Source organism: Rattus norvegicus, chromosome 13 (assembly GCF_021556685.1).
Source record: "Rattus norvegicus strain SHRSP/BbbUtx chromosome 13, alternate assembly SHRSP_T2T, whole genome shotgun sequence".
Taxonomy (NCBI): Eukaryota; Metazoa; Chordata; class Mammalia; order Rodentia; family Muridae; genus Rattus; species Rattus norvegicus.
This window is the reverse complement of record NC_141546.1, coordinates 48193685-48326536: the sequence shown is the minus strand read 5'-3', so window position 1 is coordinate 48326536 and position 132852 is coordinate 48193685. Positions and strand designations below refer to the sequence as shown.

Genomic DNA, 132852 nt, shown 5'->3' with positions numbered 1-132852 from the left:
GACCACCAACCCAGGGATGGCACTACCACAATGGTCTGGGCCCTCCCTCCTTGATCACTAGTTGAGAAAATGCCTTACAGCTGGGTCTCATGGAGGCATTTCCTCAATTGAGGCTCTTTTCTGTGTGATAACTCCAGCTTGTGTCAAGTTGACACACAAAACCAGCCAGTACAGGTGGCTTGTACCAAGGGCTTATAGAACAAGGTGAGGGGGTGGGAAACCTGCTTTCAGGCTTGGTCGGTTTTCTCTCATCTGTCCAGGTTTACTCTACTTGGACCCTTTCACACTGAGCCTGGAATGGCTGCTTCTGCCCAGCTTCCTCTGTATATCTCAGTCTTCCAGGAGCTGTCTTAGTTCCTTTCAGTTGCTGTGATGAGATACCATGACCAAGGCAACTTATTTTAAAAAGTCATTTACTTGAGCGTTTGCTTACAGTGTCAGAGGGTTAGAGTCTATGACCCTGTGGACCCTATGGTGGGGAGTACAGTAGAAGGACAGGCAGGCAAGCAGGCAGGTAGGCATAGATAGTGCTGGAGAACTAGCTCAGAGTTACTTGTTGAAACCACAGCCAAGAGGCAGCAAGAGAACTAACTAGAATGGCATGAACTTTGAAACCTTAGGGCCCAACAATGGACACCTCCTCCAACAAGGTCACACCTCCTAATCCTTCCTAAACAGTTCCACCAACCAGAGACCAAGCATTCAGATATGTGAGCCACTGGGGGCCATTCCTACTTAAACTACCACAGTAGGTCTCCATTACTTTAGTTCGGGATCCAGGCCCTCCCCTAGGTGGCTTTAAGAAGCTATTCATGCTCCCAGAGATTTGAAATGCTATGGTGGTGGTGGTAGGGAGAATACCCAAGGGAGCTCAGAGGAGAAGAGGAGGTTGGGGGTTGGGGGAGGATTGTGGGAGAAGGTAACTGGGAGGGATGCCAAGTGAGTAAGTAAAGAAAAATGAATAAATACATTATTTTTTAAAAAAGAAGCTATTCATGGTTTGGATCCCTGGCCCCCCTCTTGCCACCAGTTTATATAACCTAGAAATGTTATGTCCACCAGTGTCCCTTGCAGAGATCGCTCACTGACTTTTCCTTGCCTATGTGGCTTCAGTTTCTTTCCAAGTCTCTCCTGGGAGGCAGTGGCTGGTGCTGCAGTAGAATTAGGGAGCCATGAACATTCTATACATGTTGCAGAGACACATGCTGTCTCCTTGACTGTCTATGGCACTGGGCTGTGACATCACCCCGTAAGTCCGTCTCTTTGAGTGAGTGGATCGACTGACCTCATCCTGGAGAACTGCTGATGATTATTAATAAAAGCTGACACTTGTGTCTAGTTAGGCTTTTACTGCTGTGAACACACACACCATGTCCTCTTTTAAGGACACCATTTAATTGGGGCTGGCTTACAGGTTCAGAGGTTCAGTCCATTATCATCAAGGCAGGAACATGGCAGCATCCAGGCAGGCACGGTGCAGGAGGAGCTGACAGTTCTACATCTTCACCTGAAGGCTTCTAGGAAAAGACTGGCATCTTCCGGCAGCTAGGAGAAAGCTCTCAAACCTCACACCCACAGTGACACATTCCTCCAACTAGGCCACACCTACTCCAACAAGGCCACACCTCCAAATAGTGCCACTCCCTGGGCCAAGCATATTCAGTCCACCACTACTTGCCTGTTCCTGCTGCTGTTACAAAGTAACCTCACACAGGTCATTTTTAATCAACAGAAATGCATTTCTCACAGTAAATGGAGTTTGAGAAGTCCATGGTCAAGGTACCTGCAGATCTAATCTCCAATGAGAGCCCAGTCCTCAGAAATGGTACTTTCTCAAGGTGTTCTTGCATGCGAGAAAGGGTTGAAGGGTAACATGGGCCAGATAGGCTGCCTGCCCTCTTAGAAGGCCACTAAACTCAGTGCCCTAAATGCCTCCAGATATCTGTTAATATCATTCATTGCATTGGGGATTAGGTATTTTAAAAGATTTCCTTAAAATCAAGCTATGTGAGTGTGCATATGGGTGCCAGTTGAGACCAAAAAACTCATGAGTCCCTTAAAGCTGGAGGTACAGCATTTGTGAGCTTCGTGATATGGGTCCTGGGATCTGAGCTTGGGTCTTTTGTGATAGAGCAGCAAGCTCTCTTAACTGTTGGGCCATTTTCTCTAGTCCTGAACATGAACTGGACGTGGATTTTGGAGAAACCCAAACATCCAAATTATAATTCGTAGTACACAGATTAATTTGTCTTAACCCTAACAACCCAGCAACGTGGGACCATTGCCATTTTAAGGGACAGGAAATCATCAGGCTAAGCTCACACACCAGGTGAAAGAGACAGGTTTCAAGTCTAGGTCTGGGCCTCATCCTTGACTGGTCTGTATGGTGAATTCCTGACCTACTGCCAGGAGTGCTTGGCAGCTTAACTACTGCTTTTTTTTATGTATGTATTTTATTTATGTATGTGAGTACACTGTCTTCTCTCTTCACACACCAGAAGAGGGCATCAGATCCCATTACAGATGGTTGTGAGCCACCATGTGGTTGCTGGGATTTGAACTCAGGACCTCTGGAAGAACAGGCAGTGCTCTTAACCTCTGAGCCATCTCTCCAGCCCTTAACTACTGCTTTTAAGAGAGGGCATCCTGATTTCTCTAGCTATGCCAATTCTCTCTCCCTCACACATTTGTAACCACAAGGCAAGGAGAGGCAGTAAGACAGGGTCTAGTGTCTACAAGCCTCTCAAGGCTCCCATCCCTTCCTGGTCAGAGGTGGAAGTGATGAGCTTTAGATGCTGGCTACAGGAGAGATCGTCTGAAGGGTCCAGAAAGCCATTACTTCTCAGTGTTGCCACCACTGGGTTGGGGATATAGGAAGAGCAGTCCCGTATGGAAATGGGACTTTAGGCATGCCGGGCTCCGGATAAGACCTAGCATCATGTTTCTTTAGCATTTGTAGAAACTAAGGAAGGGGCCTTACAATGTTTTCTTTTGCTCCCTCTGGAAATGTCCTAAACAGAGTGAGAGACAAGGAGTCTGGGTTGGGGCAGCCACACATAGCTGAGAGAGCACAGGGAGGAGGGACAGCCAGTCACCAAAGGGTAGTGATACATGTCTCTACCAAGGCCTGAATGGGGGTCTTCTTTAGCCAATCTCCTTTGGAACTCTAGCTCTCCTTGGGCATATATACCCCAATGTGAGCCTAGATACCAGAAAACTAAAGTCCATGGGGTGTGACACGTTAGGGATAATCGCTGGCATTTCACCTGTGGGACAGACACTGAGTTCAGGGGACTCCTGTTCCCGTTGTTTTCCCACACCGGTTGGGACAATCACCTATTACACTTGCAGCCACTAGTGGAAAGGTTTTCTGGTCTGCCAAGGGAATCTCCTGGGAATTTAGACACCTTAGAATGCTTACCAGAGGGCACAGATAGTTCACTAATATCCTATCATTCATAATAATTAGCTAAACACCAGGATGCTCCCATGTCCCCACTAACATTTAGAATGCCAGTTTCAAGTAATTCTTGTCTTTTTATTCTTGTGGAGTCCTTAATGTCCATCATTAGGCAACATTTGATTAACCCCGGTTTGATATATTGTAGTTACTGCCACAGATGAAGGAATCTGAGTTAATTTCCCTAAAGAACTCCACCTCGTTCTTCATTAACTTGACTGTTATCTGTAATTCTATCGTGAAGGCTGAGAGTTTGTTAATTTAAGGAAACCCGTATGCTTAATAACATTTATTTTGTGAAACTATCCTGGACTCCTGTATAGCAGGGTTAGTCATTCACATCTGAGCTCTGCCAGCGTGTTATGGCTTGGGGACTTTCAAGCTGTGGTTTACGCAAGGGTCAGCTGATTCCAGTGACCTTTGCTCTCTTTTTCCAAGTGTGAAAAGAATGGGCTTTAACACAATATCCAGCAAGCGGAGCCCAGGAGCTGCAGGGTACTCAAGGAGTGATCTTGCTCTTGGCTGGCACTAGACCCTTGGAGGGGCCTAGGAGGACGACGGATAGACACGTCACAACTGAAGGCAGTCGGGGAGAATCCACTCAAGAACACTGGGAGGCACTGGGACAGAGGGCATAGATCTGAGAAGAGCCCTATATGGTTGCACAGTTGGGTATTTTGGTGATCCTAGGGGAGCACACTAGACCAGAATAGGTACTGCAGGCACTTACTTTGCCCCAGGGTCAGTAGCTCAAGGCTAGACTTAACTATTCCTCCTCAGGCTATCTGAAAGACTGAATTCAATGACATAAACTCAAAAGGAAGAAAATCCCACAGACAAGGATGGATGACTGCTTTTCGAGACAATCAGACCTTGATGAGCCCTACCTTCTCTAATTTCTTACCCCCTCAAGTTCCTTACCGAGGCTCTGCCAAGTCTTTCTTATTCTGTCTTCTTTAGGTATAGTTCTATGGGCGAAGTCGGGAGGGCATTTGGGGAGGGGCCTAGCTGAGTTTGAGCAGGTGCAGAATGGCTGTCAGGGCCTGCTCTCTTAAACTGGCTGGGGTCAGTTGTCACAGGACCTGAGAGGGCTGAAGAGGGCCCAGGATGTACCATATACTGAATCCCTGTCTGCAATGGTTTGGAAATAATCTCCAGTAAACCAGACCAACAGTAAGGTTGAAGTCTGTTTGTCTGTCCTGATTGTGGTTCTTTTTAGATACCGTGTTAATCCTTATCTCTCTACTGGCAAGATTCCAGTTTCCCACCCACCTTCTCCCCTCAGGAAACCAGTCTTTGAAAACCTTAGCATCCCAAAGGATGAGAACCCCGGCTTCTCTGATGTTCTCTGTCTCTGTCTCCCTCAGCAGACTCTCCTCACCTTTGAGCTGTAGATGGGGACAGGAATATCCCCAGAAGGGCAGAAGGTGATAAGGGGACATTGCTATTTGTCTTGTGAAGAAATGACACTGTCTGACTCCATTTGTTCTGTGTAGTCACCCCCTACTCTCCGTAGAACTTAAAGGGATGCGGATCCAGGGGAGGCACGGAGCTGAGGAAGGAAAGCCCTGAAAATCCAGCTCTAAACCCCTAGCCCTAGGTGTGGGCTGGGCACAAGGCACGTGAGCGTGCTCAGTGGACCTATTGGGCTGGAAATTGTAACACAGTGGACTGTACATGATGTCTGAATTAAAGTACAACAAAGGGTTCTGCAGGCCTCGGTGTGCCCGGGATTTCTAAGGAATCTGGTCTTTCCCCAGGCTATGTGTCACCTGCCTCCTGCATCTAATGGTCAGCTCAGGATTGAAGCTCCACTCACATGATCCAACCCCCCCCATCTGGACCTCCAAGGGGAAGGTGCAGTGTTTTGATGCCTCCCCTCCTGATAATATCATTGCAGACGCTCTGATAGCAACCGGTCTTTATTCATTTTTTAAAAAAGGAAATCCAAATAAGTTAGCAAAAAAATTACAAAAAAAATTGGCAAAACCACACAATGCTTAGTTAACAAAAGAAGTCACCCCAAGAGCCCCCACCCCCTTCCCTGCCTGTCCCTGGCATCAGCACAGGAGACCTTGGTCAGATGACAGCTTTACAAACAACACACACAACAATAAACAATACACAAAGCACTGGAAGGTTCCCAATATCCACTGCAAATGCTTTTCCCCCAGAGACTTTGGAACCCTATCGTTCCCTCCCTTCTCTCTCATCTCAGGGCAGGCCCAGCCCAGCCACTGGCATCAGGAAGAGAGTCGAACAGATGTGCACACTTGTCCCGGTCGGGGCACTCACTGTCTCTCAAACTGTCTCATTTGGGGGGTGGAATTAGAGGCGCATTATGAAGAAAAAAAAAAAGGAAGCTCCTGAGTTTGCCCCGTTGAGGGGCATTAACAAGGGGGCTCTCTGGACTCCATCTTTCTCTCCTTGGAAGGGGATACTCTCTGCTTTAAGGAGTCAGTTAAATTCCCTTGCTGGGCTGGGTGTTAGTCTTATGTGAATGGACGGTGGGTAGTCTGGCTTGTGGCAGCCCAGGGCTGTTTTCTGGGCACCAGGACAGCCCCACTTAAAAGGCCCCTGCTGCAGAAGTGGTGGCGTCTGACACCAACTCAGGGGCTCCCATGCACACCCAGCCTGGCAGACAATCTCAGTTGGGCATGGTTTCATCTGGGAAGGTGACAGACATATCCTCCACCGTGATGCTGTCCACGATGGACGTAAGGGAGTGCAGGTTGTGGGCACCTGTAGGGTCAGCTGCGAGCAAATGATCTGTAAGGAGAAGGTGGGGAATGTTTCCTGGGCAAGGGGTAAGGGACCCTTGATGACACAACTTTTCCAGGACAAAATAGGTAAGGAAGACTCAGGAGTGCCCCCCCCCCACTAGCACTCCCCATGCCGTGTGTGTGTGTGTGTGTGTGTGTGTGTGTGTGTACTTGTGGGCTGCTTCTGAAATCCCCTAATGCAGTTGGGTTTTGGAAGTGGCTAACCCAAGGTGAAGCCAGGATATCCTAGGGAACCGGGCCCAGTTTTACAACACTGACTCAGCAATTCCCAGGGACCCCTGGGGCAGGGGCAGGCTCTCCCCACCCCCTCCCCAAGTCAGACGCCAGCTGGGAAGCTGTGGGAGGCCCTAACTACTCATTAGCTGGTCAAGGCTACAGGGAGGTAGGGTCTCCAGCCCACCATTTGGGGACCTCGGGTCAGCAGGTTCCTGGAAAAGCCGCTGGAAGGTAACTGGAACAGGTGTTATGGTAAGGGAACAGCCCAGCCTAGTTAGGACTAAGGGATTTGAGCCATGTTACCAGGGTCAGGATTCACTTACCTCCTGGGTTGGGACCAAACTCCAGTGCATTGCCCCACTCCGGACTGCAGGAGGCGCTGTGGGAGTTGCATTCACTGGGTACCTGCATGCAAGACAAGGCCAAGGTCCAAGGTCAAGTCTACTACAGGTCTCAGGTATTTCTCTCTGCCTGGGTTACAGGGTCAGTTACTCACCATAGAATGTTACCGTAGTCATCATATTTCTAGGTCTTTCCTAGCTTCTAGGATGGGAATTTTGCCTTTATTTTAGGGATAAGGGTGGTAAACCAGAGTATTTTGTTATGGTGGCTCCTGAGCCGGCCTATGGACATTCTAATGTGTTTTGTTAGCTCAAATATAGAGGCTATGGCTTTGGGATAAAGCGGGTTTCTTTGGCCACTTTTTCTCATTTTCACCTAGGCTCTCCTAAGCCCTTACTTCAGGCTTGTTTCTGGGTCTCTTCTGTTCCCTTGTGCCAATCCACCCCACCCCATCTGTATTTATATTCACTGCCTTTGTCTGGTCTGGAAACAGTATGATCACAGAAGGCCGCTGGACACTCTAGCCGACCAGGAAAGGGGTCCTGGGATCTCCAGGGTCCTGCTTTGCACCTGTTCTAGCTCTGGTGGCCCGAGGCTGACCAGGCACCTCCCTCTGGCTCTATCCCTGGAACTGGTGCACCAGCCACTTACCACCGGCTGGGGCCCGCCCCCGCCTCGGTAGCGGAGATCGCGCTCCTCCTGGTTGAGGGAGCTGAGCAAGGCCTGTAGGCGCTCAATGTACTGGATGGCACTGCGCAGGATCTCCACCTTAGGCAGCCGCTGGTTGGGGTTGAGCAGGGTGCTTCTCTTCAGAGCCTCGAAGGCCTCATTCACTTTCTTGAGCCTGCGCTTCTCCCTCAGTGTGGCTGCCCTCCGCCGGTCCACAGACACAGACTTCCTCTTACACACCTTACACGCCCAGGGCAGGCACTGGCCTGGACAATGCTCAGGGGTCCCCAGTCCCTTTTCTTCTAGGGGCCCTCGGGCTTCCGGGCTTAAGCTGAGCTCGGTCCGCTCATAGCCCGGGGGCTCGAAGCCCTGAAGGTGGACAGGAAGGTAGTTTTCCCCGTCATAGAAGTGGGGCTCCTGGTAGAAATAGGGGGATGTTTCATACAGCTCCATCAGGTCGGAAAAGACTTGTTCCTTCCACTGGCCCCCAAGCTTCTGCAGCCCCTCACGCCAACTGCTGGGTGCCATTTAAACCCTCCCTGCTGGCATGGACCCAGAGATAAATATAGCTAACGCCACAGAAACCTGAGCCCCCCTCTAAGCTGTTGCTGCACATCAAGACGTTTACAGTGGATTACATGTGATTCCCCTTCCCTCTCCTTTTGCCCCCACCCCACCCTGCCAGCCTGCCCCTGGCCCAGGCGGCTCCTGTGCACGGGTCGGGAGGCCGTCGGCTGTAATTTGATTAGTTTTCATTTCTCCACAGCCCCTGTGGGGCAGGGAAGGTGGGGGCGGGTACATTCCCCGTCTCATCTGCTCCTTTCAATTACTCCTACCCGGGCCTCCTGCCTGCTCTCCTCCATGGGCCAGGGCAGCTGGTGGACAGGGCCAGAGGGAACAAGAAAGGGGTTGCCTTGGATGGGAAGGGTTCTTCAGAATCCATCTAGCCTTCTCTTTCCTGCTCAGTGGCACCTTAAACCGTACTGTCAGTCCCGTGAGGTCCCTACCACCACAACAGGACCACTCCACGTTTGGATCATGTGTATATGTGTGAAACCCTAGAGTCCATGGAGGCAAAAGACTGAAACTCAGAAGAGCAAATGGATCCAACTTTTGGGTTTCCACGGCATCTTTGACCAGGTCTCATGTTGTTGAGGGTGGGTTGAAGTAAGAGAACACGGGACTTCTTAAGTAAAGGGGGAATCCTGAAGTAGTAGGGGTCGGGTGAAGTCAGTGTTTAGCAAGGATTAGAACTCACAAACTACTCTACGTTGCCTTCTCTTCCAGTCAAGGGCTGTTCAGTCCCCTGTCTCCCTCCCTGGTGTCTCTTAATCATCTCTCCTGTGCTTTCCCCTCAATGATGTCTTCTGCCCATTTGGGCACTAGAACCATTTTGACTCCTTCCTTCCTTTCTGTATATGGGTGATAAGGAGAATGAGTAATCCTTAACATTGTGTCTGTCCTAGGCTGCCACCAGGCTGGCTTCTTCTATCCCTTCCGGCCTGAGTCATGACCTTTGCCTGTGTCATACAACTCTAGAATGTCAGGTGGGGGAGGGGCCATCTCCACTGAATCTTGGGCTCCTTCAGCCCAGTAGATACCTCAGTAGAGGCACTGATGGTCATGGAGGCCTCTGGCCACCTTTCACCCTACCTCTGATTCCTGAATCCCTTTTCCTGTGGCTGCCTATTCCCCTGACCTGAAGCTTCAGGAATTCTGGATTTTGAGTCACAAACTTTCACCCTACGGCTCAGGACTTTCCCCATGACCCTGCAGACTAGGTGTGATCTGTCCTGCTGTTCCAATGGAAGAGCAAGAGACGGACACACTACCAGTCAGGACAATCAGGGGAAGGGTGGAGTTGTATGGGGTGTGGGATCTCAAGGAGGGATCCCTTCATAGCGGCAGTGAGAGCTGTGTGAGGTCTGAAAGGCTGGCCTTTTCTCCTCCCTTAAGGGATGAGCCAAGAAAGCGCTGTCTTTTGAAGGAGGAAACAGGTGTGTGAGGGGGACATGCTGGAAAATAAAGGAGCCCCAAGCAAATTGGGGCCTAGTGAGGCCTTAAGGCCGTTCTTGACTTCACTTGGGAATACAGAGTGCAGCATGGTATTGTGGATTCTAACACACAGAGAATATTCATGCTCAACACACTCCCCACCTCCTCAAAGTGGAGAAACAAACAGACGTTTACCTTGCTTCAGGTTATACTCTGGCCCTGTGAGCCCTGAGAAGAGAGGGATATCACATCTGCTGTGCAAACCCCCAAATTATATCTTTTGTCCTTGGGGGACCCCATCTGACTTACCCCTAAGCAAACTGTCTTCTTCTTCTGAAGTGGGAGCAGACAGGACTTGCTCTTAGATGCCTTGCGTGGCCTCACTGCCCGGTAGATGAGCCCGGACCATTGGCAGCGAATGCCCCATTGCGAAGCTGTTAATGCTGCAGCCAATGAGACTGCTGAAAGCTGGGTGGGCATAGTGGCACATACCTTTAATTCCGTACTCGGAGGGGCCAAGGCAGGAGGATTGCCAGTTCCAGGCTAGTCTGGGCTAGTTGGGAGACTCTCTCAGACAAAATAAAAAACAAAACCAAACAGGGGCAAGCAACGTGGATCGCAAATGGCAAAAGTCATTGGAGGCTAAGCCTCCGTCCGAGGAGGGCTGGGGAGGAAGCAAGGACTGGACCAGGTCTTGGGGAATCAGCAGAATAAGGATGTGAAGAGGTGAGAAGAAGAAGGTGTATGGGTGATCAGTGTGTGTGGATCTCAGGGTTCTGGTCAGGGGGTGACTGATAACAAGACTGTAAAGTTAAGGGGCCCAACTGGGTATGGAGGGGCTTGAGAACTGAGGGGAGAAAACCTTATTACTCCACTCCACCCCCACCCTGAGTGACAGTGATCCAGAAGTGAGATGATAAAGGTCTGAAGCATTGTCTCAGGGGCAGGAGGATGGATGTGAGTGGGAAAACACTCATGTTTCAAAATGGCGGCAGACGCCATGTGTGCCTGTGTGCATATGTGCACCTGTGTGCGTGTGTACCCAGCACATCGAAACACCCAGTGAGAACAAGACTTATTCCCTGCATTGGCATCTCTCTGCTTCCGTGCCCCCCACCTGTTCTTAGCCTCATGTTCCTCAAATCAGGTGTCTACGCTGACCCTGGGGACCACAGGGTAAGGACTGGGGGAAGGAACCCACTTCCTTTTCTTTTTCCTTTGAGACAGGGTTTCTCTGTGTACCTCTGGCTCACTCTGTAGAATAGGGCTGGCCTCAAACTCACCGAGATTCCCCCTACCTTTGCCTCCCAAGTGCTAGGATTAAAGTTGTGTACCACCATACCCGGCTCACCCACTGCCCCATTCTTTCAATCAGGAAACTGTGTACCAGGTGACATGAACAGGAAGCCATCTACCTGCGACCCTGTGCTCACAGTTAAGTGACAATTGTGTACCAAAATTCACCTTTCCAAGGTAGGAAGTGCTGTGTGACAAGGGGGAAGGCTAGAGAAAGGACAGGGATAACCCAGAAGAGAAACTGATTCTCTTCCTCCTTCCTCTGTTCAAGCCCTACTCTGTGTTGGTCCCTGAGTAGGGATGATGGCAGTGACCAGACATAGCTCTGGTCTGCAGGAAGTGCCCCAGGATGTGAGTGGGACATTTGCTCTTGCTTGATGAGGGTAGGGCTGGGAGTTGTGTATCTGGGTCTCTGTGACTCCTTGTCTGCAGATGTCTCTGTGTGTGTCCGGATGATGTGGACTGATGACCGTGCCAGGTCCCCCTGAAGGCAAAGATGCTTTGGGGACTGAAATGGTGGAATCTTTCAAAAATCCCGATGTAGAGGTGGGGGTACTGGCCTTTTAGACACCTTGTTCTTTCATCAACTTGTGAGGCATGCCTAGTCCTTGGTCTTCCTCTCCTGCATACCCCAGCACCCCACAAGCTGCCCTCTGATGGACGGGAACACATTGGTGCCAGGCACAGAGCTCCTTTGTGCTCCACCATCAGTGGTGATCCATCAGCTCTGACCTGACAGCAGGGCGTCCAATCTTAATCCCTACCCCTGCTGCGTGGGCACATGGGGGGCCCCTGCCCCTACTGTAGACTCCTCAGGCGGTCATGCTTTCTCCAGAGGAAGCCTCTAGCCCCTACAAAGGCTTCAGACCCAGGCTGTTGGCCTCCAACCCTGACCATCTCAACTTGACTTTGTCCATTTGCATGCTGGGCTGACCTCATTTGCATGGTTTCAGAAATCCCCTTCACCTGCTCCCTAGTTCCTTCTCCTTCAGCTGCACACTACCATGGCGGTCTGGCCTCCAACCCTTTCTAGTCCCTACTGATGGGCTGACCTGGGTTGCCAAGTTGCTTGGCTAAAATCAAGGCACATTTCTCATTCTGGAGTCTCATGTGCTTGGAAACGGAGGAGCAAGAAGGTATAGGGAGGGGGGCCTCACCAAGCTGCAGTCACCTTTTGTTTTCTCAGGCAAGGTCTCTGACAATTAATATTGGGACTACGTGGGGATTGTGTCTTGGTAACACACACACACACACACACACACACACACACACGCACATGCACGCACGCACACATACACGCACGCACACACACATCCATGCATGCACACACACACACACACACACGCATGCACACACACATGTACACACGCATGCACACACTCACACATGCACATACCAGGAAGTATACATAAACACAATGTGCAAACCAACCCTATTTCTGAGGTGGTAGATTTTTAGCAGGTGGAGTCAGAGCACAGCCATCATAGACCATCAAAGCCGCAAGGCAGTTGAGGGCTGAATAGTCAGTCTTCCTTCTACACAGGAGGAGTCAGAGGCTTGTTCAAAATGCTGGAGGATTAGGGGTGTCTCTTATTTGAAGACTTGGCTTAGACCTTGAGGCTGAACCCCTTTCCCAATGTGAGGTTGCAAGTGAGGAGGGGCACAGTGAGTGAGTACAGAGTCTCTGGGGGAGTGCAGGGCCTGTGGACATCTGGAGAATTCAGGGAGTCCTCAGGGGCAGCTGGTATGGAGAGAGGAAAATGGGAAGAGAGGCTGGGGCCTTGGGACAAGGTTTGGAGGCAGATGGGGACAGAGCTTAGAATTGGGACAGGGAAGGGACCCTGGCCTTTGGACCATGTTGTTTCCATAAAGGGCTACGCATCAGTTAAACACTGGAAAATCCCAGCCTTCCCTGGAATCTGGAGCTCAGAGCCAGGATCATCCTTCAAGAATCTTTGGCTTTGGGGTGGGGAAAAGGGCTGACCTGGAAGCAGAAGAAGTTGGGTCCTAGGAGACTTGGGGTCAAGGAGAGGTGGTTGTTGGAGACAAAGCAGAGAGCTGTTCAAAATAACTGGAACAGGGCTCAGCAGAACACATCACAATGGGAACCCAGGAGGCACTGTGGGGCCCAAAGGGGAATAAGGGTAAAGACTGTGGGCATTCCCAACCCGCCATCGCAATAGGCCCTTTACTTCCTGGTTGACACAAAAGCTGGCAGGAATTTTAGGGAAGTGGATGGGTAAGGAGATATGAGGCAGGGCATGAACCCCTCTCTGGTTCTCAGCTTGCCCACCTGTAAACCAAGATGCTGGATCCAATGATCCAAACAGATGGCCTTTCCCCTCAGGTCAACCTATAGGCCCAGAGCAAGTGCGGGCGGGCTGAAGAGAAATCATATGGGGAAACTGTCACACACTGTTTGCATTTGTTGAGAGCAGACTCTGGGAGTCTTCCCCACTCCACCTCAAACTCCATGTTGATTTCAAGTGCCCTTCAAGGCTCCCTGTCTTAGGGCAGGCTGGCCCCCTGGGTCTGAAACGGAGCAGAGTATAGCAAGTGACTAAGGGTATTAAAAATGGTGTGCCCTGAAGAATGGCTAACCCGCTTCCAACGAGGCTGTTGTTTTCTACCCATGGTATAAAAAATGCCTGCAGTGGGAACAGGAGGCCAGAGACATCCGAAATGGACAGAATGTCTTGCTTTGCCTGGAAATCTCTTAGTCGGAAACTTCAGCGTGTTTCTTTCTCCAGGGCGCTTCCTGCCCACTGCGGATGTTGGAAGTGCCCAGTCTGATGAAGTTCCCTCTCTGCTTGCTAACTTCTTTTACTTTTGTTTGCTGCACACCTGATAAACTCTTTCTTTCAAGACAGGAAGTCTGACTGCATAGATCACTCTCTGTAGGGAACATGCACTTGGGGTAGGAAGGCGACGTTTTTGTGGCTGATGTTACCTGGTTGGTTTTGAGGTACTGGGTGCAGAAGCCGAGGCCTTGGCAGACACACTAGGCACGCGCTCCACCGCTGAGCTACACCTCAGCCTGAGGCATGCTCTGTAGGTTGTTTGACGCACTCTAGACTGGAAGATTGAACCACTGGGGTCAGGCAGGACAGGTGTCTTTAGGGAATTTTGTCCCCAATTTACTCTTGCTCCTGTGCTCGACCTCACTACTACTGTGGGACACGTGCTCTTTACATTCACCTCTGGTTCAGCCTCCCTGTTTGTCCCCCTTCCCTCCTGGTCACCCTCTACATGGCTTCAGAAGCCATAGCATGCTACCCCACCCCCTTCCACTCCCCAAACTGCTTCTATTTCTGCCTCTTTGACAAGTTGTGACATATTTGAGAGCAGCTGCTGCCTGGGTGGAGATGTCTTTGCTTTTTCCTGGCTCTGTCCTCTGCCCCATCCCTCTGCCGACAGCAACCCCTTCCCAGAATGCATCTTACATTATCTTCTTGGCAGCTCAGACACCAGCTTTCTCTAGATTCCTGCAGGACTTCCCAGGGCTCCAGAGTCATTCAAGGGAGTCTTCCGGCACAGAAAGTCAATGTGTGTGTGTGTGTGTGTGTGTGTGTGTGTGTGTGTGTGTGTGTGTGTGTGTGGTGGGGTAGGGTCTTTTCTGTCAACTCCAGAGTTGTGTGGTTTGCTGCGAATTCCTTTCACACTGGGCTTTACCCTTCTGTCTTTAGGATGAAGGCGATGACTAATCTCTTCCCTGCTAATTTGTCTCTGTAGAGATCGAGGGAAGTCGTCCGTTACTTTTGTCGGATCTGAGGATGTCTTTCTCTGCTGCTCTTTCTTCTGAGCTAATAAATGTGCTGAAGTCCTTTCCATCATAAAGGCTCCTCCCTGGCCTTCCCTTCGTTACCACATTTCTAGAAAGAGGAGTTAACATTTCCTCACCTCCTGTTCACTTCCCTGACCACTGTCTTCTACCACCCTGGGTCACTAAGACTACTTTCCCTAGGCTGAACAGAAATCCTCAGCAGATGACTCGTAGAGACTCCGTCTGTGTCTCACTAGATTGCCCTGTGACCGCTGGTGGTGTGAACGGTACCATTCTTGAGACTCATCACTTTCTGCCCCTAAAGCTTTCCGACCTTGGTCTTCCTCTTTTGCTCTCTTCTTTCCTGTCTCTTCTTCCTCTTCTTGCTTTTCTCAGACAGCTTTTTAGGAGAACCTACTCCTGGTCCTATCTTCTGTGTTTCCCTGCAAACCCCCCCCCCCGTTCTCTTCCTAGGCGCAGAGACCGTGTGAACAAACTGCCTTGTGGGCTGCTCCTAACTGTGACAGGCTGGTGACTGCCACTTCTCTCCTCTGCTGCCACCACTTCCCTGGGTCACAGAGCACAGGTGCACGGTTTTGGAAGATAGCTTCCCTTCGCTGTCTTACAGGCTTCTAAAGTTAAATATTTCCTCCGTTCCAATATTACCTTTCTTGCTAACCAATGCCACCATTCGCCAATAATATATCTTCATTTTTTAAGTCCAATTCTATTTGGCAAGTTCCATCTCAGCATTTTATTTTTGATTCACATAGAACCAGGAATCAATTTTTACCAACTAGCATGAGAAGTCTCACTGAGAACGCGGACATTTGGCAAAGTCACAGCTGGGATCTGCCTTAGTAGTAAAGTAAAAGCTACTCCACATCTGCCCTCAAAAGCACAGCTGTAGGTAGCTCTGTGATAGGGCGCTGATATGCAGAGGGCCCTAGCAATGCAGAAGGCCCTAGGTTTGCCACCCAACACACAGACAACTCACCCACGAGCTTCAAAGGCTCCACTTTCCCGAGACCGTGGCAAAACAATGCCCAGTACTCATTATTACAAAATCTAACCGTCAGATGCGTAAAGTTCTCAATGGTCATTCTATCAACACCAGTAGACAACAGGAGCTAGCTGTTCAGTAGTTAGCTCTAGCAGAGGACTCCGAATCTGCTCCCAGCACCCACGCAGCAGCTCACAACTGTCTGTAACTCCAGCTCTAGGCTATCCAAAACCCTCTTCTGGTCTCTGTGGGCATGACATGGGTGTGTGCGGTGCGCAGACAGACAAGCCAGCAAGACACTCACACGCATGGAATTAAACTAAAATACAAGGTAATAGGCAACAAAGAAACAAGGAAACATGATCCCCCTAGAAGAACCAGTTCATTCAAATACGTCAAGAAATGACAGGCGGCAGAGTAGCCCTCCAGCTCCTTAAAGGAACTGTTATAAATATGCTCAATAAACTCAAGGATTCGAAAGCAGGGTTCCTGTATGGCCAAGTTCCCATGGGGACTTCCTTTTTCTTGGTGACTTATAAAATGACTGCCTTTATGCTTTGATGGCCTGTCCTTGGCATGTTCGTGTTCTCTCTCTCTCTCTCTCTCTCTCTCTCTCTCTCTCTCTCTCTCTTTCTCTTTCCTCCCTCCTTCCCTCCAGTCATCCCTCCTCCTTCCTTTCTCCCTCCTCACTGTCTCTATGTAGTCCAAGATGACCTTGAACTCTTGATTCTCTTGCTTCAGGCTCTTCCGTGTGGTGGAGTTATCCACGTGGACACCAGGCCAGAGTCTCCTCTGAGCATACTAATCCCATTGGACCAGGCTCCGCCATTATTACCTAATTGTGTCTCAACGACTCCATCTACAAATCCTATTACACTGGGGTTAAGGATTCAGCTTGAATTTAGGAGGGGACATATGAGTCACTCGACCCATAATAAATGAATATGTGATTAGACACTGCAAATAAGGTTTATTGAAAAGGAACATAAACCTGCATAAAATGAAACAGGAAAAAGGGCTAAAAAAGAACCAGCCAAACCAAAAAGAGCTTCAGTGTTCCATGGGAAATACCATACCTAGTAGATTTACATCTATGTAACTGAGACTCGGAAAGGGGAAGAGAAAATTAGAAGAAAAAAATGGATTTTTAAAAAAGTTGATGAAAATTACAAATTTATATATCTAATGCATTCAACCAACCCCCGAGAGAATAAACAGGAAGAAAACCACGCTGAGACATACCACAACCAAACCGCTAAAAACCAGAGATTCAGAGATGGGTGTAAACAGCTGGAGAAACAAAATGCATTCTATATGGAGGGACGAAAATGAATAATGACCAGCAATTTCTCACTAACTACTAGGAAGGGCAGGAGAAGCAGAACATGCTCAAAAGCTGAAAGAAAAGAAAAAATGTCTGTCTGTGAAAATAGCGTTCGAGAGCCGTGATGGGATTAAAGGCTTTTTCAGCCAAGAGAAGTTGGAGGCATTTGTCACCAGCAGATCTTTACTACAAAAAATGTTACAGGGAAATTCTCGAGGAGAAATTGATTTAAAAAAAGAAGCAGAGACTTAAGTGTACCTAAAGGAATGCCTTCATTCCAAAGTGGTAACTGTAAGTAAATAAATAAAGGAAAAGGCTATTACCTTGACTTTGAAATACATTTAAAATATAGTTACATATTGAATACAAAATAGTAACGATGATGCATTAAAGGGTTCATAGCAACAAAGTATATAATAACAATAGTACAAACACTGAAGGTGGGAAACCAAGGTATACTGTGATCGCATTTCTCTGTTCTACGTGGAGCGGAACAGGTGACAGTAGACCGTGACCATTAAAGACGAATGTTGCTAACCCTAGAGCAGCCACTTAGAAGGAAGCCGCACAGGGATCCAGCTCAGGAGCTCGTGCTGAAAGATGTGTATGGGTGTTTAGACATGGCTCACCTGCAGTAGGAAGAAGAGGAGAGATGGCAGAAGTTAAAAGCAGCCTGTGAGACAGCAGGCCCGAACCCAAGCCTCACGGGTAAGTGCACCAAGAGGTTGAGGGTGGATTTGAAAGAGCAAGCTCCACAGAGTGGGATGGTCCGGTATCTAATATGCCTTCCGTATTCATAAAACAAAAACGGGAGGGAGAAATAGACAGATACAGATATTTACAGATCGCAGTACTCCGCCAGTAATTGACGGAGCGAGTAGCTGAAGCAAGTGTGGAATCAGAGGGCTTAAGTAGGCCTGTCTGTTTTATCGACTGACATTTGTAGGGTATATTCTACCGAACGATAATAGTATACTCTTTCCCCCAAATGCACATGTGACACTCTTCAAGATCACATGCTGGGCTGGAAAACAAACAAACAAAACAAACAAACAAACAGGTTTCCGTAAATTTGAAATATTCACAGTGATGAACCTATGTGCTGACCACAGTCAGAGGGACTAGGAATTGTGCTAAACCGTGTCTCATTCTGATTTGTCCTGATGGCTCCGGGCAATGTGACAGGTATGGTCTACGTAGGAGCAGAAACTCACATTTGTGTCAGGTCAAAGCTCAGAGTGGGATCCTGAGATTCCGCTGTCAGTGAGTGCGGTGGAGAGGGGACCCATGGGAGCTGAGGTGAGCTCAGGATCCCAGTGACTGGGGTGTTGTTACCAGGTGCCCAGCCGCATCTTCTCCCAGGTCTGTGCTCCAGCGGACCCCGCCCCACCAAGGGAAGAAAGACTCCTGGTGGATGTGCCTCAGGTGCTTCCCCACAGCGATGTCTATCAGTTCAGCGAGCTTCCTCTTGGTTTCTCACTCACTTCCTTAGGTGGTCCACCTAACTTCCTCTCTCTCAGCTTGGCCTTTGTCCTTGGGGGTCTCAACCACTACCTTTATTCCTGGCTGGCCTTTCTCATCAGCTCAGCAGGCTTGCTCTTCCAGACTGACAGAGCCTGGGGACCCTAATTGACAGGGCCTGGGGACCCTCATTGATGGGGCCTGGGGACCCTCATTGACAGGGCCTGGGGACCCTCATTGACAGGGCCTGGGGACCCTCATTGACAGGGCCTGAGGACCCTCATTGACAGGGCCTGGGGACCCTCTTGACAGTGTCTGAGGACCCTCATTCCAGAGCCTTGAGCTTCGAATAAGACCAGAGACACCAGGCAACTCAGGTAGCCTTTCCAGCTCAGACTGCCCCTGGTTACCCAGAGTCTACCAGAAGCCAGAGAGTCTGCCTCTGGCCATCACTGTCCAGTGCCTCCCTTTATCTTTTTTTTTTTTTTCACTCGAGAGACTCTTGAGCCAGACTCTTCAGCTTGAACTGAAAAAATAGGTGTGCCCCACCCTTTCTGACTAGCTCCTTTATTAGTGAATTCGAATTCTCCTGTCCTGCCCTCTGTCAGATGGGACAGTCTAAAGAACAGAAGTAGTAGTTCTTGTCAGTCTGGGAACTTTCTGGTGAGAGGGGCTATGTTTTCCCTAAACGTGTGTGGGCATTCCGGATGGCAGGGCATGTCTCCTCAAAGACGGGGACTGCCTCTCTCATCGGGCTCTGAATTTACCTTGCTTGGGGACCAGGCAGAGATATAGTGGGGATGCTTAGGGAAGCTCACTGGAGGCTCCGCTCCGGGAGAGGAGCCATGGGATCCTAGACAGAGGTTTCTATCCAGGGCAGGTGGTAGAGCACGCCAAGCAGCTCTCAGCACAAGTCTTAAAGCTGCACCAGGGGCTGCTGTCCCCCAGGAAGGGGGAGCACTCTCTCGTGACCCTTTTGGTCCCTCACATCCGTCTTACTCCTCTGCAGAAGACATGACATGTTGAGTGGCAAGGGCACAGCAAAGCCAGATACCACAAAGTCCTGGCTCTGCCACTTGCTAGCTGAGTGACCTTTAATATCTTGGAACCTTGTTTTCTCACAGGCCAAAGGCTAACCAGAGAACCCTGGTTCTCTGGGCTATCGTGTGCTCTGGGAATAAAGGCTGAATGGAAGAGTCCATATTTTTTTTTCTTCCTTTGGGGGAATTTGGGAGCGGTCTAACTAGCCTCTGACAAATTCTAGTGTCTGTGGGTGGGACAGGTCACCGACATGACATTTAGTTCATTCTCAGCCTTTAATCCTTCCCAGGCACACACTTAAATAAGTTCTCAAAATGGAACCCTTGGTAATGCATTCCTGAGCTCTGGTCATGAGAAAATCCCGTCCCGCATCACCGCCACCCCCCTCCCCATGGTGAGTGACAGGCGTGTCTTTCCTTTGACTCCTCTGTAGCTGGGATGGGGAATGTGGCATAACTCACTGGGTCTGAACTTCTGATCCAGCCCTGTCATTAACCCCCTACGTGACCTTGGGAGTCGGAAGCTGATATTATTGGGCTCCACTGCTTGCTGACCACCAGTTAAACGTTCTTCAGTTCTTCAACCGTTAGCTCATTCGAGCCTCACAATGTATCTGTGGGGTGGATGGCAGGCTCCCCTTTTTACAAAGGAGAAACCTAAAGATCAGAGAGGTTTAGGCACTTGCACCAAATCACACAGCTACTAAGGACTGCACGGAACACACCCAGACACCACGGCCTCTTTCCAGGATATGGCGGAATTCTCCAGAGACCACAGTTTCCTGGTCCATAGAATAAGAAGCTTGTATTCACTGTTCTAGAAGGATCTAACACCAGGCTTATGGAAAAATTTTTCTGGAAATTTCCCCTCAGCTTCTTGGCTCAGCCTCCTTACAGATTCCTCAGTCTTCCCTTTGTCTCTCCTAGGCCCTCTCTGCCACCCTCTCCAGTGAGTTGGTGCGAGACCAAATGTTTCTCTGGAGTCTAGGCAGTCCATCTGCTGCGTTCCCTGCATAGCTGGCTGTGGGAACACTGCGTTCCACCCTCCTGACCCTGAGGTCTGAAGTGTTTTCCCCAAGCCTCCTTGCTTGTCTGCATTCTCTTCCTATAGGACTTAGGTAGCCAGTGTCAAGGCCCAATGGCCTCTCTGCCTCTGAAAGCACAGATGGCCTGCTGGTATTTGGGGTGGAGTGTGGGGGTGTGTGACTGACTGTACTTGCTTCCTAGGTTTACAGAAGGAATTCACACAGCCAGACATTCACTCCTTTGCTCACACGCTCGCTTGCACTCTCTCCCTATCTCCCTGAAGCCCTTACTTCATCTTCTTGGCCTGGCTTCGGCACCCTATGCCTGTGAATTGCCAATTCTCCAACACCAGGTGTCCGGCTTCCCAAGTCCCAGTCTTTGTCCTGCTCCTGCGCTGGAAGGAGCTGCTTCTCTGTTGGCAAGGGAGGTCCTCACACTTCCTGGTGCGAGGACGAAGAGCAATGTTTTCTGGAAGTCTTAAACCCAGAATTAACTGTGTTCTCCATCTGGTGTCACATGATAGGAGCTGGCATAGGGTGCATGGGGGCAGGGGACACTGGCAATGTGACATCTTCACATGTCATCAGCAACACCTATGCCATCATTTAAGGCTTTCCTGTTTACTGGACACCACAGTGAATGATTAGACACATTGGCTAGCTCCCACAGTGAGTCAACCAGTTAGGTTTCATTACTGTTTTCAGACTGAGAGTCGTGGCTCACAAGTTTGCTAGCAAAAGATTGAGTCCATGCTTCAGCCCAGCCTGGCTTCCTCTAGGCCAGTGATTCTCAACCTGACCTGTGGGTTGTGACCCCTTTGGGGAGTCAAAAGGCCTTTTTACAGGGGTCACCTAAGACCATTGGAAAGCACAGATATATTACATTATAATTCAGTAGCAAAATTCCAGTTACAAAGTAGCAATGAAAATAATTTTATAGCTTGGGGTCAACACAACCGGAGGAACTGGGTTGAGGGGGTCATGGCATTAGGAAGGTTGAGAAGCACTGCTCTAGATAACAACAGTCTTCGTTGTTAAGGTATTCTTCAGACCTTGGAAAACTTTGGTGACCAGCTTGTCTTCAAACTGTATATGTGGTAGGCACTCTACAAGTGCACACTGCAGATATTCCATATTCATTTATTAATTAGCTGAGCTCAGTGAGGGTCTACGGTATCAGGGCAAGTCCCTTTTGTGCTACTCAGAGAAAATTCTGGCCCATTACACAGCAGCCTCCACTCTCAACCTTAGTAAACTCCTGCCCTTTGGGACTTGGTGGTACTCGACAAATAGAAAAACCGAGGATGTCATTCAGAGGGGCACTGAATGGTAGACTAAGAGGTTCAGGGACCAGCGCTTTGATTGTTACAGGGAGACGCCACCTCAAAGGCGGGGGAACTGATCAGGTTGTTGGGGCTTTGTTCTGAGGCAGATAGTCTTCCAGAGTAGCGAATTTCTGAGCGTTTCATCCTCCCACAAGAGAAGCCTGCAGCCCCACGGGTGGGAGTAGAGCTGATGGGACCTCACCCCGCCCCATGCTATTGTGAGTGTGGCCTACAGCAGATGGCCTCTCCTGCTACACTCTTGTTTGGCTGTCTCACCAAGGCTTGCTTGGCTCCTGGCCGTGGCAGTTGATAGCCAACCTCTGACCTTTGACACCTTGAGGAACCATCCCCCCCCCTACACACTTGTTAACCACAGTGAAATCATAGACTCATTAATCGTCAGAGCCAGGAAACATCTTAAACCAACGGTCTCATTTTAACAAGGAGAAACTGAGAACGGGTTAGGGAGTGACTTGCCTAAGGCGACAGATGGCACAGTGGAGCGAGCCATATTGGAGTTCAGCAGTTGGCCTGACTTGTCCTTAAGAGCCAGGAAATGTCTCATGCCTTCCACAAGAAATTATACCGCCTTTACGATGGTTGCACATGAACACCTCTCTCAGTCTCTCTGTCTCTGTCTCTGTCTCTGCCTCTCTCTCTCTCTCTCTCTCTCTCTCTCTCTCTCTCCTGTACTTTTTAAAGAGCCAGATCTCTCCAATTAAACCACAGAGGCTCTGCCTCTGTTAGGTGGCAAGAGGCAAGTGGGACCTGGTGGAGGCTATCTAGGCTCCTCCCCTTGGCTGCTTCTCCTCCCTGTACAGAGAGCCTTGCAGCTATGAGGCCATACGCTGGTTACTCATTCCCATTAAGCCTTAGTTTTTTTCATTTTGGAAGGAAGGATAATAAGGCGCTTGGCTTGGTGCCTGGCACACCACTAGCTAATACAATGTTAACCGATATTTATTATTGGCGGAACTATAATTTTTCCTGAGGGCAGTGGTTCTCTGCAGGACTTCCCAGCCTGGGGGTATCTACCCCACACCCCAGCCACCACCACCCCTGAGACATACCAGCAGACCCTTGCTTTCTAGGGGTCCTTGTGGAGGTCTCAGCCCTACCCTGGACCAACCCTTCGTTAGCCAAGACTCTTGCACTTCACAGATCCCTCCTGCTGTGACTCAAACGACCTCAGGCCATCTGCCTTTGGATCTCCAATCATTAGACCCAAAGCGAACGTTTTCTAGATCTTTGCCACCATCCATCCCCGTCTTGGTCTGTTTCTGGCAGGAGTTTTATTTTTCTCTGCTTTAAGACGTAAAGCTCTTGTTTGCGCTGCTTTCTGTGTGCAGACGCTCCATCACAGCAGATGTGGGGGAAATCTCCCGGGAACACTTCTCCGGGAAGGAAGTGCCCATTTAAAGAAATTACACTGAAGTGATGTTCTCCCTCCACAGCCCGTGGCTGGCAGGGTGGCAGCTGCAAGGTAAATGGGATGTGATCAGAAAACATGAGGGTCTGCGGGGCCAGCACCACACACAGCAAAGGGCTCAGAAACCGGCCTTCCGAGTCTCCAAAGCCCAGGGACTCCTCTACCTTGCTGGGAGAAGAGATAAGCATCTTTGGGCCTGGGGCTGGAGAGATGGCTCAGAGGTTAAGAGCACTGAGTGTTCTTCCAGAGGATCTGGGTTCAATTCCCAGTACCCACATGGCAGCTCACAACTGATAACTCCAAGATCTGATGCCCTAACACAAGCACACGGGCAGGTAAAAACATCGCACATAACACAAAATAAATCAATAGGAATCCTTGGGCTCGTTCTTCCTCATCATTTCTCCTGTTAAGCAAGTGCGCTCGCTCTTAACCAGTCCCGTGCTTCCGGCCCTTTGGACAATCAGTTGAGGTGAGTGGCTGCGAGCTGTGGACTGACTGTGTTACCCTTCAAATCCTCTTGTTGACTCATTACCCAGTGGGACAGTATTTGAGGGAAGAGCTTGAGAGGCAATTAGGGTTACATAAGATTATGCGGGTGAGTCCTTCGAGATGAGATTAGTGCCCTAATAAGTAGAGACACCGGGGAGCTTGCTCTCTCTCTTCTTGTGAGCATGGAGGGAAGGCTATGCAGAGAACATGAGCAGGCCGTTCCCAAGCCTCACAATGACCTCAGCAGGCAGGCACAGTGATGTCCAGTTCTGGGCTGCAGCACTGAGAGAGAAATATTTTCTGTTGCGTAAGCTTCCCAGTCCCTGGTATTTTGTTATGAAAGCCTGAGATGACTAATAACTCTAGATAACCAGTAACTCTACAAGTCAAGTTGCTCTGTGTCCTTAGGACGCCATCAGGGACTTCCTGGACTCAGCGCTGATTCCTGTAGTCATTCCATTAGTGAAGCCTAGTGCCGAGGCAGCCATGCTTTTGTCTCACGCTGAGCAGCGCAAGCAAAAATCCCATGGGTTTAAAAGCTTAACTAAGAAAAGAGAAGGATATTTGTAAATCACAATACACAGAATAGCGTAATGATCACGGGTTAACTAAACTTTCTCCTTGCTCTTACCGGATACCTGACAGAAAGAGTGTCAGCAGGAGCAGAGACTTAAGTTCAGGTTTCCGGCCGTGAGCAGAGAATACATGGCAGGTGCAGCTCATATGATGGTGAATGGGAAGCAATAGACTCAGGCAACACCCAGCCCCCACGGGTGCACCCCACCCCCGTGATGGACTTCCCACTGTCCACTTTCCAATAGCCTAATCAGAGTTTGAACCCATAAATGACTCAGGAAACCTGAACTTACATCTCTCTTCCTGCCAACAATTGTTTCTCTCAGCTATCTGGGAACAGCAAGGAAAAAGGTCAGAGTTCTTATAATCTGTGGAAATAAGTCTGTGGAAATGCCCTCGTGGACACAGCCAGAGGTGTGTTTTCCTTATCTCTTAGGCATTGCTCAGTTGACACTGAAGACTGGGCCTCAGAGCTCATGTTCTGGGATAGGGGTTGAGAAAGGGGTCTAGATCTGGTACCATTACTCTTGAGTGATTCTTTCCTGATCCCTCTATGAGTGGTGTGTGTGTGTGTGTGTGTGTGTGTGTGTGTGTGTGTGTGTGTGTGAGAGAGAGAGAGAGAGAGAGAGAGAGAGAGAGAGAGAGAGAGAGACTCGGTTAATTTTGTGCTTATGATTCTTTTATAAGATTGCCCCATTTTTATCTCCAAATGGTGCATTTTTCAGTTGATGCGTTTTTAAATAATTTATTACGGACTCAAGTGTGTTTTCTTTTATGACTAGCGTCCTTCATCTGTGCTGTGTGTCACAACTGTTTCCTTTCCTATGTGATGAGTTCCGGGAAGGGATTGACACTACAGTTACTGAATTTCTAACACCCCCCCCCCCAATTTTAGAATATTAGACACTATGTTCCAGTGTGTCTTCAGTTTCAAGCTGCCTGGTTTCCTGTATGGAAGAATGATCTGGAATCTCTGTGTTGAAGTAGACGTGCCGAGGCCCAGAAATGTTGCTAGATTGTGTAGGAATTGTTTCCCAAAGTGATTTGTACCTACTGGTTTACAATGCATCCCGTTTGGAGTGTTCATGTGTGTGGTGTGTTAAGGTGTGTATACATGCATGTGTCTATACCCGTGCCTGGAAACCAGAGAGGATATAAGGCGTCTTCCTTTACCCCTCCTTGCCTTACTCTGGAGCGACAGGGTCTCTCACTGAACCTGGAGTTCACCATTTTTCATCTAGGCTGGCAGCCAGATGAAACCCAGCATCTTGTTTCCACCCATCCCGCTTTGGAGCTACAGACGTGTGCGGCCACATCTAACTTCACGACTGACGGGGGTCCACGCTGTAACTATTGGCTTTTCAATGTTCACCCCAGCTCTTACTAATGGCCTTTATATTCATTGACAATGCTGTTGGCGTGACCTTAGCCTGTTCCCCAACTAGCTCACGACTCACATTAACTCATTTATAGCATTCTGTCTGTCCCATGGTGTCTTGCCTCTCCTCAGTTTCATATGGCCAACTTCCTCCACATCTTGGTGGAGAATCTCCTGTGGCTCTCTCTGTCCCAGAGTTCCTCTCTGTGTCCGGAAGTCCTACCTTACTATTCTGCCTTTCACTATAGGCCATAGGCTTTTGATTTTAGCCAGTCAGAAGGTGCCTCAGGCAGGCAAGGAAGGACAGAGACCCATCTTCACACAATGTACAAAAATATCACTCCAACATCAAACTCTAGTCTCAATGCTTGCATAGCAAATGTTCTTACCTGCTGAGCTGTCTCCCAGTCAGATAGCTGTACTGATAATGATGTTGTCAGTCTTATATTCTGATTTCTTTTTTTTGTCTTCATTCTTCACAATTTTATTTATGTATATGGATTTTTTTTATTAACTTGAGTATTTCTTATTTACATTTCGAGTGTTATTCCCTTTCCCGGTTTCCGGGCAAACATCCCCCTAATCCCTCCCCCTCCCCTTCTTTATGGGTGTTCCCCTCCCCATCCTCCCCCCATTGCTGACCTACCCCCAACAATCTAGTTCACTGGGGGTTCAGTCTTAGCAGGACCCAGGGCTTCCCCTTCCACTGGTGCTCTTACTAGGATATTCATTGCTTCCTATGAGGTCAGAGTCCAGGGTCAGTCCGTGTATAGTCTTTAGGTAGTGGCTTAGTCCCTGGAAGCTCTGGTTGCTTGGCATTGTTGTTCATAAGGGGTCTCGAGCTCCTTCGAGCTCTTCCAGTTCTTTCTCTGATTCCTTCAATGGGGTCCTATTCTCAGTTCAGTGGTTTGCTGCTGGCATTCGCCTCTGTATTTGCTGTATTCTGGCTGTGTCTCTCAGGAGAGATCTACATCCGGTTCCTGTCAGCCTGCCCTTCTTTGCTTCATCCATCTTGTCTAATTGGATGGCTGTATATGTATGGGCCACATGTGGGGCAGGCTCTGAATGGGTGTTACTTCTGTGTCTGTTTTATATATTCTGATTTCTTGTTGCTTATTTGAGATAGGGTCTCTCTATTTAACCCTGAAGACCTTGAAACTTGATTTGTACAAAAGACTCACCTTGAACTCACAGAGATATTCATCTGCCTCTGCCTTCAGAGTTCTGGGATTAAAAGCATGTTCCGTCATTCCTGGCCTTAGACTTACATTTTTGCTATCGTTATGTACCCAAAGGGGATAAGGTAATGTCTTGGCTAACGTCTGAATGCTTTCTAACCCACCTTTTGCTTGGATGCTTATTGGTCATGGAGATTTTTCTGTGAAATCCATTTTAAGATATTTTATTTATTTTTATGGGGCCGAGCTTTCTGTCACTGTATGGAATACCTAAGGTAAAGGAACTTAAAAGGAGGAAAGTTTTATTTTGGCACCTTGCCCTAGTTTGCTTTCTATACCTGTGACAAAACGCATGACCAAAGGCAACATTGAGAGGAAAGGGTTTATGGCTTACCTATCCCAATGCTAGTCCATCACTGAGGTAAGTCAGGCCTGGGACTCAACCTGTAACAGAGACAGCAAACACCACAGAGGAAGGCTGCTTCCTGGCTTGTTTCTCCTGGCTTGTTCAACCTGCCTTCTTATATCACCCAGGACTACCTGCCCAAGGGTGGGGTCACCCATAACAGCCTGGGCCATCTCACATCAATCCCTAAACAAGGAAATGCCCCACAGACTTGCCTCTGGGCAATAATCCTTCCATTAAGTTTCCCTCTATTTGTGTGTCTCAGGTTGACAGAAACAAGTAACCAATACACTCATGGTTTTAGTCCACAGTTTTTGGCTCCATTGTTCCGGTGCTTGTAGCAAGGCAGAGAATTACAACATGGTGCAGTAGCTAATTTTCTTGAAGCTATGACAAAACCCCTGGCAAAGGAGACTTAGGGAAGGAAGGGTGACTTGGGCTCACAGTTTGAAGGTCTGTCATGGTGGAGGAGGAGGAGGTCACATTACTATCCAGTCAGGAAGCAGAGAGAGGTGAATGCCCAGGTCCTTTTTGTTTAGTTTGGGACCCAGATTCCCAGAATAATGCTGCCCACGTTCAAGGCAGTTTTATTGCTTGTACAAATATGTTTTTAATAATAACTTTATGTGAGTGCTAAATGAGCCTGAAAGTTTTAATAGTTCCCACATACATTATTTAGCAACATTGTGTCAGTAGTTGTGTGACTGGTTGATACCAAGATTTTCCTTTTACATTTTAACTCCTTTTTTTTCCCTTTGACTTAAAAAAATCTTCTTCTGGTTAATTAGTGTGGCATATGTCAGTGAGCGTGATTCTACAGGGAACGGGGACATTTGTGTGCCTCTACATGATTGGAGGCCAGCAGAGGACAGTCGGTGTCCTTCTCTATCACTCTCTGCCTTTTGCTTTGAGTCGGGATCTCTCTCTGAGTCCGAGGCTCCCATTTTCTCCACTAGGCTGAAAGCCAGCTAGTCTGAGCTACTCTTCTCTGTCTCTGTCCTCTTGAAGCTATAGTTACAGAGGTACAGATAGCTGAACTTGATTGTACAGCAAGTATTAACTGTTGGCTATTTGTCTAGATCCTTCTTTCTCCTTCCTTCCTTCCTTCCTTCCTTCCTTCCTTCCTTCCTTCCTCCCTTCCTTCCTTCCCTCCCTTCTCCTCCTTCTCCTCTTCCTTCTCTTCCTTCTCCTCCTCCTCCTCCTCCTCCTCCTCCTCCTCCTCCTCCACCTCCTCCTCCTCCTCCTCCTCCTCCTCCTCCTCCTCCTCCTCCTCCTCCTTTCCTCCTCCTTCCTTTTTTTGAGACAAGGTCTCCTTATGTAACCTGGCTGACCAGGGACTCACTATGTAGGTCAGGCTGGCCTAGAACTCCACAACTCCACCTGCCTCTGCTCCCCAAGTGCTGGAATTAAAGGCACATGCCCCATTTCATTACACTGCATATCCATTTTAATTTTGTATTTTTTTATTGCATTGCTTCTGGCTCCAGTGTAATGTTGAAGCCTCCGTAGCAGACATTCTTATTTATTCCTGATCTCAAAGGAGAAATCTTTGTATATTTTACTACCAAGCAAGATAGTTGATGTTGCTTTTATAGAGAGACTTTTTAAAAATCAGATTAATGGAATTCTTTTCTAGCCCCGTTTTACAGTGATTTTACTTTATAAATGAGGTTTGGGAAGAAGGGCTTGAGGGATGGCCCAGCAGTTAGGAGCATGCACTGCTCTTACAAAAGACCTAAGTTTGGTTCCCAGCACCCACATCAGGTGGTTCAAATCCACCCGAGATCCACCCAGGGGACCCAAGGCCTCTGACCCTCTGGACACTATAGTAATGTGTGCAAAAGCACATGTGCGGGGCTGGGGATTTAGCTCAGTGGTAGAGCGCTTACCTAGGAAGCGCAAGGCCCTGGGTTCGGTCCCCAGCTCCAAAAAAAAAAGAACCAAAAAAAAAAAAAAAAAAAAAAGCACATGTGCACATAAAAATAAAAAAATAAAATAGATATTTAAAAAGAGTTTATAATCCATCACCCAGGACAAGAAGGCAAAGCAAGAACTGATACAGAGCCCATGAAGGCATACTGTTCACTGGCTTGCTTTTCTGGCTTGTTCAGTCTGTTTCTTATACAAGCCAGGACCACCCACAGTGAGCTAAGCATGCCTATGTCCATCACCAATCAAGAAAATGTACCACAGGTTTGCCCACAGGACAGTCTGGGGGGGACATTTTCTCATCTGATGTTTTCTCTTCCCAAATAGTTCTGGCCTAGGCCAATTTGACATAAAAATTAATCAGCAGAGTCACCTACTGATAGAGCCATGGCAAAGTTTCTAACTACAGTTGTGTGGTCTATCTGTTCACTCGAGAGGAAGGGCACTTAATGAATAGTTTTCTTGTTATCTTTCTCTTGAATTTGTTTTTTTTTAATTACTGCTCACCTCTTTATTATGGGTTAAGACTTATTTTGTCTGATATTACTATCACTACACAAGCCTGCCTATCCCTCCCTCTTTGACAGGGTCTCACTATGCAGCCTTGGCTGTCTTAGATCTAACTGTTTAGACCATCCTGGTCTTGAACTCCCTTGATCCCCCTCCCTCTGCTTCCAAAGTACTTGTATGCCTGCACCACCGTGCCTGGCCTCCCAACTTTCTTCTGATTATTATTTGTGTGGTATAGTTTTTCCATTCTTTTAATCTTTTCTTTGAACTTATAAAGTATATCACAGCCTTTAAAAAGTTGACCTTTGTTTATTTGATTCATTATTACTTGAACAATTATGGAGTTAAACCATCATGTTAATATATGTATTCCATTATGCTGTGTGTACAAAATCTTCTTGTTTTCTTTTCAATCAGTTTATCCCATCATTCTGTACTGTGTGTGGCTTATCAGTGTTGTATTATTTTGGTTCTGGTATCTTTGGTTTGGTTATCTTGGTTATGGTATGCTCACAGCTTTGGTTTGCCGCACTTTACCTTCAGCTAATGCCTGTGTCCATCGCTTTGTGTCGCTGCGGCAAAATGCTTAATTAAAAGCGAAACATTTGTTTCGATTCATGGCCTTGGAGAGTCTGGATCCGTCATAGGAAGGAGGGCACAGTGGCGTGCAAGGATCATGCTGGAGGCTCCTCCCATCATACAACGTACTTCTACACAACTAGACATACAGGTTATTCACTGGGGTAGGGGCCAGACCCAGGGACTAGGCCGCAGCCTTCATAGGCCTGCCCCTAAAGATGCACTTCCTCCAGCTAGCTGCTCCCCAAAGATTCTTGTCCCCTTTCTACATTGCCACTTACTGGAGGACAAGCCTTCAAAACATGGTCCTCCCCCAACCTCCCACACTGCCTGGGAGGGTGTGCATTTCAGATTCAAGCCACAGTAGGTTTGATGCTTTCCAAACAAGCTGATGACATTGTCTTGCCACTTTATGGTCCCCTTCTTCCGTCATTATCATGTATCTTAAGTCTGAGTTCCATGCATAAAGCCACACGGAATGTAATTGGTTTTTGATAGACATTAGGAAATTTTGGCCTGAGATAGTGGAACTGTCAGGAGCTGAAAGCTTGGCCCAGAGATCCCCAACAGCAGCAGAATCAGGCAGAGACCTTTAAAGCCAGCACTCTGTGGGGGCTGTGTGGGGCAGTTGCTTCTCTCTGCCCCAGGAGCAGCGGGAGAAGCAGGCTGTGAATGGCTCTGGCATTGCAAGGCACTGGGGAGAGGAAGGAGGAGGGCTCACTGAGGACCAAACCCACACCCCACACCCCCACCCCTGAGTGGCCAGCTCACCATGGTAACAGCTTCCAAGACATGACTTTCTTAGAGGCACTGTTAGTGAGGGGGTGCTCATATTTTATTCCTCTTGGTCTTGGATGTCTTTGCCTTCTCTGCTGGCTTCCATACTAGAGAGTTAGCTTTTATTCTCAAGTATTCTTTAAGTGTTGGTCTGTAAGTGACAAACTCTACTTTGAAGATTTTTAAACTGTATCACTTAAAGTTGTTGTTGTTGTTGTTGTTATTATTATTATTATTATTATTTTGCCATTTATTCTCTGCTATGTTTATGGTCACTGGTGGTCAGCATTTTAAAGATTTGCTATTTTATTTTACTTTATATGTGTTTGCCTGTTTGTCTGAGTACCATATGCCTGTGCATGTCCACGGAGGCAGATACCCTGCAGCTGGAGTTACAGGCAGCTATGAGCCAACCCTGGGTCTTCTGCAAGAGCAAGCTCTCTTTACTGAGTCTTCTCCCCAGACCTACTTTCTCCAGCCCCATGTTCTCCAGCCTCCTGTCATGTTATGTTGAACATTTTAACGATGCCATTTTATTACTGTCACAGATAGTCTTACTCTTTCACAATATCTGGCTTTCTGTTCTTAAGAATCCCCCTCCATTTGGGTTCTTCCTAGTCCTACTGTGCAGTACCTAGGTATTTAGGTGTGTGTGTGTGTGTATGGGGGATGTTTACAGATATTCTTTTTTCTTTTTTTTTAAAGATGTATTTGTTTTATTTATATGAGTACACCACTATAGCTGTCTTCATGCACACCAGAAGAGGGCATTGGCTCCCATTACAGATGGTTGTGAGCCACCATGTGGTTGCTGGGAATTGAACTCAGGACCTCTGGAAGAGCAGTCAGTGCTCTTAACCACTGAGCCATCTCCCCATCTTACAGATATTCTTGAGCCTGGGGTTTCATTTTGGGATATTCTAGGTTTCTTCAGATCCTGCATGGATTTTGTCTTCTCCTCTTGCACTCTGGTTACCTGTGTTTGTGCTGGGTTTTTAGCCATGCCTCTCACATATTCTCACTCTGTATTCTATTCATGGTTCTGGTGTTTGTGTGTGCATGTGCATGGGGAGGCCTGAGGACAATTGTGGGGTTTGTCCCTTGGGAGCTTTTGGCCTTGTTTTTGTATTTCTCGTTGGCCTGAGCGTGCTGAGCAGGCTAACCGGCCAGCTTGTGAGCCCCAGGAGCCTTCCTGCCGCCATCTCTAAAGCGTAATGACTACAAATGGGTGCCTCTTTTTTTTTTTTACATTGATTCCCAGGCCTCGAACCAGGTTTTCACATTTGAGCTGCATGTTCTTTACCAGCTGTGCTATCTCCCCAGTCCCCTGACTTATAGAATTTAGTCGGCATATTTTCAATTGATTCCTAGTTTGCCAGTCTTCTCTTTTTACTGTATTTTATCTGCTACTAAGCCCTCTAGTGAATTTTGCATCAAGAGGCCATGCCTCGTGATCGACCTGTACATCTATCCAGTTCATAGACAAGTATGTTGCGAAGGTCCCACAATGATGACATCACTCTACAGATCCAGCCTCTAGAGCACATTCCTGTCTGAGCGAGGCATGCGGGTACTTTGGGAAGGTCCTACAATGATGACATCATCCTAGCGCCACAGCCTTAAAACATCTCTCCATCTGAGCGATGCATGTTGGGTACTTTGCGATGGTCTTACAGTGATGACATCATCCCAGTGATCCAGCCTCCATAACGCCTTCCGTCTGAGCGATGCATATTGGGTGCTTTTCTCTGCGACTGCTTTTTAGTGTGATCTCTTTTTTGATATTTAACGTGTCAGACATCCTTGACATTTCACTGTGAGGTTTTAGGTATTTCGCTTTATTTACATGGCTCCCCTAGGTTAGCAGACCACATTGCCAGTTACCTGCCTTTCTGTTCTGAGAAACTTTCAGTCGTTTACTCTTCATCTCTCGCCTCTGCCCTTTCACTCTCTAGTCTTCTAGAGTCCAATTTGACCTCTCTTTCATTATCCCATCTCCTTGCCTCTCTGAGCTGTATTCTGGGTAACTTTGATCCATCTTCTGGTACAAAGCGATCAATTTAGCTTTTCCCACCTCATTTTGGAAATAATTTAATGGGAGAGTACAACACCATCCAGAAAAGCATGAGACCATAAATGTCAGCTTGACAATGTTTTTGTTTAAGTATCTGTTTAATATGGTGTGCGTGGGTGTTTGCATGCATGCATGTGTTTGTGCCACATGTGTGAAGGCACCTGTGGAAACCAGAAGATGCTGAATCCCCTGGAACTGGAGTTACAAAAGGTTGTGAGCCAGGTCATCCATGCTGCTCTTGGTGTTAGGAGACAAACCCAGGTCTCTGCAAAAGTAAGGGCCTTAACTACTGAGCCATCTCTCCATGTGCCCCTAGCCCGCCTGCCTGCCTTCTGTCAGTCTGTCTGCCAGTTCATCCATCTGTCCACCTGTTCATCTGTCCTTCCTTCCTATTTTTATCCCAACTAGTTTCCTTTCAAGCTGGCCTTGAACTCACAGAGATCCATCTGCTTCTGCCTCCCAAATGCTGGGATCGAAGGCATGAGGCACTACTGCTAGGCCTTGCCAAATAATTATAAAGCAAATACCCAAGTCACTACCTGAGTAATGAAAAACTCACCAGTAGTCCTAACGACCATGACCTCTCTTGACCCCCAATATTTCCTTCACTAGAAGAAACCCTAATGTAGTGATTTTTCAACCTTCTTAATACTGTGACCCTTTAATACTTATGTTAATACATATTAAACTTATACTTAATACTAATTCCTTATGTTGTAGTGACCCCTAACCATAAAATTATTTTTGTTGCTACTTCATAACTGCAGTTTTGCTATTGTTATGCCTGTGACTGTCTGTGATTCCCTATGGTCTTAGGTGGCCTCTGGGAAAAGGTCACTTGCCTCACAGAGGGGTCGAGACCCACAGGTTGAGAACCACCATTCTAATGGGTCAGGAACTCATTTGTTTCCTCCTTGACAGTAATTCAACCAGCTGTTCCAGTTGTCTTTGCTTATATTGTGGCTGTGTTTTGGGTCTGCTTCTTTCATTTAACATTTTATTTTTAAGAGGCTAGTTCACGGGGTTGGGGATTTACCTCAGTGGTAGAGCGCTTGCCTAGCAAGAGCAAGGCCCTGGGTTCAATCCCCCGCTCCAAAAAAAAAAAAAAAAAAAAAAAAAAGAGGCTAGTTCACATTTGCACCCGTATTTCATCTTTTTTCACAGCGGTGAATGAACCGTTCTGTCATTATTATAACTATCATTAGAAGAAAATCTTTTGTTGACTCTTTGTAAGTTTCATATCATGCACCTCAGTCCTGCTCACCTCCCTGTCGCCTCATATTTGCCTTCCACCCTTGCAACCTCACCCCCAAAATAAAACACGAAAACAGCAACAACAAAGCACAGAAAGCATCTCACTGTGGAAGCTGTGGTGCGCTCCAGTGTGTCCCACAGTGCACCCCTCTGTCCACACATTCATTCCAATGAGTCATCTATCGGTCTGGATCCAGGCCTCTGGTTTTTGTGTTTATATTGGGTCCTCATCAGGACTCCTCCTGGTTATTCTGTTGTTGTTTTGTATCCTGAAGGTCCTGCAGCTTTCGGACAACAGGACTGGTCCTTTCACGTGTCCCAGTCATTCACGGACTATATAGATTTTGGGGTAAGCCAATTCAGAGCCCTGGATCTGGGCCTGGATGGTAGCTGAGGCTTTCTCTCATCTGCACCACCAGGGGGAGCTCTCCAGCACTGTTCCAGTTAGGACACCCAATGCTGCTATGGGCAGGAGGCAGAGACAGCTCTCATGCTCTCCTGGAGAGCCCTGGAGGCAGGCTCACCAGCACCCATGCCTCCAGAGCCAGCCCTACTATCCTGCCTCATCAAAGTGTGGACCCCAATCTCCCAAGTGCTACAGCCTGTGAGTGTCTGGGCCAACTATCCCTATCACACATTTGGGAGCCAAGGATCAGCCTTGGCTTGGGAGAAAGTCCCGAGGAAGAGGTGAATGGGAACGGCAGAAGAAATGACTCTGAGTCAGTGATGGATGCAAGCTGACAGTCTCTGTCTTCTGCTCGAGATAGCTCTCCAGGTAGCCTTCTAGATAGGTGTCTCTTGCATGCCAAAGCCTGGTCTTTTATGTGCATAAACTACTTCCTTATCAGTTTAATCATTTACTTCAGGTTCCCTTTTGATGATCCCACAAATCACCATTTTATGCCTTAGCCCTTTGACTCTTAGAAAAACATAGCAAGTACATAAAAAAAAAAAAACCAAAAAACCAGTAAGTCCTGTGTGGTTCACTGAGCACAGTACTTGTGGTTGCCAAGTCTAGACATAGAGGCTATTTTTATATGAGAAAATGTGGAAAAAAGTAGCTTTCTGTTTCCCAACTCCTTCACTGCCTAAGCTTGGCAGTCCTGGAACTTGCTCTGTAGACAGATCTTGAACTCAGAGATCTGTATGACTCTGTCTCTTAAATGCTGGGACTAAAGCTGTATACCATCATGTCTGGACCTAAACTTGCTCTGTCCCAGGCTGGCCTTGAACTCAGATATCTGCCTGCCTTTGTAAGCACAAACAATAAACTTAGCTGGGTAGGATCCCGTCCTGAGATCACCAATCCCTCACTTCCTGGTGCCCCTTTATTATTTAACTAGTCCCTTTCCTTTACTGACTCATTAATGTAGCTGCCTCTGTTTGTTTTTCAAGTCCGTTGAGCCCCTCATACAATTCATATTGCATTCTTATATTTGCATAGTTGAGAAATCCTGTTTCTGTATTCTTGAACTCATGTTTTCAGAGTTCTTTCCTACAGCCTTAAGGGCATTTTGCTGAAGAACATCAGACACACTCTCACTTCCTGGAATCATGCTGTTTCTGATAACCTTGGCAGGGAGAACATTCCCCAAAGGAGAAACATGAAGTAAAATATATGTACATCATTATGCAAACAACCTTACTGTATAGCAACTTTCAGTACTTGTGAAGACCCACATCCCACTGGCTCTGCTCCAGGGGTGGCAACCACATCACATTGTCCCTTATGTGACCATGCTAGACCTGGAACTTGGGGCTGGCTCACCTATGCCTTTGCCATCAGGGTCACTTCCACTGTGTTGCCCGAGCAAAGTGTGGGGCTTGCTCTCCAGAGTACTACAGACAGTGAGGGGTAGGAACAGCTCACCCATGCTCGTGACCCTGGGACGGTTCTCCCTATTGCCTCAGGTGACCCGGGCAAGAGGGCAGAAAGCATCTCCCCCTTGCCTCCGTCCCAAGCCATCTCACACCAGAGGGGAGGCAGGCCATCTCTTCCATACTTTTGCTGTTGGGGCTGGAGCTGGCTCACCTGTGCCCCTGCCAGCAGGGTCAGCTTTGCTGTGCTGTCCAGGTGAAGTGCTGGTTCTGCTTTTCTGAGTACAATACCTGGTGTAGGGCAAGGTTAGCCCTCCTGAGCTCATGACCCTGTTGGCAGCTTTCCTACCTGCTGGAGGTAGTGATGGGGGGCGTAACCTCTGTGCCTATGCCACCTCACAGCAGATGAGTAGTGGGTTCAATTCTCCTATACACATACCCTTAGGGCCAGCGCACCCACAGCCTCACCACCAGGGATAGCTCCACTGTGCAGCCAGGGAAAGGTGCAGGGCCTGCTTTTCTGAGTGCTGCTGCTGGTGAGAGATAGGGCAAGCTCTGCAGAGTGCTGCATCCAATGAGGGGAAGGGCCAGTTACACAAAGCCCCTGGACATCCATGTGGTCCCTGGTGGCTTCCCTGACCAGAGACATCATCATATTCCCTATTGGTAATATGAGCCGTGGTTATCAACACAGACCCCTGCTGCTGCATAGCCACGAACTCAGACATGGCCCTCAGAGGCAGCTTGGGATGACCTCCCCATGGTCTCAGGTGGCAGGACTGGCCACTCACCACAGGCTACTCCCTTGAGACTCCAGTTCCATCTCTCTTCATAATGTTCAAGCTCTCTACTTCTCTCTCTCCCTTCTGACTACTGCATCCTTGAACACTGTGGTGGCTCCCACTGCGGACTGGCCAAGTGTCTGGTGGGTTCCTGGGTGACATCCTCCATCAGTGCTGTGTGGTGTGGCAGCAAGTGGGTGTCTATGGCCTGCCTGTGCCAGGCACTAGAGGGCAGGTCTGTGGGTGGCATGGAGCACCATAGGTGTCTTCCTTTTCCTGCACTGCGCTGTGCTGCCTGGATTTGATTTGATTTGGTTTTTATGAGTCCTGGGCATAAGACAGTTTTGTCCACCAAGTCAGGCATCAAGCTAGGACGAACAAAGGACCGTGTTCTGCTCTGCCCTGACTGATACAAGAACAACATCACCAACAATGTTTCTGGTTGACCATTGCCAGGGAGGATAACTTATCATTTTATCCTGGTTGATATCTGAGTTAATTTTCTACTTCTCTTGAAGGGCAATGTATTCATCGAACATCATCTTATATTTGAACAAATGTACATGAATCCCCCCTAAGTTATATACTAATAAATGAGTCTTTGGGCTGTATGTCGTATGTACCCTTAGGTTTTCTTAACCTGGGCGTGACTGTCTTGGGAGTTAAATCTGTAGTGGGAAGATTTCCTGTGCATTGTGGGATGTTGCCCTGCCCTTATGCACCAGATGCTAACAGTACTCCCTACTCTCCCAGGCGTGCCAGGCCGGCTGCCCTGGGTTGTAAACTACTGTGCTGTTTTTCTTTTGCAGTGGTTTCGTTTTTTGTTGTTTGTTTTGTTTCTCATGATTTTTTGTTTCCTTGTGTTTTAAAATATTTCTAATTTCATTATTTTAATAACATAATGTATTTTAATATTATTTATTGTTGTTGTTATTGTTGTGTGTGTTCACACACGGGCATGTGCATACGGCAGCCAGTGTATAACTTTCCAAGTCCAGCTCCATCAGTTCCTGCCCTCTCTCCCGGAGAAGGGGCCTCTCACTGAGCCTGGAGTGAGGCTGGATGTCAGCAAGCCCCCTGAGGTTTGTTTATTCATTAACTCTAAACTCTTATTGTGGTTGTAATCTTAGCTATTCCCCTCCAGGCTCCTATGTTGAAGGTTTGCTCTCTGGCTGATGGTGACTTGGGGATGTTGTTGAACCTTTTAGAGCAGGGCTTAGTGAAAGGAATTAACAGAGACCTGGGGTAGGACCCCTGCTCCTTTCTCCTCTGCTCCCAGGCTGCCACGTGGTGAACAGCTCTGCTTTATCACCCTGCACCACACTCTGCCACAGTTCCAAAGTGAGCAGGCTGAGTGTACATGGCCTCAAACCTCTGAAAACATGAGCCAAAATAAACATCTCCTCTTTTTATGTTGTCACAGTGACAGCAGGTGAGTAACCTCCTCATGCTTCTTGGAACTGTGTCTGAAGGGCTTTCCTTTTTCTCCCTGAGTGTCTTTTGTTTGACATCGTCAGATACCTGTAAGCGCTGTCTGTCCAGGATCACAGGAAAGCGAGTGCTTGGCTCACCGCATGCCTATGCAAGGTAAGCCGGGAGTTATTTCTCAGCACAGAGGTTCTTTGCGCTTATCCACAGTTCCAGGCTTCATACGGGCAGAGAGAGTGTTGGTTCATGTTGAATTTACTCTTATACTGAATTGCAGCCTCTGGGTTCCAGCTTTTCCTGTTTATGCTGAGCGTGGGGCTGCTCACCAGAGACTCCATCAGTAATAAACCCTTGCTGTCTTGAGAGTTTGTAAACCTCGAAGGTCAGGGCCCACCATGTTGGTGTAACACTTGCCTTTCACGTGACCTTAGGATTTGGAATTTATCTTTCATTCTGTCCTGGTTTATTGATGCATTTAAAAAGAAGCTTCAAATATTCTGTCCGGTATTTTGTTGTTGTCTCTACTGAGAGGATTAATCGATAAACTACTCTTCTATCCCTTTGAACTGATGTCTCTAACATTTAAAAATTAACAACTGCTGTGAAGCTGGCCGAGCAAATACCCGGGCTGTTACCAGGAATGGAAGAGAGCTGGATTTAACAGCTGCTTACAAAGGGCCTTGCTGTAGACCTGCATTAGCTATGGGTGGATTTAAGAGATCTATGAAGTCTATGAGGACATGTTTGTAACAATGTAACAAGTGGAGCCCGGGAGTGTGCTTAGAGCAACTCCAGATGCTTGCCGGGATGGTGCTCCGGGCAGGATTCACTCTGGAGAAAGGTGGACTGGAGAACAATGGAGGTCAGGTTCTGGGACTTACCCAGTGCTTTCTAAACTTCTAGGAAAGTAAGCGCCTCCTCCTTCTCTTTCTTTTTCATCATCTTCTCCTCCCCAGCCCTTCCTCCTTGCCAGTTTCCTGTTATTTTGATATTCTGCAACAGCATCACTAGGTGGTCAAGGCTGTCCTGGAGCTCCTGTCTCTGCATCCTGAGGGCTAGAGTTCTAGACATGCATCATCACACCTGGCCGAGCTGTTTTCTAGGAAAGCACAATTCACTTTCACCTTAGTACGTACGTTCCCCAGACTTGAAGCTGATGCCTAGAAATTCAGACATAGCCTCAGGTTTGTACACAAGCAGCCAGGAGCAGCAAACGTGGTTGGCATTTTAACGTCTTTCTCTCTGAGCCTCCTGGGTTAGTATTTGTATGATGATTAATAAACAAGACATGACTTCATCAGGTTCAAATGAACTAATAGCATATGTGCCATGCCATACCCAAAATTGTGCCATTCATATAGACACTCAAGAGGCTAATTTCAAAATATAAAAAAAAATGCCAGGTAGGATATACTTACTGTGTGATAGTGGTATTGAGTTAGAGGTAATCAACTCCTTTCTTTCTTTCCTTTATTGCTTTTTTTCTTTGTGATTTCTTTTCTTTTCTTTCTTTCTTTTATTATTATTATTTTTTATTATTTTATTTTATTTTTTGGAATTTTTGAGGAAAGGTCTTCCTATGTAGCCCTGGCTGTCCTGGAACTCACTATATAGACTAGGCTAGCCTCGAACCCATAGAGAGCTTCCTGCTTCTACGGCTACTAGGATTAAAGCTATATGCGACCACACCTGGCATGCTTTGTGATTGAAGGCTACCCAGAAAGGAATTCACACTTGGCTCTGTAAACCTGATTGTGAGCACATGACTAGGTACTGGAGAGATGACTCAGTGTTTAAGAGCACTTGTTGCTCTTGAAGAAGACCTGGTTTTGGTGCCCAGTATCTACATAGTGACTCATAACCATCTATAATTCTAGATTACAAGAGATCCAATGGTTTCTTCTGGACTTTAAGGACGCCAGGCATATGCATGTTATTCATACATACATACATACATACATACATACATACACACACACAAGCAGATGCTCCTCTAAAAATACCTTTAGAAAAAGAAAGAAAAGCAAAGCCAGGCATGTCAACACACACCTTTAATCCCAGCACCTGGGAAGCAGAGGCAGGAAAATCTTTGTGATTCTGAGGCCAACCTGGGCTACCAGACTCTTCTTAAAAACAGACAGACAGACAAAAGGCTAGGAAGGTCATATGCCCTGGGTGGGGGAAATCTGTGTCTGTTATTTTGTTAAATGGACAAGTGATCCAAGTGCTTGCTAAAATTTTGTTACAGCCGTAGATCAAGGCTTCTTTAAACCATGGTCAGAGAAGATCCTCGGTGCAGTGGGCTGCAGTTAATGTAGAGACTTGGAACTTGCCAGAGTGCTGAAGACATGTGATTATTAAGTGTCCAGTGGGGCATTCGTATCAAGTCTCCTAAGGCCAGGGAGGAGAGCCAGAGGGTCCAGGAGGAGCCATAGTGGTCCTCTGGGTAGGACATGATTGTTACACTCACAGACTTAGTGGTCACCAGCACAAGGTTAAATCCGGGAACATCCCACATATCAGCTGTGGATGATGGAGAAGCCTCACCCCTAGCTGAGGAGTTATTTGCAATTGATGGCTGCTGGGGCATCGACGGAGTGTCATTAGTCTTTGGGGATGTGGCCGATGTTATGATGCCCATGCTACATGCATGCAGGCAGTGCTGGTTGAATTTAGTAGGCTATTAAAAAAAGAAAAGGAAGAGGGCTTAGAGATGGGAAGGAGATGTGTCGGGGAGAGCTTGTGGGAGTGAGGGGTGGTGTTGGGGGTGGGTATGTTCAAGTTACAGTTTACTGTGTACGAAACTGTCAAGGAATATTTTAATATTCTAAAAAAAAAAAAAAAAGCCTGAAGCAAATTCACACTTGTCAAACCAGAGGCCCTTTCCCATTGTATGACTCTGTGCTCATTAAATAGTGTTGCATTTCCTTACAGCTGGGGAGAGTCCTGCAGTGACAAACAAGTCTGGTTCCAGGGGCCAGCCACAAATTAAATGTGGACATCAGCGATGGCAATGTGTCAAACAGGATTTGAGTGTTTACACATCTCGAATAGCCCTAGAACCTGCAGTCTGCTAAGCTGGGTGCCTGAAAGCCCTTTAATTCCTGGCAGATTCCCAACACCCTTCTGGGGTAGCGGTTCAGTAAATCTTTCTAGTAAGTTTCCATGAGTTCACTGCCCAATGCCGGCAACATAAACAACGTCTCCATCCCCAGCCTCATCCTCTCCCCAAGAACCAGTTAACTCAGAGTTGAAGCACAATGCTTTAATCGTTTTTCTGTTACTGTGGCAAAACACCAGAAGCAAGGCAAATTGTAGGGGAAAAAAAGTTTACTTTTTGGTTTCTTGTTCCAGAACATTAGAGTCCACCATGATGGTGACTGCTTGGAGACAGGCAGGAGGCATGGCAGCCAGAGCCAGAAGCGGAGAGCTCACATCTTCAAACCACAAGCAAAATGGAGAGAGAGAGAGAGACTAGGAATGAGAAACTTTTGAAACCTCTAAGTAGCTTCCTCTCCCAGTAACCTTCTCTAGCAAGACCACACCTCCTAAACCAATCCCTCCCAAATAATGCCACCTACTGGGGACCAAATGTTCAAATACGGGGGACATTCTCATTCAAAGCACCACACAGAAGAACAAAAACTCTCACAATTTTGGCAATTTCCTCAGGAGCATTGTGCAAGGAATATGATTTGCCAGACTGTAGAACATGCTCTTCAATGGCCACAAAGCCCTCTTTCCCTGGGGATGGACCTCTGAGACCCCTCAGCTTCTATCTCTCCTGTTCACTGCAGGCCTTTGTCTTATTTCAAGGAGCTTGACTTTTGTATATTTATATCCATGATAACAGTTTTAAGGTAGACCAAGTTCTAGCTTTGTCAAAAGCCTCCTATGGAAGGCCTTTCAAGGGTAGGAGGCGTGTGTCGTGGAGAGATGGGGAAAGGAACTGATGAACATGAATCCTTCTTTACTTTCTGCTCTGTTTGTTTTAGTATTCACTGGACACTCTGTGGCAGGTAGTGTTCTGGAGACTTCCCATGTAAGTCACTCATAGGGAGGACCACAGGCTCCTTAAGTCACTCCTTGCTTTAGAACAGGGCGGAGACAGAAGTTCAAGCAAAAATGATGGTTGCCTTCAGACAGCTGCTTGCCTCTTGGTTCCACTCTGTTGACGGCTCCCCTGTTCCTGTGGCCCTGCCCAGTCACCTCAAAGCATGAAACAAACCTTGGAGCCATACTAGACTTGCCTCGATACCTCACATAGCCATCATCTCTGTCTGTGGTGGACACATGGGCTGATTCTGTTGTGTGGCGTCTGTGCTGATCTGTAAGGGTCTGTCTCTCTGTCTGTTTTCACCTCATAGGCTGTCCCTTGACTTTAGCCCCGCCCCCCAAAGGCATTCACTGAATGCATGGAAAAGTGCTATCATTTCTACCCAAGGATTCCAGGAAGTCGGTCCCACTTTGCCACTTTGTTGACTGCTTCAGGCTAAGGCAGTGGTCCTTCTCACATCCTAATGGATGTTTCTCCTCCGCTGCTGCCTACACTCTCCATTGCTTCGAATACATGATCCTGTGGGGAACACTCTCATTCAAAACACTCGCTATATTTTAAAAATTACATTGTGTGTGTTACGTGCATGTATGTGTTAGATCCATGCATGTGTGTGTCTTATATGCACATGCGTATGTGATATATATATATATTTATTTATATGTACGTATGTGTGTTATATGCACTCATGTGTGTGGTATATGCATGTGCACATATAGGTGGCTGTATGTTTGTTATATGTATGCATGTGTGTATGTCATATGCATGTATGTGTATGTGTCTGTATGTATTTGTGTGTGTGTATGTGTGTGTGTATTATTTGGGTGTGTGTGTGTGAGATCAAAGGACTTGCAGGAGTCACTTCTCTTCTTCTACCATTAGGTCTTGGGCATTAAACTCAGGTCACCAGTTTAAGCATCTTTCTGAGCCCTCTCACCAACCCAGGGATGTGCTTTCTGCCCTTCTCTCTCCTCTCTCTCTCTCTCTCTCTCTCTCTCTCTCTCTCCCCCACCCCTCTCTCTCTCTCGCTCTCGCTGACAAATCAAGTGTGCTATTATTCTGATTTAGTTCTTTAGTGCTTTTCCTTGCCCTGTGGATAAATTCAAGGCTTCTTTTCCTGCCCGTTTCTCCTGAATCTTGCTTCTAGCTGTATTCAATGGTAAGGCATGTGGTGAGTTTAGACCCCGGTGCCTTTGCACACGTGCACTCTGCTTAGAGTGCCCTGCCGGGAAATCTCCTGCCCATCCTTTTAGTGACACATTAAATGTCTTTACAGTGGGAACTTTCTCTGTAGCTCCCACATTATTTCACTGCTTTCCAACAGTTGTAATAATTTGTCCATATGTTTATGCCTCTGCCCCTTCCTTCTCCATAGCCTCTGCTGTGTGCTGCATGCTTGGCTCCCTGGTGAACTTCAGATAGAACTAAAAGGAATGGTCAGGGAGGGCCAGGGATGGCAAGCGTCTGTGCACAGTGAAAACTTTGTCCTTCTGAAGGGAAGAATTGTCTAAATGCCATTGACTGTCACAGTTCTACAGTTCAATCTCCAAACTCAGCTTCTACTGTAGTCTTCCCTTCTCATTTTTCTTCCCCCTCCACTCTTCCTCCTTTTCTCCCCCTGTCCTAGTTAGGGTTTGCATTGCTGTGATGAAACGCCATGATCAAAGTTACTTGGGGAGGAAAAGGTTTATTTGGCTGACACTTCCACATCACTGTTCATCATCAAAGGAAGTCAGGCTGAAAGTCACACAAGGCAGGAGCAGGAGCTGATGTAGAGCTTATGGAGGGCTGCTGCTTACTGGCTTGCTCCCCATGGCTTGGTCAACCTGCTTTTTTATGGAATCTAAGACACTGGGCTCTTACAGAGTGGCACCATCCATAGTGGGCAGTACCTCCCCATAAGTCACTAATTAAGAAAATGCCCTAAGGTTTGCATATAACTCAGCTTTAAGGTAGCATTTTCTCAATTGATGTTCTCCTCTCTCTGATGACTGTACCTGTATCAAGGTGGCATAACACTAGCCTGCCCTACCCTCTACTCACTCTCCTTCCCTCTTTTTTCCACTGCTATTTCACCTAAACATTACTCATCTGTTACACAGACAGATTGTAGCAATTGACCCATTGTAGTAAGCAACAGTATCCATGCACCCGGGATTCTACCATGGTGTCCAACCAGGCTGGCCTCATTTGTTTATCCCATTTTGTCGCTCCCATCTTTGTATGTGTACATCCTATTGCATACTTGTAACCATAACAGAAATTTAATTTTGTAGTCTGTTTTAAAATTTAATATAGAGGCATTTTCCGTGCTCCTTCAGTCTTCACAATGATCACTTTAATGATCCCATAATATTCCACTGAGTGGACGCACCAAGTTTCACTTAACTGTTTCCTTTCTGGCAGACAGTGCTGGGATAATGAAGCCTCCTCCTCCTCCTCCTCCTCCTCCTCCTCCTCCTCCTCCTCCTCCTCTTTCTCTTTCTCCTCCTCATTCTTTTCATCTTCTTTTGTTTTTGTTTTTGTTTTTTGTTTTCAAGTTAGGGTCTCACTGTGTAGACGAGACTGGCTTCAAACTAGCAGAGACCTGTCTGCCTCTGCCTCCTAAGTCCAGGGATTAAAGGTGTGCGTCACCATGCCCAGTTTATGAGCACATTCTTTACTTCCTTTTTCTCCTTCCTCCTCTTTACTCCCTCACTCATACCCTCTTTTCTTTTTTTCCCCCACATCTCTTTGTCCCTTCTATGTAGAAAGAGGAATCATCTCATTAGGCAACAAGATTTTAGAAGAAGGGACTAAAATTTTATTTTTAAAAATGCTCTATGGACGTTTGTGATTCTGAAACAGTGTAAATGACAACCCCTTTTTTGTTCTCAGGCTGCAGGAACACAGGGCCAGGTAGAACCAGGAAGGACCAGGTTGTAGAGGCTCAGACTTGGTACAGAGACACAAGGGATGAGGTAAATGGCCGTCAGTAGGAGATGCTGACAAAATGCTGCCCAGTGCCGTTTCTGTGCTGGGACAGGATGTGGTATTTGAAGAGACTACAGAGCTGCATGCACTGATGAGGCAGGTAGACTTTTAAAATTCTGTCTTTACATTCGTTTATTTGGTGTGTGTGCATGTGTGCATGTGTGCATGAGTTAAAGGATATTTGTACTTGTTTCTAGTTAGGGTATGGCCCAGCCCTAAGCACACACCTTCAATCCCTCTAGTTGGAATACAGATGTGCCTTTAGTATTCATTGTTAATCTAAAATAATGAAAGTAAAGTTAGTTTGTAGAAGGAAGCAGCCATGTTTGAAAGTGATTGGCAGACAAAGTGAGGAAAGATTTAACAGAATAGGTGTGCCCGACTCTCATGAGAAGAGAGAGGGAAGGGAAGGTACTTAAGGGAGAGATAGACCATACAGGAAGTAGAGAGCACAGAACAGGAATACAGTAGAGTTGGGAGACAGTGCAGTAGAGGTGAGAGGGAGAGTAGAGCTACCCAGAGAGGGAAAAGGAGGCAGTTTTACCAGGAGAGTTTCACAGTGACAGACTGAAGAGAGAACAAGCCAGAGAGTGAGAACATAGACCAGATTGCTAGAGTTAGTTTGAGGCCAAGCAGAGCAATTCAGAGGCTGAGCCAGGTTGAATCAGTCAGCTGGGAGAGGAGTTTGAGTCAGAACAGCTGAGTTGAATCAGCCAGTTAGAGTTCAGAAAGAACTGGGAAGGGTGAGCTTATTCAGCAGTCTCAGAGACTGAAAATGTTTTAGGCCTAGATTAGATTGTACAGAGGCTGGAAGCTTTCAGGATTGGGCCTTAGTTAGGAGACAGAGTCAGTAAGCCCCAGAGATGACAATTATATCAGGCAAATAAAAGTCACAGTGTGTGTGTGTGTGTGTGTGTGTGTGTGTGTGTGTGTGTGTTTGAGTGCATACAAATGCACTCACACGTGCTCTTGTGGAGATCACTTTCAGGAGTCAATTCTCTTTCCATCATATGGGGCATGAGGATTGAACCCAGGCTTTCCGACTTGACAGCAGGTGATTTTATCCACTGAGTCATCTTACCAGCCCAGGTAGGGTTTCTGTTCTTGTTTTGTTTTGTTTTGTTTTGTTTTGTTTTTGTTTTTTGGTTTTTTTTTTTTTTTGTTCTTTTTTTTTTTTTTCTGGAGCTGGGGACCGAACCCAGGGCCTTGCGCTTCCTAGGCAAGCACTCTACCACTGAGCTAAATCCCCAACCCCTTGTTTTTGTTTTTGTTTTTTTTTTTACAACAAACTAAATTGCAGAATACTTGTAGGTTACAACTTACTTAAGAACAATAAAAGTCAATTCCTGCTCAAGACTGTGAGTGCCATAATATATATGTATATGTGTGTATAACTTATACAAGTTGTACAAAATATAGTAAATGCTTTGAAATACCCCAAAGTGTTCACAGTGGTCCCTGTGCTTAGAGGGGTCTGGGTAGGAATTTGGTAAGGGATTTTGAGCTGAACTGTAGTGGCTTCACTGTCTGAACTAAGAAAAGTATATTCAGGCCAGGCCTCGTGGTACACACTGTAATCCCAGCACCTGGGAGGCTGAGAAATAATCAGGAGTTCAAGGCCAGCCTGGGCAACATGAGTACCTGTATCAGAAGGAGGAGGAGGAGGAGGAGGAGGAGGAGGAGGAGGAGGAGGAGGAAGAAGAAGAGGAGGAGGAAGAGGAGGAGGAAGAGGAAGAGGAGGAAGAGGAGAGAGATAAATTGAAGTACAAAGATTTTGTTTTAACATGTTCTTGGCTGGTAGATGGCTTAGTCACACACATGGGCACAGGCACATGCCTGCATACACATATACATGCCATTTCCCATCGCCTTGCTTTCCTGTTTGCCATTGTAAATTGTTGAAGGGTCTTGCCACAGAAATGAGATTAGTATGTGTTTAAGGATGCAGAGGCCCTTCTGGAGAGAGTGGGCTGTTGGCTCTTCAGGTGGGAAGGTTCTGGGTTGTTTGGAACAGCGTCGGTGGCCTGGGCAGAGAAGAATGATGAAGTCCCCAGATTGGATCCTGTCTCTCAGCCGAGCCTTCCGACCAACCCTAGGCAGGTGAGAGCTGGGAGTTTTGCGGTGGAATCTTTGCCCTGAGTCCTAGATGGAGGACAACAGATGGGGCCACACAGCCCTGCTGCCCTTACCGAGGGGAACAGGTGGAGGCTGAGGGGTCAGAGTGTGAACACTGGCGATTCATGAGGGCTGCAGGTGGGCGGAGTGCCCAGCACAGGGGCAGAGACAGCTGGGCAGCATATGGGCAACAGGGAACAGGGGAAAGGATGGGGGTGGAGGCCCAGAGAGCAGAGGACAAGGGGGGGGTACGAGAGGACAGCCCCCCCTCACAGCTGTGGCAAGAGTGAGGTCAGAGGTCCTGGGCTGCTAGGAAAGGTCTAGGGGCTGCAGGATGAGGAAACATACTGAACAGGCGGGGTGTCCATCTTTGTCCTCCGTCAGCCCCAGCTGTCCTTTGTGTAGTCCTAGACCTGAGGCATTTGGGCCACCCCAGCAGCTGTGCCAGGCCTCAGAGATTGGGCAGCAGAGGGAAGCAGCTGCCACTCCTGCTGTCGACTGGGTGGAAGACTGAGGAGGTGGCTAGGTTGGGACAATCTCAAACCTGTGGCAGGGCCCTGCCATACTTCTCCATGGACAACTCCTACCTGTCTGCTGTAGTTACCCAGTTTCTTGTTAGTTTCATGTTAGGGTGGGAAGGGCCAAAGAACCGTGCAAACATCAATACTTAGGGACGTGTGTCAATGCTCAAGGGGGACCAACCTCACAGTACCACCAAATTCTCCCAGCTGCTCATTCAGAAAATTCTACAGTTTGCATTTTACAGACGGCAAAACTGAGGCTTCTTGGTCACATTCCCAGTAGGGAAATTTGAGCTGAATTTACTAGGCCCTAGAGACCAAGTATGCACAGCCTTTGAGGAGAATTGGGTGACCTAAGGGTTCTGTGCCCAGATACGTGGTGTTCCCAGAAGTACTGGAGGCGAAAGGTCTGTGCTGAAAGATTCCTGAGGCGGGCTGGCAGGAAGCATGGGTGCTGGGAACCATATCTTCCGAGATCTCCGCAATGCAGGGAGCGCTCCCAGCTCCTTGGGCAGTTTCAGGAGATTTTGCTTGAAAACATAATTAGTAGCGGGGCTGGGAACAAAGGATTTAGACTGGGCATCAGGAGACCAGAGTCACCATCCGGGTGGCGTATTTGTCTAACATTCCTAGGGCTGGTCCCTTGGGCCTTCCAGCTGAGTTCCAGCAGCTCCGCCTCATCCTGAGTTTGCCACAGTTATCACCTGAGGGTGTCTGCCCTTCGTCTTAAAGCCCCGCCCAGGTTCCAGTGCCTCCAGCAGGGGGACCCCGAGCTCCAGACAAGAGCGCCAAACACCGCTCCGCAGTCTCTCTGCCCTCCCTCAGCCTCTGTAGGCTGCAAAAAGGGAGAAAAAATAATTGTCATGTCACCCGCGATGCCACGAGGGGCAAAAGAGCCCGCAAAGATAACATGGTCCCGCTGTCTTGTAGAACCTCCTCTGGACCGTCTACCCCACACTATTGTGCTCCAGGCGCCGGTCCTGTGTGATGAGGTCGTCTAACTTTGGGCTGAGCGAAATAACTCAATGGTAGAGGGCTTGCCTTGCGTGACGATGAAACCCTGGGTACTGGGGAGGGGAAAATGAAGACATCTAGCCATCAAAAGATTCCTGTGTCACCAGCACGAGCAACCAGGTCGGATGAGTAGCTTTTAGGAATAGGAGTTAATACCTGGTCTGCGGGTCCACAGAGGAAACAGATGGCCTCCCTGGCTACAGGTCTCTCGGTCTCTCGGTCTCTCGGTCTCTCGGTCTCTCGGTCTCTCTCTCTCTCTCTCTCTCTCTCTCTCTCTCTCTCTCTCTCTCTCTCTCTCTCTCTCTCTCTCTCTCTCTCTCCCTGGTCATCATCTCTCTTCCCTAGCCTTAGGCAGGTGGCCCTGCTCAGGGTGCGAATTCCTTCCGGGTTTAGGGCTGAGGTGAGGTGGATTTGAAGGGAGTGTCTGTGGAACTGCATTTAGAATTGTGCTTACGATCAGGGGCCAGGGGCCAGGATAGGCAGAGGCAATGAGCCTGTGTGACCGGTTTAGGTTCCACAGAGTGAGGAAGGAGTCAACGAATGCTCAGTGTCTGCACGCCTGACTTCCATGCCTGCTGGAGAGGAACACAGTCTATGAAAATGTGTGCAGTAGGCCTTCTGACAGGCTCACTGCTCCCGGGCCCCAGCTGAGCGCTAGGCGCTCCACCCTACCCCAGTTGGCGCTTTGCTTGACAGGGCGAAAGCTTTCCTGGCTTCAGTGTCAGCCCTCATGCCTCACACTGGTACACATGGCACCACCCTAAGGCACCACTGTAAGGTGACTGTGCTTATCGCTCCTATTACTTTTCTGTCCCCTGAGCTGTGGGGTGTGTGTGTGTGTGTGTGTGTGTGTGTGTGTGTGTGTGTGTATACTGAAGATTGGGTAATCAAAATGTGAACTGTTCATGAAATGAAATCTTCAGCCATTGAAACTAAGCACTGAGCTAGTGAGATGGCCCGGTGGGTAAAAGCGTTTCATGTGCGGCCTGATGGCCTTGGGTTCTAGCCTCAGAACCCACGGTGGAAGGAGAGAACCGACTCCCAGAACTTTTCCCTCTGACCTCCAAATAATTAAAGGAGGAGGAAGAGGAGGGAGAGGAAGAAGAGGAGAAGTTGAGAACTGATACGGACTACAACTCCGATGAACCTTGAAACATGAAGGTATTTGAAGGAAGCTGTCACAAAGAACCGTTGATGAGTATCTACAACAGGCACATCTATAGAAGGAAGTCTGTCACTGAACACGGTGTCCAGCCCTTTAACCCTAATTCATGAGAGTTGAAGGGAGGGGACCACAGGCTTGAGGCTAGCCTGGGCTATACAGTGAGAATCTGTCTCAATCCCCCAAAAGATTTGTGTTGTCCGAGGCTGGGGAGAGGGAGTAAGTTGTTGCTAACAGGCACAAGGGTTTTTGGAGGGAGATGATGAAAATGTTCTAGACAGAAACGGTGGTGACGGTTGCACAATCCCGTAAGTACAGTCTCAGAATCACGGCCTGGACACTTTAAATGAGTGAACTTTATGATACATAAACCGTTTCCCAATAAAGCTGTTAACATTTTTTAAACTGGATGTCCTGAATGTATTCTGGTAACTCTAGTTGGTGAACATTTGGCTTGTTTCTGCTCTGAAGCTATTTTGAGTAACGCTGCTGTGAAACCCTAGCCTGTCTTCTCCTTCCACATTTTGAGGGCCTTCTCTCTGTGATGGAGCACACAGAATGTGCTCGAGTGCCTCTTCTTATCAAAGGGCAGTGGTGGATGTGTGGAGAAGGAGGGAGGCACAGAGAATTGGGAAGCCAGCCAGCCTGCCTAACCTCTAACAGAAGTCACATGACCCCTCCCTGCCTTGATTTTCCTTTCTGCCCAGTGGAAGGGAGAGGAAGCAGATGCCACTTTCCCTGCCTTCTTGTAGGTGGTATAGAGTCCAGGAAGCTGTGCCGTTCAGGATATGGGCTATGCAGGGCGGCATGAGTCTATCAGCGGTAGAGCTAGTCTATTATCTTTTGGTTGGTGGAGGGTGGCAGGTGGGCCATCCAGAAGGACCCCTCTGGGTATAGAGAGTCAGGGAAGCCAAGAAATCCAGGACGGGCACCTGGTGAGCAGGACTGTGACGCAGGCTGGGCTATGACCACCAGAGGAGGAGGAGGACCTGGTGCAGGGCAAGACCAAGATTTTACTGATGTGAAACATTGTTGTCAAACCATTGGCTATGTATCAATAGAGGTGTGCTTCAGGCAAAGGCCTGGGAGCATCCCTGAAACACGCAACAAAGGACCAGGAGCCTAGGGGATGGGGGAAAGCTAGGAATTTCCAGGTCTGTGAGCAGGTAGAGCAGTAGGCACAGCACTGAGTCCAGTGAGCTGTCAATGTCTGCCTGAGTCCCCATGGGCTTGCAGAGGTAGTGTGGAGAGCCTGGCACTCAAGCAGCTCTTCCTCTGATTCATCTCCTCTTGCCTCCTTCACTGAAGCTATGAGCATGCTCAGACCTTCCCCCAGCCAAAACCAACCTCTTTTTGACCTCCTTCTCCTGCAGCTAACCATCCATCTTTTCCCTGCCAAGCTCCTTTGAAGATGAGTTTGCACCCATGATTTCCACCATTAACTACCTGCTGCGGCTTTCATACACCCAGCCCTTCCTACCAGGATTCTTCGAGGTCTCCATTCTCTTCCTGTCACAGAATATGACTGCTACCCTTCCTGAGGCTGCTCAGCATGCCTCTTCCTGAAGTGTCTCTTCCCTTCTGACAGGTTTCCCTCCTGATTCCTCCTGTGGGTGGGTGGGGTATACAGCCCAGCCTCCTTCCAGGAGTAATCTTGCTTCCCCCAGGGGAAATCTTGTTTCCCTGAGGTCTCTATCCTTACCGGGACAGAGATGAATAGATCCACATTCAGGCTCTGCGTCTTCCCAGAGGCCCACAGAAACCTTGTCAGGACCACATCACACTGGACTTACCCTCTGTCTGCCCTGCCAGCGTCTCCCTCATCAGTCATCCGTGTCTCCCCTGGACCCGTCTTTACCTCTTCGTTTTCCCTTGGTCGCTGTGCGTGGCCAGCCTCTGAGCCCAGGATTCCTCCCATGCAACATCTGTCCTCTGCTCCCTCTGCTTCCTTTTCTGTTCAGCTTCTCACCGTCTTTGAGCAGAGGCATTTCTGTGGCTAACAAACCTCCAGCCTCCACTTCCTCTTCTCCAGGTCCTTCAGGGTTGTCCTTTGAAGTTCTGCTGTCTTGGGTTAGGTTGAAGCTCAGTAACCCAGTGTTTGTTTAACATTCCCAGGCCCTGGTTCAGCACCCAGCACCACCACAAGAAATAAGGTAGCATCTCCCAGATCCTTTAGTCCCTTGTTCAAAATCCTCAAGAGCTTTCAAATACCCACAAAGAAGGCTATGATGGATGGTCTTTTACATCCTGAGATGCATGCTTATATAACAAGAGAGATGGCGCTGCTGTTTTTTCCTCCTGGATAAGAGGATTGGACTCAGGAAACATGAGAATGTTTCGTTCACCATGGGAAAGATGGAGACCTCTGGTACTAACAGTATCCTACCCTGGAGGCTTGCTCATTGTCACCGTGCTGTCCAGGCTCAAGGTTGGGGCCCCGTCGAGCCCCTCATCTTGCCCAAGATACAGCAAACACTTTGTACCCTCCCTTGCTTGGGTGGTCTACCCATAAAGGACAGGCCACCTGGCCTTCTCCATAAACACAGAGCAGCCTGGCCCACCTCAAGCCCCAGCTCATCGTCCTTTTGAGACTTTTTGGCCAGTCCCTCCTGAGCAAGCTCTCTGCTTAGTCTGTGGCACCTAGAACACAAGACTCTGAGATCCTGCGGACTCTGAGCAGGGGAAGATGGTCTAATGCCATCTTCATAGTGGGCTTTGGGCAAGACAGCTGAGTAAGTGAAGGGACAGGTAGGCGGTCTGCCGGGAGGTTCTCCTTCAGGGGGATCCTAGCTCCTCCTGAACCTCGAACGCCTCAGGGGCCCAGGTTCCACTCTGAGCCAAGCACGTGGCTCCACTTCAGCCTTGCTCAGTCTTGCACTGTCTGTGACGAGAGCCTCAAAGTTCCAGCTTTTCTACCTCCCAGGTATGTAGTGAGTATTCCAGGGATGCTGTCTGTGGGGAAATCTTCACGAGTGCCAAACTGCTGTTCACTGGTGCAGTGCCTTTATTGTGCTATCAGTGTGGGTCCCTGCCTCCCACAGGGTGTGTTTGCATCCTGTCTCCCTTCCCTGTGTGTGTGTGTGTGTGTGTGTGTGTGTGTGAGAGAGAGAGAGAGAGAGAGAGAGAGAGAGAGAGAGAGAGAGAAGCCAAGGACTCTCTCTGACTCCTGGCACCTTGGCAGATAGAGCCCAGAGCTTAGGAGTTAGGATCCAGGGCTCACTTCCCCTTCTGCCTTCTGCCCAGGCCTCAGTTTGCCCTAACAGGGAAGTTTGGGTTTGTTTACTCCCTTTCTGGGTTTCATGTTTCTGGTTTATCCATGGAAGCATTGGGTTAAAGTTCAGATGTCCAATTTTTTTTTCATATGGCCAATACAATCTATATTCAAACAAAGTTATACAACAAAACCAACCAACCAACCCATATGTAAAACAGAGAATTCTGCCTAAAGCAGAAATGGCTCTCTAAGACCCCCAATAAACCCCATCCTCCTCCCTTACCCTGGGTCTCTTCTGACTAGTCCTTGGGTGTCTTCAGTGTTTGTAGATCCCCACATGAGAGGGTGTGGCCTTCCTTCCCTCCACAGTCTTTGCTGTTTCACCCTTGGATGAGGGAAAGATGGAGGTCAGCGGTCAGCCGCATGCCCTCACCCTCCCAGAGAGGGCTGTATATGGGGGTCATTTGTGCTTATGTCTGTGACTGACCTTTGTCTGGAGCTCCCTGCCTTCTTATCTAGGTTTACCCTCTGATACACAGAAGGGGCTTAACTGCTGCTGAGTGGAATGAGGTGAATGAAAGAGACAATGTGGTTAAAAAGTAACCTCGGCTCCTCTCTCCAGGATTTAGAAACAGTTGGTGTTATCTAGAGTGGCCAGAATTAAATGGCCCACTTATCCTGTGCTGGTGTTCCCATCCCATACAGACTCAGGCTCACATAGACTCGGGGTGTCCCCTTTACAGAATATCAGACCTGGGAGAAGGAGCTGGGAAGGGGAGAGAAGGAGGAAGAGACCTACATTTCTGGTCTTCCCAGACAGAACAGTGTGGGATAGGAAAAGGATGGAGCTTCCAAGAAGTCGCACTGGGATGGACAGAACTGGAGGGGGCGGTACATTCCTTTGCTAACCTACAGGCTTTCTGTCCTAACTGCTGGTTCTTCTCCAGGTCTCCTTGTGCATGCAGTGCTCAGAGTGATGCTGAAAACCATGACCTAAGAACCAGAACAATGTGTCTGCTGGAAGAAAACAGAACTCTGTCTGTCTGTCTGTCTGTCTGTCTGTCTGCCTGCCTGTCTGCCTGTCTGTCTGCCTGTCTGCCTGTCTTTTTCTTTCTGGCACAAGGAATGGAATGGAGGACTTCCTGCATTCTAAGCTAGCACTCTACTGTTGAACTAAACCCCCAGGCACAGGAGAGGTTTTCAGTTTGTTTGAAGCAGAATCTCACTATATAGCCCAGGCTGGCCAGGAATTAACAGTATAACCCAGGCTGGTCTTGAACTCTCGAACCTCTTGCCTAAGCCTTCTTAGAGCTGAGGAAACAGGCATGTGCTGTCATGCCTAGCTTCAGAGGAGAACCTTAAACTCTCTTCTGTTCTCTAGGAGTGGACCCAAACCTCAACACCCAGTCATTCTCTCTCCATTGGTGCTCAAAAGGGTGGGCGGGCTTCTAGGGAGTTTGGGGGCAATGTGGAGGACTCTGGAAAGGAGATGAAGAGGGCTATTCCAGTGTGTTTCCACCTCTGCCCTGTCCTCCTTTCCATACTCCTCAGACCCCCTGCAGAGAGCTAAGGATGCCAGCAGAGAAACCAAGGACAGGGGCTTGGAAGGAAAAAGACAGGGCTGAGAGGAAATTGGGCAAAGACCAGGCCCTGGGGCCTTTTTGCTTCCTGTGATGTCATCTTGCCCCGGAGTCACATGCTCAGTAAAAAGCTTTTCACTCGGGTACCTTTAAGGGCACTCAAGCCTGGTACCTGTGGGATTTGGTCCCAACATAGCCCCACTATCAGCACAGGGCAGATTTCAGCATTTTGAACTTTGGACTCTCCTTCCCTTCCCTTCTCCCCATTGGCCTGGCACTGCCTGTTTGTTTTTTCTTTTAAGAGTATATTACATTTTATTTATTTAGCGCATGTGCCTATGTGTGTGGGAGTGCCACGGTGCACTCATGGAGGTCAGAAGACAACCCCTGACAGACGGTTCTCATCTTCCGTGTCGTGGATCCTGAGGCTTGAACTCAGGGTGTCGGCCGGGCAGCGAGTTCGTTTACCCCACTCCCATCTTGTCGGCCTCCTGCTTGGCATCTTACAACAGCTCTGTATTAAACTCTCCTCCAGCCAGCACAGGCAGTTCTCATACCGCCTAGGCATTATTCCTGATCAATCGATCGACTGATCGCCATACAGATGAGGAGACCAGGGCTCTGCTGGAGGCAGGGAAACTCATGGGGAGTCAAAGGGCTGTGGGAGGAGGGCTATCTCATCAGGGATCTGGGGCATGTGCCAAAAACAGCATCACATTTGGCACAGTGTCCATCCCAGTCCCTTGGCTCCTCCTGTTCAGCCTCTGTCCTTCCACAGTGTCCTCCTCTCCCTGAAGCCACTGGCTGGCCCTAAGTTGGGCTTGCCACATGGCTGACAAGAAGCAAATCAAAACTTAAAAGAGGATCACAGCTATAACAGCTGCGGGATGCTTGGCTAGCACGCAAGAGACCCTGAGTTCCATTCCTCGGCACCAAACAAAGTAACCCACAAAGACAAGCAAAACAAATCCACCCACCCACCCACCCACCAATGAAAAGCTCGCTTTGCCCAGCATGGTGCTGAATTGTATCTATCATTCTGGTATTGGGGAGGCGGAGCTAAAATGATGGAGTTTGAGGCCAGCCTGAGCTACATAGCAAGTCTTTGTCTTAAAAAATTAAAATTAATTAAGAGAAAGTCCTTCTGCCTTAAAGGCCCCGAGTCAAAGAAAGACAGATCCAAGAAGTGGAGATGCCACACAGATGCCTCTTGTTGGCATGGCATGGCGTGGACGGGCGCAGGATGGCAGCTTGCTCTTAGGAGTAGGGGGAATGGAAGGTGGGCAGGAAGGGCTCCTGTTATGGAAAAACTGTTGTTTTACCATCAAACTCACGGATTCCCTGTTGCCTGAGGGTAGAAGTAGAAGTCTTTCTCTACATTGGGCTCCCTCCTCTGAAGAAAATCAAATAGCCCCCATCCCCCCAGTCACCCAGGCTCTGGAGGAAACTGCTTTTTACTATGCTCCTGCAGCAAATCTCAGCAGAAGTAGTTCTTCCTCCTGTGGGCAGAGCCCTTCTCCTCATCCTGAGACCCAGCAAGGGGGCAATAGGTTATGGGTTTTCCCCAAGCCTGACTTACCCCGATACTATGCAGTGCAGGCCCTTGCCCAACACACAGACTGGATTTCTCAGGGTGGGATCTCTCTATAAGGCACTGAGAGGGGAGGCTTGGGGCTTGTATGAACCAGTACCAACTGAAACTGGAAGCAAGTGATGTAGTGGGGCAGGGGGCACTGTAGGGAGGGCACTGTGGGGAGAGCACTGTGGGGAGGGCACTGTGGGGAGGGCACTATGCTGGTACTTCAATTCCTTAGTCTTCGGCAAGTTCGTTTCATTCCCCAGCCTGAATCTTTTTCTGGAACACAAGGGATTGGATTAGATACTGTGTGGTCTTAGGTGCTGGGGCAGGAAGGAGGAGGAGGAGGAGTAGGAGGAGGAGGAGGAGGGGGAGGAGGAAAGGAGCATAGTAGTGTGACGGTGGTGGTCCTGAGAAGCTGGACCATTTCTCTGAGCCTCAGCAGCCTCGTCTGCAAAATGGAAATTACGAAGAGCCTGAAAAGCACTCTGAAAGATGGATGAGAAAGGGCTATGACTCAGGCGACTGCCTGCAAAGTAACGTGTGTGCTGGAAGCCTGGGCGCCCCTGACAGTGCGGGGACTGCTTTCCTGAAGAGAGTAGGTTTTAAGATTAGGGGAGGGGCCCAAGTGCCAATGGTTGTTGGTAGTGGGAGATCAGAGAGGGGCCTCCTGGAGTCCCGCAGGTGATTAGGACTTGGGCTGCTCGCCTGCCGCATTGAGAAGGGAGGGAGGAAGGGAGGGAACAGGGGAGACGACACCTCGGTACTGTCCCCGTCCCGAGGCCGGATCCATACATCACACCATTCGAGAAGCTCACGTTTTCCCAGCTTTTCTCACACTGAATCACTTCCTTTGTTTAGAGGAGGGGGTAGGGGAGGAGACGGAGGGCGACGAGGGAGGGGCCCGCGAGTGCCGCCGCCGCCCCCGCCCCCTCCCTCTCCGGTGTGCGGAGCCCGATTGTCACTCAGCTCCCGCGCCGGGGGCGACGAAGGCGCGGGCGCCAGAGTGGAGTCTCGGCTGGCTACCACCCCCTGGACCTAACTGGGTAACCCTGGGTTCCCCTGGCATCCTCTGAGTGAGCGACTGCCCAAGGTTTCGAGGTCTAGGGATACTTGGCTAGACTGTTCAGGTGGCCAGGAGCTCTGCCAGCTTTGGTGTGACCTTGGGTAAGTCTGTGGCTCAGTTCGTGCACCACGAATGTGCAGGAAAGGGGTGGATGAAACGACTGGGATCCCCCACTTGGGGCAGTCAATGGGCAAGGATTCTGGGCAGAGCTGAAGCGGGACCAGGCTACTGTTAAGATTCGGGCACCGGCGGCGTCCCAGGTGGGTGGGCACAGGGTAGGCGTGCGCGCACGCGGGGAATGGGAGCCCGTGGACCCGGCAGGTCCTGGGCTTAGTCCCTCAGAATCACGCCTGCCATCCAGTCCCAGGTATGAAACAGGGGCACTACCTCTTTAAACGCGTCCGGGGCTGAGCCTCTGCCACACCATGTGATTGCTTGAAAGGCCGGGCTGGGAGCGCAGCGGCGGGAGCCTGGAGAACGATGAGCCGATGCGCGCGCGGTGCCCAGAGCCCAGCCCTGCCCGGCGCGGCTCCGGAAAGCCGCCCAGGGAACTTAGGGCAACGCCTTTGGGACCCCCTACTGGTTGGTAGGCAGGATGGTGAGCTCCTTGCCTCTGGGTAGCGGACACCTGTGGGCCGCGTGGATGCACAGGGGATCCTTGTGGAGTAAGTGTACTGGGAGCCACCTCACACCTGATACAAAAGCCAGTGGTGGAGTGAGTGCTGCTATTTTAAGTTGCTGAATGGAACCTCTAAGGACAAGGGGAGGGGACAGAGGTTAAGCAGATAGTGAGCCTGAGTGCTGCCAGGGGCTGGCCAGGCACTGCATCCGTTTACTGGGGCACATCTTCGCAGGGCTGCCTATGTTCCCCTCCTTCCCAGGCTGGCATCCCCACCGCAGGCTTCCTGACCACAGGTGCTGGCCTCGTGCCCCAGGGCGCCTGTCTGCTGATGTGCCCAGCTCCTGCCCACCATGCCGCCCTACATCTCGGCCTTCCAGGCTGCCTACATTGGCATCGAGGTGCTCATTGCCTTGGTCTCTGTGCCCGGAAATGTACTGGTGATTTGGGCTGTGAAGGTGAACCAGGCACTTCGCGATGCCACCTTCTGCTTCATCGTGTCACTGGCGGTAGCTGATGTGGCCGTTGGCGCCCTGGTCATCCCACTGGCCATCCTTATCAACATTGGGCCACAGACCTACTTCCACACCTGCCTCATGGTGGCCTGCCCTGTCCTCATCCTCACCCAGAGCTCCATTCTGGCTCTGCTCGCCATTGCTGTGGATCGATACCTCCGAGTCAAGATCCCTCTCCGGTGAGTGCACAGCAGCCCAAGGTACTCTGTGAAACCCGATGTTGGGTGGCTTGGGGGATGAGCTAGAGAAGACAGAAGTGCATAAGCCCCCAAGTCAGTCAGGTATTCTCTGGCCATTTGGATCCCAGCCCACATCTCCTTCCTGGGCTCTGTGTGGGGATGCTCAGCAGAGCTGCGGCTGGAGAAGCAGGAGGGGGCTGGGTGTCCAGAGAATTACCATCCCGACAGTGCCCATGACCTCAGTGCTGAAGCCTCTGCAACCAGAGGGTCTTGGGGAGCAGGTGAAGTAGGGCCTGGAGTGGGGTTGGAACATCTGGAGGAGCTAGTGAGACAAGGGACAGTGAGTGTAGGCTTGGGAATGATCCCGGTTCCACCAGTCTGGGAAAGGAGGAGAGAACTCCAGGAGAGAGATGAGGACATGTTGAGGGTGGCACACCAGGACCAAGGGTGCTGCTGCTTCTTGGACCAGACCAAACTGGCTTCCGGAAGGCACTGTTTAGCTCACTTGTTCAGCAAATGTTTTTGTACCAGCCAGCTCCACCCTCCGGACTGTCCTGCTGAGCCCAGAGGGCTAGTTGCCTCTGCCTGGCTCCCCCTGAGGGAATCTTTTTGCAGGCAGAGAGAAGGCTGGTGGCTGACCTTCCTGTTCTGGCTGTTGCTTTTGCTGTTTCTAGGCAGCTCCGGGTGGGAAGCTTAATGGTGGCAGCCCTCGTCGTGGGGGGTCCATCTCCCTTGAGGATCCCTGCCCAGGCCTACCAAGCCATAATCTTGGCACCAGACAGTGCCTGGGTCACCAAAGGCCAGCAAGTGCCTGGGCACACTGCCAGGAGCTAGCTCTGCTGGGACACTCTTTTGAGTGCTTTTCCCCCTCTTTGAATTCTTGTCATCAGTAGGTTTTCTGAGGGTGAGTTTTAGCCATCTTTAGCACCTGCCATTCTGTGCAGCTTCCTAGCTCCCCTGTCAGGGACGTGAGGCCTCTGGTCTCACTTGGCAGTGTGCCTGAGCAGGCCTGGGCACTCAGAGTCCTCCCTTTGGTCACACTGAAGCCCGTTTAACTTTTCCCAGCCTCTTTTCATGCCATACGCTCCGCTCCCTGTGTCCAGTGAAGGAGGCGGGGCAAGGGCTGGAAGAGAGGAAGTAAGCTCTCGGGATCTCTCAGAGCCAGGTGTGGAGAGCGTGATCCAACCATGTCCTCCCTCTGAGTCCTGTGCCTGGAACCCTGCTGCTAGCCTCTCCCTGTCACCCCCAACCTACTTCCCTCACAGCCACCAGGGTTTCCCAAGAAAGGTGGGGTACCGGCTGCTGCTATGCCAGGGAGAAGGAATTACAGCCCAGAAGCCACATAAGCTCTGTTCCCAGGCCCTTTCACACTGCCATTAGACCCAGGTTGCTGGCTTGTACCAGTCAAGCTGGTCTCAGTCCATTAGATGGGCTGGGCCTCAGTGCTCGACCATTACAACGGCGTGGACACATTAGGAATGCACACAGATGGGCAGACAGAGGAAGGCCGCTCACTCAAGAAAGTCTGCCTGCTGAGGGAGTGCCAAGGCAAGTTAAAGGCCCTGTCCTGATGCCACAGAGGTCACGGCTTCAGAATGTGCCTTCCTTACCCTGTGGGCCTGGGGCATCGAGGTGGCTATGCTGGTGGGAACTGCAGGCTCATTCCTCCCAGAGGCAGCTGCTGTTGCTTTGAGGGGCTGGTGGTGGGGTCAACTCTCTAAGAGTTGAGGGTGAGACACAAGTTGAATTTAGTGCAGGCCTGGGCACGAGTGCTTTTACGAATGTCTAGCTGTGTCACCCTGGGAGAGTTGCCTATTTAACCTCTTGAAACTTTAATTTCTTCATCTATAAAAGGGGGCAGACATAGCAATGTGGCTGCTTGGGGTTCCTGGAAAAATATATAGCAATTAGTATCATTGCTGACATTTATTGTGTGCAGGCTGTAACTGGGAAGTTAGCGTCGTTATCAATAAATGGCTTGAATTGAAGCTGGACAGGCTCGATGTTTTCCCAACCCAAACACCTGTGCTCTTAAAGGACAGCCACACAGCACAGTCTGAGAAGGCGTAAAGAACTGTTAAGTTATACATGTACATGATTTCCCTCCCTTGGTGGACTGCCAGTTCCTCAAAGGCAAAAACCCAGGCAGCGGCCACATCCTGTCTGTCTCTGTGAATTACCCAGAATGCCCAGCAGCAACATGCAGTCCTTGGTACTCTGGGTTTCCAGGTCACATGGGTGAGTCTCAAGCAGGCCTTTTGGGAGTGCCTCTGTCTTCTCCCTGCAGACTAGATCTAGATGGAGATTCAACTTCAGGGCTCTGCCCACAGCTGTCCCCATGTGTTCAGCAGTGTCCCTGGGAGTACTTCCCCCAACCCCAGTGAAAAAGAGCTTTCTCCCAAGTTAAAGTCTAGCTTTCAAACAAGGTTCCTTAGCCAACATGCTGATCACCTGAGCCAGGCCCGTCACCACTCAGATACCCTGCAGGAGGTACAGAATGCCTTGTATCCTTCTGGGCAGCTAGTGTCTGTGGGATGCCAGGCTTCTGAGCCCTCAGGCACCTGACTCACTGCCCTGATGTGCTAGGCAAAGGTTGCTGTGGCCCTGGGCCCTGAGAATAATGACACTAAGTATTGGTGAGGTGCACCTGGGCATCAGGATATAGGAGTCAGGTACACCTTCACAGAGCGTGGATTAGCTTGGCCAGTCAACCACAGGTTTTATTTTCTTCCACTTTGCAGAAAGCCGTGAGTAAAGAGATTCACCTCATATGGTGTGACCCAGTTACGTTATTTTTGAAGTTGAACTAGTTGATTGTCAATAGTGTATGGCCCTTTATATGTTGCGCACCCCCACCCATGCTGGGGAATTGAAAAGCGATTCTTTCTCCTGCCTACTGTCAGGGACTCTTCCCCATTCCTCTCCCTACCTCCTCACCTGGGGCTGTCATAATTTGGTGTCTGTTCCAGAATGTTCCCTGATTCTGGGGGAAAGTTGTTGTTGGCTAGATGGGTTGCAATGAATGGTGGCAGAGGTTTGTGGGTTAGATCTGAGTGTGAATCTTGCTGCCTTACCATATAACTGTGCTACCTTGGAAGCTCTTCCACGATCCAGACCATTTCTCTCCTTAACCGTGGTTGGATTCAAGGTTGAGGAGGTTCCTTTTGGCTCTCACCCTCTGTGGTTCTTCCTCCTCCTGGTCCCTGCCAATGCTGTCTTGGGAACCCCAGGCAGGTTTCGTGTTGTTTTTTTTTTTTTTTTTTTTTTTTCCCACTCCTAGTGATTGATCATGTGGTAGCCATGTTTCTTTCTATTTTATCCCATTGATCCTTTGTAGCATCTCGGTAGTGGAGGTTACTGAGGGCCTTGTTCTACAGTTCTTCAGGTCATCTGAGGTCAGAGGCCTGAAAGATTCAATAGTTTTCCTAAACAAGCCACTTGTCGGGATCCAGGACCCATAAGCCCAGTGCACAGGCTTGGACCTAAGCAGCTATCTTGTAGGATGTAGTTCCTCAAAGCTCTCGCCAGGTGCTTTGTCCCCTCTTACTTCTGTCAGTGAGTGTTTGTGCACTGGCTTGGCTCACACTCAGCACCTCCCCCTCCCCTTCAGCGTAGTGGGCAGCTGAGTCCCTGAAAGGCCTGTCCACAGCTGGAGGCTTGTCTGAGAGGCTAGGTTTACTGGGTTGAGCTTGGAGAGGAAAAGAAATCTGCTAGATTAAGATGTGTTTGCTTTCGGCTACTGAGTTAGCAGTCCCTGATCTGGTCTGGGCCCTGTTTATTTATTTATTTGACAATTAAAATGGTTCATGTACTACCAACACCCCAGCAGTCATCTGTGACCTCTGCGTCCCCAGAACAGTTCCTTTGGGTCTCCATCTGCTTCTACAAGAAGCAAGGTGTCTCCAGCTGCTCTGTCGAAGGATGCATTTGTCATAGGACAGAGCGCATGAGGCAAGAAAAGAAGGCAAAGGAAGCCGTGGAGAGGAAACCAAGGGACAGGGAGGCCTGGGAGGTCAGGGTCACAGGGCTGGGAACTCTGGGCTCTTCCCAAATCAGACTCTTCTTGTGCAGAAGAGAAAATGAAGTTGCAGTGGACTGGGTCAGTGGATGTGGCAGGCTGTGGCAGGGAGGTGGCTTTGTGTCTGTGCCAGGGCAGCTTACAGGTGCTTTTGCTGCATGCAGTGGAACCAAGAGGCATGGCTTACCTTGCAGGGGTGTCTGGGTTCATTGGAAGGGTGAAGGCACCCTCTTTCCCTGCACTGGGATGGCTTCCAAAAAGCCTGGGTGTGCCCGATGGGCTACTTGTACTAAGTTGCCTCATGGAGGAGCCCATCCACCCAGGGGTCATGGAATGGAACCTTAGGGGCTGCACCCTATTATTTGACAGCATCAGAACTCCAAGCTGACTGCAAAGAATGTGGAGAATAAAGACAGACGAATTCCCCAGTACTTCTCCCACCTACAGAGGACGACTGTTAACATTTCGCTGTTCCAGAAAAATTTTCCACACACACGTGTGTATATTTAGCTACATTATTTTTGCAAATGGCATATAGATATCTATATATGGTTTAAAGTCCAATTTTTTTTCACTTAACATTACATTACAAACATTTCTACATGTCAACTAAATTTATTTTCTGAGGGCTTCCATGACAGCATAAGACTGCATTATTATTCATCTTCTACGTTTCAGCGAAAATAGCCTACCCTCGGGGAATCCACCTCCCGCTCCTGCCAGCCGGGTTCACTTTGTCTGTTAGGTGCTCAGAGTGGATGCGTGGTCCCTTCTATGTTACTTTAGGCCCAGGGAGTTTTCTCTCTAAAACTTCTGTCTGGGGTCTGGGTAAGCCCCAAGAGTCAGGACACTCTGTTTATGAACTCAGGTGTCTTCCACCTCCGCCATGCTGTAACTTCTTTGTTACAAATTAACATTTGCCACACTTGTCACAAATTAACATTTGTGTAGCACATTTTAAAATATCTTAAATAGGTGGCTACTTTGAGAACTATTACTATTATTTTATTTTATTACTATTATTTTTATTGTTGTTATTGTTATTATTATTATATTACTACTACAAAAACCACTCGAGGGGTACTTGTCCCTAAGGAAAGACTGAACTTCTAAAAGTTGGCTTATACTCTGACCTCCACACAGGTACCTGGAGTACCCCAACACACACACACACACACACACACACACACACACACACACACACACACGGTGGCGGAGAAAATGAATGAATAGCAAATGTAAAGAAAGGAAAATATCAAACAAACAAAAATCAAAACACTTCACTGATTCACATGGTTTCAAGGGTCAGAGCCAAGGTCTAGAACCCTGGATTGAACCTCCAAGCAATAGCTTGCCTCTGCCTGCAAGCATTCTCTTATGAGGCTAAACATTTCCCAATTCCTTTATCCTCCCTCCACTTTCCAGTTTCACCCACTCTGTGACTTCCCAGGAGGCATCTGGTATTTCTCATCCCATTTGCTCTTCCGAGCTAGTGGGGCAGGACCTTACGGGGCTTTAGGATCCATTCCCGATTTCCTGAGCCTTGGCCATTTTGTTTCTTTGTCTTTTATTGAGGAGCACAGTCTCCAGAACGAAGGGCTTGGGGGCTGCTATTTCTTGGTTGGCCCGCTTGGACAGGAGGGCATAGACACAAGGGACGAGCAGAGGGAAAAAAAAGCTGCTACTCAGGGCTCCTTAGGCGGGGGGAACCGCTCCTTTACTAGAGCCCAGGAGAGGTTGCCAGTTGTTACCAAGCAAAGGTGGTGGGGAGGGGGAGAGGAAGAGGCGGCAGGGGTGTGGTCTTTTCACCTGTCTCGTCTTAGAAACACTGGCTTGAAGGTGGACAAGATTAGATGAGTAGAGAAGAACCCCCGTGACCCCAGAGAATAGGTTGGGGTCACTTCTCTTACCTGGCAGGGTCACAGGGGTGTGGCGTTGGGCGGCAGTGCCAGGCACCTCACTGTGCTTAAGGCACTGAGAGATGTTCAGCCTGGTCCACTCTGCCTGGGAATTGTCAGCCACTGTTTTGATTATGGCTTTCCATAGACCAAGCTTACCATGGAGAGTTTCCCAGCCTCCCATGTTGGAAGTAGGGATGGCAGGAGACTGAAGCCCAGCAAGGGTCAGTGTTTGAGCTGGAAGCTGGCTCCTCCTGCACAGGGCCTCTCTTCAGTCCAGGCCTGTGGGAAGATACCCTTTGGAACTGTCTTCCTGTTGCTTGCTCTCAGAACTTGTCTAACTTTGGAGAAAGAAGGATGGCTGATCATTCTCACTTGTTTCTATCCAGGACCCTAATGTAGAGAGGCCTGGTCCAGTGGCTCTCAACCTTCCTGATGCTGCCACCCCTTATTACAATTCTTCATGTTTGGGTGACCCTCAACCATAAAATTATTTTTGTTGCTACTTCATAACTAATTTTCTACTGTTATGAATCATTATGTAAATATCTGGTATTTCTGATGGCCTTAGGTGACCCCATATGATTTAACCCCCAAAGGGATCAATACCCATAGGTTGAGAACTACTGATCTAGTCACTCATTCATTTCTTCAATCATTCATTCAACAAACACTCATTGGAGCCACACGTATACCAGGTGCTGCTATGGATACTCGGGACACAGTCATTAATAAAACAGGTCCTTGCAGAGCTTGTTTTCTTAGAGACTGGAGGACAGGTGTCTAAGCATAAACACAAGGCTTAAATCATGTAGAATGTCAAAAGGTAATAAGTGCTATAGAAACAACCAGGATGAGTATGGTTGGGATGCTAGGCTGGGGCTGCGGGGGAAAGGGTTACAAGAGAGACAAGATGGCTTTCTTGAGAAGGTATCTTTGAGCAAGGCTCTAGAGATGAGGGGACTACGTACCACAGGAAGACACACCAGGCCAGGGAAGAAACCAGATCAAAGGCCCAGTGAGTGGGAATGCACTCTGGGTGGTTAGACACCACAGGGAGGCCTGTGTACTGAGATGTGGAGATAAGAGGCAGAGAGGGAGTCCCCTCACACATGGCTTGCCCCACCTCTGGAAGGCTTTTATTCTGAAGGAGATTGCAGTCACTTTATGACTAGGAGCAAAGAAGGGACATCATCTGGTCCCCAAGGCTCCTGTGCTGAACCTGTGCTTCAGGGACAGGGTGCAGACTACTGACTGGTCAGGAGCTATCACAGTGGCTTGCGTGAGAGGGAGGAAAGAGGTTTGATTCTGTACAGTAGCAGAGGAAGTGAGGCCGAGCAGCTGACTCTGGCTGTGCATTCTTAGGTGTATTAAGGTAGGAATTTCATACAGTGAGTGTATATGTTGCAAGTATGTCGCTCAGTTAACTGTTGTTACATGTTTGTTCATACTCGCCACTCGGACAGAAATTGAGAACATTCTCTATACCCTAGAAGGGTCTCTGTACCGCTCCCAGTCAGTACCCTCCCCCAAAATAACCACCCCTTTGACCGTTGTTCCTCAGGTCTGTTTTGCTTGCTCTTAAGCTTCTGTACACAGAAACAAACAGTGCTTTTGTGCTGGGCTTCTGAAGCCAAGAATGATGGCTGTGTTTCACTTTGTTTGGGGTAAACTTGTTGGTTCCTCCCTTGCTCCTGTTGGAATTCTACTTTATCAAGAGCCAGTGGATTTGCATATGGATTTGATGACTCCTTATCTTCCTCCCTGTCCCTTTTATCACCACATCTCAATACACAGGCCTCCCTGCGATATCTAAACTCGAGTACATTCCTACCCCCAGGCCTTTGTTCTGATTGTTCCCTTCACAGTGTGTCTTCCCGATGTCTGCTTTGCTCAAAGATACCTTCTCCCATCTCCTCTCCCTTATAGCCCTTTCTCCCCAGTCCCAGCCTAGCCGCCCCAACCATTCTCATCCTGGCTGTTTCTAAAAGCACATTTTACCTTTTGATGTGCTACGTGGTTTAAGCCTCGTGCTCGTGGGTTTAGCTGTAGATTTAACGTGAGGAGAAGTGAACCAGTTTTCACCCTAAGCAACTGGAGAATGGAGTGGCACCATCCAAGACGGACAAAGCTTCCGGCAAGTCAGGTCTCCAAAGCAATAGGAATTCATTTTAAAGCAAATTGGAGGTGGTGTGTCTGGGCATGCATTTGGACAGTTATGGGAAGAAGAATATCAATATGGAGCCCCAAGGAGAGCCTAGATAGAAGAATTAAACACAGACCCCAAAGTGTGTGTGTATGTGGAGGGGGGAGGTCCTGGAAGCCAGATGTAGAAAGTACATCAAAGAGAAGCAGGCGATCAGTTATCCCAAATGCTGTAGATATGAGAAGAGGCCTGAGAATCACCACTGGATCTGGGTGGCTCAGTAATGGCGACAAGGACCAGGGTGATGTCAGTGGAGGGGGTGGATAGGCAGCCTGATTGCAGAAGGCTCCACAGAGAGAAGGAGCAGCGGTAACATTACAGTCTCAGGTGTTTTGTTGCAACAGAAGCAAAGTCATGGGGGCAGCAACACTCAGAAAGTGGGAACAGGGCACTTGGCGTTGTATTGTTTCTGGAGAGAGGAGGAGGTCAGCGTGTCTGCATGCTGGCTGAAATGATGAAATCACATCCTGGTGTAGCAAGAAGGGTTGGAGCTAGGGCAGTATTGAAGAGGTGTGGGAGGCTTTGAGGGCCTCCAGCGTCCCACGGACACACGCTGGTAGGGATCTTCTTATGAACTGGGAAGCAAAGGGATCCGTTTAGAGTGAGGATGACAGGCGAGGCGTTAGGGAGAGTAGCAGATTCAAAACCCTCAATTTTCTAGGAAACAGGTGATGACTAGAATCCAGAAGTCTATCCTCTCTGGGGGCGGCAGGAAGGACTCCCTGAAGCTCGTGAGGATGAGTTTGAAGTTTTCTCAGCTTTGCGGTTATTTTAATGCCAGCCATGATCTACACAGGCACGGCCATGGAGGAGGCAGAGAGTCTGTCCTCCAGCATCTCAGAAGTCCCAGATCCAGGATAAGCTAGGAATCTTATCATGGTTAGAGGCTGGCTCGTGCTCAAGAGCTCAGACGTTGTTCTACGTGCCTAATGAAGCCTCTGGGTGGTTTAAGCAGAGAAGGACCTAATTCAAATTACATTTGTAAAGGGGAGGAGGCCATGAAGAAGGTCAGAATTGGAAGGCCACAGACACGATAGGGTTAGAATCAACTGGAAGACACTTAAAGGAATCAAACTCACGCTTTCGTTTGTGGAGTTCGGTGCTAAACCCCTGGAAGGTGGCCGTGCTGTTCCTATGGCTGAGGGGGAAAGTGAGTCCCGAGTGTTCTCCTGTCACATCCCCCATCTTGCCTTAGGGATAGGATCCTTACACTCCCAACTAGCTTCCTAGGTACCCACAGTGTCTTCGTCTGCCCTCTTCCTACCTCTCTCTCAGGAGGCCATTGGCTTCCTCAGGCTGAGACCGGAGGAAGGACACAGGGGCATATGGCTTTGGTCTTCCCAAAGTATCCAAGATATAACAGAATAGGGGCCCTGCCCTTTAGCAGGCTCTACTCAGATTGGGCTCAGTGGCTTCTGGGGTTCTATTTTCTGCCCTGAATTTGTCCTCATCCTGTCCTGGGCAGGGTGTCGCCAGAGACCCATTTCTGTCCTGTGTTGCTGGCATGTGTTTAGGGATGTGGTAATCATTTGCACAGTGGTTGTCACCCTAACGACTACAGTCCTCTCAAAGCTGCTGTGGGGCACTGAGTGGCCTAGAGGCAGCTAACGCAGCGGAAGATGGCCAATCGGCCAGCAGAAAACCCTTCACCAGTGGCAGAGGAAGGTAGCATGGTGTTGTCCTAAGACCAGCATAGGGGCTTTCTGGGTCCCAGCCACCCTGGCCTGCTGCAGTAGCCCCTCCACACAGAAGCAACCTCTTTGGACCCCTAGAGCTGAGTGGGCTTTGCAGACTGACTGGCAGGATTGGTGTGGGTCCTGCCTACCCTCAAAGACAACTGGGTTCCCACCTCAACTTTCTGTTCTCAGGAGCAGGGGTAGGGAGCACAGCAAGGTAGGAGCTGTGAAGCCCCTTTCCTCCTTTCTCCTCCCACAGGGTTCTGATGCATACCCTCCCCTAGGCAGGCAGGGTCCACATATCACCAGCCATTCTTTCCAGGACTTGGGTGCAGGAGGAAAGTCCAGGACAGCTCCCCAGCCCTCCTTCACTCCCTCTCATGTGTCCCAGGCTGATCTGAAACTCACTATGTAACTAAGGATGACCTTGAGTGCTTTGATCCTCCTGTCTCTACTTCCCAACCGCAGGGATGACAAACACGGTTTCAGTGACCCTTTCAGAGACATCATCCCCCCCCCCTGCTTTACAGAGATGGCACCATGGCACCAAGGATAGAGCGAGGTCTCCTTGGGCATATAGACCCGTGTGGAAAACCAACTTCAGACTCTCAGAATGGCGAAGGTGGTTAGCGTCTCTGCTCGCACCCAGTGCTTCCTTTCTAGGGCTGCTGTGATGTGTACAGATGATGTCTATTAAGGTGTGTGTGCATAGTAGGCACTCAGCAACTGGGGCTGTTACTCTTGTTAATACACTGCAAGGGTGGTCTTCTTCTTCTTCTTCTTCTTCTTCTTCTTCTTCTTCTTCTTCTTCTTCTTCTTCTTCTTCTTCTTCTTCTTCCTCCTCCTCCTCCTCCTCCTCCTCCTCCTCCTCCACCTCCACCTCCACCTCTTCCTCCTCCCTTTCCCTTTCCCTTTCCCCTTCCTTCTTCAATATTTTGAGACAGTGTCTCATTTAATCTCATTTAAGGTTTTTATTAACTCTTAACCCTTCTGCCTTAGCTTCTCATGTGCTGGGATTATACACGTGTACCACCACATCAGGTCAGAGTTTGCTTTTCTTTCTTTCTTTTTAAAGATTTATTTATTTAATGTATATGAGTTCTCTGTCTGCATGTACACCTGCATGCCAGAAGAGTGAATCAGATCATATTATAGATGTTTGTGAGCCACTATGTGGTTGCTGGGAATTGAACTCAGGACCTCTGGAAGAACAGCCAGTGCTCTTAACCACTGAGCCATCTCTCCAGCCCCCAGAGTTTGCTTTTCATTGAGCACCTAATGTTGTCTCTGTGACCCACCCTGGGCTCTGGTGAGTGTCAGGGGCAGGATGTGGGTCATCCCCACTGTCCTGTTCATGGTGGCCAGTGCCTGGAACACATCTGGCCGGCACTTAATAGGTGATTTAATTCTTGTCTGCAAGTGTGGGAATAGGAGAAAGCTTATTTGTAGGAGACCAGGAGTTTATTGGGGATTGAGCAGCCAAGGCAGGTGGAAGCCAGCCAGCCAGCCAGCCAGACAGTCCATGCTCACCTGCACAGGGAAGATTTACTTAAGGAAACTGCTCCTAAGAGTTCAGAGCTAGAGAAGTCAAGTCTCCAGGCTCCCCTTGAAAACGGGAGCAGGAAGCCCCTGGTCTCTGGGCTCTCAACTCAATCCCCCTGTTTATGAAGCCAAGTGTGGTGACACCTTCTGCTTCTAGAATGTGAACAGTCCTTCCTGCACCATCCTCCCCAGAGCTTTGTCCTCCTGTGGGGAGCCAGCTTTCCAGGGAGTGGAGCAAAGGGTCCCCTGGGGGTTGGCAGCTCTGTGAATTGTGTCTGGGCCAGAAACCATTCACTGTGTTTAGGGACTCACCATGTTCAACAGGCGCTGGCAGTAGCACCCTGTCTTCAGTAGAGGACACAAACAGCCACCCCACGTGATGGGCTGTGATAGAGAGCTCCCTGGGGACATCATGCTTACAGAGCAATTGTGTCAGCCCCAAGGACGGATACAGGACGGAGGGGTGTGATGTCATGAAGGCCCTGCACTGTCTTCAGCAGCTGTGAGAATCAGAGAACGATACTCTAAGCATCCAGATCTTTCGCTTATGGCCACTCGCTCACTCCTGGGCCCACTCTGCACCTCAGGTCCACGTTCTCCAGGGTCCAGATGAGAGCCCAGCCAGGGGATTCCACTTGAGCTTTCCTTCTCCCTGTGGTGGGGACATCATTTCCTTACCAAGTCATCCGGTGTTCTCTGACATCAGCAGTCCTCAAGGGCATAGACCAGTGGTCTGGTGAGGATGCTGACCAATGCCAGCTGGCACACTGCCAGGAGGCCTGAGTGGCTTGAGTCACACCAAGCCACGCCACTCCCAGCCATGGTCTCTTACCTGTGCCCCAGGCTGATTTCCTTTGCCCCTCCACCAGTAATTTTTTTTATTTTACTGCTTAAAGTTTTATTACACACACACACACACACACACACACACACACACACACACACACACACACCATAGATGGAATCTGGGTCCTTTGGCAGAGGGCCTTAACTACTGAACCCTCTCTCCACCCCTTCATTTCGTATTGCTTACGATTCTTACATTGGTATAACGTTTTAGAAGTTTTCATCAGACTGGGTTACAAAAGGCCATTTCCATGCAAGTCTATAATGTGCTTTGAACATCTCCCCTCCCCCACTGCCGTCCCACCTCCCCTCCCCCCCTTAGTTCCCTGAGGGCTCCTACACACTTCGTTGCTGCCTTCATGTCATCTGTCCATGCATGATTTTATGTCTATAAAATCCAAGAGCCACTAATGAGAGAAAACATGTGGTTTGTTTTTCTGAGGCTGACCTGATTTACATACTATAATTGTGTAATCTCCAATTGTGCCCATTTTCCTGGAAATGGTGTAGCTTCCTTCTTTATGGCTGAAAAAGAGTCATGTGTGTGCACGTGTGTGTCGTCTCTCCTCTATCTGTCCTTCTGTTAGCTCCTGTGCTGGTTCCAACACTTAGCGGCTATGAACAACAGGAGGGAAACTGTGGAAGATTACTGGCCATCACGAAAACATTAGACATTAAAACTACCTTGAGATCCCATCTCATCTCAGCCTGCATGGCACTGACGGGAGGAAAACGGCAACAAACTGGAGCCCTTACATTCTGTTCCTGGAAATAGAAACTAGTCCAGCCACTATGGAAATCAGTATGGAGGGCCCTTTGAAAACTAAAAATAGGACTAGAGAATGACCCAGCGATACCACTCCTGGTCATTTACCAGAAGAGTCCAACAAAGTATGTGGGGACATTTGCATATCCATCTTTATTGCAGAAGACCTCACAACAGCCAGTCACTTCTTATCCAGGCTGTGGAGCAGGAGTAAACGAAGGGGATCTGACTTGAACAAAGCCTGTAACTTATGCATATGTGTGTATGTACACCTGTAACTTATGGATGTGTGTGTATGAACACATGACACTTACCAGATCACCTATAACACGCATATGTGTGTATGAACACCTGTAACTTATGTATATGTATGTATGAACACTTGTAACTTATGCATATGTGTGTATGAACACCTGTAACTTATGGATGTGTGTGTATGAACACCTCACACCTACCAGATCACCTATAACACGCATATGTGTGTATGAACACCTGTAACTTATGGATGTGTGTGTATGAACACCTCATGCCTACCAGATCACCTATAATATGCATATGTGTGTATGAACACCTGTAACTTATGGATGTGTGTGTATGAACACCTGTAATTTATGCATATGTGTGTATGAACACCTCACACCTACCAGATCACCTATAACATGCATATGTGTGTATGAACACCTGTAACATGCATATGTGTGTATGAACACCTGTAACATGCATATGTGTGTGTGAATACCTGTAACATGCATATGTGTGTATCAACACCTGTAACATGCATATGTGTGTATGAATACCTGTAACTTATGTATATGTGTGTATGAACACCTTAACTTATGCATATGTGTGTATGAACACCTGTAACTTGTGCATATGTGTGTATGAACAACTGTAATTTATGCATATGTGTGTATGAACACCTGTAACTTATGCATATGTGTGTGTGAACACCTGTAACTTATGGATGTGTGTGTATGAACACCTGTAACTTATGGATGTGTGTAGGAACTCCTCACACCTACCCATTCATTAATCCCCCCATTTTTACATTTGTGGGGGATAAAGTGGGGTACTCCATGGCATACCTGTGGGAGTCAGAGGAGAATTTGGGAGATTTGGTTCTCTCCTTCTACCATGTGGGTTCCAGGATTGAACTAAGGTCATCATGTGTGATGGCCAGCATCTAGTACCCCACTGTTTTTTCTCTCTGGTTCCTTCCCACCCATCCATGAACTCTTGGCATTGCTCAGATGGCACCTCTCCAGGAAGGTCCCCTCTTTGTCTGCATGTTCCCAAGCTCCCTTTGCTCTCCCTTAACACAGGCCCTCTGCGATGCACTGGCCTAGGGGCCATTGGTGGTGTGTGAGGGGGCGGCGAGCCCGTTCGTCTGTGCACAGTGCACCACTTACTGCCCGCTGTTCTCTGGTTCTCTGAATACACAGCGACAAGGTGAATGTTGAGACTTAGGATCTCGGGGTCTTGGGTCAAACACCTTTCATGGATCGTTTCATTTAAGAGCTTGTATAGAGCATTTCATCTACATAGTATCACACACCCCCATCTTCACACACAGCAGCTGAGACTCAGCGATTCAACAAAGCCAAGGCACACAGCAGCTACTGAATGGCTGGATGGATAACTGAAAAGCCTTGAATTGCCTTGACTTCAACACTCACTGGTGGGCGATCTTGGGTAAATCACCCTTCTTTGGGTGTCAGTGCCCACGTTTACAGAATGGGCATCATTCCAACCCCTATGGCAAAGAGCCTAGGAACCAGTAGGGAGAATGGTTCTATTGTTCAGTGGTGAGCTGGGTCTGGTGTGTAAGGGGGTGGGTGGCATTTCGATTCCCCTGGCTGATCCATGGCCTTCTTGGCTTGATGGTCCAGTACCAAGGGATTAGAAAAGGCAGATGCCTGGCTGCAGGACTGGGGACATCTGAGTGGAGCAGAGATCTGCAGGACAAAAGAAGCTGGACTTGAGGGGAGGGGTGGACGGGAAGTTCTTGGCAGAGGAGCTGCTGCTGGAAAAAAGCCCTGTCCCTTAGGGTGCTGTGCCTTGCTGTCTGCTACCTGCTGGGACAGCTCCAGGCTTTGGCTCCTTCTCAGCGGGGCAATCCCACCAACCCCACTGACTAAAACCAAACTGCGGGAGACAGAAGCTCACTTGGGTGGGAGACCCACAGAGGTTGCATGAGCAAGCTGGCACTGAACCTTACACCTGAAGGACCTTATAGCTCTAGGCCTCTGTACAGGGTATGAGTGTGAGTCCACACACTCAGGGAGTGTATTACACTCTGTTTCAGTGTGCCTGGGGTCTGACCCTGGTCCACAGTCATAAGGCAAAACAAAGATGCAAAGCAATGGAGGACAGGGATCCCCCGTGAATTAGGCAGAGACTAGGAAAAGGTGATTTCCCCAATATGCTTGGCATAGAGAGAGCCATGGGTCTGGATACCAGGAGGCATGAACTCTGGGCCTAGGCTGCCATCTGCCCACGTCGACCTCGCTCCTTCAGACGTACAACTTCTGCACTTGCTGAGCCTGAATCCTGCCTGATTCTTCAGGGCTGTTGCCACAAGAAACAGTGCCTCGGAGTACAGGGCCAGATAGAGGGAATGATACTCAGAGTATATCTGAGACCATCCTACTTCCTGCTGTTTGGTGGCAGAGAGGAGGCCATATGGATGGTATGTGTGTGTGTGTGTGTGTGTGTGTGTGTGTGTGTGTGTGTGTGTGTGTATGTGATGGTTGGAGTAGACAGTATGGCTAGAGGAGTTCCTTCACAAGCACACCAAATCCTGAAATGCACACACTGATCTTGGGGAAGTGACTGTGGCAGAGGCAGGGGGCACAGCAAGTGTACGGCCACTGTTCTGAGAGTGCCAGGGCCACTCGCTCCTGAAGCACCAACAGGCACCCACCTCCCTCTAAGCAACTCTTTCCATCGAGCAGATTGCTGCTTGAGCCACTGAGGAGCCCTGGGTCTGCCTGGCACAGGAGGGAAGACTCAGAGTCTATAGGGGGAGGGGCAGCTATGACTTGATTATCTTCTTAATGTCGGGGTTCGGCTCTGTGGTTTGTTTGCTAGCACATTCGATTCCACTCAGTCCTTCAAAGCCAATATTGTCACTCCTTTGCAAATAGAGAAACAGAGAACCGGGGGTTTAAGGGGAACTTGAAAATCTTGCGAGTAGCGAACCTGAGATTTGGTCATATTTGTGGCAGGCCACTATCCTCAGGGGTTTGCAGACTCTGGAAACCATAGCCCCATCCTTGAGGGCTTCTAGGCTGAGAAAGAGTTAGAATACAGGATCTGGCAGACAGTAAGAGGAACCAGCCTGGCAGGAAAGGCTGACATTTCTGAGATGGAGACTGGCTGCTGATGGGCATGGGTGTGCACGGGCATGGCCTAACCAACTGCCTGGTTTCCTCAGGCTGTGGGTGCTCTTTCTCCAGTCCCAGAGCCTGAATGGGCTCATTTGCATGGCTACTTCAGTCACAAGTGCAGGGATGCTAAATCAGGAGGTGTTGCTGGCGCTATGCAGCTGAAGTAGTCCCATGAGGTCCCTGGGGGTGGGGTAAGGTGGGAGAGGCAGCCCAGCAGACTCTACCTGGCTCCTAAGCTTGGGTGCTGTGAGGACCCAGGGGTACCCTCTTTCTATCAGTCCCTGGGGAGAAACAGGGCTGGCTCAGTCTCAGCTCAGGTAAGATGCAGCTAAGTCTTAGCCTTGGGCTTTTCGCATCTTCCTAAGCCTCAGCTATGTCTGTAAGATTGTAGCACTTCTGTAACCCTAGATACATAGGAGAGCCAAGCAGGTGGGTGGCAAACTCAAGGCCTGCCTGGGCTACCGAGTTAAGTTCAAAGCCAGCTTGGGTGACCTAGTGAAATTCTGTCCCCGCCCCCCACTTCCCTCCCCCTAAGTTAAAGGTACAGCTTAGTGATAGGGTCCTTGCTTAGTACGTGAAGCCCCAAATTTAGTCTCTAGTGGGGAAAAAGACAGATAGTAACAGAACCGTTCTGCCAGTCTTGCAAGCTGACTTTGGCATCCGGGCACTGTGGTACTGAGGTAGCTCTTTCTCCTCTCTTCTGCCGTCCTGGTTCCCAGTCCTTTCCTCCCCCATGTGCAGCCATATCTTTCTATGGGAGAACCAGCCCCACAGTGGTTTGTTTTGTTTTAAACAGAGCCTCATGTAGCCAAGTTGACTTCATGTTGTATAGCAGAGGACGACCTTGAACTCCTCCTGATCCTTCCTTCCCAATGTTGGGAGTGTAGGCGTGCACCAGCATACCTGGCTCCCCACATTCTGCAGGGCTGCGATGAGTACCGACTTCCTGTGTGATCCACAGCACTGCCTTTCTTTTTCTGAGCTTCCTCCCTTACCTCCTTCCCAGACCGGGGTTGGGAGAGCTACTTCTGCGTCAGATATTGGGCTGAGTGCCACTGGGTCTCACTAAGCTAAGCCAAGCCAGGTCAGGGACCAGTGGTCTCGGCATTTCCTGGGAGCTTGGTGGAAATGCAGGACCCAGTCCCACCCCAGGCTTGCTGATTCATAATCTGATTTAAAGGGCCCCCAGGTGACTCACGCCCATTGTCCAGTGTGGAGGAGCTCCAAAGATCTGGACAGGAGAGAGTGAGAGAGCAAAGTCCTACCCTCATATTCCTCATAGGCTCCCAGGAATGTCAGCTTGTGAAACCCAAAACAGAATCCACTTGGGCAATTCTGAAAGCGGGGATTCGCTGAATAGAAGGGCTTTGTACACTGAAGCGTCTGTGTACCCCATAAGCACATACAATTATCATTTGTTGCTAAAAAATAAGTAAAATTTAGAATCATCCCAAAACAAAGTTAAAAACAAAACAAACAAACAAACAAACAAACAAACAACAAAAAAACAAACTTAAGCCTCAGAAGTGCCTGGTGAGCGCAGTTCCGGTTCCAGCCAGTAGGTGCATGACCTTGGGTGCCTCGCTCTTCTTCAGAGATGGGTCCCTTCTTCCTGGTACAGCTTTGTAAAGAACAGGGAGGTAGGAGGGTATGGAGGGAGGGAGGGAGGACGGGGGAGAAAGAGAGATTGATTGTATAGCCAGCCCACAGGGAGGAAGGTAGCAGGTCTGCTTTGCAAATGAGGGGACTAAGGTTCTGAGAAGTGATGTCATCCATTGAGATGCTGACACAGCAGGTGTGACTATAACCAGCCCCCCCCACCCCACCCCCCCGTTCCTGTGAAAGCCCATGACAGCGTCCTCTTGCTGTGGCCTGTTAGCGATAGCTGGTACCAGCTAAAGAAGTCTGGCAGGTGAGGTTGGAGAGTATGGGGAGGTAGCCAATCTTCTGTGGGGCTTGGGATCTGGGACCTTTGGAACAGACACTGGCTGGGAAGTGAAGACCCACATGTGCCTGCTGCCACTGCTTAAATGCCGGCCCTCCCCACCCCCAGGCTGCAGGACCACTCTGTCTGTTGAGCTCCCCAAGACTTCCTACAGATAGATGGTTTGGTGCTTTCTTTTTCCAGCTCTGGGCAAGGCACCTCGGAAGTTTTCATGAATGGTGGATGGAAAAGAAAGGCTTTGATCTAATAAGCCCCTCCCCCAACACCTCATAAGCGAGACTCCCTCACCCAGGGCCATGCAGACTCCTGTGATTCATGAGGCTGCACAGAAGTGGAAGAAACAACCGAAAGTGGATTTATTGATCAACCCCCAGAGAAGCTGCCTGGCCAGGCTCCTGCTCTGGGTCCTTGCCAGCAGCTACGTGGAGCTCTGTCCCCTGGATACAAATGACAGGGCACCCTGAAGGGAAGGGCAGAAGGCTGCCTCCCATTTCCACTCAGTGAAGGGTAGTGAAGAGAAGGTCTGGTCTTGGAAGAGATGGAGCTGAGGTTAGACTCTCCATGGAAGCAGCTGACTAAGGCTGGATCTTCAAGTGGAGATCTGGAAAAATCTAGGGAGAGACCCTCCTCTGAATGAGAGCTAGGCTCAGAGCTCCTCTGCCTGCCAAGAAGGGTGTTGGTCTTGAGAAAGGGGGAGCAGTTTCAGGCTGCCTTCTTACTGCCCCTCCTCTTTAGCCATACTTAAAGAGTTATTGATTTTTTTGTTCAATATATGACATATTTGTAACTGTTTTTAAGCTATTGTGTCTCCTTTTTTCCCTCTTTCTGCCTTTTTAAAAACCTTTTTTTTTAAATAAAAGAACATCTTTTATTTACTGATAATTTCACACAGGCGAGGTATAAAATATATGTGGATCACGTCCACTCCAACTCCCCCCCACCCCCACCCCCGACACTGTCCAGCAAGTCCCCCCTCACCTTTGTGTCTCCTGTTCTTGACTTTGTAGCCTACTGAGTTAGTTAGAGCTGCCTGTTGGCACGCTGACCTGCCTTGTTGGCTTGACCTTGTGCAGCCAACCATAGCTGCAGGGAGTTCATGAGAGCAGCAGCCCCGCGGTGCCCAGAAGACAGCCCCTTTCCCCCGTCCCCTGGATCTTACATTCTTTCTGCCCCCTCTTCCACAATGTCTCCCGAGTCTTGGTGTTTCCCTGTCCCATTTAGAGCTAAGCATGCAATGACAGACACTTGACACTTAGCACTTTGACTAATTGTGAGTCTCTCTGTGTTAACTGACACCTACTGCAGAGAGCAGCTTCTCTGCTCAGGGCTGACACTAACCTATGGATATACATATAAATATTTAGAAAGGAGTTTGACAACATGTCTCCATTTAGCAAAACAACAATAGCAGGGTCCTCCAGACCCATGGACCGCCTGAGTTATGGACTTTTGCCCAAGTTAACAATCCCACCTGTTTTGTTTTAGCAGAGCATATATGAGCATATATACCATGGGCTCCATGGTTGCTCTAGGCAGTGGGTGCTGAACTGGCTTTGTCTTCACCATTGGGTTCTTGGTATTTCTGATTGTCCTGTGGGGCTGGAGTGGAGCATTAGCTTCTGCTGGGCTCAAGGATCTGCCTGCTACCTCCTTCTGTGTGCTTCTTGGGAAGGGGTCTTTTGCCTGGCTGGCTCCACCTTCTATGGCCTCTGTGTCCTTGGACATCCCTTCATGCGGAGCACAGGCAGGGCGCAGAGCTCTGAGCAGCACCTCTTGCTGGAGGCTACTGGCTCCGAAAGGCTGGTTTCTAAAGGCCTGGCCCAATGGGGCAGTGTGCCCGCAAAGAAAGCATCGGGAAGACACCTGGTAGAGCCAGTAAGGGAGGTGTAGGTGCTAGGATTCCAACAATTGGTGCTCAGGGCTCTAACCTCTAGAGTAGGGGTCAAGGTAGGGGGAATGGAGAAGCTGGAGAAAATTAGAACTCTTCTTCTAGGCCCGAGACAGCAGGAGGGACTGGGTTTAACTCTGGAGATCTGAGGGTGTGGCCAGATTCTTTCTTTGGGATGTCTTCCAAGGTGGAGCTCCTTGTCCTACTGAGGTGGAGTGCTCTGTCCTACTCCCCAGTCTGCCACACGTCAGGTTTTTTTCCAGAGCACACAGCAAGATGCTGGGAGCTTTAGGGAGTAGCCGCCTCTATCGAACGAAGTATCATTCCTAACTCCCCAGGCATGGGACGTCTGAGGGCTTCAACTCTCATGACTCCAGGTTCATTGGTGGTGCCTCCCCAGTCTTAAGCTTGACCTTGGGGCATATCTAGAATCTTCAACGCTGTCTCCAGCAGAGGCAAGTCATAGTCCTTATGGTGGAAACAGGCCTTGGCTGCAGGCGGGCCAAATACTAGTCTGATGGATGGGAGGAGGAAACGGGGCCTGGCTCTCCTGCACTGGCCTCTTCATCTTCAGCCTGCACACTGAGTACCGCCTAAGACAACTGTTTAGGGGCACAGCTCCAGGATCCCCAGTTCTGATGCTGGGCGAAGCACACCCCCAAGCCCCTCCCACTCTCTGCTGCTTAGATAGAGCAGGAGCACACGGATTCCCAGCATTGGGGGAATGGTTGAGAGAACTGGCTGTGAAACAGAACCGGAAGCCCCAAGCTTGTCCTTCCAAAGCCAAACAGTGTCTTTTTGTTCATCCGTGTGCCTGCGCCCTGTTCTGTATCTCTTCAGAAGCCGCGTTTCCCACAGATCGGAGGGGGCGGGCGGGGGGGCTTCTTCAACATGCTGGGCATGACGACAGTCACCCAGAGCTGCTGGCTGATAAACCCAACAGGCCCCACTGCCTGCCTCATCTTCCCGCCAGGAGAATTGTTACTTCTCAAGGCTACAAGCTATGAATGGAGAGAAGCCACAGCCTGGGCTTGGATTCTGAGCATTCATTCCTTTGTTTCTTCCCTCAGCAGACCGGCCACTCTTTTTCCTTTCCATTTTGCCCCCCATCTCCGCTCTGCGGGACAGTTTGAAGCAGGGAAACTTTCCCTGGAGGAGGGACTGCCAACGCTGTCTACCAGTACTCAGCACATCTCCTCCTTTCCCCGTGCTCCAGATGAACACACAGCTATCCCAAGTGGGAAGACATCACCGAAGCCTTGCTCACTCATGGCAGAGTCTGGACCACTGATGGGGACCTTGCTACAGTTAGCTCTTCCAAGGAGGGCAGCTTGCCTTTGGGGTTCTCGACATCAGGCAGGAGTGCGGACATCTCTACTTTCCTAGCCTGAGAAACTTAACATCTTGCCAGCCCCATCCTGTCCCACAGGGGCATTAGTTGGTTTGGAGATGTCCCCTGCTGCCCCTTGAAGTGGTCAGTCTGCAAGGCTGGAGAGGCTGGTGAGAAGTTGAAGTACCCTCCCAGGGCCCCCAAAGATGCTTTGACGACAGGCGTCTCCATAGTGTTGGAAAAAGAATTGTGCCTCTCTCACCAGCTCAGTCCAGCCAGCAAGGGCAGTCCTGCCAGGAAGCTACATACAGGCCAATATGTCCATCATGTTCCCACCCCACTAGATGACTCAGCCCATACCACCGCAGGTGAGACCATTGCTCATGGCCTTTCCTCCAGCCTGGCTTTACTTGGAGGGAGGGTTGGAGAGACCAACCTGAGGGCAACGCATGGCGGGTAGCACTAATCTCTTCGTCCCGGTCCCCGGGTTTACTCCCTTTTCACTCTCGCTCTCGCCTCTCTCATGACCACTTCATCTGGCCTTCAGGAGAGGAGGAGTTGTCTGGATCTCAAGGTTGCTCAGGCAGTTTTATGAGCCATCAGCTTGGGCCTCCTGTTTTCAAGGGATTGTTCTGATATGCCCCAGACAGGAGAGAAAAGAAAGGGAGCCATGGGCCACTGCGTTTGGAAATTATACCTTCCCCAGATTTGAGACCCACCCTCCATACCTCCCGCCTGCAGCCTGTGGATCAGAGCCGCTAGGTACACCCAAATCCCTTGGAGGGATGACGGAACACATCCAGAGGGACGTTCACCTCATCTCAAGGTGCATGGGCTGGTGGCAGACTGCAGAGCTAGATATCTCAGTGACCTCGGAATCGGGGACGTCGCTGCACGGTGACGTCCTCGGTCGCCACTGCACGGTGACTTTGGTGTTGGGCATTGCAGCTCACACAGCTCTTCTCAGGCTGCTTAGGACTGGGCCTCCCCCACGAGACCCAGAGTTCCTTTTGCACAGTGACTGTTGCTTCCTTCACCCTCTGCACCCAGAAAGGGGCTCTGAATCTGAAGGGGGGAGGGGAAGAAGCTCAGAATAGAGGCTGTGTCTGAATCACACATGGGGGCCTAATTGTCTTCTCCACTAGGCTGCGGAGTTGTTTGTCCTCAGCGAGTGACCAGGAGATATTTGCAAGGTCCATTACGCTAACGACCTAATCCGTAACGACCTAATCCGTTTACCCAGCTCTTTTCTTTCAGGAAGTTTAGAGACACCTCCCCGCCTCTAGGCTGCCTTGAACCTGGCCCTGGGGTTCTAGCTCACCTCTCTTTGGGGAGGGGGGTGTCAGATGATACTGATGTTTGGGGTGATGGGTGATGTCACAGGGATCAAGCAAGCAGGATTCTTAAGCCCCCCAACATCTGGCCTTCTCCCTGGGCTCCTGAGCCAGACTCCTCTGGGAAATGTTACTATTAAATATTTGGCCCCCGGAGTGTGCCGAGAGCCTTTGATTGTATCTTGTTTCCTGTTCTCCTTTGGGAGGAAGAATTTCTCTGCAGGAAGTATTTTAATATGTCTGAAAGCCTTACTTCCCCGGTTTTGAAATCCAAGTTTCCAGTTACAAGGGGTTGAAATTGTCCTTAGGAAGGGAGGCAGGGAGGAGGGGACCAGAGCCGTGAAGTACGACTCCATCTCCGCAAAGGCTGTGGAAGGAAAGGCGTTGGCCATCCCATGGAGGACTCCCCTGACTGTGGGTACTGCATGAGTGCAGGAAGGCACAGGCTCAGCCCATGCAGCTCTCCTTTCTCTGCCCCAGTGCCCAGAGGCCCTGTGAAGAGCAGGAGACAGGAAACAGGTGTAACAGCCTGAGGACACTGCCTGGCTCTCCACAGCTGATGGGCTCCCGCCTCGTGCAGCCGTTCTGTGAGATAACAGCTCGGTTCGGCTGCAGCAGCTCCCCTCCTAAACTCCTGAGGTCCAACCAGGGTGTCTCTGACACCTGGGGTGGCTTACACGGTAAGCAGCAGCTGAGACGCCAACCAGATGGTGCAGCGACCCAGGAATGAGCAACAACCGGAAGAGCCTCCTAGGCCGAAGGCTGTAGGGAAGCGAGCCAGACAGTAATGGAGGCCTGTGTGGAGGGAGGTAGATCCAAACAAATGATGAACTATTGCCTGAGGTCCACGGGCTAGGACAAATGAGGAGCTTGGCTCCCTGCTTCCTCTTGGGCTCTCGAATATGTCAGTATTTCTGAGACCCAGCTCGCTCAGGATCAGGGATCAGCCACTCCACACCACAGAGCAGAGTGGAGCCAGGAGGAAAGGCCTAGGACAGCTTCAGGACCAGTGTGTTCCCGTCTTCTCGCAGTGACAGCAAGTTGCCTTTTAACCTTCCTGACTGGCCATTCTCAGCCTTTCAAAGAGGAGTCTTTACAGCCCTGGGCCCTTTTCTTTCCCCACTGTCCTTTCTATCCACATCTTTGTCTTGGTCTAGGTCTCATGCTGGGTTCTTTATCAGGAAGCATTGTGAGCTTTTCTTGTCCTTATTGTTCATGTTCTCAGAGCCAACCTAAAATGTATTCCTAAAGGCAGAATCCCGGCAGAGTCTGCCTCTGATACCGAGGCTGGGAGAGGCCACCTGCTGCCCATCCAGCCTCCAAGGGGAAGTGATCTCATCCATGAAAGAGAACATTCATGAGGTGAAAGGACCCAGGAGGAGCTGGCCACTGTAGGGCTCCTGCTGGGTCTTAGAGGGCCACGGCCTGCCTCACTGAACCGCAGACTGGGGGACCTAGGAATTTGCTCTTCTGGTAGAAGTGTGAAGGGCAGTGCTGGACTCCAAGTTGTCAGGATGTGTTGGTGGCTGACTGGTAACACTTGTTATCCCTCTTACCAGAGACACTTGTAACTTTAACCTTATGTCACAGGGCCCAGGTAGGAGATCTGTGACTGTCTGACTGGTCCCAGATCCCTGGACTCTCAGCGTACCAGGGAACAAACCAGGGCACATTCCTCTGTGGCCCTTCTCTGGACTGCCTTTCCGGTTGACTTTCTCTTTTCAGTTGTTTGCTTTTTCTAGAAAGGGTCTCACTATGTAACTCTGTTTATTCTGGAACTACCGATGTAGATCAGGCTAGCCTCCATTCACAGAGATCTGCCTGCTTCTGCCTCCTGAGTTCTGGGATTAATGGTATATGCCGCCATACCTGGCTTCCCATTGATTTTCTAACCGAGCGCCTGACTGACAGATAACATTCGCTTATCCCTCTGGCCTCATTTCTGGCTCCCTAGGATGTGCCACGTGGTGGCTTCTCAGCCAGTCATTCCGGATTAAATGATGCATGGGTTCACTGATCCATTTTCTCCTGTTTATTGATTCAGTCAACGCATGGTTACTGAGCACTGTCTTAGGAGCTGGGGGCTGGGGGTGCAGTGTGAGCATGCGGGGGGGGGGGGGGAGGCTCTGTCCTAAAGGACCTTTTGCACAGCACCAGAGGGAAACACATATACTACCAATGCCCACATAAAGCCAGAAGGTGACATCTCTGTCAAGATAATTAAATATTCTAAGAGCCTCCAGGGTGATGGGGACCATTTGGTTTTGTTGTTGTTGTTGTTTTGGTTTTTTTTTTGTTGTTGTTGCTTTGTTTTGTTTTGTCCCCCCCCTCCCCCCGGAACGAATCTGGACTGTTTTCTGAGGAGGTAACATCTGAACTGAGAGCTGATGGGGGAGACCTCACAGATGAGCAGGAAGTGCAAAGGCCCTGCAGCGAGAGTGTGGTCCAGCTATGTAAACACTGGGTGCTCCTGATGGTGGGCTTCAGTTCTCAGATGAACTGTAAGGTCAAAGGGTCAGGGACACTTGAAAGACAGTGGCCCCGTTACCCACTTTGGTCAGGATAAAATTGAGAGTCATCTTGCTTCTTCCCCAACCCAGGCATTCACACTTAGCCCCAGGTCTTCATCACCTTTTTCCCAAGTACATTCAAAGGCTGTACCCTTCACCCCGGATCCGCTGTGTCTATAGAGGCACCCTGTATTTACCAGCTGCCTGCGCGACTGAACGAGCCGTGTTGGTCTCCTCGCTGTTCTGTGGTCCCTGCCACTGCACCCTATCACCCAGCTCTGTGTGTCATTTTTTAAAACCAGGATGGGTTATGCCGCTCCTTTGCAGAAAGAGGATTCCCTGCACTTAGAATAAACCTTAGAACCATTATTACTACCTTAGGTGACAGTCCCTGGCCAGATCTCTGCTGAGCTAGCCAGCTCCTCCCCTCCTGTGACTTGTACAACACTTTCCTTAGGCTTTCCCAGGCTCCATGTTCACAGTGCCTTCTGCCTGCGAGGCGCTGGCCCGGAACTTTGCCTGAATAACTTGCTGGTAGTCATTTAGCTCTCAGCTCCAGTCTTTACCTTAGTCAAGGGCTATGTCTGCCCAGCCTCGGCTCTCAGGGTTCCTTTCTGGTCTTCTGGGCTCCATGCTAAAAACCTCTATTCAGCTCTTGTCTCCGTGTCCCAGTTGATGTAGCACAGGGTTTAGATGTAGACACATCTCAGACTCAAAAATTCCAACTCGAAGCTTCCAGGTTGGGAGACCTTGGACGTGTGTCTCGATGGCTGTGGGTCTCAGTCAGTGCAGTTACCGGGATAAGAATAGTACTTAGGGTCCAGCAGAGAGCAGTGGGATCCTGCCAGCAAAGCTAGCCAGCACTTAGATTACAGCAGGGGAGGATAGCCCAGTAGCAACATCAGTTATTATTCACCAGCTACCTGTTATTTCTGGGTACTCCTCCCTTGGCTTCCTCTCATGTGGCAGCTCTGAGGAATGTCCAGGGAAGGAGCATGGCTTCCTCCCCTCTGTCCTATTTGGACATTGTGGTGGTTCGAATATGCTTGGCCCAGGGAATGGCACTGATAGGACGTATGGCCTTGTTGGAGGAAGTGGTGTCACTGTGGGGGTGGTCTTTGAGACCTCTCTCCTAGCTTCCTGGGAATTAGTCTTCTAGATGCCTTTGGAACAAGAGGTAGAACTCCCAGCTCCTCCAGTGCCATGTCTCCCTGGACACTGCCATGCTCCCACCTTGATGATAATGGTCTGAACCACTGAACCTGTAAGCCAGCCCCAATTAAACGCTGTCCTTGTAAGAGTTGCCTTGGGCTTGGTGTCTGTTCACAGCAGTAAAACTCCTACCTAAGACAGACATAGGTGTATGAACCACTCTGTCTTGCAACAAGAGGCCTTCCACTTCTCTCCTGAGTCCTCCCTCTCCATCTCAGGGGTGCCGACACCTCACTACTCCAGTATACACACATTACAGCCATTGATAAGGAGAGGAACACTAACACATGCTTTGGCATGGGCTAGCAATGTCTTGACTTTTAAAGATACCGTGCTAAGTACTCTCGAGATGGCTCAGTAAGGAAAGGTGCCAAGCCCAGCGATCTGAATTTGATTCCAGAAACCACACGGTGGAAGGGAGAAACCGTGGTATGAGTTATGTTCGGGGATGGCAGTAAAGTGGAACCTCAGTGTGTAGCCCAGGCTAGCCATGAACTCATGATCCTCCTGCCTCTACTTCCAAGGGTCAGATGTACAGGTGTGAGCTACCACGCCTAGCTCAAAGCCTTCCGTTAAATCTTATTTTAAAATTTTCTTTTTGAGACAGGGTCTCACGTAGCCCAGGCTTGCTCATGCTTCTTATGTAGCCGAGAATGACCTTGAACTTCTGATCCTTCTGCTTCTCCCACAAGTGCTGGGGTCATAGGTAAGTGTCACAATGCTGCCACTTCTACTTAACCTTTAAGGGGATGTTTCCCTACTTTTTTTTTTCACATCCCCACTGTCTGGAACGGAACGCCCCACAACACAGCCCGTAGCGGTGGTGAGGACTTATATCTGGACTTAAGAGAGACTTCCCCAAGCATGGTAGACATCTTCCATGCTCCCGCCACATGCATCAACTTCCTATTTCCTGGCAGAAGGAGAGATGAGTGTCTCTCCTGGCCCCAGAGAGCCTGACCTACCTCAGCCAAGGTCCTGGGTCTAGTTTTTCCCACCAGGGAGAAAATAGCAAGAAAAACAGATGGGAACTGATACCCTGTACTGTAGGGTCGGCTGGGACCCGGTGCTGGAGGAGCCCCAGGAAAGCTTTAACCCCAGGGGCTTTGGGCAGGCAAGAAGGGTAAGGAGGGAGGGGTAGGGATAGGGGCCCTTTCTGGGCGTTCCTCTCTTCCATATGGGATGCTGTTAGTGCCCATCTCTCCTGTCATCTGTATCCACATGTGGGTGTTGGGATGGACCCCACTCTCAGTACTTGAGGTCACCTTGTGCACCCTCCATTTTTTGGTGGTGCCCTTCTCGAACTAGTCCATTTTCCCCCGTGTTAAAGCAAAGGATGTTCTCAACCTGCCACCATCTGAGTCTAGATGACCCAGTTAGCCTGGGTCCTGAAGGGAGTCTGGGCTGGGATGTAGGAGACCTGGGCACGTAGACACTGTAATCCTTATTACTACTGCCTCTCTGCTATGTGCTACACACCCACACAGTGTGGTTATGGAGTTCCCCCGAGACATGGCCGCGAAATGGCTTTGCGGACTACAAAAAAAGATCTAAAGGAAAGATTTGGATGCACAGTGATTGGGAGCAGCACCCTTGGCCCTGCCCTCCCTATGTCTGCAGCCCCTCTGCTTCAGGAGGGGCCTACCTTGTCTAACCACCAGATGAGGGTCAAGATTGTATACCCCACAAGGTGGTCTGCCTTTCTGTGTTCCTTCCCTATACATTCTTGCCCAGAACTTGCTTCCTTGTGTCTGGAAGGCTATGGGGGGTGAGGGAGGCACTTGAAGGTCTGCATGAGCCAGACCTGGGTGAGCTGTTTGGATAGTAAGTACTAGGACTGTGTTTGCTGAGTCCTGGAAGGGCTGGGATATTGCAGGTATGTGTTTGCTTAGGAGCTTGGTGTGGTAAAAGCCCAGGCCAGGGAGCATTAAGAGGATATTTTCAGAGTATTTGAACATATGTTATCTCATTCTTATATCATCCTTACTCTTTGAAGCAGGAAGGAATTGAGTTAGCAAACTGCAGACTCGGTGCCCACATTCAGGTCTTCTGACTGCAAAGGCTGCAGCGACTTGGCTGTTCTGCTGCAGATATGAGGGAGGAGAATGGTTTCCACTGTGTTGGCAGAGTGAGGCACCCAGGAATGAGCTCTATGGCTTCTTGATAGTTTGGGAACACAAGAATCCTGTTATCACAGAGGCGGGGGCGGGCAGGACTTTAAAGGTGTTAGAGTCGGCTGCAGTTCTCACTTTCTTGGTTGGAATGAAGGGACAAGATAAGAGGTTCCAAAGGCCCATCGCTTGCTGGCCTTCAAGAGACCATCTGCCTCCCCCAGCGATGTCCTCGTCTCTGTAGCCTGCAGGGGCAGGTGGATGTCAGTGGATCCTTAGGGGCCCGGGAACGGTGGCTAAGTAACAGAAAGCTGAAGATCCTAACGGCACCGGACAGAAGGAAATGGTCGGAGCCCTCCCTTCACAGCCCAGTGCTCGGGAGGCCACCCCAGCACTCTCAGAGCTGCATTGGAAAATAACAATTGGGCAAGCCACAGACTCTGCAGCTCCTTGGCACAGAGCTGGGCAGGCCCCAGCCCTTGGCACTCTCTCCAATGCCAGAGTGCTGGCAGAGGACACTATGGCTGACTGCTGGATAGTGATTTTAAGGGATGTGGGAAGCCTCCTGGGGATATTATTAAAACCCTCAGCCCTCAGAGGCAAGAGAGGCTGTCACCTCTGGCTGATAGGCAGCCTTGTCTCTCATGAGTCATTCTAAATGTGTGTCTTCTGTGCCTGCAGACCTGGAAAAGGTTAAGAACTCCAACTGTCTCCTTGCTCTTATTCTATCGCCGATTCACCCAAAATGTGAGCTACATAGAGCCAGCAAGATGGCTTAGTGGGTAAAGAGAGGCACTTGCTGCCATGTCTGACAAACATCCTGTGACCTACACAGTGAAAGGAGACAACAGATTCTCTTACATTGTTCTCTAACACACACACACACACACACACACACACACACACACACACACACACACTGAATGTAACTTTTTTTTTTTCGGAGCTGGGGACCGAACCCAGGGCCTTGCCCTTGCTAGGCAAGTGCTCTACCGCTGAGCTAAATCCCCAACCCCCACTGAATGTAACTTAAAAAATTAAAAGTATTCAAACAGGGGCTGGAGAGATAGCTAAACTATTAGCCCTAGGTTCAGTTCCCATCTCCTATACACCTCAGCTCACAACGACCTGTAACCCTATTTCCAGGGGGTCAGACGCCGTCTTCCCACCGCCCCGATTACACAAGAGTTCACACACGTGCAGAGGAACCATTCGAAATGGCAAAGATAAAATAACAAACCTTTACAAATAGAAAATGATAAAGAGGGACTGGAGAGATGGCTCAGAGGTTAAGAGAACTGGCTGTTCTTCCAGAGGACCCAGGTTCAATTCCCAGCACCCATGTGGCGGCTCACAGCTGTCCGTAACTCCAGTTCCAGGGGATCTGACACTCTCAGATGGGAATACATGCAGGAAAAACACCAATGTATGTAAAATAAAAAGAAATAAATAAATCTCGCTTTTAAAAAGATCGACAAACACGAGCTATGTAGAGGCAGGATTTTTTTGTCTTGTTCCCAGCACCGAGGGCAGTGCCCTATGCAGAGAGCCTTGATGAATGTCTGTTGAGAACAGCATCCCCTCAAGTGTGCCAGTGCGTGGACGGGAGGAAGCATGAAGGGCTGGCAGGTGCTCAGTCAACACCAGGCTTTCTTCCCTGAGAATCATCCCAATTAGTGGAGCATTGCCGAGTGGTCCTTGACACCAACCTGTGCAATGACTTGAAGGGTAACGGGAAGCCGGGGAGGCAGGAGATGAGATGCTCATGGCGAAACGGAACAGGACCAGAGGAAGTGGGCCTGGTGTGGAGAAGCTCTCGCTTCTTCACCACCTGGCTGTTTGGGTGAATGGGGACATGTTAGGAAGCACAGGACAGCGGTGTTAGCTTCTGTGTGGCCTTGGGAAGGCTTCAGAACTGTTTTCAACCTCTGTCTAGTTGGCTGTCTTTATACTGCCACCCTAGGGCCGTCACAGCCCAACAGTGAGAAACCAGGAAGATCTATGTGAGCGCAGAGAGTGAGCCATACTTAGGCTATTTGTTTACGACTCTTGCTACTTTCTGTAGTAGCAAGACAGCTCTGGCTGTCCTGGAACCCACTCTGCAGACTGGGCTGGCCTTGAACTCACAGAGATTTGCCTGTCGCTGTTTCCCAATGCTGGGAATCAAAGGTGTGTGCCACCATTACCTGACTTCCAGTATATTTACTGGTAATCAGAATTTCCTCCCTCTGCTAAAGAAGAAACGAGCCTAGATTTTACAAACTCTGGACTAATCTGAGATCCTAAGGACGAGGTCCCCGGGCTAAAGACACACTCACCCTAGACCTTGGATATGTGGAAGCCTCATCTTAGAGACCCCCAGGGGTAGACGAGCCCCAGAGGAGGGGCCCACATACAACCATGGAGCCACTTCTCATACCTTGTCCTTCTTCCCTGCAGGTACAAGACAGTGGTGACCCAGCGGCGGGCGGCAGTGGCCATAGCTGGCTGCTGGATTCTCTCCCTTGTGGTAGGCCTGACACCCATGTTTGGCTGGAACAACCTGAGTGTGGTAGAGCAAGACTGGAGAGCCAACGGCAGTGTTGGGGAGCCCGTGATCAAGTGTGAGTTTGAGAAGGTTATCAGCATGGAGTACATGGTCTACTTCAACTTCTTCGTCTGGGTGCTGCCGCCACTGCTCCTCATGGTCCTCATCTACCTGGAGGTCTTCTACCTGATCCGTAAGCAGCTCAACAAAAAGGTGTCAGCCTCCTCCGGTGACCCCCAGAAGTACTACGGGAAGGAGCTGAAGATCGCCAAGTCGCTGGCCCTCATCCTCTTCCTCTTTGCCCTCAGCTGGCTGCCGCTGCATATCTTGAACTGTATCACCCTCTTCTGCCCCACCTGCCAGAAACCCAGCATTCTGATCTACATCGCCATCTTCCTCACACACGGCAACTCCGCCATGAACCCCATCGTCTATGCCTTCCGGATCCACAAGTTCCGGGTCACCTTTCTGAAGATTTGGAATGACCACTTCCGATGCCAGCCTAAGCCTCCCATCGATGAAGACCTCCCAGAGGAGAAAGCTGAGGACTAGACTCTGCCTTGCTCCGTCTAGCCCATGCCCAGCGGCTCTCTGTTCAACTCCCACGTCCTCCCTGTCCCACCCTGTCCCACTGTCCCTCCTCAGTTTTCCCAGCTGGGGTGTAGGCTGTGGACACCAGGGAGGCTCTGAAGAGATACCATGGAATAGGGCCCCCCTATAAGGAGCTAGCTGCCCTGTACTTGGGGACCCGGAGGAGGCTTGGAGGTGGGGCGGGCTATGATAGGGAACTGGGTGCCCTGAGATGTGAGGAGAGTCTTGTGTGCCCCATCCCTGGCTGTTCTCTGAGCTGTTCAGAGAGCCAGGGTTAGAATATTCTGGCTCCTACAGTCAGGCAGGGAGGGGAGCCTGCTATTAGGTGTTGGTGGCCCGAGGGACCAACTTCAAGGTGAGAAAGACAGTCCCTTAGAGGTAAATGGATAGAGAGAGGATATGTCCTGGCTTTGCTGTCTCTCCTCTTCTGTAGGAGAAGACAGTAAATCACAGGGAAGGAGACCTCAGCCCCTCCTCCAAGGATTGTGTGCTTGGCCATGCAGGCGCTGTGGTACCTGCTTTCCTCACCTGGGCTTATACTTGGGAGAGGCAGAAAGAATGGGTCCAGGGATCCTCTCACATTTACTTTATTCACATCCTGGCACTCAAAGTGGGCCACAAAGTCCTTGGGAATAAAAATAGTGCAGAAGGTGCTGGCTTCAGCTAGCCAGCAGGGAGCAGCACTGAGCCCTTCTTGCCCTGAACTTCCTGGGAGTCCCCAGTGTAATTTACTGTCTGGGGCACCAAGCTTCACCAACTCTCAGAGCAGGCCTGGACTCTCCTTCCAAGGCCCAGGAGAAGGGATCCCTGGGAAGGACAACCCTTGGGAGCATGCTGCCTGAGGGGGTAGGAGGGGAAAGCGTCCAAGGAGATCCCAGGCGACCGTGGGCACCCTTGGTGTGAAGTGTGACAGGTCAGACCAGACCAAAGGAGACTGCTGTCTTCAGTGTGAGGAAGTGCCTTGCTGGCATTTAAATATCCAAAAAAATGCTCCTGGAGGTGGATTTAGCTCAGAAGCTGTGTTACAAATAGAGTGTAGGCTTTTGGGAGGGTCTCAGATAGGACCAATCCCTACTCTGCTGAGCCTGGATGTCTTCCTTGTATGGACGGCAGGCAGAGGAGGGTGACAGGTTCTGAGTGTGAATATCGACTCCAAGTCTTGATTCTGGGCTCTTCCCTCAGTTGGAAGCAAGGTGTCCCTGGTTCTCAAGGAGGTCCCTATGTCTAATAAAAGATTGTGAACCCCTGTGGAGAGTGGGGTGCTGGCACCCCAGCACTGTCAGAAAGCAACCAGACCACCTCAGTGGAGAAGATGTAATGGTGGGGTTGGGGGAGAAGCTGGGAGATGGGCGTGGTGGCAGATGGAAAAAGGAAGGTTCCAGAGATGGTGTGTCTGTTGCTATGGTTACACATTTAGGGTGGCACATTGTGAATTAGCAAGATCCAGAACACTCATATGTCTAAAAAAAGTGTCCCATGTCATCCTGAGACCATCCCTGTTGGCACTCTCCTAATCTTGATAGTGTTGCCCCTTCATAGTAACATAGTATCTTCCCGTCCGCCATGACACTCACTGCCCTGGAAACCCCATGCTATAACACCACACACCTTTATTTGAATGCTTCTCACACAGTGTACAATTCTGCAGAGGGGTGCCAGTCTCTGCACCCTTGGGGCCCTCTCATACCCAGGAGGTATGACCTGGGGCCCGCCAGGCCCACTCCTGGGTCTGGACCCAACCTCTGGTGGAGAGAGCCAGCAGGTTCTGGAGGTTCACCCCCATTAGCTGTTCTTGTGGTATCTTGGTCTTGGAGATGCCTGGGCGCCTGATCCTCAGGTCTGCAGGACCTGGCAGAGAATGTCCGTCTGCGTCCTGGTATGTGACCAAGCTGCTAGAAGAGATAGATGGTGGGGAGTCGGGTAGGGGACCACCTCCACCCTTCTCGGTCTTTCCTCAGGTTCAATTCCCAATGCTGAGCTCTGCCCAGTGCAGCTCTGGAGGCTTCCTAGTTCACCCAGAGCCTCAGAACCACCAAATGAGGAAGGCAGGGCAAGGGCTGGGTCCTTACTTTTCTAACGAGGAAAAAGAATGCCTATGTTTACAGCCATTTGGAGCCAAGACTAGATGCTGTCCTGTGACCACCCAATGTATCTTTCCTTCTGGACCTCACCAGCATGGCCCAGCGCTGCACTGTCTGTACCAAACTGAACACGCATGCTAGTTGTCTTTTGCTACAAAAATGTACCCAGACCTGCCCTACTGCCTTCCTGCCCTACCCTACCCGTCTCCAGTGACGTTTTGTGCCTGGAAGGTGGATTCTCCTCTCCCAATCTTCTCTTAGACACCACACTTTTACTGGAGGTAACTGAAGGAGTGGGTCCAGCCACTCACCTGTCTCCTTGTCCCAGTCTCTGCCTGTGTTGGTCTTCAGTGTGTGGCAGAGGCTGAAAGAGACCCTATAGGTTAGAGCTTTGGGGGAAGACAGGAGGGAATAGAGAGGTTTGAGGTCAAGGATCCCCGGCACCCCAGTCCCCAAATAGAACATCTTCCCACTTAGAAAGTCACACAAACGGTTCCATTTTCACTCTGAGCTCCATAGATGTCCAGCTCCAAAGAGGGACTCAATCTGTCCACCACAGAAGGGTGCTAAGGGCGACCTTCTGACTCCCACCTTTAACCTCCAACCGACAATCCACGGAGGCCTCTCCTAGCACGTTGATGGCCTTGCAAGTGTAGACCCCAGAATCAAAAGGGCTGGGCTTCCGGATCTCCAGGGTGCAGACCCCTTGCTCGGAGACAGCACGATACTTGGGGTCCCCCTGGATACTCATCTTGTTTTTCATCCAGATGATCTTGGGCTGGAAGCAAGGTCAGATGAGGGTACTGAAGTAAGAACATGGGTTGGGACGGCTCTCAAGAGAGTTTCAACCCTGCTGCCTCTACCCGGCCCACCAGCCCAGGGCCTCTGACCTTAGGTGACGCTCGGACGCTGCAGAAAAGCTGCGTGCTATAGCCAGGAGTGGAGGTACGGTCAGCCAGCGGCTGGGTGAAGGAGGGCGCTTCTGAGAAGTCTCGCTCAGTAAACTCTCTAGGTTTGGCAGTGATAGCTAGGTTCAGGGGAGAATTGAGGTTATAGGGGTGCAGAGGGCTTCAGAAGACTGGCCTCAACCCTAAACGTTGGGATGCTCAACCTGGTCAACGTGTGAAGACACCAGAGAAAGCCTAGCTGAGCAGGGCTGAGGCTGATCGGAGGTGAATGGAGAGGAGTGGGTGGGAAAACTCGAGTCTTGCGGCAGGAGGTGAACATCACATTTCCATTTCTGCTTGCCTCTGCCACCCGAGTGGCTTTCCTTTTTAAATACAAAATGCTCAGGGCTGTGATGCTCTGGCTGATGTAAAAGCGGCTCCTAGGGTGAGTGAGATGGCTCAGCAGGTGAGGGCGTTTGCCACCAAGTTTACCGCCCTGAGTTCAGTTCCTGGGACCCATATGGTAGAAGGAGGGAACGGACATGTCCTTAGACGTACACATGCACGTCCGCATGTGAACACACACTCACACACCAATAAATGTCATTAAAAAGAATAATAATAATAAAGTGTGGCTTCCAGGGTCCGAGTGTGTGTGTGTGTGTGTGTGTGTGTGTGTGTGTGTGTGTGTGTGTGTGTATCTGGGATGAGCAGGGTTCAAGGTTCTGGAGTTTCACATTTGGCCCCACTGACAGACGCTCAATGGGACAGTGAATGCCGCAGCCAGTCTTGCGTGGGCGATTGTTTTTAGCAATTGCCAGTCTACCTATCATGTACACATTACCCTGCAGAGTGTGCCTGGGGACACTGTGCGGGAGACCCAGTGACTGCTGTGATGTTAGCGCCACTGTCTAAGCACACAGCCTCCTGAGGGGCGCTGCTCATTTGCATAGCTTTGCTCTGATGTTTGCTAAAGTCAGTCAGTCACCCCGGTTATTTACAGGCGCTCCACGTCAGCGGGTGCACGCACATGCACATACACTCATACAGAGCTGCTGGGTGCTGTGGGGGGTGGGGGTAGAAGGCAGCAAATGTTCCAGGGAGAAGTGGCTCAGGAGAAGCTGAGAGGGATGTGGGACACACGGAAGAAGAAGTGGACGGATGTTGGTTCACCAAACCTGGTCAGTTTTCTGCCCCCGGCTCAAATCCACTCACCTGCCTTGTGGATGTGAGCCAGCTCCTTGGTGGTGGTGGCTAAGTCACTGAGGCCACACAGGTTTTCTGAGAAGACCCGAAAAGAGTACGAGTTGCCAATGATGAGGTCTGAGACGGTGCAGGTGGTGGGGTGGTATCGCTCCAACACTGTGAACCATTGCTGCAGGGAGCTTGACTGGGTTACCCTCAGCTCTTGCCCGGTTCTTGTCTTTCCTGCTTACCCTAATCCTCCTCAGAGGGGCTCATCCCACGACCCAGCTTTAGGAGGCTAAACCATCCAGCACTGGGCCTGAGGGACTTACAAGTGGGAGAAGGACCTCCTGGGTCACCCACGTGAGCTTGCAAGCCTCACTACTCAAAGTGTGGATGGCAGACATGTGGCCTCATTATCTGGGTGCTATTTAGATATGTGGGTCCCCATCGCCCAGCCCCGACTGCCTTGTATCAGGGTCTACGCTTAGCAGACTCCTGGATGGTTTATGCACATGATAAGATAGTTCCATGGCAGCCTAGTGCAGTGTACCACACAGACTGAGAGGATAGAGGCCAGACAGGGAGTCAGTCAGCAGTAGCCTCTTAGGGGGATGGACCTTTTCGGCCTGGACTACTTCTTTCCCCACCCCCGTAAGGCCCCAACCAGCCTCACCCCTGTCTTTTTGTCTGCCTTCTGCACTGTGTAGCCCAGGAGCTCTGTGTTTCCCGTGTCCTGGGGTGGCATCCACTCAAGGGCAGCATTGCAACCCCAGACATCCAATAGCTTGATGCTACTCGGGGGGCCGGGCTTCTCTGCAGGAACAAGATTATGAAGGTCAGCGAGGAGAGAAGCAGGTCTGTCTCCACACCCAAGATTTGGCACCTGCCTTCCCTAGCCTTCCCTCACCCCGCCTCAGCTCTGGGGTTGGGGGTTGGGGACAATGGTTTTGAGACAGCCCTTTCCCCTCTGCCCGTGTACCGATCACCAGGATGTCAATGGCGGCCTTGGCTTCCAAGCCTTCCAGACGGACAGTGAGCTCATAGCGGCCTGAGTCTGAGCGCTGAGCTGAGCGAATGAAGAGGATGGAGTCCTGGTCCCCACTGCGCACATTAACTCTCTGGCTGTCCAGGGCGTGGCCATTGTGGGTCCAAGAGGCCTGCGGCTTGGGCTTCCCCTGACAAAGGTGGGCTTGGGGTGAGTACAGATTGGTATAAGGTACCCCACTCACCCCACTCACCCCACTCTAGCTGTGTCTAAGAGCCCTGCCCTACTGGCCCCACCGTTGCTGGCCAGAGCCATGTCCTCTCGTGTGTGACCTGCCCTGGGGGTTGCTTAACTGTCTACTCACAGCTGAGTTCTATGCAGAACTAGGAAGAGGTGGCCATCTGTCACTGGCCGACTCCTGTAGGAATCCTGACATTCCCAGGTCTCCCCTGACATAGCAGGCTCTTACCAGTGAGTTATGCCTACCTGGAAGGGGATTTGCAAGTTGACAGACTCTCCCACCTGGCGGATATAGGTCTGACGAAGGTGTCGGGGAACACGGATCTTGGGGGCTTCTGAGGCAGGAGAAAGGGGAAGCGGGTGTGAGTTTCTGGCTAGACAGGACAAGCTCCCACCTGCTATGTTTCTATAGCTCGAGCTGCCTGGCTACTGGGAGGACGAAGCCTTCAATTTTGAGATTGAGGGACCCAAATCCCTTAGGGCCCTCGAGGAGCTGAGAGCTGAGAGGCTCTGGAGAGGTCAGGGACTGTGCGGTGTGAACTGGTTGGTATCTCTGGCACTCCCAGACACTTGCCAGGTTGGGATTTGCCCTGAGGCCCAGGCATTCTCAGGCTCCAGATGGGCCTGGATGGCTCTCTGTCTCCCCCTGGAGGGAGGCGGGTTCTGCACCTGTCAGCCAGTGTGCCTAGAGAGGGAAGCAGTGTGCTCAGTTCCTGCTGATTCGGCACCCCAGGAGCCCAGGACTCTCTGAGGAAGTGAAGCCTGCTGGGGGCAGGGGGTGTTGGTGTGGGGGCGGGGCTTCGTCTGGTTGTACAGAAGCTAAAGCAGATACACAAACTTCTTCTGCTCTTGTTGGGCCTTTCAGTCCTCCAGTGTCACGGTGGCCAAGTCCTTCCCTGAGTCTTCTGTCAGCCCCCTCCTCCGGTAAGGAAGCCGTTCCTGACAATGGCCTATTGGTGCCATTGGACATTGCAAGGGAGACTGCAGCAGCTGCCACTCCTGCCCCTGGGGGATGGTGTGGGGACTGAGCCTGAGCCTCCCAAGCAGCAAACAGGTGGCAGCAGTTGGTCAGTGGCATGTAGGGGGACAGAGTAAGAAGGAACACTGTGTCTCCAAGGATTAGCTGAACAGGCACTTGGCTCTGGAGGGAGCATCTTGGTTTGGAGTGCTCCAGGAGGCCAGGAATGCCTGGCAGCTCCAGGTGGCCAAGAAGAGGACAGCTGAGCAGCCCAGGATCCTGGACAAGGCCCCCACCCTCCCCTGCCCAGCCCATGAGAGGTCCGGCTGTTCCCCCTTGTTCATAGTCTCCACCCCACGTTCTCTCCAGGAAATCCCCTTCTCTCCCTGCCAGGGGAATTTTAATGGAGAAGTAGGTGCTGAGTCTGGCTTGCTTCTTCAACACCAGGCCTCAGAGACATCGCAGTCTGAGCTTCTTGGGTCCCCTGGGGGAGGGTCTGGGACTCTGCCAACCAGGCTGGAGTCAGCACAGACATCCTGCTGCTTATGTGGGGGGGAGGGTGCTATCTCACCCAGATAACGCTCTTGCAAACCACCAAGCAGATGTCCAGCAGCTTGGTGTCTATGAACAGTCCTGTGTGGGCCTCAGAGTCTGAGACTACAGAATGACTGGGTGATTCTGTAGGAGTCTCTGGCCTCCCCCCAGGATCTGCCTGGTCTGAATAAGCTATAATAGTGTGTGGTTCTGGTCTCCCCTGTCCTTATATTTCCTCGAAACTGATTTTTGACCCCTTCTGTGGCTGAGACACCCTCTCCTCCTAGAGGCCTTGACTAGAAATGGAGGGTTCTATCTCTGGCCTCCATTCATCCCTCAAGGAACAAGAAAGAAGATGGAGAAGATTTCAGACACCTGCTTGCCCCTGTCTCTCTTCACCCTGGGGCCCTGCACTGTCCCCAGATAGCTAAGACAGACCAAATGACTCAGTGTTGTTAACAGTCTGAAACTTGATCAGCTTTGGGAGGGAGGCACTAAGGTTAATACACCCTGCAAATAGAAATATTAGCAACAGGGACAGCAGCTGGCCTCTGGGTCTTCACAGAGGCACTGCCCTACAGGGATGGGTCCTTTGCACGGCTTCCTTTTCTTTCCATTAGGGTCAGGGTACAACATGGGGTAAGCAGGTGTCCCCGTGTCCCAAAACCTCTAGAGATCCTGGAACCCAGATTAGAAAATAGAAAACAAACGTGCATGGTTTCGGAGAATAAGATTAAGAAGAAGTGAGGATGGATGGTTGGTTGCTAGCATTGGGAGCTTGGCTTTGTCTCTGAACAAAAAGCTGCTCCCTGATGGTGGTGGTGGGGGAGGGGCTGGACCATTCAGGGAAGTAGCGTCTTTGACCTCCTTCTTGCTGCTGAGGAACCTGAACCTTTCACAAGGCAAGGCACCTCAGCATGTCTACTGTGCATGTTGGCATGAGATGTGGGGTGGAGGGTGGCTGCCTGGGTCCTGCTGAGCATGGCCTGGGTTTCCCGTTACATCTAGTCTGTGAGCAAGCAGCGAGGTGTAGCTTTACCTGTGATCTCCTGGATGTGGACAGGCTGGTCTAGCACAGCTGGAGGGCCCGCCCCTGCGGAGTTTACTGCAGTCACGCGCAGGAAGAACTTGTCTCCCAGAGCCAGGTTTCGAACTGTCTGCTGGGTCACCATCACGGGCCGGGGATTCACAGGTACCCATTCTGAGGCTGAGGGCAGCGGAGAATGTCTGACAGTCAGTGATGTGGCAGGGGCACCCTTCTCACGGAGGCTTTCCTTCTCAAGGGTGATGGGCAGAAGCTGACCTCGCTCTCGAGCTATGGCCTCTCTCGCTTCTCTCTCTGACTTTGTAAGACCAAAGACAGATGGTGCTAGAGCTCTGAGATCATGGCCAGGGACAGGGATACAGAAGGCTGGGCACAGTCACCAAGTCACACATAGGGGCAGAGACAGAGGCCAGGTTGAACTTGAACATGGCCATCAGAGAGGGAGACTATTTTCCCCAGCTGTCTTCACTGTCTCCTACTTTACAGTCTCCTCTAAATCGGCCCCCCTTTCTGCCTCCTGGGACTTTCAGTCCCCCTGAAAAAGATCCTCTGAGATTTAGCACCTCCTTCCTTTCTTATGAGATCATTGTTCCCCACCCTTCTACCTGGACCTAGAGGATGGAAGATGTCCTGAGGTCATTGGACATCTCTGTGCCTTCAGAGGTCCTGGTGGAGCTCTGGTGGGATTCAGGCAGTTAAGACCACTGCTTAGATGTTCTCCCTTTGTTCGTCCTGGACTGACCCACTGCAGGGACTGTGTTCCTCCCTGCTGCCCCACCTTGCCCCCACTCAGCTGGGTGGAAGCAGGACTCAGCCCCGTGCTCACCTCCCTCTCGACAGAGCTCCAACACATAGCCTTGGAGCCCCAGCTTCCCCAGGTTCTCCGGAGGCTCCCAGCTCACAGTCAAGGAGCTGTGGCTCACATCCTCCAAGGTCAGCTGCAGTGGGGCACTGGGGACATCTGGAGGAAGGGGGAAGCCAGGGTGAGTTGAAGAGCCCCCCACTGCATATCTACCTCCCTTCTCCATTTGTCCCCACTTCTAGTCACCTTCGCTTGGAGCTTCAGGCTTAGTGGTGGCAGGTGTGGCGGGAGCTTCGTGGGCTGCAGGGTCCTGTGCCTGAGGCTGCTTCTGTGGCTCTGGAGCCTGCTCTTGCCCCGTGGACTCTGATGCTGCCACCTGTCCAGAAGGCTCTGGAGTGGGCACCTTGGCAGGCTCAGGTGCTGTCCCCTCTGAAGTAGAGACAGAAGCCTCAGGGGTGGCTTTTCCTGTCATTTCTGAGCTGGTGTATGTGTGTGGTGGGGGTTCAAGGTGGAGTGTTTAAGGGTCAGCGGGAGGTCTGGGCCTCCAGGCTAGGCCCATGCTTATAAAGGCAGGGGCTGCCCCACCCCCAGCAAACCATTCCCAGCTGTGGGGTCAGGTCAGGCAGGGGGACAGGGGGGCAGGGAGCACCCAGGCCAGGAATAGCTCTGGGGGAGGAACCACAAGGGCCCCTTGAGAAGCACACTACCTTGCCATCACCCCAGCTAGACCTCACAGCCAGGGTGCCAGGGTGCCAGGGTGCCCAGATTGGGGGGGCATGGATAGATGAGCTGACATATCGCTGGAGCTGTGGGGGCTGGGTAATGAGACCTACCATCTGGAAGAGAAGATCAAGTCAGTTCCATGAATCTGGTCTTCTCAGGGCCCCCTCGGGCCTGAGTCTCCTCAGAGCAGAGCCTGGAACTAAGAATACTTGAGGCAGCCTTCCCTGTGAGCTGCCTTCACGCTCTCTCTCGGTCCCCACAGTCTCTGGGGACTCCCACGTGTACCGTGTGAGGCTAAGGGCCCCACGGAGGTGAGAACTGAGATGCCAGAGGTGAGGCTGGCCAGAGGCAGGTGCTCCAGCATGAGTCCTGGGAAAGGGGACTGCCGTGATTAGTCTTCCGCTGTTGTGACATTGCACTGTAGGGTTCGTGAGTTATAAATAATAGAGGTGATCTTTTTCAAGGCTCTAGAGGTGGAGAAGTTGAAGACCATGCCCCTCGCACCTCCTGAAGAGCTTTGTGGTGAGTCAGAATACAGAGAACAGACAAGCCGGACAGAGGAAAATGGACGAAACACATGCTTTTTATCCAGTTCCCACTCTGGAGATAACGAACCAGTTAACCAATGATATTAACCAATTCACAAGGGAAGCATCCCATGGCCTAATCACTTTTTAAAAGCCCTGCCCCTTTAATACTGTTAGTAACAACTATAGGAGTTTTAGAGAGAATATCCAAGCCGTAGCAGGAACCAAAAAAGCCCTCTGGGTTCTGTTTCTGCAGGAAGGCTGGAGAGCTTCTGTTTACACTAATCCCCAGACCTCAGTTTCCCATAGACTACTGAGCATCCTGGCCTTTGAGGATAAGACAGACAGACAGACCTGAATCTCCTGGCCTCTTCAGAAAGGGACCTGGGCACAGACAATCCTTGTGTGGGAAGCGGGGCAGGTTCAGACAAATTCCTAGTCACTGATTCATTTATTCAAGATGTTAAGATTGGTAATAATTTGAGATCCAGAAAATACCATGTGTCAGGGAGGAGGAGGAGCAGTCAAAATTTTCTCTGTGGGTGGGAGTGGGGATAGGAGAAATGACTTTGAAAAAGACGAGGCCTCGAGTTGGTGGTACCAACAGTGTGCCTGATCAGTGGCTCTGAGCGTCTGCTTTCTGGACTCTCGGGACACACGACGAGACTGTTTGCCGAGAGGTATCCCTTGCAGCACAGCACCAGGCTCAGGGAAATGGCTGTCTTTGAACAGCAGGTGGATAAACAACTGGAACGTTCGTTCCTGTAGCTCTGAAGCAGAAGCCAGGTGACGGCGAGGAGCCATGGCTGTTCTCACGGAGCAAGGGGCAGATCACAGAAACATGGTGACCATGCCGTCCTTGGAATCCAAATCCAGAGCCACGTGAACTCTCATCTTCAAAGAGCATCCGTAAGTGGCAAGCCAAACAAAAGAAAGGCGAGGCCAAGGGTAGCCTAAAATGACAGCCTCCGGTTGAGGGGACAGGATGGTTGTGACTATAAGAGGCTCCAGAGTCTCGTTGAGGTTTCCCCTTCAATACACTTCAATAAACTCTTCAAATTAGATGAATACCCCTCACACCCTCTTAAGCAGGCATGACGTAGCTCACAATTCGGGAATAAATGAACATGTAATTTATTCAGGCCTGTCAACAGCACTCTGGCTTTTGCCTTTCCTGAGGACAGGGGCACAGCATCGTGGCTGCCTCTTAACCCCGACTGTCTTTGTGTGGAATGCAGGTGGAGGGCCTGAGGAGCCCGCGTCCAACTCTGCTTGGGTGTCCGTGTCCTCTGTGAGGTGACTCAGTGTTGTGCTGGGTAGGGAGAACCGATCTCCACCCTGGCTTCTGACTCTGCAGCTATAACCGAATGTGAGTAACTCGGCAGGAGCCTGAGTCAGCCAGGAGAACCTGTCCCAAACTGGGAAGAGGGGGGGAGGGGGGCATTTCCTAGGAGAACTCACAGGTCTGGGGTTTTAAAGACCTCGTGTGGTAGGGTGGGCAGTGGGCAGGAGTTAGAAACTGCTTGACCCACTGGCCAGCCCAAAATGCCAGGTATCCTCTACCCCTAAGTCTCTGGCCAAGCACCTTGCCTTTAGCTGAGTGGTAACCTTGGAATCAGCTGCATGTGCCTGGCTCCAGCTGGATCAGGTTTCAGGGCAGCAGATCGACACTGCCTTCTTTCTGCCTCAGAGCAGAGTCGCCGACACCAAGTCAACTAATGATTATCCCAAGTCAGAAAATCCAAACACCAAAGAACCACAGATAAGATCCCAATTGGCTTAGAATACATCTTATCCAGGTTCCCTTAAGAAAGCCATGTCTGGGCTCCTGGAAATTCACAAGACCCTGGTGGGAGGGTCTCCTACACACAAAGACTGGAAAATGGCTGGTCTCGAAGCCAATGCCATTCGATCTTCCATTCTTACCGTTCCAGACCAGCCTGGGCAGGAAAGCTTTGGTTTCTTTATGAGCTGATTGAATAGTGAGAGGGGAGTGGGCACAAGTACAGAGCCAGGGACAGGTACAGCATTGGACGGTTGATAGTTTTCAGTCTAGCAGTTGGGCGGACTGCCTCTAAGATAACAAGCTACGGGTCACTTGTGAGTATGAGACTAGAGGGCCAACGCTCAAGGGAGACCCAGCCCCGGATAGCATGGAAAGCCACTGCCTTCCCTTCTGGCCCTAATGTTCTGGGTCCCTGGGCTTCCTAACCCAATCCTGTGCCCATCTCTCACCACTCTTTAGGGAAGTGCTTCTCAACCTTCCTAATGCTGCGACCCTTTAATACAGCTCCTCGTGCTGTGATGACCACCAACCAGAAGATTATTTCATTGCTTCTTCATAACTGTAGTTTGTCTACTGTTCTGAATCATCGTGTAAATATCTGATATGCAGGATGTCTGATATGCGACCCCCAAAAGGTTCAAGACCCATAGGCTGAAAACCACTGTTCTAAAGAGTCAGAAGGTTAAGACTGTTTCCAGGCCTTTCCATAAGGAACTTAATTTTGGAAGTCTGCAGGACAGTGGCTGTCAGCTATGCTTAGGTTAAACCCTATCCTTCCCCCAATCCGAGGATCCCACCTCCCATAGAGGCTCCTTAGGGCTCAGGACATCGCATTAAGACCCCACCTCTGTCAGCTCTGATTCCCAAGTCTCAGAGAGAGAGAAACCCAGAAAAGATAGGTGAGTGCCACGTCTCGTGTACCCATAGAGACGGTCACAAGTATAGCACACTGTTAAGCTCTGGCACTTTATTGAGCAGCTGTGGAATTAGGGAAAGGGAAGTGGGACAGAGAGACGATTAAGTTCCTAAGGGAAGGTTTCAAGTTGGGCTTTGCAGAAGGTATAATTAGTATGGTCCCTGAATCCTGTAAGATGTGTGCCTACTTGATGCTATAACTTGCCAAAATTGGTGTGTCCTTTGGTCGGGAGAGATAGGGGAAAGGGAGTTAAGAGCCTTGAGAATTTGCATTCGTTAACAGGGATGACCTGTATCTATCTCACACGGTGACTTTCACAATCCCACCGTCCTACCCTATTTCCCTGTTCACCAGGTCCGAGCCTGCTGTGGCCCCCTACACAGGTTCCAAGGGAGGGAAACTGACACCCAGTCGGGGGACTTAGCATTACAAGTGACCAGACTCCTGGCCGGAGGGTGGGGGGAGCATGTGGGAAAGGGGGAGCTAAGCCACAGCCAGGGCCTCCTTGATGGCGTTGGTGAGCGGGAAGTGTACGTTATGCCCACAGAAGGAGCCCCGGAAATCATCCAAATCCACTGCCCACACCATGGCTCCTGCCAGCTGCTTGTTCTTCAGGTACTTCACCTGGTGGAGGAGGTGGGATGAAGTGTTGGGAAACTGTACTCTGGGGCCCTTCCCCAGCCCTTCCCACACATCCAAGCTCGGTACTCCAGCTGCTTGGAATATACAACCTATCCTTTGTTCCGGGGTGTGGCTTCGGGCGAAACCTACCTTGTTTTTGACGCTCTCCGGGTCATCATACCCCACCCACTGGTTGCCCTTGGTAGCAAAGGGAACCTGCTGGCCAAGAATTCTATGTACTTCAGCTCCTCTGAGGAAGTCGCATATCTGAAAGAAGGGGACAGGGAGCTGTGGGAGGCTTGTCTGGCCAGTAGAAGCCATCCTTCAGTTGGTAGCTTCCTTCTCCTGAGGCTCCAGGCTGCTGGCTTCATGCAAATTTATGAAAAACAGATGCAAATGTCCCAGAGTTCAGCTGCCGATTGCCCCAGGGCTTTAGAGATCTGATCGCCTCCTCCATCTTAAACAGGGGCTTGAAGAAGGTGAGCAGACACCCAGGGCTGGCCCCAGACCACTGGGAGCGGCAGAGGAGTAGATGAACCGCTCACAGACTCTTGACCATTGCTTTTCCTGGACTGGAATGAAGACCCAAGGTCTGAAGCCAGAGGAATATCTTAGGAGTTTGGTGCCTGGTGGAGGCCTTCAGGAATAAAAGGCTTAAGCTCCCGACCCCTTTTCCTAGGGAATGCTGGAGTCAATGACCATGTTTTTATTCCCAAAGGAGAAAGTGTGTGTGCTGAGGAAGGCCTGTCTTTGCTGGGGTAGACTGTGAAGCAATATCATTACCTCGTAGTAGGCGAGGGTCCCTTTCTCCTTGGTGTAGCGGCCTGGTAATCCTGACCCTGAGATTGGAGCTCCCACTTGATTCTCAGAAGATGCCAGAGTGAAGCTCTTTCCAAAGGTGGGGATACCCATCACTAGCTTGTTGGTGGGGGCTCCCAGCCTTAGCATGTACCCCACACCATAGTCCTGGGGGTAGGGCAGAGACAGCAGGAACTGTTAGCTGGGCTGGGTGGTGTGCACATAGGGTTGAACAATGAATACTGCTTCGGGGACAGTGACATGGTGAGGCTCGGAATCCCCGTCCCTCTGGGGACAGATAATGCCAGTTAAAAAAATGAGTTTTAAAGGTTTGTTCTTGAAAAGCTCCTCGTGGGTACAAGAAGGGATTATTAATGTGTGGCAGACACAGAAATTGGCTGGCTGGCTTTTCACACAGCGAGTAAATGACAGGCTAAGGCTAGGCTCCTGCCACTAAGTCCCCAGCCTCTCTCCATTCCGCCTAATTCTGCACTCGGTCTACACTGCCAGGTTTTCCTCAGTTTCCCCATCTGTGAAACGTCTTTCCTAACATATCTTGCAAAAAAAAAAAAAAAAAGCATTGAAAAAGAGGAGACAGGTTGTGTGTGCCCTGGCAGGTGATAGGGCTTTGTGACTCCCCCATATTCCTTCCAGGAACCCACCACATTGCTAAATCTGTCAGGCCCAGTGTCCTGCTGGCCTCGGAAGAGGGGGCTGTGATGTCCTGTGGTGTGGCGCCAGGTTCCATGGAAATCATAGGTCATGAGATTAATGAAATCTAGGTGTCTGAAAAAAGGAATTGGAGATAAAGTGGGAAATTAGAGATGTTCTTGACTTCACAGCCATGGCCCAGCATGTGGGAAGCAAGCATCGGAGAAATGGGACATTGACTCAAAGCCCAGTAGCTTCAGAGACTTCTGTCCTGAGTACTGGTTCACTTCTCTTGGGCATACAAGGTGTGGGCTCTGTACTGTGGTGGTGCCCTCAGGATGAGAATGGGCTAATCTCCAAGGCTCTCAACACACACACACACACACACACACACACACACACACACACACACACATACACACACACACACACTACTTTAGTGGGAGAACCACTCCCATGTATTTGAACTTTTTCAAAATAACACAGCCTCATGCACACATAAATACACACACATTCACACATAAACACATACATGTATACACACAAGCACACATCCATACACGCATACACGCACACATAAATACACGCACATTCACACAGTGCACAAACATGCACACACATGCATGTACATGCACACACATAAACACATGCGCACACAAGCACACATCCACACAGGCGCACATACATGCACATCCGCATACATGCACACACATGCACATGCACAAATACATACACCCATGAATGCACATACATGCACTGGAACCCTCTGCCTCACCTCAGCCTCCACTCCTGACATGCTTGTCGTGGCAAAAGCCAGTTAAAAGTGCCATGAACAACAAAGCATGGAAGGAGAAGTTCCAAAGGCTGGCTTAGCCTCCATCGCTCATGCGGAGGGAGTGCTCAGTAGCCCTATGGAGAAGAGGCTGTAGGTGTAAGGCAGTAGTAGTATGAGCTTCACAATGGGTACAACACCTCTTTTCCACCCACCAGTTAAAGCACCAGACTAATTAATTATACCCCTAAGGTTCTAAAGGAGATTTCACATCCTTGCTCCTTGCTCCTGGGTTTCCCATGGACTTGGCTGTGCCCTTGGAAGAGATGTGTTGTGGCTGCTGGCAGTTCAAACTCATGTGTAAAGGGAAGGGTACTGGAAAGGGGACTGCGTCCCTCTGCATTCTAACGCTCGATGTTTTCTCATTGCGGGTTGCCTCTCGCGGATCTAGCATTTTGCTTAGCATAAAGAGAGCACCCTGGAATGGCAGGTGAACCGTATAATTCTTTCTACTACCTCTTCCAAACCAATGTCATTCCAAGCGGAAAAGGAAATAAAGTCTCATTGTGGCCCACTTAAGGGATGGGAAACTGAGTTGCAGAGAGCGGAGAGGTTTATATACCAATATATTTTGGGACTCCTAAGTATTCATGGGATGAGAGGGCAGGGTGGGGAAGGTGTGGCCTGAAGAGCTTCTAAGGGGCAACCAGGGCAAGAAACTTACTGGGCTATCTGGGCAACATCATAGCCACTGTCAAGGGTCACCTTTCCTGCTGACACGGCAGCACTGAGCAGGAGTTTCTCTGTGCCTGGCTGGACTTCCTTTGTGAATTCCGCCTTCAGTTCCTGGTTGAGAGGGACACAGGTAAGCAAAAGGGGCCAGGCCCATGAGAGAGATTTATGTGGGGGGGGGGGGGACCAAGGTCCTGGGTACCTTGCTGACCATCCCCACCTGCAGGTCATGCTTAGAGCTCAGGCAGAATGAGTGATCTGCCACAGTCCCCTCCTCAGGTAACCTCATGCTTTTACTGAGATATCATTTGAGAGCTGGGGAAATGGCTTAGTCTATAAGGTACGAGGACCTGAGTTTGGCCCCCAGAACCCACACGTAAAGAATAAAATGCCAGACATAGTGGTGTGTGCTTGTAATCTCAGCACTGGGGAAACAGAGGCAAGCAGATCCCTGGCACTTCCTAGCCAGTGGTAAGTTCTAGTCCAGTGAGAACCCTTATCTCAAAAGAACAAAATGAGGTGGATAGAGCCTGAGGCCTGACAACTGAGGTTGGCCTTTATGAATGTTTTATACATATATGCATGTCCCTATGCACATGCACATTCAACCCCCCCACATATACACATACACATACACATACTCAAACATGCATAGATATACTCAATATGGTTTGGACCAACATCATCCTTAAACCCAATGCACACCCGTTAGCACTTAAGGACACCCTGTCCTGGAGAGGACATCATATGGTGGGTGATGATCTTGGAGGACATGTGCCCCTCAGTCTACATTTTCTTTTACATGAAATTCCAAGATCGCAGAGATTCACCGTGGGACTGCAGATGGCTTGTTTACACCATCTCTCTGCCTCTGAAAACTCGAGGTGCTTGGAGCCCCAGATTGAGCTGGGCACATGTTGGGTAGCTGGTGGCATCAGTTGGAGAGCTGGACAGTAGACAGTAGACATCTCACTAAGTGGGCGCCCTGCTCAGCCACTGGATCTGGCCTCTTAGGGCTCCGCCCCCACCACCCACAGTGGTTCTAACAGGTGCAGAAGCCCTTAGCTCATTTCTGGGAGGTTCTTGGAGGAAGAGAGAGGAAGAGGGAGAGAGGGAGAGGGAGAGGGAGAGGGAGAGGGAGAGGGAGAGGGAGAGGGAGAGGGAGAGGGAGAGGGAGAGGGAGAGGGAGAGGGAGAGCGTTTCATTAGCCATATGCTGATGTTCCCTTCCCACCTCTGCCCAATGCCAAGCACCTTGATCAGTGTGGTAAAATGTTGCTTGTCTTTCGGGCCCGGGTAGAGCCAGGCGAGATCCAGTCCATCAAAGCCATAGGTCCGCAGGAAGGGAGCTACCGACTGGACGAAAGTCTTGCGACTCTTAGCGTTGGAGACAATCCTGGAAAATCTAGGATAAAACCCTGCAGAGTGAGCACACCCACGTGCCAGGGACCCTGGCCCTACAACAGGATTCCCAGGGCTTGGGAGCAGGAGACCTGAACTGACAGATCTAGGAGAGCTTCGTGGGAGAGGCATCCAGTCTGGGAACTTAGAGAGGTATGTGCTTAGGAGCCAGGCATTTCTAGTGTCCCAGGCTGGCCTGCTATTTGGAACAGTTCCCTGACTCGCACTTACTTGTCTGTAAAATGGGGTAACTGTAAAACTTGTTGTTGTGGAGAAGAGAACAACAGGGGAGGGGCCTGGTGGTCCTCCAACCCCCAGGGAAAGGGCTCCAGCACTGTAAGCACTCAATCCACAGGAATTATTACAGCCAGTCCACCCCCTTGCTGTCCCCGTTCTTCTTTGACTACTCCAAGGCTCAGCTAACAGTGTCAACCCTTTCCCTGTCCCATTGCTTTCTTCCCACACTTTCAGCCTTTGTGGCAGTAACGTGGAGTTTGCTCTCATGCCTGAGTTGTAGTAAGAAGAGCTTTGCAAGAGAGGGGTGCACTGGTGCATGCCTATAATCACAGCATTTGGGGGTCAAGGCAGAAGTATTGCCCAGAGTTTGAGGCTAGCCTGAACTATGATGCAGTAAATTTGAGTCAAGCCTGGCAAGTTATCAGATGTTCTTTAAAAACAAAAAAAGCATTGAAGGAAACAAATATCCACTTGGCGGTTTTTGGTAAGTCCCTCTTCCTCTCTGGCCCTGGTTTTTCAAATATGCGTAAGGCAACCAACACTAAAGTCTCTCTGTCCCGCGAGAGTGGAGTAGAGGAACTGTCAACATCAAGCCTCGTCCCTCTACCTCTCTGCTCCACGTGCCCCAGCCATGAATCCTACCTTTCTGAGCCAAAGCTCCATCCTCCAACAGACAGCAGTGTCTTCAGTCTGGGGTTTCTATGGAGCAGGGTAATGAGAGCAGGGGTGGAGTGAAGCTGACAATGACACCGGGGACCCCAGGTCTGCCGATCATAGGAGAGTTCTTGCTTGCAGGGAGGGATGGATTAAGTGCCTGCCCCTGACACAGATGTTCTAAACAGGCACAGGCTTCATGAAGTGACTCAGAGGTTCCCCACAGAGGGGAAGCCAAGGAATGAGAGGCAAAGGAGTCCACAGTGGTATCACGCTCACAGAGCTACTACGGGGATGAGAGAAACCCCTTCCCTGGGCCCTCAGTGGTGCTCCTTGTCACAGCCCATCACCCGCCCAGGACTTCCTCCTACTGAAGCCAAGGACCTCTGGCTATCCTCCCCAGGACGTTCCTTGGACTATGGCTCTTCCGGTCCAGCCCAGCACTCTGTCCATCCTCCCCTCCCCTGGTCCGCTTGTGCTCCAACCTGGTCTTGAGAGTATTCAGCATGCCATACAGGGTTACGTCATTCCACTCCGATGTGCTGAGCTTGTTGTTGCTGATGTTGGCAAAGCTGTAGATGATATGGGTGCACAGGGAATGGTCGAGGGCGTCTGGGAAGCAGCTCCCATTGCCTTCCCGGTACTGGGACCAGTTGGTGTAGTAGCAGACCAACTTGTACGCAGAGCCTGAAGGAGAAATCTGAGGTGGGACGGAGTACCAATATGGCATGCCGGTGTGGGCCAGGGCGTGGGACAGTGTTGAGCAAAATGAAAAAAATCTTAAAGGAAAGGAGTGGGCTGGTCTCTTCTTGCCTGACGCAAGCTAATGAGCGAGGGTGAAGTGTGACTCAGTCCAAGGACGGAGGACTTCCTGGAGGCAGTGGCTTCCAAAAAGCACAGAGGCCTGGCTGTGACATCCTAAATCAGATGCCCTGCCTATAGGCCTATAGGCCCTGCCCTACAGGGAGGGGGGTGGCCTTGGATTAAAGATTGACTTTGTGGGTCTCTTGGTGGGAGTGACCCTATCTGATGTAAAGTGGCAGTCTCCGAGCTGGGGCTCATTACCACAGGGGCTTAGGAAGCATGTCCTCTCCTATACTTCTAATTCCCCCTGCTGTAAATGGAGTTAGTTGGTCATGGAAGGAAACAGCAGGCCTCACGCATCCCTGTAGCTCCTGATACTTGTTCTCTAGGGCAGTTTACGGAAGTCTTCACTAAATCCGAGCCTTTTAAAGTTTGTTATTTTGAAAAAGTTCAACTACATGGGAGTGGTTCTCCCACTAAAGCAGTGTGTGTGTGTGTGTGTGTGTGTGTGTGTGTGTGTGTGTACATATATATATCCAACACCACCTTGGCCGAACAAGTAATCCCGAGCCTTGTGGGCCCTAGAAGAAACTGGAAGAGTATTCTTTCCTGATAAGACCTCCTCCAGGAGGGAGAGGAGGTGGGTACTCACAGCTCTGGAGCAGCATCAGGACCGCAAAGCCTGTGGGGAAATCCAGGGTCAGACCTGGTAGCAGGGGACGGATACCTACTCCTCCTCTTGCCCCCTCCCCAGGTCCCATCCTCCTTTCCTTCCTCCCTTTCAAGTTCTGCTGTCTCCACCTTCCCCCTCCTCTCCCCCTTCCCTCCCCTCCCCCTCCCCCCTCCTGGCAGGTAGAAGGCTGGGCCCCCTATGCAGTAGGTCTTCGGGAAATCTGGGCCCTTTAGCCTGAAAAGTCTGCAGCCCACATACCTGTCAGTGCTACCCTCATGCCCATCCTGGCTTCAGCAGAGGTGCACATGACAGCTTCTCGTAGCACCCAGTTTCCTGTTCAGGGCCTCTTCCTTATACTCTACACCTCCTTCTTATACCCATCCCATCCCACTCCACTCCCCCACCCCCCAAACAGTCCTCCTTACAGGAACTGTGTGTGTGTGTGTGTGTGTGTGTGTGTGTGTAAGCCCAGTGGCTGGCCAGTGGGGTGGAGAGTCACTAGGGGAGGATTGGGAAACCCTGGAGTTTTGAAAGCCTTGGGCCAAGTCTTGCAGTACCTGGCAGCTGAAGGGTCATAGGGGTGGTGATCGAGGGCCTCCCTGGGTGTGACAGTCACATCTCCAAATGCTTCCTGTGACCTCTTCCTACGGCTTACTTCTTGCCAGTAGTCTCCCAGCATTCCCGGCAGCTCCTGTCTGCAGCTCCAGCCCTCTCTCTGTTCAGGCCTTCCGCCAGGTTGAAGCAAGCACAATTGGGTTATGTAAGCCCCGGCACTCAAACAAGGCCACCATTATGTTGCTTGGCCTCCTCCTCAGTTTTTTTTTTTTTCTCTGTCTCTTGACTGTTTCCATACCTGGCCCAGAGTTTAGGTAAGAGAGCCTTGGGGACTGGAGAAGGGGTTCCCAAACCCTCCTTTTAGCAATTGCTGATTATTGAATCTGGGAAATTGGGACGGGAGAGAGAAATTCCAGAGAAGGCTCTGAGCCCTGAGGTTGTCTCCTCCTCCTTTGAATGCCAGTGCAGAGGAGGGAGGGAGGCTCCTTCCTCTGTGAGCTGGAGACTGGTGAGGTGATGCAGAATAGAAATGGGGGCAACAACAGCCAGAGGTGGATTCTCCTGGGAGCCGTGGTAGCAATCTCTCAGATCAATATGGCCTCTCCTCTTAGGGATGCTTTGGGAACCCAAACCCAATGAGGTATCCCACTCGAAACCCTGCAGCAGCTTCCAGGGCTCTTAGTGGTGAAAAGTGGAGCTGAGGGGAGGGAAATACTCAGCCCTGTGGGGCCTGGCTTCTGCCCTCTGAGCTAACATTTCTCTTGTTCTTCCAAGACAAGCCCCGTGACAGCTCAGGCAGGCCTCAGACTTACAGCCCTCCCGAGCTCCTCTCCTGAGTGCTGGGATTACTGGTGCGGCCTGCCATGTTCACTTAAACAGCAGCAACAACAAAGAAGCAAAAACCCCAAAAGACCTGAGGACGACGATGACAACAACAACAACAACACAACAACAACAACAACAACAACACAACAACAAGGCACTGGAACAAAAATGTGTCTTAGAGAAAGTGTGTGCTCTGGTCCCTGTTTATGGACTGATTCTGTCTCTGTCTCTGTCTCTGTCTCTATTTGTCTCTCTCTGTCTCTGTCTGTCTCTCTGTCTCTCTGTCTCTCACTGTCTCTCTCTGTCTCTGTCTGTCTGTCTGTCTCTGGCTCTATCTCTCTCTTTCTCTCTCTCTCTCTCTCTCTCTCTCTCTGTGTGTGTGTGTGTGTGTGTGTGTGTGTGTGTGTGTGTGTGTGTGTTGGGAGGGGGCTCAAGATGGAGGGTAATTCCATCCTTTGCAGACCATATATAACACACAAGTAGTAGACAGTGAATGAAAGTGGACTAAAGAGACGGCTTCCAAGTCAAGTCCCTTGTTGTTATCCACCCCTCCGCCCCCATCTCTGCCCCAGGTAGTGATGGTGCTACCAGTCAGCACTCTGAGGTCCTCTGGCTCTGCCTGAATAGAACTCCTTGGAAGGCAAGGAGTTCTTCCAGTGTGGGTCTTTAGTAGCTTCCGGGGCTCTCAGCATTGGTCGGCAGGTTGGCAGCGGTGGTAGCAGGCAGAAAAACAGCAAGTGGAATCTTCCAGACTACAGCTCTCCTCAGGACTCCAGGACTAGGCCCTGAGCTCCACAGGTATTACAGCCCTTGTGCCAAGCCATGGGTCCCTTATCCTTTGACAGCGGCAGGCAGCCTCCTGCCCTCCAGGCTGGCGAAAGCATCAAGATTCCTCAGGTGTTGACAGAGGTTAGGGTTGTACTTCTTGGCCTTGGGTATCTGAGACCCTTGATGCTTACAAGCTTAACAGCTCTTTGGAACCCTTCCAGTGACCAGGGCCTGTAGTGTTTTCTCTGAGCCTTCCGCCCCAGCTCTCTGTCTTCCCTATTTCCAACACCCCCCCTCCCCGTTTTCTGCACTAGCTGGTCTCTCACACTATTCAACTGTCTTTTCTTCCGCTGTTAGGTCGCTCGCTCGATGCTTTTGAGGTTCTGCCCGTTCAGCTCCGCCTTCTCTTCTGTTAAGCAGTAGCTGATTTAGCCTGCCCGCTGCCTCATGGCTGCCACTGCCCCGCCACTGCCCCTCGGCCGCCCCATTTCTGCTGTCTTTGGTACTTTTCTCTTGTTCCACCAGCTCAGCCCTCACTACTAAAATCAGACAAGCAAAGAACTGCAAGAGAAGTTTCTCACTGGGCCTAAAGTTCCAACAACCAGAGCCAGCATGGCAGGATGTCTCTCAGCCAAGTCACAGGGCCTAAACAGTCACACATATAGGCATGGAAGGAGTGTTTGGGCCAATCACAGAACACCTCACATGGAATGGGGATTTGTGGCTTCACTGAAAACATTAATCCTTCAGCTAGGCCAGGAAAGGATGTGCTCCCTTCTGGATGAGGTGAAGATGGTTGATGGGTGTGATGGTTTGTATATGCTTGGCTCAGGGAGAGGCACTATTTGGAGGTGTGGCCCTGTTGGAGTGGGTGTGGCCTTGTTGGAGTAGGTGTGTCACTGTGGGCGTGGGCTTTAAGACCCTCATCCTAGTTGCCTGGAAGCCAGTATTCTGCTAGCAGCCTTCAGATGAAGATGTAGAACTCTCAGCTCCTCCTGCACCATGCCTGCCTGGATGCTGCCATGATCCCACCCTGATGATAATGGACTGAATCTCTGAACCTGGAAGCCAGCCCCAATAAAATATTGTCCTTATAAGAGTTGCTTTGGTCATGGTGTCTGTTCACAGCAGTGAAACCCTAACTAAGACAAAGGGTCATCTCGAGTTTACCAAGGTTAACAATGTTTGAAACAGCTCTGGCCAACACTGGGCCTTCAGGAGTCCAAACCACCAACTGTGATTATTGTGCACTTTTATCAAGGCGAATGGAAGGGATCCAGAATGGCATAAGGGTCGACTAGCTCTCCTGTTTGTTTATTGGTTTGTATGGGCTTTCACTGTGTGGCTCTGGCTGTCCTGGAACTTCCTATGTAGACCAGGCTGGCCTTCAACTCACAGAGACTCTCCTGCCTTTGCTTCCTGAGAGCTGGGACTAAAGACACGCATTACTGCTGTCCTCCCAGCTGACTGGTTTTTAGACTGATGGTCTTTTTGCATCAAGGGGAAACCCAACAGCTGCTAATTAGGGAGTCATAATGCCCTTTCCCTTAATATCTTTGCTTATTTACAAGAGAATTGACATCAGGAGGAGTACTTACAATAAGGATTAATCACTAACACAATAGGCGATTTTAAGATTATTAAAGGTGCTTTAACAGTACTTAACATTTGCCCAGCACCTTGGGAAGAGGTAGGCCCCCCCCATCTGTCTTAGTCAGATATTATCCAGGACACATTCCCAGCCTTCCCTGGAGGGGCCTCTCTCCCCCTCCCTTGCTCAAAACCTTCTCAGCCTATGCTGTAAGATAACCAGACAAGAATGGCCCAGTCCTAAATTAGACTCTGGGTGGCAAAGCTCACTGCAGGTTTCTTTAAAGAGACAGGCTTTTTTGAAACAAAGATGATTGACAGCAGTGGTAGCCATTGAGATGTGTCCTCCTGTTTGAGGCTCTGTGAGGAAGACTTCCTCCCATTTCTGATGGAGACAGTATGGAGTAGGCCAACCGGAAGTAGCTCAAGAGGGCACAGAACAGAAAGAAAAAGCTGCCTGCTTTCATGTCTTCTTTTGTTAGAAGGTCTCTCGTGGGTTTGTATTGGCATAAGCCTTTTGGTCCCGTGAGCCCTTAAGCTTAGCTTATTAATTCCACAAGCTCTATATGCAGGTAACATTGTCATAGTGCCCCCCACCCCCCCAAGAGCTACCGGGGCAGCATTCACTCTGTATGAAAGTAACATTGTCACAGTTCTTCCCTGGGAGGGCTCCTTGGGCAACATTCAATCTATATGAAAGTAACATTGTCATAGTGCCCCCCACCCCCCCAAGAGCTACCGGGGCAGCATTCACTCTGTATGAAAGTAACATTGTCACAGTTCTTCCCTGGGAGGGCTCCTTGGGCAACATTCAATCTATATGAAAGTAACATTGTCATAGTCCCTCTCTGAGAAGGTTACCTCGGCAGCACTTAATAGCTAGGGGTCCCATGGCTTACCACCACCTGTCTCATCTCACCCCACGTACCATTTGGTACAGTCTTTCCAGCATCTTCTTTCAGAGCTTTGTGCTTACCTCTCTTCTACCACAGGGCCTATGCATATACCACGTAGGAGATAAAACCACAAAGGGCAGGAGGGTTTATGATATGCCCAGCAGCCACAGTCTCTCGGACTCTATGTCTGAAATGGTTCCAGTCTCCTTTCTGTTGCTGTGACAAACACCAGGACTAAAAGCAATTTAGAAGAGGGATTTCTCTCAGCTTCTGTCACTGAGGGAAGTCGGGAAAGGAATTCCAGCAGGAGCCTGAAGCAAAGTGGAAGTGACAGAGGAATGTTGCTTGTCGGCTAATTGGCTTGTGTTTGCCGCCGCTAGCCCAGAACCTCCTTCCCAGAATTGGTGCTGCTCACAGACAGCCAGGCCCGCCTATATCAATGAACAGTGGAGATGTTCCCTACAGCCACACCCACAGGCCAATCAGTAAGACTCCCTTCTCGGGTATTGGTAGGCTGTGTCAAGTTGACATTTAAAGCTAATCAGACAACGATAAAGTGCTTTTTATCGCTCAGGAACAGCAAGCGGCGGGCATGAGCTAATATTTGAGTGAGTTCCACTGGGATCCCCAAGCCTTAGCCAGGGGTTGCATCGCAGCAGAAGAAAACCTCATCTGAAGAACTTAGATCTTTTAGAACGAGCAGCAAGCACTTGACCCTGGTGGGGAGACATTATCCTTGTGAAATGCACAGCAAACAGGTTGCGTGCCGTGGCATCGTCGGTGACAGGAATCATGAAACCATTAGCCGCGCTGCTCAGGACGGGTGCACGGTGTGAGGTGCACCAGAAGTGCAGCCCAGCACTGCCCATCCTTGGCCAATGTATCCACTGCATCCCTCTCACTTCTGCTAGCTCCTCATTTCCAGGAAAGGCAGACTCAGAAGGGGAGCTAGAGCTCACCGGGACCGATCGAGCACTCTGTGTCACTCTCCCTGATAATTTCTGATCTGTTTATAATTGCAGTATGTGCCTGTGAAAGGCTACGGATGTCCAAGTCTTTAGCTGGACTGTGATATTAATAATGCACCAGGGCCTCACCGTTCATCCTCCTGCGGACCCGCTCCAGTGCCTGATGCCCCTGAGTTGCTTAGCAAAGCTTGTGTGGAATAGCCAGAGAAGCAAATGCGTGACCCTGAAGGCAGGCACCACTCCAGACTCTATTTTAAGTTTAGAACCTAGTCTTCTCAAATTTTTGTGCTGCTCATCAGTTCTGGTCACCTGTGGATGGCTGACTCAAGAGGTACCACAAAACCATAAAACCAAAAAAAAAAATCACAAAACCACAGAGCCAGAGTCTTGACTTGGTTTCGATCATCAGAACTTTCTAGGCTCCCATGCTACTGCGGCTCATCCAATCAGTGCTGACTAAGATCATGAAGGATGCCTGGCATTGTGGTAGGTGGCAGGGACAGAGAAGTGGGCAGAAGCGGCCGGGGCTGTTCTTATGAAGAACAGAGTCGATGGGTGTCAAAGGGATAAAACAAATCTCTTGCTTGTTTGGTCAAGACCAATGAGGTGTTCCTTTCCGGGGGTGGGAGACTTTACGAGGATCAGGGGAGGGCTCTACACTAAAGGGAGAAGGGACCAGAGAAAGGTATTGCCTGGGCAAGAGGAAAAAAACGAACCAACAGCCAAGGTCAGCAGTGTAGGTCTGTGATCATAGCTTCTGAGGAGCTTAAGGCTAGCCTGGGCTGTGCAGGTTCAAGCCCAGCCTGACTAACTTAGAGAGACCCTGTCTCAAAATAAAAAAGTAAAAGGTGGCAGGGGAGGGGGTATAGTTTAGCAGTAGGTGTTCTTGTCCAGCATGCTGGAGGCCAAATGAGGAGGAGAAAAGGGGGGGGGGCTGTGGTAGGAGAAATGGCCAAAACAGAGGCAGGAAGAGGCTGTCAAGAGAGTTTGAGACATTGGAGAACATGGGCAGGGCTGGAGGCGGGCGTGAGCTAAAGCCTGTGGTGGACAAGGCTACTTCTCAAAAGACAAGTTCCTGGAACTCCAGGGTGGTCGCTCAGACATAATTGCTTGGACCCTTTTTGCCTGGGGCAGTCAGTGCGGATGTCTGAGGAGGTGGCCCCTTTTCTCACAGGCAGACTTTGTCTTCCAGGTGAGTCTCTGCCTGCAGGAGCCAAGACTGATTTCTGCCTGGAAATAGTACACACCGGTCTGGTCGAAGGCTCTGGCAGAAACACCCTCCACACCAAGGAAACAATTACTTTTCATAAGTAATTATGAAAATAAAAAAGGGACCAAACTTCAGAAAGACTGACTGGTTAATGGCAAAGCCAGGCTGGGGTGGGCTAGAATTTCTCACAGACTCTGCACAGTGACGCAAGCTTGCTTTCCTTCGGCAGCCTAGAGAAAACACGGGTAAAATTGGTTTGGCCAGAAAGGTACATTTATGGGAAGTAGGGAAAGCCTAATATTTTGGAGTCTGGAAGCATTAGCTTGGTGGGCTGTTTAGGCGTCTTCCTTGGCTGAGAGTCTCTCCACCCACCCACAGTGGTACTTACTGAATGAAACAGAAGCGCAGGGTCTTCCTTCCTAGGGGTCACTTTTGACTGAGGTGTGAACTGGGTTCCTCACAGCCCTTCACAGTTTTCTGATTCACAATCACTAAATAATATTGTTCATTTGGCTGTAACGTATCTCCCCCGGCATACGAGAGCTGTGGGCACAAACACACACTCTCTTTTTGTAGTGCTGGGAAAACTAGACCCGGTGACACTGGAGATTTCCATCCAACTTTTGCCCGAGGCTCTGTAGAGCCCCAGAGCCTTATGTTGCCTTGGTGGGCATCTTTGTTGGTTGGTACTTTTGTTTTTCTAAGATCCCCATATTTGTTAATATTCTTGGCCTGCTGGGAAATACAATTATTTATAAACTGTAAAGCTGGGAATTTCCAAATCATAAAACCAAAAGAGCTTTCTCTAGAAAACCCCACAGGAATACTTTCCACAGTAAAGTGTAGCCTTCCGCCCTCCGCCCTCTTCTTCCCTCCCCTCTTCTCTTCCTCTTTTTGAGGTGCTGGAGATTGACCCAGCACTGCTCTGGAATGACCCACTGACCCTACACCAGCCTTTAAGGAGCTTTTCCTGAGGTCAGTCTGCTTTGCTGACCAGACTTCAGCCAGATCTCTGAACCTTTGCTGAGGTCCCGTCTGTGTGTTTCTGTAGATTTCAGTGTAGAGTGTAGTTGTAGCGAGGTAAAGAGCCCTCCACATCTGCTCACTCCGGAGAGAGAGCTGACTCGCTTCCTGATTCCTCTAGCATCGTGCGGAAGGCATCTGGTCACCTCGTTGGTCCAGAGTTCCCCCTCCCCCTCTTCCTGATATTTCTTCTTAGTAATTTCCATCCACTGATCCCTCGGTAACTGATAGTGATGGTTCATCTCCACTGTCAATTTGACTGGCTTTGAAGTCATCTAGGAGTCATACCTCTGGGCATGTCCGTGACGGAGTTTCCTGAGGATCTTAACTGAGGAGAGAAGACACACTTTGAGCATGGGTAGCACCATTGTGTGGACTAGGGACAGGAACTGCCTAACAAGGAAGGGAAAGTCTATAGCCACACTGTCTGGAACCTTCTCAGGCTCCTTTGGTCTCAGAAGCAATTCCTGGGCCTAGGAATACTGGGTGCTACTGACTTCTCTTTTGTTTGTTTTTCTGGAACTGGGCTTCTCTGTGTAGCTCTGACCCACCTGTAACTAACTATGTAGACCAGGCTAGCCTTGAACTCATAGAGATCTGCCTGCCTTTGCCACCAGAGGGCTGTGTTGTGTACCACCATCGCCTGGCTTAGAGAGCTTTTTTTTAAAAAGTGTGTGTGGGGGTCCAGTTGAGTGCCAGCACGTTCTTTGCTTCTTGGTCAGCCAAGATGGGGAAATACCAAATGCAAGCTCCTGCCACCAGCAACTCTGCCTTGTCTTCAGCACCATGATGGACTGTCCTCCTAAACTGTGCACCAAAGTAGATCCTCCTTCCCTTAAGTTGCTTTCTGTCAGGTACTGTCACACCACCGCCCTACAGAACTGTCAGCCCCCACTTGTCCATATGACATGGTTTTGAGCCCAGTCTCTCTCTGACTTTAAAACCCTCTTGTCGGGGCCTGGAGAGATGGCTCAGCGGTTAAGAGCACCGACTGCTCTTCCAGAGGTCCTGAGTTCAATTCCCAGCAACCACATGGTGGCTCACAACCATCTGTAATGGGATCTGATGCCCTCTTCTGGTGTGTCTGAAGAAAGTCACAGTGTATTCACATGCATAAAATAAATACATCTTTAAAAAAAAAAACCCTCTTGTCATGGTCCCTGTACCTATCTATAACAGTGGTGCCCAGAAAAGTCTCCGTTGTCATACATTAACAAACGCCATTAGATGTGGTTTTTTTCCCCCTTAACACACATATATTAAATGGAATGTTTGGCATAGTCAATATCCAATTACATTCTAGTAAGAAATAATGACAGACTCTTATTGAACCTATATAAATAAGCTACATGACCGTAAACATCGATCCCATTCAGACATCTATAATAATACATTGGTTACATTTTCCTCCTTGGATTTGTAAGAATGCTTGGCCGTCGAGGTGAGAGAGCTGCAGAAGGCTTGCTTTTTGGCCATTGTTACTGCTCCGCAGGCAGAGCCAGTCAGTTAAGTCTGTCTCATTCACAGAACTGTTCCTTTCCAACTGTCCTGGAGATGAACTATGTCAGACTCTATGCTAGTCGCACGTCAGAAGCTGAGGCAGGAGCATCCTGAATACAGGGCAGGTCTGAGGTTCACAGAGGGTTCAAGGTCCATCTGCCAAGAGCGCAATGGATGTTGAAGATCTACCGTGCAAGATGAGGAAGGACACTTCATATTCATCAAAGGAAAAATCCACCAAGATGAACTCTCAATCCTCATCTTCGGTTGGTTTATATACAAGTGTGCAATTTCTAGGCTTGAAAGTAAAATGATGCTATCTGGTGCTGGATAGAGGAGCCTTATTTTTTATTATGGCAGCTTGCTATTTTTGTAACATGGTGATTTGGTTGAACACAATAAAGTACAGTAGTAACTGATCTCCCCCTCTTCCTGGATGAGTGAGGAGATGATTAAATGTTGATGTCAGCATCCATGAGCATATTCAGATGAGCTTCTGCTTCTGTTGAAAAGGATGCTGTGTTTGATTGTGGTCCGAAGCTTTGAAGCACTACTTGGCATCTCCTTCCTTGGAGGTCTCACTGTTTAAACATAACAGATTTGATAGCTTGTTGGTAAGGTGAGGTCCAGCTTGTCTCCACTAGGTCATCTTCATGTGAATCCGGTGGTTATACGGTTTTGTTCTAGGGATATTTCATTTTTTTAATAACGGTTTTAGCTGACATTCATGGAGAGAATGAATCCTTAGAACTGTGCCACTAGTGAAAGGAAATCCTGTCTAGAGTATGTTTCTTTACAAAGCTGTGTCACACCATCCTTTGGGCCCTCTGCTGGAAAAGTAGAATCAAGTCTCAAATAATGCCTTTTAAATTGTATCCTCTAGTATTATAGATGTAGGACAGTACTGTATCATACCTCTGTGGATGTAAAATAGCTTGTACCTGCTTTATGATACGTAGTAGTGACCGTGCTTTATCAGAGCTGTTTTTAATGATGTTGCTCAGAATGTTTTCTTTCCAGATGATGATTGAGAAGCTAATTTAAAAAAAAAATGGTGCCAGGTACCACAAGAGTAACAGAACTGTGCTGTTTTCTCGGGTTTTGTTTTTTTACTTTTTTTTTTTTTTTAATGGAGTGTGCTGGATGTCTCTACAGTTTTGTTCAGATGACTGCAGAACCTGGAAAAGCTGTTGCTGATGTTGATGCATAACACACTGCTATTATTGGTCTTTTTATATAAATATAAATATATATATACAGATATATAATTTGAATTTTTTGAAACTTTACCTGTGCTGTCAACTTTCGAAAAAAGTATCCCCATTTACTGTGTTGAGTTGGCACTGTACAGAAATTAACAACACGGCGTTGTAAGTGTAAGACAAAATAAATACCACCTTGAAGGTAGAACAGAAGGTAAAATGTTAATAAGTTTTAGATTGAAATGTCAGTCTTGTGGATATATTACATTAAGTAAAATATATTACTTTTTTTTTAAATGAATGCCTCATCCCAATATGGGTGGGTATATTCTGGCAAAAGAAGATCAGAGAGATTATGGGCCAGCCTGCTCTACAAAGTATCTCAGACAAACAAATGAAGACACCTAATCACAATATAGCCAGTTCGTGAATTTATTTAGTCCTAGGCAATTTCTTTTTCTCTCTGTCTTCAGGCCAGGTGCCCAGCTGTATGCCTACAAAGCCGTATGCCTTTTAATCTGTTTTCTGCTCAATTCTGTCCTTATAGCAGGAAAGCAACCGTAGAAACATGGACACGTTCCAGCCATTGTCGATAGCTAGTCGGGGTTGTCCTGAGAGTCATGGTCTGCTGACCTTTGTTCTAGAACGAGTCTGGCAGGTCCAGCCTGGAGAAGCCTGTCTTTATAGCCAAGAGACAGATCGCGCAGCGTCAACAGTCGAGGCTCCCGGTTTGATTCGGTTTCTGTATTTTGCTTTGTGGACAGAGTTTCTCTGCCCCAACCTGAACTCACTCTGTTCACGCCCCAGTCTCCCCAGCGATGGGATTACAAATGCCCGGACAAGGTAGCTTTTTCGTTGATGTTCTTTTGCTATTTCTTCCCTACCTTAGTTTGTGGCTGGGAACTTCACAGACATAAGGAGAAAGGAGCTACTGTTGGGTATGGTAGGGCTAGACCATTCTGGTTAGGCAATATGAGGAGAGGAGGGTCGGCTCCATGGTAAGATTTACTATGCAGCCTGTTCCTGTCAGAGTGCAGGCAGCAGCAGCCATCCCAGCCAGAGAGGCGAGAACTCACTGTCAGTGTTACTTAAACCTCAAGACGGGTTTTTAAAAAACAGCCCTTGAAAAAAATATTTATTTAGTGAGTGGGGGGATGAGGCATTCCGCAGCGCATGTATCGGGACAGAGGACGACTTGCCGGAGGTTTTGCTTTTCTCCACGTGGGCTCCGGGGACATCAAACTCAGGTTGTCAGCAAGCATTACCCTCTGAGCCATCTCTCTGGCGCCAGGTTTTACAGTAAATGAATGTATTGAATTTTTTCCTATGCGTGTCAGTCTTTATATCTGAATGTCAGAATGTTTAATTTCTGTTCTCGATAAGTATCATCGAATTATTTAAATTAAAACTTAATAAGACCAATGTTTCTTCTTGGCAAGCAGGAATAACTAAGATTGACCTCATAACCAAGCTGCTCTAATACATCATTTGAAGAGTATCAAGTATGACTATTTTCTTAAAGATTTTATTGACCGTTTAGTTTATGAGTAAAGCTGGTCCTTGCCTGTATTGTACTGTGCGCATTCCTGGTGCCCACTGAGGCCAGAGAGGGCACCGGATTCCCTAGAACAAGTTGGGACCTACCATGTGGATGCTGGGAACAGAATCAGGGTCCTCTATAAGAGTGCCAAGTGCTTTTAACCTCTGAGACATCTCTCCAGGCCCAGAATAATTATTTTTAAAAATATTTTCTCTTTTGTGAGGTCTTTATCTTAATACCTTAATGTGGTGATCTGGGAAATCTATAGCAGCTGGAGTACAGCTTGTGGGTGGCATGTTTCTCTAGCCTGTCCTGGGTTTCTTCCCCAGCATACCACAATGAAATGACATGGGTGTATCCTATGTGCACACATGCATACTCACATACACACACACACGCATACACATGCACACACACATACATATGCACACATTTGCAAAAGACATCTTAAGGTTTTATTGTTCTGGATAAGGAAAATGATAAGGACATGGTAAAAAAAATTCTGAACTGTCAGAAGATAAAAACAAGATATGAACTTATAGTCTAAATGCTTAAAGACCATGCATAACTATAAAAAACTTTAAAATATGCATTTGGGCTGATATGGCTCAGTTGGAATAGGGTTTGCTGAACACAGAAGCATGAGTCTAGTTCCTAGAACTAATGTAAAACACTGGATGCAGTGGCCCAGGCTTATAACCTAGCACTGGGGAGGCGGAGACAGGAGATCCCTAGGGCTCAGCCTAGCAGGAATGAAGGGGCCAATTAGAGACTCTGTCTCAAAAAAGATATGGACTGTCAAGGTAGTTCAGCCAGGAGAGAAATGCTGGACACACACACACACACACACACACACACACACACACACATACCTACACACACACATATACCTACACACACATACACACACCTACACACACATACACACATATACACATACACATACACACACATACACACACATACCCATACACACACACCACACACACCACATACACACGTACACACACACTCACACACATGTACACACACATATACCTACACACACATACACACACATATACCTACACACACATACACACACACACACACATATACCTACACACACATACACACACCTACACACACACATACACACATATACACATACACATACACACACATACACACACATACCCATACACACACACACACAGCACACACATACACACACAGCACACACATACATACATACACACACATACCACACACATACATACATACACACACACACACATACACACACACACGTGCATACACAGGGCTTTAGGCTTTAACCATACTGTGCTTTGATAGGATGAGAAAAGCCTTACACCCTTATTGGGTTCGGCCACTTGATGACTTAGGACCAGAGCTCAGCCTCTCACCTGCCCGCAGAGTTGCTGCAAGGATAAGAGACACTGTCACGAGGAGTTCATGTGCAATAGATCCTTCTGGAAGTCATTTCCCTTCCTCCATCCACCACTGCCCTAACCCCTGCTGCTCCACTCTATCCCCTCCTCTGCAGATCACAAGTTCTGTGGCTCTTCCACCAGGTACTGAGTTGGAGAAAGAGATGCATGGAGTTCTTCCCTCTTCACAAAGAAGCCAGCCAGACACCAACAAGAACTCCCTTTGAGGGCCTTCAGTAGGAAAACAGGCACAACGGCATCTCTATCCTTTGTCCTTGGGATCACTAAGACCAGGTCCTCTGACCTGAGGTGAGACTAGAAAATGCTCTCCAGAGCTTCTGGGTGCATGGGCTTTAGGGGAGAAGCTTTGCGTAAGAAGATGTGGGTTGAGAGAATAATGGTGGCCCCAAGAAGCCTGCCTCCCAACCCCCAGGATCTGCAAATGTCACCTTCTCTGGAGGTGGATTTAGGAGAAGTTGAGCTTTTGGTTGGTCTGGTGGCCTGAATGAGAATGGGCCCCATAGGCTCGTATACTTGAGTGCTTGGTCTCCAGTTGGTAGAGCTGTTTGGGAAGGAAGGTGTGTTACTCGGAGCAGGCCTTGGGGTTCCAAAAATCCATGATAGTCACAGTTACCCTTTCTCTGTCTGTCTCTGTCTCTGTCTCTCTGTCTCTCTCTCTGTCTCTGTCTCTCTGTCTCTCTCTCTGTCTCTGTCTCTCTCTGTCTCTCTCTCTGTCTCTCTCTCCCCCTCCCTCTCTCTCTCCTCCCTCCCTCCTACTTGCAGATAAGGATATAAGCTCTCAGTGATGGTTCCTGCCTGCCTCCCCGGCTGCCTGCGGTCATGCTCCTCATAGTAGGCATGGACTTACCCTCCAAAGCTGTAATCCCTCAATGAGTTCTTTTTTCTCTAAGCTACATTGGCCGTGGTGCTTTGTCGTGACTGTAGAAAAGGAACTGAGACAAGGGGGAGGATTAAGGTAGATGGATTAGTTATGGAGGGCTAGACACACAAAAGAAGGAGTGACAATAAAAACGGAGACTGAGGGACATCCCATTGTCGAGAGAAGGGCTGTACGCCAAAGAATGCAGCAGCTTTGAGGGTGGAGCATAAAAATGGTTTCTACTCTGAAGCTTCCAGAGAATGGAGATCTGCTGATACCTTGAGGTGACCTCATAAGACCTAGTTTGGACTTCTGGGGCCCAGAGCTTAGAATACTATTATTCGTGTTGTTTTGAACCCGTAAAAGTAACTTTTGTTTGCTTGATGTAATTGTCGTCTCTGAGGCCTTCTGCCTCCATCTGCTTCTAGCCTCTGTACAATCGAATCTAGGCCTAGAAGGTTTTCATCCTCTGAGACTTCCTGCTGAGTAAGCTCACCTTCGTTCTCTCTGATCTCTGACTGGATGGTTCAACTCAACTCTTCTGGTTCAAACTCCTCTCCAAGCTGACTGATTCAATCTGGCTTCTCTCTCTCTCTCTCTCTCTCTCTCTCTCTCTCTCTCTCTCTCTCTCTCTCTCTCTCTCCTATTCTGAATTGCTCTGCTTGGCCTCAAACTTCTGTCTCCTTCTCATTCTCTGGCTCCTTCTGTCTTCACCTGTGTCTGCCCTGTTCTCTCTCTGTAACCCGTCTCTGCAAAATTCTCCAGGTAAAGCTGCCCCCTTCTCTTTTTGCACTTCCTCTTAAGTAGCTTTCCTTTCCCCTCTCTTCTGAGGAGAATTGGGCACATCCTATTCTGTCAACTCTTTCTTTGATTCGTCACTTTGTCTACCTCTCAATTAGACACCGCTTTCAAAAATGGGTGTTTCCTTCTACAAACTAACTTTACCCTCATTCACTGTTTGGGATTAAAGGTGTGTACTAAGGGGGGTGTCTGTGCTCCAGTCAGAGGGATTGAAGGTGTGTGCTAAGGGTGAGCCACTCCACAACTAGAAACAGGTTTTCTCGGTAAATGATACAACCTTAGGGTTCACAGTGAGATCAAATATCCTGCAAAGTAAACCTTCAAAGTTTGTGGCAATTTGTTACAGCAGTCAGGAGAAGCTAATGCAGATTGCTTTAACATTGACGGAGAACAGGTAACTGCTCCATGCCCCTCAGTTGCTGATGGCCTGTGAGCCTAGATTCATTTGGTCAGAGGAGCTGAGGTGAAGATGGAAACACAGACAGAGTACAGGGAGAAAGGACAAGACTGAAAGTGACTCTCATGCTAGGGAACAGCACTCCCCTGAGGGGGCAGTGCCCTGATGGTGTGGGGAAAGTGTTAATGTCCTTTATGAATGAATTTGACAGGACTGCCCAGGTTGTCCATGAACTAAGAATTTCCACGAAGGTAGATGGACTGTGTGACTGCTCTGTCCTTTAGGAGGTAATTACTAAAGGAGCCTTGGGAGAGCTTGGGGTCTTTCAGCCTTCGATGATGAGCCTGTGTCAGGACACTGCAAACGTCTTGAGGGGAGTGGGTCAGAGGGGAGTGGGAAGTGCACATGGTCAGTGGCACACAGCAGGGCTCTGAGCTGAGTCCCCACAAAGAGCTATCTTTACAGGACTCCTTGATAGGAGACACACCCTGATTCTGAGTTGAAGCCCAAGAGATAAGGGACAGTCTCCTACCTGCTTGAGGCCAGTCTTTAGAGCCTGGTATTACCTCATAGAGCTGGAGCACCCTGCCTATAGACGTGACCTAGCTTCTCTCCTATGTCACAAAACAAGGCAGATGATAGAGCAATCGCCTGACATTTGTGTTAATGGAATGATTATACTGCTGATTTAAACATCAGCTCACTGCCGCCCAGGAGGGTGTGTGTGCGTGTGTGTGCATGGATGTGTGTGTGCATGGATGTGTGTGTGTGTGCATGGATGTGTGTGTGTGTGCATGGATGTGTGTGTGTGTGCATGGATGTGTGTTCATGCATGTGCATGGATGTGTATGTATGTGTGTATGTGTGTATGTGTGTGTATGTGTGCATGGATGTGTGTATGTGTGCATGGGTGTGTGTGTGCATGGATGTGTGTGTATGTATGTGTGTGTAAGCATGTGCATGGGTGTGTGTATATGTATACATGCACACATGTGCATGGATGTGTGTGTGTACATGCATGTGCATGGATGTGTGTGTACATGCATGTGCATGGATGTGTGTACATGCATGTGCATGGATGTGTGTGTACATGCATGTGCATGGATGTGTGTGTGTACATGCATGTGCATGGATGTGTGTGTGTGCATGCGCATGGATGTTTGTGTGTGTGCGTGGATGTGTGTGTGTATGTATACGTGCACACATGTGCATGGATATGTGTGTGTGTGTGTGTGTGTGTGCTCCAGTTTCTGAAAAATGACTTTACACCATTTTTCCACCCTGAGGGGGAGAAGTGGCTTTGTGGGTGCTGGTGCATCCGGTTGTCATTTTATCTTTCTTACAGGTAAGCAAGCTGAACCCTGAGAAAGATAAGTAATTTCCCAAAGTCATGCAGGTTTTATATGGAAGAATAAGGCTCAAGCCCGGTTTGACTCTTTCCACACAGATCTCAGCTGCTGCTGTATTCCCTGGTCGGGGAAAGTGGTGAACAAGAGAAAAAAGAGTTAGAATAGCAGGAGTCCAGGAAGTCACAGCAGACAATAGGTTGGAAGAGTCGGAAACTGGGACTGGCCTAGATAACAGGCCCAGCTCTTGCCAAGAAAGGAAGTCAGAGGCTAACTATAGACTCAGATGTGGCCAGAGGAACCCATCAGCCTCAGGACTTTAACACATCTCCCACTGGTTATTTTCCACTCTTCCTACTCTCCCCTGCAGTGTCCTGCTCTCCCCTGCAGAGTCCTGCTCTCCCCTGCCCTGTCCTGCTCTCCCCTGCCCTGTCCTGCTCTTCCCTGCCCTGTCCTGTTCTCACCTGCCCTGTCCTGCTCTTCCCTGCCCTGTCCTGCTCTCCCCTACCCTGTCCTGTTCTCCCCTGCAGTGTCCGGCATTCAAATCTAGAAACTGAGAGGGGAAGCTAGGAAGTGGGTGAGCAGTATGTCCATTTGTGAATTTATTCAGGAGGAGAGAGAAATATGGTATTGGCCAGGGCGATTTTGAGAAATTCCACAGATAAGGGAAGAAGTGGCCATATCCCTGCTGGCTTAAGGAAGACCTCCCAGGAGTTGCCTGGGACCTGTGGCTATGCTCATTCTTTGTTCCAAGAGAGACTTTCTGAGCTATGTGCCCAGTGCTTGGCTAAGCTGGGTCATGGGGTGAATCTGGCTGAGGATTTGTGTGGCTAGGATAGTCAGGAAAGACTCTCCCAGAAGACAGGCTTAAGGTAAAGTCTGGGGGATTTAGGGTTTAGCCTAGAAGGGAGAAAGTGGTGGAGGCACAGGATACCACAGGATAGGTCCTAGAAGGAGAAGGACTAGCAAGCAAAGAGCTCGTGACCAGAGCAGATGGAGCCCACAGAGGCAAGGGGCAGGGTGGAGAGAGAAGCAGGATCCTTCTGTGCACAAAGAGCAAGCAGGCCAGCATAGATGCCCTTCTGAGTGTAGGAGGAGGCTTAAGGTGGAGGTAGGTACACATTGGGGCCAGTAGCATAGAGATACTTTTAAAAGCCAGCCAAGGGACAATAGTTCCTAAGGAAAGACACCCAGGCCAAGGCTGAGGAGCCCTGCCATTTAGAGACCAGGTAGAAGTGGAGATGTAGCCAAGGTTCAACTCCAAATGCTCCAGGGGCTGGAGGGGAGGGAGGGTGGGGCCAGACAGGTAATGCAAAGTGAGGAGACCTCTAAGGCAGCAGGTCTCAATGTGTGTGGTGACCGCCAGAAAATACATATTTCTGATGGTCTTAGGAACCGAGACACTGCTCAGTAGCAAACTTACAGTTATGATGTAACAAGGAAAATAAATTTATGGTTGGCAGATCCTAAGGCTATTGGCAAGATGTTTCCCAATGGTCTCGAGATGACAGTTGTATGAGCTCACGTTACAATACAGTGAGGTGAAGATGTTATAGATGTGGGTTCAGAAAAAGGAACTAAATGAAGTGTCTGTGGTCCCTGGTTCTCCAAGCTGGGGACTGGTATAAAGTGTGGGAGTCACGGAACTGGGAGAGATGGCAGTCAAGGATGCAGAGGCTAGTAACTGTTTCAGACCCGGGACTCTTTCTTGGAGGTTCCCGGGAGCCCCAGGGAAGGCTCTTTCCCTTCGCCATGCCTTGCTCCTCTCTGCGGGTGGTAAGCCTGGTTGCTACACTGTAGCCCTTCAGCACTCTCGCCCTCCACCAGCAGTCCTGGCTGACTATCTTCATTTCCATCTCCATCCTGAGGTCCTGGTCCCCACCCCTTCCCGGACAAGCTAAAACCAGGATTACTGTGTCCGGCAAAGAGACACAGCTTGGAGCCTTGCCCTCACCAAGGAAGGATATTTTCTCAAAAACAGTTGCCTCACTTCCTGGTGTTGAGAAACCAGGCTTGTTGACCCTCTTACATTTCACACTACTTGAAAACAGAGGAATAGGCCTGCACGGAACTGTTCACAGAGAGAAGCCAGTTAACCCTGTCATGCCTGCCACCCTCCTTTCTGAGCTGCTCTAGCCTACAGTCAGCTCAGAGCTCCAGCGGGCTCTCATCTGTAGGCTTGCCACATTCTTCCCATCCATCTCCCCCCTTCTTTTGGCCCTCCAATTGGAGCACACACACACACCGTGGGGATCCTGTCTCAAGCCTGAGGCCCTGTTATTGACAGAAACTTCTGTGATTTGGACGTCATTCGGGGCTCTAGTTCAACACTGAATCTCTGTGTGAAACCCCCCTGGATCACCCAGCCAGCCTCTCTCCTTCCTTTGAACATATTTGGTTTGTTCATTTCTCCTTGTTTATGGCTCATTTAGTCAGAAACTACAATCCTTTGTGGTTGTGTGTTCTAGAAACTCCAGGAGATCAAACCTTGAGCCTGGGTCACATCTCATTAACCTCCATCTATAGTCTCGGCTGAGGTCTTTTCTATGCAAGGGATGAGTTCTGACTAGAGCTTATGAGAGAAATGCAGCATATGTATGGCCTGATGATTGCTTCTCTGCGGAAATGCCGTTCTGATAGCTAAGAGCAGGGTCCATCAACACCAGGCTACAGAGAAACCTAGTCATTCATTCAACAAGTTTGTTGTTGTTGTCTTAAGACAGGGTCTTACTATGTAACACAGGCTTACTTGGAACCTGCCGTCCACCAGTCGATGCCTACCAAAGTGCTTCAATCCCAACAAGCGCACATTGAACATCTACCATGTGCCAGAAGTGAAGTGAGATGGGATCAATAATTAAGGGTGATAAATTTCTGTTTACGTGGAAACCTTCTTCACAGGAGGGAATCGCTGTCGATCACAGAATCCCAGGTAAAAAATAAACCAAAATGGGGTATCAGCGCTGGGATGCCTTCTTAGTAAATGACCCAGGATGAACTGCTGGACCAAGAAGGTCTGTGGAGGAATTTTCCAGAAGGGACAGATCAGACAAACCTTTGAGGTTGGGAAGGGTGAGGAGAACAGATGGGCAACTGAAGGAGTTCCAGAGGAGGGGGGAAGAATGACTGTATTGTGGTATACTCTGTGAGTGTGTGTGTGTTCGAGTGTGAGTGTGAGTGTGAATGTGAGTGTGTATCAGAGTGTGCATGTGAGAGTTTGTGTGTGTATGTGCATGTGTGAGAGTGTGTACTTGAGTGTGAGTGTATTTGAGTCTGTGTGAGAGAGTGTGTGTGAATGTGTGTGTGAGTGTGTGAATGTGTGTGAGTGTGTGTGAGAGAGTGTGTGTGAATATGAGAGTGTGAGAGTGTGTGTGAATGTGTGAGTGTGCAAATGTGTGTGAGTCTATGTGTATGGGAGAGTATGTATGTGAGAGTGTATGTGAGTGTGTGTGTGTGACTGTGTGTGTGAGTGTATGTGTAGGTGTGAGAGTGTGTATGTGTGAGAGTATGTATGGTGTTTGAGTGTGTGAGTGTGTGTGTATGAGTGTGTGTATGTGTTTGAGAGTATATGTGTATGTATGAGTTTGTGAATATGTATGTGAGTGTGTAAGTGTGTGACTGTGTGTGTGAGTGTATGTGTAGGTGTGAGAGAGTGTGTGTATGTGTGAGAGTATGTATGTGTGTTTGAGTGTGTGAGTGTGTGTGTATGAGTGAGTGTGTGAGTGTGTGAGTATATGTGTGTGTATGTGTTTGTGAGTATGTATGTGAGGGAGGGGCCAACATGAGGTGGTTCAGAGAAGAGCGGAAAGTCTGCTTTAGATGAGGACTTGTTTTTTAACCTGTGTGTATGTGTGTGTTTGTGTGTTGGTGTGTGCGTGTGCATGTGTGTGCATGTGAGTGTGGGTTCCTGAAGAGACTAGAAGAGGGCATCAGAGTCCCAGGAGCTGGAGTTGCAGGCAGCTATAAGCCACTTACTGTGAGTCCTGGGAATTGAACTCTGATCCTCTAGAAGGGCAGCCAAGTCATCTAACACCCACCACATGGCTAACTGTGTGCACCTGAGCAAATTTTCTGGGTCGACTTTTTTCATTTGTGTACTTAGTCTTGGGTGTGTGGTAGCCCAGGTCTAGTGTCCCAGTATTTAGCAGGCAGAGGCTACCTAGGGTAAAAACCCTGTCTCAGAAACCTAAAACCACAAACAAAATCAAAACCAAACAAAAACAAATGCCTTAACCTTTAGAGTTCTTGTGAGGATTAAGTGGTTTAACAATGAACACTTCTCCATACAGGCTTCTGCTTGGTAACTTTCTGAAAGTCAAACACTGTGGAAGAAGCTGGGGTGAGAGGATCCTCTAGAGCAGTGTCTCTCAACCTTCCTAATGCCCGGACCCCTTAACACAGCCCCTTATGTTGTAGTGACAGCCCCAACCATGAAACTATTCTTATCACTGCTGTAATTTTGCCACTGTTAATGAATCATAATGTAAATATCTATGATTTGTAATGTCTTAGGGGACCCCTGTGCCCCACTCCTAAAGGGGTTGCGACTTTAGGACCACTGCTCTAGGACATGGAGTCCTGAGTGTCCGCTGCGCTCTCTCTCTCTCTCTCTCTCTCTCTCTCTCTCTCTCTCTCTCTCTCTCTCTCTCTTCCTGCCACAATTTCTCACTTCCCCTTCATGTTCTTCCAAGCTGTGTCATCTCGACTGCCCCAAGTCGGGAAGATATTTTAGACACAGCATTACTCCTGTTTATTTCATACTTTCTTTGGCCTTGCTTTAAAAATCAAAATGTTCATGTTTTACACATCTCTCTCAATTAAAAGACCAGTATCAGAACAAAAAAATAAGTTATTATATACAATATTATAGCCTGGGATGATTATCTTTTTCCACTGAAGTCACGGTCCCTTAATAGAAAATGGCTCCCACCACTGGATTAAAGGATTAGGAAGATTTTGTCTCCAGGCATCTGGGGCCCTCTGTGTGCTGTGTCAGACATGTCTCTAGCAGCAGGCTGGGGGTTGGGGGGCACTCAGGATGCTCTCCAAAGTCTGGTAACCTCTGAGTCATCCCAGAGATGTTCTAGATACAGCCTAGATGTCATATCCCACTGCTGGCTACCTTTGGCTAGCTCTGTGGCTGAAGTGGCTCAGGGTGGACAGGCAGGATGGTACAGCTGAGGTCACCAGTGGAAACAGAGGCCCTGAGTAATTG

General features: G+C 49.6%; 4 protein-coding genes and 3 long non-coding RNA genes across 17 annotated transcripts; 4 read left to right on the top strand and 3 right to left on the bottom strand.

Moving 5' to 3' along the window:
* Nucleotides 1-5367: 5367 nt before the first annotated feature.
* On the bottom strand, nucleotides 5368-7956 carry Myog (myogenin). Its single transcript, NM_017115.3, is given in 3 exon segments — nucleotides 5368-6229; nucleotides 6783-6864; nucleotides 7453-7956. Coding segments are annotated over 3 exon segments (675 nt in total). The 5' UTR covers nucleotides 7924-7956; the 3' UTR covers nucleotides 5368-6107.
* Nucleotides 7957-57311: 49355 nt separating this feature from the next.
* Adora1 (adenosine A1 receptor) lies at nucleotides 57312-94289 on the top strand. Of its 8 annotated transcripts, none has more exons than XM_087580494.1 (3): nucleotides 57312-57691; nucleotides 58506-58903; nucleotides 90014-94289. In XM_087580494.1, exons 2-3 carry the CDS (start codon nucleotides 58563-58565, stop codon nucleotides 90651-90653), a joined length of 981 nt encoding a protein of 326 aa, XP_087436620.1. In that variant the 5' UTR covers nucleotides 57312-57691; nucleotides 58506-58562; the 3' UTR covers nucleotides 90654-94289.
* Nucleotides 92283-99950, bottom strand: Mybph (myosin binding protein H). 3 transcript variants are annotated; one of them, XM_087581805.1, is made up of 11 exons: nucleotides 99659-99950; nucleotides 99437-99571; nucleotides 98605-98772; nucleotides 96320-96408; nucleotides 95828-96023; nucleotides 95522-95661; nucleotides 94876-95035; nucleotides 93664-93800; nucleotides 93365-93551; nucleotides 93085-93137; nucleotides 92283-92584 (listed from the first exon to the last, which is right to left on the bottom strand). In XM_087581805.1, the coding sequence occupies exons 1-10, from the start codon at nucleotides 99882-99884 to the stop codon at nucleotides 93121-93123; spliced, it is 1455 nt and encodes a 484-aa protein (XP_087437931.1). In that variant the 5' UTR covers nucleotides 99885-99950; the 3' UTR covers nucleotides 92283-92584; nucleotides 93085-93120.
* A 647-nt stretch (nucleotides 99951-100597) lies between these two features.
* LOC148001621 (uncharacterized) lies at nucleotides 100598-104666 on the top strand. The gene is made up of 4 exons (XR_015635942.1): nucleotides 100598-100657; nucleotides 101431-101571; nucleotides 101901-102031; nucleotides 104452-104666. It is a non-coding gene; the product is annotated as an uncharacterized LOC148001621 (long non-coding RNA).
* Chi3l1 (chitinase 3 like 1) lies at nucleotides 103396-111347 on the bottom strand (the record flags this gene model as incomplete). Of its 2 annotated transcripts, NM_001309820.1 has the most annotated exon segments (11): nucleotides 103396-103988; nucleotides 104136-104252; nucleotides 104769-104951; nucleotides 105446-105569; nucleotides 106931-107052; nucleotides 108192-108342; nucleotides 109218-109274; nucleotides 109715-109916; nucleotides 110686-110715; nucleotides 110965-111012; nucleotides 111015-111064. In NM_001309820.1, coding segments are annotated over 10 exon segments (1175 nt in total), but the record flags the coding sequence as incomplete, so codon positions are not given.
* A 76-nt stretch (nucleotides 111348-111423) lies between these two features.
* On the top strand, nucleotides 111424-113953 carry LOC148001620 (uncharacterized). Its single transcript, XR_015635941.1, has 2 exons — nucleotides 111424-111575; nucleotides 112036-113953. It is a non-coding gene; the product is annotated as an uncharacterized LOC148001620 (long non-coding RNA).
* A 2749-nt stretch (nucleotides 113954-116702) lies between these two features.
* Nucleotides 116703-125127, top strand: LOC102552406 (uncharacterized). Its single transcript, XR_015635940.1, has 3 exons — nucleotides 116703-116794; nucleotides 124358-124522; nucleotides 124997-125127. It is a non-coding gene; the product is annotated as an uncharacterized LOC102552406 (long non-coding RNA).
* The last annotated feature ends 7725 nt before the right edge of the window (nucleotides 125128-132852 follow it).

Bases quoted from the DNA above. Each gene is read 5' to 3' on its own strand.
- Adora1 (XM_087580494.1), top strand. From the start codon at position 58,563: ATGCCGCCCTACATCTCGGCCTTCCAGGCTGCCTACATTGGCATCGAG. The intron at 58,904-90,013 runs GTGAGTGCACAG...TCTTCCCTGCAG, and splicing joins CGAGTCAAGATCCCTCTCCG to GTACAAGACAGTGGTGACCC.
- Mybph (XM_087581804.1), bottom strand. From the start codon at position 99,884: ATGACAGGAAAAGCCACCCCTGAGGCTTCTGTCTCTACTTCAGAGGGG. The intron at 99,572-99,658 runs GTGACTAGAAGT...CCCTTCCTCCAG, and splicing joins GCCTGAAGCTCCAAGCGAAG to ATGTCCCCAGTGCCCCACTG. The intron at 96,024-96,319 runs GTAGGCATAACT...CACCTTTGTCAG, and splicing joins ACTTGCAAATCCCCTTCCAG to GGGAAGCCCAAGCCGCAGGC.